Source organism: Agelaius phoeniceus, chromosome 8 (assembly GCF_051311805.1).
Source record: "Agelaius phoeniceus isolate bAgePho1 chromosome 8, bAgePho1.hap1, whole genome shotgun sequence".
Lineage (NCBI taxonomy): Eukaryota > Metazoa > Chordata > Aves > Passeriformes > Icteridae > Agelaius > Agelaius phoeniceus.
Window position 1 is genome coordinate 16,796,949 of NC_135272.1, and position 121,896 is coordinate 16,918,844.

General features: G+C 40.1%; 1 protein-coding gene across 1 annotated transcript; it reads left to right on the forward strand.

Annotated features, from left to right (window-relative positions):
- The first annotated feature begins 22,432 nt into the window (after positions 1-22,432).
- On the forward strand, positions 22,433-106,271 carry NR5A2 (nuclear receptor subfamily 5 group A member 2). Its single transcript, XM_054638499.2, has 8 exons — positions 22,433-22,496; positions 32,177-32,314; positions 34,663-34,781; positions 35,995-36,136; positions 38,840-39,486; positions 70,798-70,917; positions 81,752-81,899; positions 106,019-106,271. The coding sequence occupies exons 1-8, from the start codon at positions 22,433-22,435 to the stop codon at positions 106,264-106,266; spliced, it is 1,626 nt and encodes a 541-aa protein (XP_054494474.1). The 3' UTR covers positions 106,267-106,271.
- Positions 106,272-121,896: the final 15,625 nt, after the last annotated feature.

Consider the following 121,896-nt stretch of genomic DNA (forward strand, 5'->3'; position numbering starts at 1 on the left):
TGCATTTGATCAGAGCCAAGCAATGTAAAAGTGCTGTAAAATTGCTGAATATTATCAGTCTCTCTTAACAAAATATCAGAAATACATTGTCTTCTAATAAGAATGTCTTGGTTAGAAAGGATGCTTTGGAGCCAAATCAAGCTGAGCACATGGGGATCAGAGTGACCATAATGAGCAACAGAAGGGCATCAGAATAGCTTTGTCCACTGGTAGATTAGAGACAAAACACTAGTTTACAAACAGGGAGATAAGATTTGTTCATTGTGATGCCTCCTCTGCATAGCATTGAGGAACATGGAGTTCTCATCATTTTACATTGTAATTTCCCTCAAGGATACAGTTAAAACAGCATTTAATTTTGACTGTAAGCTACAACCTAAGTCTCCACTGCTTCATTTGTAATGTCTTAGTTTTATCTTATCAGTGTAGCCAAGTCTCAGACAGTGATTTAAAGAGAACTTGATCAAATCTCCCTAATGTCCAAATACATTTTTCCCTAATCACCGACCCAGCAGATTTTGACAGCTTTCACCTCAACTGCCTCACTGGTGACTTAATGTTCTACACTGCCATCCCATGGCAGAGTACTTGCTCTGTGTATACTTCAGTGAGTCTACATGAATCACTAAAACCTTTCAGATAAATGAAGGTGGAGATAAGAACAGATTCCCAAGGGTGCAGCCCTCTCTACCCATTCACCTCTGGAAAGACAGCCCACTTAGGCTTCAAATCCTTCTGCATGCATCTGATAAGTCCTCTGGAGATTCCAGATGCCCTGGACCACTCCAAAAGTCCTGTGAGGAAAAAAGAAAAACACTCTCAGAGCATCTCTGTCCGGTCTCCCACTCAGAGCAGCTTCAGCACTGAATCCAGAGCAGGTTTCTCAGGGCCTTTCCAATTCCAGGAAATCTCCAGGACTGATTGCACTTGTTCCACTGCTTCATTACACTTCTATTGACTTCTTTTTCCTCACACCAAACATCCAGATTCAATTTCTGACCAGTCTTTTGCTTTCTTGCCATGTAGTTCAGTGAGAGCCTGGGTTCATCTTCTGCTGCTGGGTTTCTCCCTTCTTCCATGCTGCCTTCTCTCCAGGCTGAGCAAGTCCTGGGTATTCAGCCTTTCTTCACAGGGCCACTGCTCCAGCAGCCAGAAAGCTTGATGGCCTCCTTTGAACTCACCCTAGTTCAATCCCTTCTTTCCTTTACTGGGCAGGGCCCAAAAATAGATGAAATAATGAGGTGCTCATAGTCATAGCTGCTATTTCTTCATATTGAGTTATAGTAAAGATTTTAAACCCTTCAGAATCAATGAAACAGGTCAAAGTGTTTTAGCCGAATATTTTGTGATGCTTAATGGACAATGGCTCAAGACTCCATTGTGCTTATGTTTCTGCAGAGCTTAACATCAACAAAAGAGGAGTACAGGCTGCCTGTAAAGGGCTGGCATTTTGACTTAGTTGTATTTTCACATCCTCCTGTTGTAAATGACTCTACAAGGTGATGGTCAATAGCAATTCAGGCCGAGCATCACTATTGCTTTAGAAGCATCTTCTGTTCATCGCACTTGATGGCATCCAGTCTGAATGCTCTCAAAATATGTACAAATTTAATCAAACTCTTGATCGACAGCTTTAAAAGAAATATTGGCTTTGTGTTTGTGGCTTGGTCATGAAAACATTACTCAGTGACAAATATTCTAAAAGTCCCATAAAAAACAATCCTCTAGTATAAATCAAAGAGGGTAAACCTTGCAAAGCAATATCACTGATGTCTATTACCCAGATATGATTGATTAGCTGCTTGCCCCAGCCTCATCTAAGTGCCAATCTGTGGTACCCAATACAACCACATTTGTTCCTAAAAACAGCAAGAAAATTTGCCCAGATAAAACCTGGCACCTTTGTCCTAATAACACGTCACATCTGAATCAGGAATTTCTCCAAAAATAATAGGATAAAAAGAACTCTCTGGCAACAGCTATGACTTCTTCCATTGCAATTTAGAATTTGATTAATAAATAGGAGCACAACAACAACGGGATCGTTCCAGACACCATTCAATGGTTTCTGTACTAACTGGACATTAAGAAATCAGAACACTTAACACATCCTCATTTTATCTGCTGAAGCAAAAACAGACTTCTGACTGGAAGTTTCACAGATAGCTAATAGTATCAACATCTATATATTGGAAATGAAGTATTATCCACACATTTGATAATAATCTAGAATCCCAGCAGTTCTGAAGCTGGATCAATGTTATGCACAGTCCCATTCACTCTTGTCCTATCACTACATGACTTTGTAAATATAGGCTTAATGGAAGCAAAAAACCCAAACCAGAGTATATAATATAGTAAATAAAAATAATAGGTAAAGGCTTTTCTGGAAGTCTGACCTCAGTCAATAACACACACACATACCTATATATATATGTATATACACACATGTATATAAATAACAAAAAACATGTCTGAGCACAGATTCACAAAATTTTGTATGAAATTTTCAAGCCAAATTTGAATAAAGTATATCTGAGATATACTGGTGAGAGAACCTTCTCATTCAAAAATGTTGCTATCTCATGACAAGTTAAGGGAACCTGTTTTCCAGACTAACTTTGTTGACTCCTCAAAGTGGAAGAACTGTTTAAAAAAGAGCCCAATCTTTTTAGAGCATGAAAACCTCAGTTATGAAGTGGTGAGACTTCAGTTAAGTGCCTCTAGTCCAGCCTCATTCTCCACAGTGGTAAAATCTGACAGGGCACTTTGGTACAGAATTACACCAGAGTTTGGCACTGCCATGTAGTCAACAGTGTATCAATCAATAGAATTTATATTTTTAAAATAATTATGCTAAAGTAATTTCCTTAATAAAAGTGGTATTATCAAAGTGCATTTTTAAAAAGTTCTTCTTTTAAATTCCTATTTTACCTTCTATGTGATTTTTATCTTAATGTCTTCATAATACCTGTAAAGTGTACAGTACTTTACCAGCTTTGATACACTAAAATGTCCTCATAAATTGTATTAAAATAGGTTTGTTAAGCATTCCTAGTACCATATAATGCTGGTAATGCCAAATGATAAGTGATAGCCTGAATCATAAATGCTTTTCTAAATATGTTAGAATTGGTTTTTAGCATTGGATGTTCTGGTCTGATAAGACACTCCTAAACTAAGGCAATCAGTGGAAATTAGCAATTGGCATGAAAATTACTGTACAAGAAATTGCATTGGGTTTTTCTCCCTGCACTCTCATTATGCCTTTGTGAACTCTGTAAAAACAGATTAAAGTGAAAATTCACCACTAGGACTGATGGAACAGTAGGAAAATATTTTCCAGAATTAACCAGAAGTATTTTAAATTTTGAGATAGGTTTGATACCTAAGAATAATGACATAAAAAGAATTCCTCTTCTTCAATCTTGTATTTCAAAACAGGTTCAGCTGTTATTCTATGCAAGTCACATGAACTCATTGAACATACCCTTTGCAATGGATCCAATCTCTACCAACTTCACTTGGGCCCTCAATTTGCCTTTTTTTATTAATATGATACATGCAAATCTATTTACATATAGGATAATGCAGAATAAGTGAGAGTGAGCTAAGAATGAAAGTTTGGGGATTGTTTCTTTTTTTAACCAAAGCCACTTTGGTCCTGTTACTTTGAAACAGCAAAACCACATACCCCAAGTGAGTTCTGAGACGCTTAATGCTGCTAACCCCACCCTGAATTTATGTTATTTATTGTTTCAACCTCCTTGGGAGTTAAGTGTCATACATATGTTCTGTATCACTACAAGACATACAGGCTGCTGAAGGCATCTGTACTGAGGTACAGTTGTGAATTGAACTATTGATGCCAAATCTAAAATCCATTAATTTTTAATGGCCAAAATAAACTCTTTCTCCCTTGTTTTCTTTCTTAGAACAGATGCACAGTGAACTTACTCTGCATGCTGACAGGTCTTTGGCTGCTTGTAAATCCTGAAAATATTGATCAGTTAAAAATATTCGGACGCTTGCATCCCTCAATTCTGCTTACCACAGCCTTTCTTCCTGGTCAGCTAGGAGAGCACCAGCAATTTTGTTATAATGATAAATGACCCTCATAGACAGGTCACTCTTTTTTACCTAAAGCCACAATTTTCTCCTTCCTTTAGGTCACAACCTGATTTTTCAGGGTGACAGATTTATTACTTTCTTTGTGTGCTAAAAAACAAATCACCAACAATTGCTCAAAATACAGTCCTGTCACAATAACTTTGAGCACTTCCCAGCCAGAATGATGCAACACGAGGTTTTTTCCTGTTTTCAAAGCAGCAAAATCACTTGTGCATTTACCACAGCTATTGTGAAGAGCCATTTGGCTCATTTCATAATATGCAACATGTCCAGGCTACTTGCCAAAAGCTAAAGTATTAAAAACATTATTAAAAGCACCAGTAAGTCTTTCATAATAAGAGATGGCACTTTTGTTTTAAGTGAGGATCATGAAAGAGTAGCTGGCCTATGAATTAAAGACTTTTGGGTGGAAGTAGTGAAACAATATTTGCCAAAAACAAGTGAGCTTAAAGGGTATTTCTAGCACATCCCAAATATCTGGACCACAGGGGCAACTCAGGATTATTATCCAGTAAAATTTGTCTTTCTAGTTCTCCTGTGTCTCCAGGAAGACTTTTTTCCAATGGGTTTGGATAACACAAGGATCTTGGGATGCCAGTCCCATGCAACGTCAAAGATACTAAGACCTGTTTTGGGTATGAGAAAAACCCAAATCCTCAGTCCTCCAAACCTTGGCCCAGCTGCAGTTACCCAAATGTCAAACTCAATTTGACTGGAAAAAGGAAAGAAAAGAGCACTGCAGCAGAACTGCACGAGGTTTGGTGCCTGCTTCCCACACTGCATGCTGAGGAACACTGCACTGAAAGACACCACAGCTGGTAACTCAAGGACAGTCACAAGCAGCCCTGGACCAGAGACTGACCAGAGCCTATCAACAAATTCATATTTCCCAATATATGAGAGACATTCAGGATCCACAGTACTCTAATGCAGAATCCACCAATGTCCTCTGTGTACCATGAAGCCATCACACTGACAGAATTTCATTTCTTATCTTTATTCTCAAAGTATTAAGTCTTGCAATGTGAATATTACGGGGTATATATTTTATAGGAATACAGGAACAACCAGGAAGCAAGCCAGTGTTTGGCCAAAACTAGGTTTGGGTCATATATACCTGGTAACAGGTAGACCAGCTGTGACAAAAACCAATGTTTGTGACAAAATTGATGCTGTCTAGCAAGAATCTAGGACACAGGACCATAAAAGAACTGTCAGCTTCCCATCTCATATGGTCTTGGTAAATTACTTAATCACTTTGTACCTAGACCTATCCAAGATCCACAGCAATATAGCCCTTGTTTTTACCTTTGTGTCCTAGGATCACAAAAACCTCAGAGAAAATATTAATATTCCTCTTACACACTAACAGCTATCAGAACAGGGACAGATTGGCTTGCATGCCTGGGTGCCAGTTCTGTCCAACCAAAACCAACAGAGAACACCAGAGGCAGACATACATCTCTATTTCCTGATGGAGCTAGCAAATAAATGCATTATTTTCTTATTAACATCCTCTTATGTATCTGCTATCAAGAACAGTTTAGTTGTGTTTCTCAGAGGTTTGTACTACTCAGTCATATAAGAGTCATCATCTGTTTCAGCACCCCTTCATTGTGATGCTGCCAGAGTTATGCTTGCTCCAAAAAGCACCAAAATATTCTTCAAACATCAGCAGTTATAAAAATGTTCAAATCATTCCAAAATACATAATTTGGTGCAGGTAAAATTCCATAGTGCTGCCCCTGAGGTCCAGCCCTACAATCCTCACACTGGAAAAGCTCCTGCAGAGCTCAAGGTGCTTCCCCTCATAAAGACAGGGGAAACAATCTGCACTGAGTACATTTTATAGTCTGTAAACTCCCAGAGCTGGTCTATCCAAACTTCTCATTTCACACAGAGTTTCAAACCCTGATTAGTTCTGGTTTCCACCTCATAACAATATGCTTTTTACTAAGCTGCTGTCCTCATACCGCGCAGTATTTGTAGTAATATGCCATTAAACATGCACAGTGTAAACACATAGTGCTGGTTAATGCATAATTTAATAGAACAACTTTTGATAACCCGTGTGTAGTACTGTAGAGTTCATAAGGTAACAGATATGAGCACAAGGAAAGAAATGAAGCAGAATTATTTCATTTAGAAACAAGTACATCCTTTGGAATATCTCCAAATAGGGTCACTGGAATGAATAGCATTGCTGACTAAAACTTACATAAAAAGATACTCTGACAGAGCAACTGATAAAATGAGGAAAGCAAGCACTGAGAAGTCCAGAGCTAAAGCAATTAAGTGAGACAAAGAAAAGATTCTTGGGCTAAAAGACCTGCTTCTGTATGTCAATTCAAATATCATTAGAAGTCCAAATACACAGAGCTAGAGAAAACCCCATGTTTGCTGGATAATTAACATGATACCTCAGTCTTTTGGGCACAAATTGAGATGTTGTAGTCCTGCATGGCTTTTTTCTATCTAACTGTGCTTAACGTGCACATGGGGATCCCAAGGTATCTCATGAGATCTCACTTTGTCCTGCTACTTACTTTTAATGAAGATGTTTGCAAACATGAGTCTTTTTCGCCATTCCACAATGTACTTCCCTGCTCCTGAGCTTTACCTTACACAATTTGCAATAAATGCAAGCACCATCTAGTTGCTTTTTAAGGAATTTTGATTGCACTCCCAGCTGCAATCTTGTACATACATATGGCTGCCTCCAGCTGGCAACCCTCCATTTCAGAAGAGCCACATAATCAAACAAGTTATTTCCATTTCCCCCTGATGGTTCTAATGAGTTAATCTCTGAGATGTCTTCAATTAAAAACCAAAACTATATATAACAATAAATAAAATCACACAGTCCTTAGACATGCACAGCTTCCACTGATTTCCAGCCTGTTCTGTGTAAGAGTACAGCTTGAGATTCAGATTCTCAAGAACAGAGAGCATCAAGCAAGTTACACACACACCATTCCTGTACTCTTTGCAGGAAAATACAGCCTGGAAAAGGCTGCTTATCTTTACTGATATGTAATGAAGACTATTTTCTCTATGAAGCTTTCTGCATTGTCAAAAGAAATTACTACCTTTTCAAGCCTATCCCCTGAAAGAGTTGGTGATCATTAGCCAGCTTTATTCTATTTACTCAGATAAGGCTTATAGCTCTCATACAAGACAAAACTCTCTCAAACAGCTCACACTAAACTTTTAGCACAGAAATATCAAGACATTAAAAGATGCAGTCTTACCATGACAGCTGCTGAAAGATAGAGGGGCTGACTTACTAGAAGGTAGAGAGATTGACTAAATGAGCAAAATTAACTGAGCTGTGACACTGTTGAGTCAGTTTATTGTCATTGGGTCACAATACTCTTCTTGGCAGACAATTGTTTTGCAAGCTGTAAGAAGACACGAAGTTAAAACTGCTGCTTTTATTTAACCTGTCTTGCCCATATTTGCACAGGTCACATTCTGTGACTATATTTCTCTTTTTTCCCCCCCTCATACCTGAGAACTGGCAAAAAACAACCAGTTTATTAAATTAGATTTCTCCCTTTCTTCCCATCAGGGTAACATGTGAACCTATACAAGGTGCTTTAAACTGGTAAGTAAACAAACATTCCCACCTGGAGTCATCAGGAGAAAAATCCTAAGACTTGCAAGCTAGTTTAAACACACAAAACTGGGGGGAGCTTCTCACCAGAGTTGTTCACAAGCATCTCAAAAGCTCATCTGCCAGGCCCTCTCATGATTACGAGCCAGAACGTGCCCATTAGAGCAAAATAAAAATCATACTGTTGTACCAATTCAGTGGGAAATGCTAAATTTCCTTGCATGGGTGCCAGCCAGCACAGCTGCTAGAACAAAAGTTAATGTTCAGAACAAAATCACCGTGCTGTAACCTCATTCTGAACATGGCCCTTTCCAAATTGAAGGAATAGATAGACAAAAAAAAAGTCAAGAGTAGCCATAGGGGCCTGCCCTGCTCCCACCTTTGCTCTGAGTGAAGCAAAACTGTGCCTGCTAATCCAGATTAATCAATGCCACTAAACATATGGACAAACTTGAAAACAGATTTTCCTCAGCTAAACTTATTCCTGTAGAATTTTAGGAATAACTATTGAAAGCAGAAATAATCCCCAGAAACTGCATATACACCAGCTTTTACCAGTTTAACTTACTTAAACAGAAACCTTGGGAAACGCTGGCATGAGAGAAAAGTGGAATTACAGAAACTTGGGGGCAAGAAAAAATATTTTGGTGCAGTTGCATTTTTGTTTCCTCACACTAAGTTTTCCCCAATATTTCTGGCTTTTCCCCTTTGACTCTAATTGAGATCACTTCCTTGTAAGGGTGACTTGGTGCCTCTTTGTCTTTAGGAATCCAAAAAAGACAAGGAAGTCCCTAGTTAAAGAAGCCTGGCAGTTAAAATCATGGGCTTCCTTCCCTGGCTTGTCTTATACATCACTTAATGTTTGACAGTCTTGTTCACTGCTTCCCTTCCTATGATGAAGTTTTCAGTGATTTAATTAAGTGTTCACCAAGCTGTTTACAATCTTCAAATCAAGGCCCAAAAATGTCAGTTAACAACTCTTAATGGTCAGGGTTGACAAGAATTTGTTTCATCTTGCCTCTTTCAATAAAAAATTACATCAGTGGCAAGGCAGGTACATTTCCATTCACCTTGCTTCAACTACATTGAAATAAGGATCATGTACATAAATACTATTTATGATACTATATGCAAATGAAACATTCCCAGAGCATGTTTTTAACTGCAGGTTTTGGTGCACCTTAGGTAAAACAAGCAATTTTGCATTTCTGCAAGAGCCTCTAACCAGTGTGAGGGATTTTCACTCAGATTCTGTTCTGACTGTATGCACAGGGTTACCTAATGCTTGTTCCATGTTCTAACAATGCCTAACAACAGCTCAGGTGCAATGAGCCACAGACATTTGCACCTACGAATATCTGCTGCTACTTTTAGCTAGAGCACACATTTCTGCCCCTGTCAATCAGCAGGAGCCAGCAGGACACACACTTGAATTGCACAAGACACCTGCACATGCCCTGTGGAGCCAGAATGGTGAAATCCCAGCAGACAGAGATAACCACCAAATGGAAACAGTAGCACATTTAAAGCCCTGCCTGCATACGATGAGGCAGCTTTATCAGGGAAAACTGAGCTTTTGCCAGGACATCCCAGAGCACAGCACTTCCCACCCCCTCATTCCCCAGTTTAACTTCTGCATGCCTACCCTTTAAGGACCTCAGTCAAAGATCACTGATGTCAATAAATTAGAAAAAGAAAATTACTTTTCCATGAAGGATCAAATCACATCAGATATTGAACCACCACAGATTTGCTGTTGGCTTTGTGCACACATAAGTCACTTACCACAGATCAGCTGTTACAGTTTGCTTGTTCCTGAGGTTATGGAGTCATGTATGTCAGAAATCAGAGTTTTGGCTTTCATTTAATGGTCTCAAATACAAGTTCTGCACAGTGAACTTAAGCTCCTGAGATGCAGTCCATGTAAATCAAGCAAAATTGCTCAGCTTTTTCCATACCTAAAGCATTATTCTGACACTGGCTCCTTCCACTTGGTCTCTTTCTAGCTTTCACTGTCTCCTCACATGTTACTCAAGAGCCAGTTTTCCTTTTCCCAGGCAGCACAAGCGGGCAATATTTACCCCCTCATCAGTGTAACCCTCTCAGCCTCTTCTTGCTTCAGTGTGTATAGACGAGCAATTACAGCAAGCAAACCTCATTCGAGCAACCACACAGATAAATTCACAAGTTATTAAGTAAACAAAACATCTAAGGAAGGCTTGTCCATACCTTTAATGGCACTAGTCATTCAGACCATAATAATATGATGTTAGTCTTTATTCCTGGGCCTTTGAACTCCTTCTTACCCTGTATATTGGATCAGTAAGCACTAAAAACCACCATATTGGGTAGCCCTTTTTTTAATTTTTACCTCCTTAAATCTTCAGTTCTCGTCTCTTGGTAAAATCCATTTAAACAGGGCCCACAAGTTAATGGTTAAACTTGTTGTTTGTAGTACCATTAATATAGGTCAAGCAGCACAATAGTTACAACTGCTGAGGGGGAAGGTACATAAAGACACAGTAAGCAGTTCAGGACCTTATTACAACATGTCTATCAAATGCACGGTTACAAACAATGTGCCTGATTCATCAAAAAGATAACTTCTGCTGACAGTACACACTGTTCCCTGGAGTCTCTTACACATGGCTCAAAAATTAAAATTGGAAATGTAAACTACACAGACACATTCTTGCAAACGTGAGAATGTTTCAGCACAGTGAGCGCTTCCATGCAAAATAACAGATACAGGCAATGGGATGAATTCTGCCCTCATTTGCATCACCGAACACTGGAGAAATCAGCAACAGCTATGACTTTACTCTGCACTTTCTCTCAGGTAACCAAGGGAAGAATTTGTCCCACCAGATCCAAGGACACACATTTTTTACCATGGGATGCACATGCATAATGCCTACAAGAGGGATTACCTTATGCTTTATTCAAGAGTATTCAAAAGGACAGACCTCTATGTCTCAAAAAGTTAGTATTTCAGCAGTACTGACAGTAAGTACTGTTTCAAAACTAACAGCACCTTAAAGTTTCACTTAAGCTCAACATCAGTCATTCAATCTCTGCCAGTTTAAATAGACATCATTCCTGATTTGGGTCCCAAGACCCCTGGCCAAGGTTCCCAAATTAAATTCCCAGGTACCTCATTGGGGCCAAAGCAAACAGAATAGACAAGTTTCAAGACTGACAGAACTCACCACAGGTGGCACTGAGACACCTTCCTCTCCTCAATGATTAGTGTCATGAGAGCATGTAGAGAGATCAATCCAATTTACAACATGAGGTTAATTCCCCCCAGGAAAACCAAGCATGAAATAAACAGCTTTTCTGACCAAGCATTTGGAAAGTACAAATAGCATTTCAAACAGTTTTTCACTTTTGAACAGAAATACTTCTAATGATTAGACTGAGGCAAAAGAATTTTAAAAACCTCTATTCATGCCCAAAATCTAGTAACTGCAATTCCAAGAGGACAAGTTTGTCTATTGTTAATCTGGAGTGGAGGAACCAGATTAAATTTAAGCAGGATAATTTACTGTGTATAACAAATTACAGAACTGATACCACACAAATGGAAGTCATTGCATATTGACGATGTACACAGTATATTCTTTCAGACTTCTGTGTTTTTCATTGTTGAAAATTGAAGACAATTTTCCTCCATTTATCTCACTGATGGAATACTTTGCATTTTTGTGATACCTGCTATCCCTTATTTCAATGTACTTTATGAACCTTGGACTAGATCTTCAGCAAGTGTGAATCACCGTAGCTCAATACTGAATTTCATAAAAGTGTTTTAAATCATGCTACCTGTAGAGTGATTAAGTGATGTTGCACCCTCCTGTAGACAGAGAGGGGACATATCACAATAGCGTGACATTAAAGCAGATCTCAGGCATGAGGTTAAGAATATTTTATAAAAACACCCTGTTGAATTGCAATTTTAAAGCTTAAAACTTTAAAAGTTTTCAACTTAAAACTTTTAGAACTAAAGTTCACCAGAAGTATTTAACAACTTTGTGGATTTTATAGACAGTAACATACGTCTCATCTGGGGTGTTTTCCATTTAATCAAATCATGTCACACAGTTAAAAATGCACTTTTGGCACTTTTCAAATTAACCCCACTGCATTTTATATATACACTACATAATAAAGACAGACCAATAAACTACTCTGCCTTCTCATTGTGTTCACGCTGGTAGGGCAGCCCAGGTGATAAAATTGTTTGCTTCAACACAAATTCCAGCATGATAAAAGGACTTTTATGCATTCATCTGGCCATCTTTTCTATTCCATATTATAGGTTCTCTCTAATAGCTTCATATGTTGCACTTCCCTCAGTGGGATGAGATGTGCTCCACTTTAGCACAGATGTACAGGAAACCCTGCTACAGAATAGTTCCTATTAACAGAGCTGAATCCTTTTTGTACAGAAATTGTTTATATTAATGAAAACACCATTGCCTCACACTATTGTCTTTCCTGAACATCAATAAAGACTTGATTGAATTCATTTGCTAATTTTAAAAAAGGAGAAATAAAGTAATGCAAGGTAAAAAGAAAGTTCACAGAAAGTTAAGAATAAGAAATGTAAGAGTCCAGAGAATGTGATGTAATTGCCTGTAAAAACACACAACACTGTAGGAAAATGACTGGTTCCTTAGGTACTCAAGGGATCTCTGCCCAGTCAGCCAGGAAGCACAAGGCAGTTGTGCCCTACTGATGTTCAGATTCCTAAGGGAAGAAGGAAGGGGCTTTATCTTCTCCCACAAACCACCACAACTTCACCCTAAGTAGATATCTGCTGAATTTCATCTAACACTTTATTCCATTTAAAAGGGGGAAATAAGGCGCTCATAAATGCAGCAGAAACTAATTTAGTTAGACCAATTCTATTAGCCTCTAAAACATTGTTCTGATTACAAAGATCTGTGTTATATTTCAGTGAATTTCCCCTTCTGTTATAGTAACTGTCCTGTTTAAATGCAGTTTTAGGATGGATACAACTTAAGCTGATGATGTTGCTAAAGCATTTGGTAAATGTTGACAAATCAGTACAATTCCACAATAATACTTCCAATTAGGTTAGCTGGGAGGACAACAACTCACTACAGCACTAATTTAACACCACTCTTTTGTGAAACTGTGTTAAATTCTGAAGACCATTAAGCCCTAGTAAAACCATTTAACAAAACCTAGTACATGTACCCACTTCTGAAACAGGCAGACAGCCCTGGAAATGAGACACTTGGCTGTGAGGAAATGCAGCGCGTACTGGAGCTGCCTTACCCAAAGGCACACGCACACTGTGTGGGGAGGGTCCCAAGGAGTTGCATCTTGAAGTCACAGAGTTTAGTAAGGATTCTCCTCTTGGCTGGCATGCTTGAAATGTGAGAAACCATTCCAAAACTACAAGTAGCAAACTATCCTTTACAACACTTCAGTAATATGGTAGGACAATAGGGCCTTTGTGCTACAGAGTGACTCTAGGGCTGAATCATATCATCACAGTGGTTCAAAACTCTCTAAATGGCTTCTCAGAACAATGGCATAAAACCATTCGAGGCTTAAGGAGAAGCACAAAGTACCACACACTGCAGATGGCTTTCAACATTGTGAGCAATGAAATCAAACAAGATAAAGTGAGGATCACCTCCCTCACTAGCCAGCCACCTGGGTCTGTCTGCTTTTAGAATGGCTCTTTTTACCTTCCACAAGCAGAAAGCTGCAGACTTTCAGGTCTCTGCCAGGTCTCAGTTTCCCTATATATATATATATAGAGAGAGAGGTCTTGCATGGAAGACTCCACCTTCTTGAAGGTTTCATTTTAACATGTGTAACTTGTATTTTCTAATTAGCTCATCTCAAAGATGATTTGGCAGAATCAAAAACAGCTGTGGTACTTCTGGGGTGCTTAGCTTTTGTACCGGTTGCTCAAACATGCCATTAGATGTATTAACGTGGTTGTCTTGAGTTGAAGACTTCCTCAACAACCTTTTGCTAAAGAATCAGGATTAGCTCCAAATCCTATAAAAATCTATTATAAAGCCCCAGAGCTAAAGCTTTCTAGCATTGCTGTGGAGTTTGAGGTTTTTACCAACCAAAAAAGTTGTTGGTTATTGTTGAAGTTTTTTTAAAGCAGGCCAGGGCCTTTCTACATTGCAAACTGCTCAGGCTGTAGTGTCACAAACTGTTCTGCTCAAATAGCCCAGACCAGGAATGGGGTCCTAATACCCTCAGCATCCAGAGTAGTCAGAGGGACTTGAAAACCAGAACACTGTGGATTTCATCTTTCCAGCAGAACCAAATGCCATACTGCAATTAAAGCAACCACAGAAGGTAAAGGAATATACTATAAATTCAAAGGTTAAAAGCAATTCTTACTTTTCCAGACTACAGTGCAAGAGCTCAGACCTAGACTGCCAGTACTGCCTATTGTAGTATTGCATATACAGACTGTTTACTGTACCCCTTTTTATAGAATCATTTCTAGTAACAGCAGCAGTGCTATTACCGCAAGCAGCAAAAAAGTCTAACACAGAAAATCCTCAACATCTGTACAGCAGAAGGTTCTCTGTGCAGGTACCAAGATTTCAGACATATGGGAAGCAGCAGCCAGAGCAAAGCTGTCCACAAGCAGAAATAGTGACAGGCCAGGCAAAGAGTGAAAAATAACATCTACAGCCAAAAGGGAGGGGGAATAAAATCAAACAGCAACAGAATAAAAAAGAAAAGTATTAAAATGTTTGTGTTTGAAGTAACAACCTGTGCTTTTTATTCATGCTGTGGAAACATTGTTAGCTAAAACTATTTCACTTGAATTCTGCAAGTTTCTTAAGTTTGCTGATACTACAGGAGAAATTATATAAGCATTCCACTTAACTTGCTGCCAAAATCCTAGGATCTGTTGCAAAACTACAATAATTTTGCAAACTTTTGAAATCTCAAAACAATATCTCATCTCTTCTCAATATTTTATACAATTATAGTGCCAGTGACTTGACTAAAACAGATCTTACCAGGATAAGTTAGAAAAGGATTCTAGGTCAATATTTCTTCTCATAAAGAAAACCACAGAGTTTGTTGAACTCTCCACCAAATGAAGCCAGTGTCTATCTTTACTTGCCTAAACACTCATCTCCAATCAGAAAGAGCTTCCACTCTATTCCAGCCCTCTTCTGTTATTCATTGCTTGCCATTTCCCTCAGTGTGCTTTGGTCAAATAATTGATAAACATTTATTATGTTGAGCTTAACAGATGCTTGCTCCAAGACAAAAAAAACAAACCAGCAGAAACATACATATATGTTATAGTTTGGTGCTTTAATGAGAGAATCCTATACAAGGTAAGGGTCCAGGGAAGGCAACGAGACTCCTTTCACAGCCAAACAGGAATGTCTACACTAGCATCCTACCCTCACTATCTGACTCAGAGCTTGCCATGCCGTTAATTTGAAATGAAAAATCAATAGCTATTGTTCAGCCACTATCTCCCATCAACTGATGCCCGTGTCAGACATGGCAGTGGGTTAATGGTAAAACAAGGCACAGAGGTTGCTTTTCAGAAGCATGATTGAGCTGCACATTGCAAATGTCCTGGCCCTAGCTTCTCACCTAGCAAGTGCTCTGTCCCCTCTTGGGACACTAGTGAGCAGCTAGGACGGGCTATGCATCCACACAGCAATCACCTGGCTTGGAGCTACTGCAAGCTTTTCATAGGCAGGATCTTGTGAGGGTCAGTGAGTGTCCTGTCCAGGCTTCACCAGAGGGAAAGAGCACAGCCATCTTAACTGCCTCTCATTGTGAGCTATCAGAGCAAAAACTTCCCCCCTTAGAAAACAAAAGCAATTAATTAAACAGAAAAAAACCCACATAACTATATATCTCTAGCAAGAAGCCTAAGACAATCCAACTGCTCTGAAAAGCCTCCACATTCTAACAGAAAAGCACTTTAAGCCCCCAACAAGTCCCTGTGCTTCCTTATAGGAGTACTTATTGCCAGATTGTAGGAAGAGATGAGGAGAGTTCCTACAAAAAGCTTCAGGGTAAAGCAAGAGCCAGTTGCACCCTAAGAGGAGGCAAACTTGGAGCTAAAGGCAGCAAGAACATAGACTGGGTAGGGAGCTCACCAACAGAGCAGAGTCCCGCAGCAGGAGAGCCAGGCAAGCAGAGCAGCACCAAGTCCTATTGGTGCTCCTGTGATCATTGTGCAGAAGCAATAAAAGCAGCCGAGGTCTGAAGTCACACCAGAAAATCCACAGAATAATTTTGAGAACGTGTGCTCAGGCAGCACAGCTCAGAGAAGGAGCTGCATTCCCAGCCGGAGCTGAAATGAGCAGGTGGCCCCGTGGGCAGGAGCTGTGAGGGGGACCCAGGTGAAAGCGATCAGGGTCATTAAGGCCCATTAGTGACCTGGGGCCCTGACCAAATCTTCCCCTTTTTGTCACCCTACTGTTGCTTCAGTAAAGATCCCTCAAGTGCATACACATCTTTGTAAAACAGTATTTTCCAGAGGCTGTGAGCAGTTCTCCCTCTTAGCCATACACGCTGTTGTCTGGGCCAGTGAAAGCTTTTCAGTCTCACTGGACTGTTGGCAGGAGTGACCAGAGGAAAGAGTAACAATTTTAGAATGAGAATAATGTAAGTTTTTGGTTAATAAGGGTACCTGAACCTCTCTTCATTTTTCTTTCTGAGATAGAAGTATCCAGAAGCTCCAGTCTGAGACACAGAACTTGGTGTAGGCACTATACAAACAAGATTTGCATGCCATTGCAAATGCATTAACAGTCTAATTTAAAGCTGGTTTCTGAAAGTCAGGACTTGTCAGAAGTCCCAGGTGCTACTGCTTTCCCCAGGATTATAGGTACTCCAATTCCAGAGCCATCTGCAATTTTTTTACTGTGATCTAAGCACGTGAAATAAGTACACTGTCCCACAAACTGTGAGCATATTGTATAAAAGATACAAAAAAATTAATGTTATACTAATCTATTATTCATTTAACTGCACTGGGGAGACGATGTTCTTGAAGGAATTAGTATTTCTCAGATCTTAAGTCTACTTGGTCTGTTTTTTAAGAACTGCAATATTTAAGAACTGCAAAGTGGTGCCTAGAAGACTTGGAAGACAATAAAAAACATGTTATTTCAGTGCTATATATGCTCCTGAAATATATCCACTGGACAGAATACATACAGCCTTCTATTATGAAGTTTACGTGTAAAGTAGTTTTTGTTCAGATTTCAACATGCCTCCAGAAACCAACCACATTAAGTTTCAAATTTCCAAGAGGCAGACTAGTGCTCTGTTTAATTATTAGTGCCATAAACCAGAACAATATTTACCTGCTTATAACAGAGCTTAGGAAAGTCCACTTATCTCTCCTGCCAGTTGCTACATTTCTCACAGTTATTAATAAAATGATCAGAAATCCTTATTTCTGAATGGCCTTTACCCTACTTTTCTCTCCTGCCCAGTGTCCTTCCTGATGAAAGTCAGCTTGGAAATTGGAACAAATTCTGCACGTGCTCACTGGGAAGACAGAAAGAAGTGGGAGTGCTCCTGTACACCAGATCTGAGGAGCCACTCAAGCCTTGATTTCTCCTCCCTCTGGCTGGAATGTGGCCTGTCAAGTGTATTACACGTGGTTCTGCAGTTCATCAGCCTCCTGACATCCTTCTGTTTCTGGTGCAATAAATGAGTTTCAGCAAGGAGACCCCCTCTGCTTAGACATGAAATGCCACTGAACTGCTCTCCTCTGCCAGTCTTTCACCTTTCAGTAGCATTCAGCTTGCACTTACTTCATGGTCTCAAGCAAAGCCAGTCTGTGTGGTGTAGCACACATGCAGCTTCCTTCAGGAGCAGAAATTAATCAGAAACTCATCAGAGCACTCAGGGTTTTTCACAAATTAGTTTCCTGATGTAAGACTCAGTATTTCCATCCCACCTCCAACTAAGGTTTTGGAAGGTTTTTGTGGTGTGGGAACAGGGGTGGAAACAGAGTTATCCCTATATCCTATGTGTGTATCTTTAAAAAAAAAATAATCTAGATACCAAGTTCAGAAGGTTTTAAGTTCCACTTCAGATTCACTTTAAGACTCCCTCGCACCTCTTTCTACTCTCTCCTTTCAAAGTAACAAATTCCTGATATTTTATTAATAGTGTTCTAAGAAACTGTTGTCTGTTCCTGAGTGCTGTGTGAAATGATGGATGAGTTCACAACACCTGTTACTGCTACATACGTGCAAGTCATTTCCCCCTGCCTGTTTCCCTGAAATCTGTTCTTTTCTCACAAACACTCTGCTCCCATTACCAGTAAATATCTCCTAGATAAGCTTTGTAAAGGTCCATAACTATTTTTTAACTTTCTCTTTGTACACCAATAAGATAGATTAGTGGAAAAAAAAGCTGTACAAGAAATTTAAATTGAAGCTACTTACACAGATAGACCAGCAGATGAAACTCCTCAAGCCATGAAAAAGTTTTATCTTTCAGTGCGGAGAGTTAGCACTAAATGTAAGTCCTAACAAAGCTCATGCTATTTCTATAATTAAGACTAAAAGAGAACTTTTGTGATCCACAACTGTAGCCTTCCATCTGCACAGAATTGAGTTTTCCTTTTAAGAAATCCTGGCGGTCACCTGATTGCTCAATTAACCTAAAAAAAAAGTGTTCTGTACTTACCTCCTCCTCTAGACATTAATTTATCATCAGAAATATTCACTGAAATAATTTTTGTAGTTAGTAAGGAAAAATCACAGGAAGCAATTTTATAATTCCTACATTTCATTATTCATCTCCAAATATGGTTTGCATTAAATTGTATTCATCTAAACAGAGAACAGAAACATGAGAGACTAATATATACTGATAAATGTAATCAAGGAAGAAAGTTCATATTTGGACATCCATAAAGAAGGCAACATGCAGAAGCTTCTGCTCTCCAGAGCTCCTTTCCAATAAGCTGAAAATCCTGAGTTAAGGAGTAGCAGACACTTAAATGTATTTTAATGCAATTGCATTCTACTGAGATGATAAACATCATGTGTAAAATACATACAAGTAAAAAACAAAACTAACAAGAAATTTTAATAGTGCAGTTGTACCATAAGACCAAACAGGAATTAAGGATCAGCTGATGAAAATGCCTTAATAAATTAAACCTTCTATTTCAGTACTGTAACCACTGAAAAATCCAAAGGGTAAAGATCATCAGATATATCAGATTCTCACAATTTCTTTTACAGAACTACTAAGGAAAAGGCATAAACCTGTATTTTAATGACTTGGTATTGCATATGTGAAATAAAATTCATGAAGGTGGAGAAAATACACTGAAGCATCCAAAATAATTTTAAATGTTTGTGATAGATATGGAGGAACATTGGAATTACTGAAATAGAGAAAAAATTTTAAAGAGTGATTTCCAGATCAAAGAACAAAGAGCTTGCAAATCTCTTCCCACCTATGCAAAGCTCCAGCTGAAACCAACTGGGCTACTCTCAGGACCAGAGAGCTCATGCCTGGAGGGCACCATGCCAAGATCAATGCCACGTTTCCCTGCACTTTAAGTAGAATGAGAATCATGTCCCTCTTTTGATGAGTGCTGAGCTGAGCACATATCTTTTCTGAGTTGTATGAATAATAAAAACAACAATACATCGAGATGGCATAGAAAATAACAAGGAATATGCTGAATTCAGATAAGCAATATCCAAAATGTTACAGGAAAATTACAAAATCATGACTGAGCTCACTAAATTTACACTAAGTTATACAAGTCGGGTAAAAAAGCTCTTTGAAAAGGTCATTTTTAATTTCAGTCAGTCCATTTTCAAGGCTTATTTCTTAATATTCTTATGTGCCAAATGAAATGCCACCTGTGGAAATGCCCATGACAAGAGAAACTCATTTTGACTCCATTTTTGTGGTAAATGGTTGCAAAATAATTTGATGTGCAAGAGTCAAAGGAGGGATTGTTGCCAAGCTTTTGAAATCAGGAACAGTTTCTTTGAGGGACATTTGTTAGAGGGACAAACAAGGGACAATTTCATCACACAAGAATTGGCTAAACAAGAAAGAAACTAAAAGTTTATCAATTAATTATCTTCCTGAAAGATCTGAGACAGAAAAGCATATTTGAAACAAAATTAACTCATCTCACCTTCTCAGGATGAAAACGGAAAGGAAAGAAAGGCAGAGAAAAACAGGGAAATACAAAGTGAGTCTATAATGCTCCAACCACAGCTAGGAAAAGCTGTTCTGGGTGAGGCTGGTGGCTGCCTTAGCAGGGACTTACTCGTGAAAAGTTACAGTTCCAAGCAAAGTAATGAGCCGTGAACTCAGGTACTTCACTGGCACAACTCCTAAGCCTCATTATGGATTCGTTTCACTTGGACTCCAAATGGATCACTGCTAAACACATCGAGCTGCTGGATCACAGGCTGATATAGGCTGTCCTGGAGTTTCCCTAGGAGTTTCTTTTCCCCTACTGGACTACGTATAAAGAAAGGCAAAGCAAGTCTGTCTGGTTATGCACCTGGCATACATTCCTCTGTCCGTGGAGACAAAGTATCAGAAAGGGAAAAATAGAACATTTTTCAGTGACCCTGACATTTGATACTGATGCAAAAAAGGAAAGGAATTACAGTGTTTGAAGCCAAAAGCATGAAGTTTCTCTATATTTCCTATGATTTAATATCTCTCTCCCCCACATACGGCAGATTCCTTTATAGAAGCTCTTGAAGATGGGCCAACAGCGCTCCAGCAATGTCTCCGATGATACAATGGAAAGTTTCTAACCACAGTATCATTTGCAGCATTTCTCATTTCTTTTATCCCCAGTCCCCAAAGACATGTCTTTTCTGATGGAATAAATGTTTCTTTCCACTTTTTATGAATAAAATTGAAAATCTATTTGATAACCAAACGAAATAAAAGAGACAGAGTCCAATTATTTAGCTTTATATGAAATCTGTTTTAAAAGCTGGCTTCCAGCTTTCACTCAGTCTAAACAGATAAAAAATATCAGTGACACTTTAAAAATACAGTACCTGTTTAAGCAGATTTGTAAGTTAATTTTTTTCCAGTGATAAATATGAAGGTAAGAATTTGAGACATCAGACCTTCCCTCTACAGCTTGTCCTCCTTATTAACAGGGCGTCTACAGGAGGGCAGTACTGTGCAGACCAAGTGATAATTTGGGGTTCCTGGCTGTAAGGCCCAGTCACTGCTTGGTTTGCCACACCAGCCCCATTTTCAGACCAGCTCTCAAGCTCTCATCCTAGCCAAGAGAAGCAGTTCAGTTTGTGCAGGAGCTAATCTGTTTGCCACTGTATTACCAAAATCTAACCACCATGACAAAGTATATAAAAAGGCACATGCTGTTTTACAGCCCTCTGCAAGTATAAAGAGAAAAAAACTCTCACTGACTTCAAGAGGCTTCAGATCTAGCCCACAGTGGAACAGCTTCACTCTATTTTTCAAGAGAAATGAAATGTAAAATATCATCTGATTATTCAGGCTTGAGTCTGATCTCACAAAGAGTATGCAGACTTAATCTATTGGGCTGGAGCTGCAGAGGCTGTCGGTGGCACTGCAGAGCAAGGCACGCTGTGCTCAGGCTGGGAGCTGGCATGCCCTGCCCTTCCTCTGGACAGGGTGAAAGCAGAACCTGACCCACTCCCAGCTGAGCTGAAACATCACCCAGTCATCTGCACAGCTGCCCACTTTTGTAAAAATTGTTTAAAGCCAAACTCTTGACAGCCATTTGACATGCTGTGGGTAGGGTTTGTGCCTCACAGCCTTAGAGGTGAGTCCAATACTCTACGTATCATAATCCTGGGATATCAATGTTTAACCATGTTGTAAAGCTCTTTAGTGAGAAAGTAGTATATGCTTTCAACTACATGGCTACAACCTGGAGCTACTCTCCAGCCTGAAAACTGGGGCAATAAAATGGTTTTGTGTGACAAACTATCGGGAGAGATTTGCTGGTGCTGTTAGTCAGAGTGTAGAATCCCCAGTGCATTCAGAAGCCTCCCTTAAGGAATTAATGCTTGATTATTTTGCCATCCAAAGAGTGTTTACAGAAGCCAAAACAACCATGCTTGCTGTCCACTGTGCAAAGAGGTGATGACATCAAGACAGGTCACAAGTCTGAGTTTATAGACATTACACTCACGTTGGTATGGCTTTTCATCCACTCAGTATGATCTTATGACCCCACAACTTTACAACCTTCCCCTCTCTGGGCTTCATAGCACCTCTCCACTCTAGGTTAATCATTTCTCTGCCATTATCTGCCAACAGTTCTTATCTCTTTTGCTGTCACTTTATAACAGGGTCTCTTATCAAGCTGTACTAAATCACGTGATGGTGCCAAACCTATCACAAGTTGCAATTCTTCTGATTAGAGACTATCATGAAATGGGATACATGGTTTACAGCAGGTCACTAATGCTGGAAAAAGTACAGAGTCCACTCAAAGACATGCTTGTTACTTTCTGAATTCTTGGATATTTTTTTTGTTGTTGTTCATCACGCCGACTTTCACTGAAGGCTATCATAGCCTGGGTCTCAAGGCCAGAAAAGTTTACAGGCTGCACCTCTCCTGTACTCAATGCTGTACCCCTTGTACCCAAGGGTACGGTATATTTACACCTAATAATGTCTTCTGGTTCTCACACAGCCACCATACAGGAATCTATAAAACATGGACTTACATCAGCTGGTAAGTAACAGTTTTCTGTTTTGAAGATTCTGCATAAATATATTAGATTTCTGGGTATCCAAACTGAAAAAATCACCACAATTGGGTGAGTCCATGATTAATTTGCACATATACTTAGGCTAGAGACAATATTACAATAACATGTAAAAATATAAGAAAACAGATGATGATCCATAGAGTAACAATTTTCTCTAGAGATAATGCAATAATCAAATATATATCATTGGATAATTAACAGTATTTTTATCTATTATGATTGATAATAACTGTGAAATTGTGTGTATGCATGTAGAAACATTTGCAAAAATTAGATGTAAATTGCTTCTGGCCTGATAATTCATATTGAAGAAAACCACAGGAATGGTTTCATCTTTTCAGTGATACTGTGGTTTCTGTCAAATGCAGATTCTTTCTTACAGCTGAAAATTAAGATATGTCATTCAGTGGGAGTGGGCTGGGTAATAGAAGTCAGTTAAGACTTCAGAGCAGCAAAGAAGTGAATACTCTCAGTAGCATATGGAAACAGCACCCGCTCCCTGTCAGAACGCCATCAGGCACAGGTTGCTCTGGCTTGCAGGCACAGGGGGCATTGCACAGCCAGATGTCCCAGGGTGTCCCAGGCTGTGGTGGCTGTGGCTGAGCCCCGGTGGGTGCATGTCCCCACCACCTCCCTGCCCTTCTGCACACACTTCCTGTCTCAGGCCATTCTGTCTCTCACCACACACCTGGACTGAGGTGTCTTTCCTTTCCCCTGTCCCACCAGGCTGTGCCCAGGCTGAAACTGGGGCCAAGCAGGGCTGCAGAAGGCTTACCAGAGGAAAACTCTCCTTCATGGAGCAGAAGGTGCTCCACAGGCCAAGCTAGCAGCGCTGCAGGTTCCACAGCCCAGGGTTTTGCAAGGCTGTGCCTCAGCACAGCATTTCCTGGCAGGGATGAAAGAAGGGATCTTTGGCCCACAAGTGGAATCAGGGCACGCTTTCCTCCTCTTGCCCCAAAGTGCGTCATCACAGGGCAGGTGAGGAGTTCACCCTGATGCTGGGTGTGATGTGGGCACCTTGCCATCAAGGGAGGCTTTGGGACCGTGGGGATGGAGAGCACAGCAACAGCTGCAGGAAATAGCCTCAAACATAACTGATCTTTGTCTTCTGGGTAGAGCTGCTGCTTCTCCCAGAGAAGGGCTCCCACCTTGGACTCAACTGTGTTTCACCAGATGTCCCCTCAGAGTCCCTGTGCCACCCTACAGGTGTGGGGTACTCCTCTGCACAGCTCTGTCCCCAGAAACACATGGAAAAGGTGGCAAGTCCAGCTTCCCCTCCAGGTCTTTCTCTAACTTTTCCTCTTTCTGGTTGACACAGAGGGACCCTCTGGCTCTCTTTCCTGAAGAATAGTAAAATAATTATACATCTCATTTATTTGAAGAGTGGTTACTCAGATAAGGTTTCTTAAGGTGAAAGGATAAAACCCTAGAAGAAGGGAAAATAAGACACTCACCTGTGATGTTTAGACCAATTAAATGCCATTTTCATGCTTTCCAGAAGACTGGCAGTTCTTTCCCAAACTCATGTGGATATGAGAAAACAGATTGCTACAAGGAGTAGCAGAGACTCTTGTCACCATACCACTTATACATGTGCTGCATCACAAAAATACCAGGACAGATTCATAATGCATGGCCCAGAAATAAGCAGGCCTAAATCTTGGGAAACTTTCCAAAATCCTGTGCACTCTGAGTCAGGGGAAGGATTCTGTCCTTCCATGACACTGCTGAGCGAGAGCCCATGGTAGCATCCCTGAAAAACTCACCTAACAGCCTTTTGAACTGATCACCATGTACCCGTAAGGGTTAAATGGAACCCACACCAACCTGAGGGCCTCTGCTTGGAGCTGGGGGAACCAAATAGGAAGTAGCCAGATTCTGTTCTTATTTGCACTGGAGAGTAATTCTTTAGGAGAAAAAGCTGTTCTCCCAGGGTAGAAGTACAATCAGCAGCAGGGTCATAAGCTCGTACGAGTAAATCCTATCCCCAGACTTTTGATTTTGTCCTGTCCCTCCTGGCCTTCTCCTTCCCTTTTCCCCTTCTAACCAAGGCAGAGTGGGTTGGTTTGTGAGGGGTTGTCACAGCCACTGCACCCTCATCCCACCAGCCCCTCAAGGCAGGGACACTTGCTGCTTCCCACCACAGAGGCTGAGTTGCCCTTGTCAGGGAGCACTTTGTGCATTTCCCTGTCTGGCAATAAGTTAGTTTTTGTTATAAACCACTGACATGTCACAGCTTCCTCCCAGCAAGGAGGGCATCTTCCAGCTCCCATGAATGCAAATCAGACTCCACTGATATAAATAGCAGTGCACCTCTCCCTTGGAGGGCAAACACAACCAGCTGGACTGTGAGTGGGCACTACTGGTTGTTGACACCTGCTTTTAGGTTTATAGTCATACAAACAAAGAGACAACCAGAATTCACAAAATCTTAATAGTACATCTTATCTTCCAGATGACAAACACCATATGGACTTATAAATGCTTTTATGGAAGTGCCATGATTTTTTTCTTCTACCAGATTCTGAGGCAGTACAAAGATACTTGACTAGTTTTATTTTTCCTCGAATCAGCCTCTTGTCTTAGAGTCATCAGGGACACTTTGCAAATTTTTATAAGCATTAGCTATGACTATTTAACAGAAATAACTGTTTCATTTACTTTTAAAAATGGTTATATAAGAGGAAAAATAATCTACTTGTAGTTTCCAACTGTGATATTTTTCAGTTTGTAAAATACTTACTGCTGTCTTCAGTTTAATGTGTCCTCAGGCAATTAATCGTATTCAAATTAGGGCTCGTGAATTTGGCAAAGTTAGTTTTTATGTTTAGTAGTAATAGGAATAGTAGCATTTTCATGTGATTAACAAAGACAGTATATACTATCTTTAAAAGTTTGGATCAGGATTTTGGCCAGCATTTATGCAGGCAAAACTTTCAGAGCAGTGAACAGTTTGAGCTTTGTTAGGACTGTAAGATATGCCATAGGTTATTTTCTTATATCATTGGACTTTTGCTGTTACTCTTTTATTAATTTTCTTCCCACTTTTCCTGTCCTCATTTGCTTATACTGCAAATGAGCTATCTACAAAAGGAGCAGTATTTACATTTACATCCAATTTTTTTCTGTTAGTCTGATTTTAAATACCACAATACATGAGGCAAAGATGATGCCTGTGTGAGGGATCTCTCCACTACTGACAAAACGCCTCAAGCTTCTTGTCTGTGAGGGTAATTTAAAGGTCAGCTCTCAAACTTGTCTTATATATATATAGGGTGAAAATGAAGAAGTGTCTGCAGGAGGATTTGTGTGCATCTGTCTTGTGGGGAAACCCATTAAAACTTCTCATGACAGATCATTATTAATGTCTAGAGTTTACTCACATATAACATGAGTACATACATATATAACCTTATATATTAATATATATTAATACATTCTTATGTGCAATGAACAGACATGCAAATGTACACAATCCTTATCAAGATTTCTCAAGTGTAAACTATGCCAAGTTTATCTTCTCGTAGTTATTATTTTACATTATGTGTGGATAAATCTTGGGACAGATAGCTGTGTATGGGCTTAAACTTTTTTCATTATAAAGATCAGCTATAAAAAATTATTTTTAAATAGAGTTTTCCAAGCTTTGAAACATGAAGGAAGGGGGAGGGAAGAAGCAGACCTAAACCATCTCTTTTTTCCACCAGCAGATCAAGGTCAATTGCCTCAGCAAAAGAAATTTCATTTTTAAGCCTGTCTGTGCAGGATAGAAATCAATTATCTCTTATGATACAGAGACCGGTGCTCAGCCCTGACGGGAGCCTTGCGGTATATACAAATATATTTGGAGTTCTATTCCTAGACTAAGCTCTAGCTTTTTAACCAGAGGTTCCACACTCGGCTCCAAAAGGGCAGCACAGAGAGAAACAAAATCGCCTCATCAGAACCGTAATGATCAGTGCTGGGAAGGGGCGATGGGATGGCGGCGGAGGGGAGCGTGGGGATGGTCCGGGCAGTCCCTCGGCCGCCGCGGGGCAGCGGCTCCGCTCCTGGGCGCGGAAAGGAGCCCCGCTGATGGATTCGCCTCCCCGCCTCCGGTTGCGGAGGAAGCCGCCGCCCCCGCGGCTGACAGCAGCGATCAGCGAGCGCGTTTCCCCGTCGCACCATTAACGGCAACAGGTCCAGGCAGTGCTGAACTAAAGGCGTTTTCCATACAGAATTCATGTCATTTCGGGACGGGAAGGGGAGGGGGGAATTTCTGATAGAGTCCCTGCTTGCAAAACTGGATCTTTAACTGTTGAATGAAAGAGACCTGATGATGGGATCGATCCAGGGAAGCCGTACCGCCAGCCCTGAGCACGGCTTACCCCGTCCCCAAGGGCGCCCGGGCATGCCTTAGCCCTTCCACGCCCTCCAGTCGGTTCAGCAGAATGTCGGTCGGAAAGCTGCCTTGCAGCAACAAGTGCCGGCCATCCCAGCCGCCAGGCGTGCGGGCCGCCCCGCGGGAGGGAGCGCGCCCCGAGCGGGCGATGCTCCCCGGGCCACGGCGGGGCCCCGCGCCCCGAGCCGGGCGGGACGGAGCAGACGGCGGCGGGACGCGGTGAAGTGTTACGACACCTCACTGATGACTCACTTACCAATAAAAGAAAGGCAATCAGAGCGATGCTTTACCACCCACTTGGCCCTGCTTGCTCCTCTCTCCGAAGTCTCCTGTCATTCTGCATCACGCTGCTGCCAGGTGCTCATGAGAGCAGTGCATTCCGGCGGGCAGCAGGAGCTTGGCCGAGCTTGAAAAATAGCTTTTCGGTCAATAACTGACCGTTTGAAAATGGCTCTCTATGCCGGACCAGAGCGGAACGACGTCTCTGTAAAGCAAAAATGAATGATTAGCTGTATAAAATGAAGGCAGCAGGCACAGACGTGGTCCTCTGTGGCGTGCGTTTTACTACAAAAGTATTTCAGTCTGAGGCATCCACTCTGTTTTGCTGAGAGTGATCAAAGCCAAACTAAACTAAACAAACAAACAAAAAAGAAAAAAAAAGGAAAAAAAGAAGAAAAAGAAGAAAATGAAAAAATGAGGAGGAAGTGAGAAGTGTATTTTTGTGTTTGGAGTGGGTTGATTTTGTAAATTAGGGATTTTTTTTTTTTCTGGGTTGTTTGTTGTTTTGTTCTGGTTTTTTTTAGAAGGGACAGTTTCTTTCCCAAAGCCTGAGTTGGAGGCACTAGCAATCTCCATTTAATGAATCCCAAGGAACTGAATGCAATATCGCCTCGGCAAAATGATGAGGAGAGGAGAGGAGAGGAGAGGAGAGGAGAGGAGAGGAGAGGAGAGGAGAGGAGAGGAGAGGAGAGGAGAGGAGAGGAGAGGAGAGGAGAGGAGAGGAGAGGAGAGGAGAGGAGAGGAGAGGAGAGGAGAGGAGAGGAGAGGAGAGGAGAGGAGAGGAGAGGAGAGGAGAGGAGAGGAGAGGAGAGGAGAGGAGAGGAGAGGAGAGGAGAGGAGAGGAGAGGAGAGGAGAGGAGAGGAGAGGAGAACTATATTGGCCACGCTTTTCCTGGTGTAAATAGTCTCGTAAAGTTGGGCGTGACAGGTGTGTGAGGTCAAGCAGCAAAATCGCGTTCTGAACTTTCCCAGCTGCATAGGGATCCCGCGCCTGCGGCACGCTGCCTTCGCCGGGGCGCTTCTCGAGGCAGCGCCACTGCGTGCCCGTGGCAGTGACAGCCTGTGCCCGAGGCTGCGTCCCTATGCCGAGGACAGGATGCGTGATACTGACTCCCTCCCCGAGCCTGGCTGAAGTCACTGTTTTCAATGAGTGATCGCTCAGAGCGGCTCTGCGCCGGAGGCAAACGGGAATGTTCAGCGGGAGAGAAAGGGAGACAGGATGAGGATTTCCCTCCTTAAATACTTCCCTTTAAGTCTTTTTGATCGGTTTTGGATTTAGACTTCCCAGAGGAAGAGTTTCAGTCCTCCGCTTATTTATCTACTTCATTTGTTTCTGGGAAGTTTTTCTTGAACATCTACCTCTCCCCCACCCTCCCCCGCTCATCCCACCCCACAAATGTTCTCTTTCGCTACTTTGCTGGGAAGGTAAATTAAACCTTCTCTGGGACACCTCCCGACACAAAGCTGGAAGAGATCATGCTATTTGTTTCTCATCGAGAGGACCACTCCACGCTGGAAATGTCTCTGCTTAGGGAAAAAGACTTGGAAATCTGCTCAGGTTCTGTGCCCTCTTATAGCCGAAGCTATAAGCAATCAGAGCTTGCCTTGAAATATCATCACACAGAAACCTCTGCCTTGGAAACAAAGAGGTGGAAAAGCTGCAGATTATTTAACATCAGAGAGTGGGGTTTTTTTAAATGTAAATGTACATACATTTAAATAGGGAAGTATAAAGTATTCCTGGTCTTGCTCCTTGTACTAATCAAGGCTGCTGGAAGCTCCCCGAGCCATCATCTTTTATAATTATAATTACACGCGTCAATCAAGACCTTCAGGCAAAGTCAGAACAAGGCAGGCAAACTCAGGAGAGAAATCGCATTAAAAAAAAAGTTTGGAGAACTTGGTAAGGAATGGAGAAGAGATTAGAAGAAAGGGTAATTAAGGTTGCTCAAGGCAATCGTGAGAGCTAGAACTCCATGTTAAATTAAATGTAGCCACAAGGGACCAGGTATCATTTATAATATGTACTGCCCTAAACTGTTACTTCGGAGAAATGTGGATGTGTAATAACCACTCCAAAGTATTTTCATCCATAGCGATAGCTCGCAGAGTCACTTTGCCATGTACAGTTGGAACTCCCTCCAAACAATTCCCTGGCAGAATGACACTAAGCCCCCGAGTAGGAGGGAAGAGCCCGGGACCGGTGCTAGGGCCGCGCCCGCGGGGGAGTGCTGCCGGCTGGGGCGCTTAGCCGCGGTGCCCGCGGGGGCCGTAGCCCGCCTGAGCCCCGCAGGTTTCGGGCTGGTTTCGCCTGCCCTGTCCGGATGCGGCGTTTCCTTTCCCGGCTTTTCCCCAAAACGCAGCTGCCTTCCCGGAGCAGCAGTAACGAGAGCGGCAGCACGGAGCGCCCCGTCGGGGAATCGCCAAGCGGCGTGACCCACCCGGCGGCGAGAGAGAGGGAGGGGACCGGTTGTCCCCGATGGAGCCCAGCGGGCTGCAGGACCCAGGTCCGCAGGTGTCCTGATGGTCTACTGTAAATGCGCTTGGAGCTGTGCCCTGAGGACTCTTCTCCTGCGGGGAAGGGCTGCGAGGAGATGCCGCTCCTCTGCGAGCCGCCCGTCGGGCCCGGGCGGCCCGGCCGCAGCTCGGAAGGCCGGAGGGCCGCGGCCCTGCCGCGAAGCGGAGGCCCCCGACCCGCAGCCCTCTCGGCGGGCGCCCGAGGGAGGGAGCGGAATCGGCGCTGTGCTGCTGTCGCCGCCAGTGTAGAGCCGCCCAGCGCAAGGCGATGCTACACGGTGGCGCCTGACAGAGGGAATGTTTGTAACTAATGCACCTGGGAATAACTTCCCAAGGGCCGAGACAGGGTCTTAACACGAGCTACTTCTGCCTAGAAACGGCATCATTCTCTCTAGATGGTTTTCAGCCAACCCGTCTTAGCCGTCGAACTGCTCGGTCCCGCATCTCGCCATGTTGCTGTCCTAAAACTTATTCGCAGAGGACCTGTTTAATTGTGAAACTATAACTTGAGAAATAACGTGTTGGTATCGTTCGCCCGCTCGTGCTCCCGCCCGAAGGCGAATGGCAGAAGGTGAGAGTGGAAGAGACAGAGAGGTCCGGGCCTCTCTGAGCGTTGGATCCATCCCCCAAATATCAAACTCTGCACGGAGAAGGGAAAAAGACTTCTTCTACTCCGGTGGTGCTGATGTTGGGTTGGCTAGGAATCTGCGCTGAGTTAGCAAAGGTGTCACAGCTACTGGTTGCAAAAAGTTAAGAGCTCAGCCGAGTTCGCCCTGTGCATGTGGAGCGCCTGTCCCAGCGCGGGTTCACCCTGCGATCATCAGCACTGCTGAATACATTACAACAACAGCCAGTTTTCACTATGACTCTCCCAGCCGATGGGAAATGCCATACTCCGCGATGGAGACACTTCCGCGCCTCACTTTCCATCGGAAGCAGTTTTCACCGCCAAACATTTTCAGCTTCTCCAACACTTTATACAGATTAAAGAGTCAGAGGAGAACGGGCAACTGAGTGCTCGGACGAAGGGCTCGGATGCTTTCCAAGGTGCAAATATCGCTCATCCCACACCATCAAACCTATGCGGCGCAGTAGGAACGGCGCGGAACCCCCGGGCCCTCCCGGAGAGAGGGGCGGAAAGGCCAACGAGGGCAGGCAGACCTCCGGCCCGGCTCTCCGGGCGGTCGGCACCCAGTCGCGCCCGGAGCCCCCGCAACGCCGCGCCGCGGGACCGCTCGGCTCTCGCCGCTGAGGCACACACTTGCGAGAAACGAGTTCTTTAGGACAACTTGGAAAATAGTGCCGCTTGCTGCACTGTGAGCCAGGGAAGGGGGGCTCAAGCGATGGCTCTGCCAGGGCTTTGGCTTCTGTGCAAGGGAAGAGACTAGCACTAACCGATTTCGCACGACGCTTAGGGAAGGGAGACCCAAAAAGCCTGAATAAGCACAGCGAGCTCCAACACGGCTCCCGCTTGCTAATTTCAGACTCCAGGGCTGCGCGGCGGCAACGTGTCCGCAAGGGCAGAGGTTTCCGCTGTCCACCCCCGCCCTCCCAGAGGGAAGGCCAGGGCCGGGGTCTCCGCGACCGGCGCTGGCCGGGCGGAGGCATTGCCCCATCGGCCCCAAGAGAGATTAAGCGTGGCTGCCCACTGGCAAAGAGGCACGGCCGCTGATGGCAGTGCAGGCGTAGCCCGGCTTGGCGAGGCTGGTTGCCCGTCGGGTTCCGCTGGGGCTGGAAGGGGAGGCAACAGCCCAGACCCTCACACCGCAGCCCCGTTTAAGAACCGGGTAGGGGTGACTGCACTGGGCCACTGTGTGTGCGCGCTGGGGGTGTTGCTCATCCCGCCTCTGCCTCATTGGCTGCAGCGGCGGTGTCGGGGCCCCCCTCCGCCGGAGTCCTCGCTCCCCACAGCCCCCGGGCTCCCGGAGCGCCTCCCCGCGGGCCCGGGGCTAGAGGTCCCGACTCGGCACCTCCGCACTTGTACCGGGGGGAAAAGGGGGAGGAGGAGGGGGAGGGGAAGGAGAAGGAGGAGGGAGGGAGGAAGGGAGGAGGGGGACGGGGGTGGGAACCCTGGCCAGCAGCACCAGCGGCGGCAGAGTGCTCCTGTGCACTGTGCCGCTCCGCATGGATCGGGGCGCCGGGCTGCCGCCGTGCTGAGCCCCGGGCGGAGCTGCTGCGGGCTCCCGGGGTTCCTCCTTCCTCCCCAGCACCCCCGGTCTTCCTCCTCCTCCTTCTCTCTCCTCCGCCTCCCGCCGCCTGCAGCTCGACTACCACTCCGCGGCTCCCTTAGCCGCGGGCACCCGGCGGCTCCTCCCGGCGGCCGGGGCCGCTCGGTACTCCCGCTGCAACTGGGCAAGGGCTGGCGTGGAGCAGAGGGAGGGAAAAACAGGAAGAGGGGGAAGAGGGGAAGAGGCAGCAGCCGCCGAGCGCCCCTTGCTCCAGCTAAATCTGTGCTGCCGTGTCCAGGTGCTGGTGTCGCGGACGGACACGGAGCCCCCAGCCCGGCCCGCAGCCGCCTTGTCATGCTACCCAAAGTGGAAACGGAGGCCCTGGGACTCGCCCGGTCGAATGGGGAACAGGGGCAGATGCCGGAAAACATGCAAGGTAAGGGGGGAGACGCAGGGCGCTCCCCTTCCGCGCACGCTCGGGTTTCCCTCGGCAAAGCGCCCCTTCGTCCTGCCAAAAAGTTTGCGGCAGTTGCTTGCGAGCTGCCCCGTCACCGCCCGCTCCGCGCCTCGCCGAGCCCCTGCTTTCCCGGGCCGGCTTTCAGGGTGGCTCGATCGAGTACCGGGGGCCGGGGTGCCAGGGCAGAGGCGACGACAAAGCCCTGCTCAGAAGGTGCAAACGGGGCCGAGAAACTGCCAAGCATTTGGCCGACGCGAGCCTATCCTAGGGTGCCGACGTCCCGTCGGACGCTGCCTGGCCCCGCTGCAGATCCAGGGGATCTCGGTCTAATCCCCATTCCACGCAAAACTGCCTCGAAGTTTATGGCATGTGGAGGTACGCGTGGAAGTTCTGGCGAGCACCCCGTGTGTCACACACTGTCCCGAAACGGGACCCGAGGGCTCTGTCCCGCGGGTGCGGCGCCCACAGGTACCGTGCAGGTGGTAGCGGCGGTGTCGCGAAACTTCGCAGGAGAGAGCTCCGTGGGGGATTTGCGGGGTACCCAGGAAGGCAGAGGGATGCCCGAGCTGGGATGGCGCTGGAAATGTCTGTGTCGGGTGGCGGGACCGGGCTGTTCCCGGTGCCGTACTGGGGGCCGGAGCGGTGCGCGGAGGGAGGCGGCGCAGACCCCGCCGAGGATCGGCTCCCTGCCTTGGAGCCCAGTATGGCCGCCCCGCCCCGAGCGACTCTCCCGGGGCAGAATCTCCCGTCCCGGCTGCTCTTTAGAAACTGTCCCCTCTCCTCTTGGGAGCCTGCTGGGAAGTAGAGGCAGGGTGGGCCGGGAGTTTCGGAGGTGCTGGGAGCGACCCGACCGCCCCTTTTCTCTCCTGTGGAGGATGCTCCGTGCAAGGGCGCGGCGCTCGGAAAACCCCCGCTTTCCCAGTCTTTCCTACGGGGGGGGCAACCTCGTCCCCGACCCTGGAGCCGCGACCGCGGGAGCAGAGGGGAGGGCCGGGCCCTCCTCCTCCTCCGCCTGCGGCCGCCCCGTGTCCGCCCCACGCCGCTGACAGGAGGCGATCCCCGGCTGTGCCGAGGTGGCTCAGGAAACGTTTTGCTGGCAGTGTGAGGCGGGATAATGCTCCCGGGAGCTCTGGGAGCTCCCTCGAGCGCCGGGTGCAGCCCCTTGCCTTGGCAAGCAGGGCCGGGGGCTTCGGGCCGAGTCTGGCCGCCCCGTTGCCCCCGAACTGTGGCAGCCGCAGAGTTAAAGACAAAGAGGCGACATCCTAAGCGGTCCAGCGGCGATGCCCAGCGCCTCTCGCCGTGTTCAGGAGTCCTCCGCTGCCACAGTGCTTTTCGAAAAGGTCGGAGGTTCAGCGGCAGGGAAGGGGAAGGAAACCGGCCGTGCACTGAGCAGCAAGGTTTCTTCTTAGAAGTAACCGGAGCGGCTGATTGGGCTCCTTGTGAGGGTAGCCCGGCTCGAGTGGGCACGCTCCGGGCATTCATTCCGCTTATTTTAGCCCCTCTTTGCCTCCTGACCGCCGGCTTCTCCCCGAGCGGCAGAAACTTCAGGCGGCGCCGGCGTGCAGGGGTCACGCCAGCCCCCGTAGCGGGGGACGCCGGGTCCGCCGGCCGGGCAGACGCTGAGCGCATCCCCCGAGCACGGCGGTCCCGGCTCGTGTCTCTCTGCCGACACGGGAACAGCTAAAAAGCGTTTCCCCCGGACCGCGGAGCCGCCGGCTGCGACAGCCGGGGGTGCCCGCGCACAGCAATTGCCCGGGCCCGCAGGGGTGGCGGTCATGCCGAGGCGACGGGCTTGGGAGGCGCGGAGGAGGTGGTTTTAACCTGGTTTTGCGAGTAACTAACCTGGATTTCACACGCTGCAAAAGTGCTGGGTCTGTGAGATTCAGCTTTAGTCTAGCTAAAAATTTGCGGGCTGATATTGAAAGAAAACTTTAATGGAAAATAATTACTTTCAATATACACGTGACAATCTTTTCGTTTTGCTTTTTTAAAGCTTGCACCTGATCATTTTCGGATTTAAATGAATTCTTTCAGTTTGTGATTCCATAAAATAAGGGCTAGGCTAAAGGCACTCTATAAGTATAAATACTTAGAACATAAAACTTAGAAGCTGGTTTTTACTACACTTGCTAAGTACCATGCAGATTTGCTGATGATGGGAAGTTGAATGTCTCCATGAAATTTGTTTTTTTAAATAAAACCTTTTTCTCCCTATTTTCAGTGGTGTGCTTGTTTAAGTAAGCTTTGTCTCTAGATGAGAAAGTTGCAGAATATTTGAGTTAGTAATGTAAATTCTAATTGAATATGCTATTTCTCCTTTCCCCCAGTGTCTCAGTTTAAAATGGTGAATTACTCTTATGATGAAGACCTTGAAGAGCTGTGTCCAGTCTGTGGAGACAAAGTGTCTGGGTACCATTATGGACTTCTCACCTGTGAAAGCTGCAAGGTTCTGTACTAATCAGTCCATAAAAACACAAGTACAGCAAAAATGTTTCAAATACATGCAGAAAAAAAGGATAATAAATAAACCAGATGTATAATATTTTTGGTTATTTTTGATACATTTCTTAATATATTCACATAAAATAATTAACCTCCAAAAAGCTTTAGGATGTAGAAGTCTCTTTGAGAGAGACATCTGCACAAATGCAAACAACTTGGACTGTTTTGCTTTGTACTTTTGTCACTGTTTTTTAGTATTTTGCTATCGTGATGTAGTTCTAGAACAACTTTCGTTGTTAACTGTGCTAAATACTGGTTTTAGTTGATTTATATTTCTTTTTCTGGAAGATAAAGTAGGAAGATTATGCTTCATGCAGATCAGCTTTGTAAAATCTAATGGAGCTTTCTTAGGATTTTTGTTTTCATTCTTCACTATTGCAATGTCAATCTCTGTGATTATAATGACCATGCACTTTTTTCATGCAAACTCTAACTGTCACTTTGACACACAAAGTCAAGTAACCAATTAACACATAGAAAGATGAATATACCTGTGTTGGTCTGTTGTGCTATAAGGTTTAAATAATTGTGAATTTATGTCAGATTTTTCATGTAAAAATTTTCAGAGGGTTTTTACTGTTATTTAAGCAGTGCACTGTAAGTGAAGCTCCTTTGCCAGAACAATGCAATTTAAAACACTTAGTTGCATGGAAAAATTAACTAAGCCCACTATATTTTCACTAAAAAAAATAATCAATGAGAAGTGAATGACAAGCACTTACTATGCCTCCAGCATGTCCCACTGGGATGTAAAATAGCCAGAGGTACTCTGTACTACTCTTATCTTTGCAACTACTTATTTCATGTAAAACTACTTGAAAAGGAAGACTTTAATAATTCTGCAATGATTCAAGAATGCAAAAGGAAGCGGTCAGTGTCACTATTTCTGCCACTGGTGTTAGAAGCACAGAAGGCTACAGCCTCCCTAAAGTCTCACCTAGCTTTGACATTAAGTCTATAAAACACAGCACTAACACAAGAAAACCTCTGGAATCTGGTGGTTATCTCCTGGGCTCAGGTGGCTAATTTAAAATACACTATATAACTTTGTAAGTGCTTGAATGGCTTCTGAAAATTATCTTACAATGATTTCCATGAAATGCTAAATGAAACACACGTTCAAACAAAACAGGCTAATTTTTGTGTCTATCATACAGGGATTCTTTAAGCGAACAGTCCAGAATAACAAAAGGTACACATGTATAGAAAATCAGAATTGCCAGATTGACAAAACACAGCGAAAACGATGTCCTTACTGTCGATTTCAAAAATGTCTAAGTGTTGGAATGAAATTGGAAGGTAAGAGCTATAGTCTTGTTGATATCTTCAACTATACTATAAAATTATAGGATAAGATGTTAATGCATTGTATTTTATATTAAAAAGTTATATAGTTATGGCTTTGAAATGTTAATAAAAGATTACTTTGTACGGTCAGTGAAATTGTTGCTTTATGAAAAAAATCTAATAAGTAAATGGTAGATCACTACCTTTTCGGAAGCAGTCAAAACCATAATCCATTTTGTCATATAAGTATATAGTTTGATATTTCAGGCTTTTCAAGTTTGTGAATTCATGGATGTAGATTGAATAATTTTGCAGCTTTTAAAAAAGACTTAATTTAGATTAAATATAAAACAACTGTCCAGATTAGAAAAAAAATACTCATTTGCTATGGAGAGTGATCTGATTTTATTTGTATTTTATCTAGGGTTGGGTTGTTTTGATTTTTTTACATATGTTCTTCTGACATCAAGGCAGAACACAAAGAAACAGATAAAATAAGGGTTTTTCTCAGATTGACTTGCCTTTGAGATTAAGGAGCCAAATAATCTCTAAAGTTGTGTCCTATATTTTTGTGATGCTACACCTGCAAGGCTGTTGTGATTGAAAGAGGATAAGGCATTTTGAAGTACACTTTTTTGCTTCATTTCACTTTCTCATCTACAGAGAACAATGAAAAGTGTACAATACCCTTTGAGATAACCGAATGCAAAAATATCAACTTGAATTTGTGAATCATGCATGGTTCATTCTAACTTTGATATATAAAATATTAAAATTCAGATTTCACAGCAGATGACATTTTTCCTTGACCAAGGACAATCTCCTAAATTCCTTACTGTTACAACCGTATGAAATTACATTCACCCTAGACACTTAACCAGAAAAAAATCAGGCCAAGGAGGAAAACTGTAAGCCATGAAGGGAACCAGAAAGGACAAGAGGCAGTCACCAGGCTCTGGCAAAGGGAAGCTGTTGATATAACTGAAGATAAACAGAAAAATCAGCCTCCTGCAGTTTGATTGATTCAATAGTGTTGTATTTGCCCACAAGACTGAGCTAGCACTGACACACTGCACTAAACATCCTGAATCATTGTATGTGCTTCCAAATTCAAATAGTACAATTACAGGACATGTGGAATCCTTTTATCATTGCTGGCATTAAGAAGAAGGATAAAATACATTTGTCTACTCCTACTTTCAACTACTCTCACTTGCTGACAATGATACAAGACTAAACTTTGTCTTCTGTGATTACACGTAGTTCACCTTAAATTTAAGTGGGACGTATACAAAAGCACTTGCTAATTCTATTTGGCTCACAGTTTTTAATTGCAGAGTACCTGTGAGGATACTGTGTATACAGATTTAAAATTAATTACACTGACTAGTGATAAAATTAATTTAATGCATTTTGTTAAAAGTCAGCATTCAGAAGTAATATTGGCAGCTCATTTTTCCTACAAATTCAAGCAAAACATCTGTAGTTTTAAAGGGACTGCAGAAAATGTACTTTAGCTTTCTTATCTACATATCCATACAACTTCTTTTTCACTGTTTAGGAAATTGGAAGAACATGTGTTCTCCTAATTGTAAATACTTCTGACATTTATATGTGTATTTCCCTGATAGTGATATATAAAGCCTTAAAAGTCGAGTTCATAAATTACCATGGACCAAAAAATCATTAAGCGTTAAAGTCCTTACGCGATAAGGTACAGTATTATGCGTATCTAGCATTCATAATAAATTTTTAATGTCCTACTAATCCCTAAGATAAAAAGCTCAAGAACTTAACCTCCAGCAATCTCAGCAGTCTCAACATGTCACCAGGCTGTCAAAGGTTCCTCTTTCAATCTAATTGCCGTTGGGCAAGGTGGGCTTGGTGAAAGCTCCGCACTAGTCCATCACATATATCCCACGGTGACAGACACTGCGGTGACAGAGACCACCAGTATGACTCCCAAGGCAGCTGTTAAGTAGGATTTGTTTTAATTATTTCTAATTCCAGAGATATTATAAGCCAGAACAGTGTCAATAGTTTCTGTTTCACTTCTATCTTCCACGTAGAAGGCAGCAAGCTGACAGCTTTCTCTCTGCACATTCCAACTGCAGCTAAACATTTCCATAGAGCTCAGCTAACTAGAAATCTCAAAGTTTTACACCAACCTGGACACAATCATCAAAAGGAAATGCTTCCCTTTTGCCAAGAGAAATGTATTCCTCTTTGTGACTACTGAACATTTCACAATTTACATTTCAGATGTTTTGCTGCGGTGGAAGGCAGTAATGGAATGATTATAATGAGACAATGTGGTCTGCTGGATACGTCTCAGACAAATTCTGGACTTCAGCCCTTGTTTCTTAATGACATAGTAGCTTGACATAAACCCAAATGTACATTGAGATTTCCACATGATCCCATAGCAGGTGTGAAATTCCTGTAGCCATCCATTGTGTTTGTCCCTGTGTCCTAATCAATGTACAGAGAAGTCCTTCTTTTTTAGTAATATATGCATGTGACATTTAAATCACTAGAAAAAAGTGACATTTGTTAAGTCAAAATAAATCCTTTTCCTTAGGAAGAAAAGTGCAACTCTGAATTTGGAAAAAAATAGTTAAATTTTTACATTTCTGCTCCTTCCTAATATCTGTTTGATTACAAATGTCAATTCCAACTGTTAGTAATGATTTACTTGCTCCTTTCCCCTGACAGCTGTGCGAGCTGACCGAATGCGTGGCGGTCGAAACAAGTTTGGACCAATGTACAAGAGAGACAGGGCATTGAAGCAGCAGAAGAAAGCTCTTATCCGAGCCAATGGACTGAAACTGGAAGCCATGACTCAGGTGATCCAAGCAATGCCAACCGACCTGACAATATCCTCTGCAATCCAGAACATCCATTCAGCTTCTAAAGGCCTACCTCTGAACCATACTGCCTTGCCTCCCACAGACTATGACAGGAGTCCCTTTGTGACCTCTCCCATCAGCATGACAATGCCACCACACGGCAGTTTGCAAGGCTACCAAACCTATGGCCACTTTCCAAGCCGTGCTATCAAGTCTGAGTACCCTGACCCTTACACCAGCTCACCAGAGTCAATAATGGGCTACTCATACATGGATAGTTATCAAACAAGCTCACCAGCAAGTATCCCACATCTGATATTGGAACTCCTGAAATGTGAGCCTGATGAGCCACAAGTCCAAGCTAAAATCATGGCATATCTGCAGCAAGAGCAAGCCAACAGAAGCAAACATGAGAAGCTCAACACATTCGGGCTTATGTGTAAAATGGCTGACCAAACCCTCTTCTCCATTGTTGAGTGGGCGAGGAGTAGCATCTTCTTTAGAGAACTTAAGGTAGGTAATAATTTTACATTATATTATCATTCAGTCAAGAAAAAAATACTATTTCATACAATCTTGTACTTCAAGCAGGAAAGCATGAGTTTCGTTTTCTCCCCCCCAAGCATCTCATTCTTTATTTATTTGGCTTGAAGTAGGCAGGCTATTAGAAGGGAAACTTGTTGCTGACTTCCACCTGAGTCTGTAATTAGCTGTAGCAAAGAGATTCAATATTCAGTTCAGCTTTTCTGTACTTCAATATTTATCACAACTATTTTTAACATCCATAGGGCCTCACATAATCCTACTCCTTCCCTGTCAGCATCACTCACTGTCTGGCTTGTACTCAGGGCTGTAAGCATACCTGTTCCACCATTCCATATTGATTAGTGTAATTATTTCATTACCTTATTTAACATATGGGGGAGTGCCATTTCTGTCCACCTCCATTCACTTTATATAAGTCCATATTTGGAAAATTCAGTTTCTCAATGGGATATTATTTTATGCATTCCCGTGTCTTATTAACCATGCAGGCTGAAACCTAAGCAGATACACACGGAACAGAAAGCAATGAGGAAGTAGATACCTCAAGGACTCCTTTTGATTCTCATCACCACTGATACGTGAGGGATTCCTTTAGTCTAGGCTGCTACAATGCTCTTATTTTTGCTGGAGCACCCAGGAAATCCTCATGCACAGCTTTCTGGTGGACAGAAATTCACCCATTTACGTTTTTCAGACTTATTGTTAAAGCAGCTTTGTGGTCTGAAATTTCAAATCAGAAATTTTAAGCCAGAAATTTGAGATCAGACAATAGGTATGGACTACAGTTTTTAACCACTGTTTCGATACAAAAATCAGCTCTGGAAAGAATAATCTTCAGTCTCAAAAAAACCCTCAAAATGGTGAACTAAACTCACATCTGAGTTTCCCTGTTACATTGCTAGTTACTGTGTCTGTCTGCTACAGAGAGAGGTTTTTGCCACATTTGCTATTGATATCTGTAAAGTTTTGTGACTGCCTGTAATTTCTGACTACTTTCAAACTAAGAGAAAATAACTCAGCTTCCAAATATAACAATTACTGTAGGATTTCACTGAGAATTGAATCTACATGAGTTAAGAGCACAAAAGGGAGATCCATTGAAAAGCTGCACTCAGAGAGCTTGCCACAACAGCATGTCTGTCATGACCATAAGGACATGGACACATGACATAAAGCCAGATTACAAGAAAAGCAAGCTGTATATGCTGCATATGCAACTCCAGCTTCTTGCCTTTTTTTTTTTTTTTTTTTTTGTGAGAATGATTGCAGGAATCACTGAAAGCTCAGTCTATTCAAAGAGAAAGAAGAGAGGAAGTTTACTTAGAGAGGAAAACCAAATGCATTAAAGACAGTAAAAGACTCGCACATGTTTGCTATCTCAGTTGTATACAATTTTGTAGTCAGCTATAAGCCATGCTACTCATTTTAAATAATTTAAAACTTGAAATTAAGAACATGTTATATTTCCAGTAGACTATGTGGCAAATATCTGAGACCAGATCTTTCTCTCCATACACTGGGGTGTATTTTAGTCTAGAGTAAGGTACTCTAGAGTTAAAAGTGATTGTCCTGTATATACCTTTCAGTGTACAAACTTTTAAGTTAAAATCTGCCCTAAAATTTCATTTATGATTAAAATGACAAATTTTATAAGCATTCAACATGCTATACTGGGAACAGTTTTAAAGATGGCCTTCACCTCCAACTTCAGCCTGGATTATGTTCTTCAACCAACCTATATTTACTAGTATGGACACAAAATATGCAGAAATTTGTTTATGAAAATGCTGACCAACTTCTCCTGGTTCTGGATGTATTATACATTACCATGTACACACAAGCTTCTGGAAATACACATATTCTAAAAATTTGCTAGACGGTGTCTTTGGCTTATGAACTGATTTTCACACATTTCTAGAAGGCATTGCTTTCACCTTAGTGTTTGTACCCTTTGTATCTGGGAAGCTTCGAGGCCAGACAGTTTCACACCTTCTGGTATATCCAGATTATTTTTTTTTAGATGGACAAGATCAACAAAATTGCACAGCATTCCAGAACAATAACAACTCATTAAGAAATCCATCCACATCCAAAATTTAGGGACCAGACTATACACAATGCTAAGAACTTTAACCTTTTCAGTGTCAAAAGTATGTTTAGATCAGACCCAATAGCACTGGGTAACAAAATCTCTTTTCCGTTGAGAGGACAAGAACAATATTAAACAAAAGATTTCCAGACCTGTCTTGAATGCAGTTCTCTTCTATCCATTCACGATTTCAGGTTCTTCAGATCAAGGTAGCAAAAACAGATATTTCAGATTGCTCCACAGGACATGAATACCTGTGGGGAAAAAAAAAGCCACCTAAGACTATGACATATTTTAAATGCAGAAGGAAGGGGAGACAATTGTGATAAAAATGCAATTAGATTTTCAGAACAGCTAACTTTGTTCCCTATCTATTCACAGCTGAGAAGTAGGTATTTGCTCAAAAATATATTTTACTCTTATTCCTACCTGTCTAAGCAATGGAATATTGACATGTCTTTCAGATAAGACAGGTACAGTAGCAGATTTCTGGGACTAAAAATTTAAATTATTCAAATAATTAAATAGTACAAAATTGTAAATGTGGTTTGTATGCAATTCATCTTGGCTTTGTCATGATGAGCGATGCCTCGCACAACTGGCTGTTAGTTACTAGGAGCATGTCTACAATTATTTACTGTATCTTTTCATCATAAATTTTGTCTTACGCCCTTGTCTCTTCAATTAATATAAAGGAGCAATCATTTTCCTTTCTGCTAAACGTAGAGATTTGTAGTTAGCAGAATTCAGGGGGAGGATATGATAAAAAAATGCTGTCCCAGTCCATCAGTGGTTTAGGCCACAATTACCCTAGAGATAATAACAAAAACCCACCACTGAGCTACAGCTTTTAACTTTCCCTTATTTCTTCCCTTTTGTCTGCAGATTTGTTTTGGGTTTGGTTTTTTTTTAAGAAATCTCAAATGAAAAAAAATCTGGTTTAAAATTTTATTTTCTGAAGCTTTCACCAGTTTAAGCTTTTCACAATCTTCTCACTTGTTGATCTACAGATTTTTGTTGCCTCTTTTGGAATATGTTACAATTTGAGGATGTAAAAGGGAGAAATATGGACTGTGTAGAACTACCCACAGCATGCACTGCATTGGAATATCACCTGTGTATGGATTTGAGTATGTAATTTAAGGGTAATTGTCACACTTGCTGGGGAGCACATCCTCTCATCTTCATGTAGGATATCAGAAACTAATGGAAAAATTAAAGAAGCCAACTAGTCAGGATTAATAATAATGTCAGAGTAAGATCCAAAGCAGCCAATTGCAATCCAGTAAATTTGAATTTAACACCTGCTAAAATCTCAAACATCCCTACATGTCTTGTGAAGTCAGAATACTTTGTAAGGCATAATTAAGACGTAAATTCTGGGGGTTAATGTTACATATTACTTTTTTATTCATAATGAGATATATTTCTGTTTGGTTCTTTATACACAGATGAAATAATACAGAGGTTACATCCCAAAAGACTCAGGATAATAGTAATAGTAATAACAGTAGTAGTAATAGTAGTAGTGGTAGTAATAGTAATAGTAATAGTAATAGTAATAGTAATAGTAATAGTAATAGTAAAGAAGGCCTTTTTTTGCTATTCTGGAGTTGTTGAAAGCTCAGTAAATATAAAAGTAAGATATATCCATCTTATCCTCAGCTAAGAAAACTCAGGAATGCCCTGGGGATGCTAGATTTGTCGCCAGCTGTCTTAGTCAGGTGAAAGGTCTTTGTACAAAGCTAAAAAGAAAATATTGCAAGAGTTTCTAAAGTCCAAAGGCTGCCTGGCCCCAAGGAATGATGCAGACAGCTTCTCTGGACTGGTCTTTCCTCATCAGCCCACATCAGGGAAAATTCAAAGACTGCTTCCAGAGCTAACTATTACTGAACCCATAAAAGAAAGCAGTCTCTGCCTGGAGCAGGAAAAAAACAGGACCTGCTTTGAATAACAGTCCTCAGGATACTTTCTTCTGGCTGAAGATCAGAAAAAATGAACTGAATGTTAATAGTTACAAAAGGCACTAAAAGAATAGTGACTCACAAAAAAACTACCTTTCCTTATTTGGCTATTTTAGTGAGGATGTCATAGGTCAAAGTACCATGTGAGCACAAACCTTGTAGTGAATGATTGCAGGATGAACCAGTGCACTTCATGGTAAAGAAGCTCATCCTACAATTATTCACCAAGTTTGCAAATCTACGCTATTCACTGATGTCAGACTGTGTCAGTCCCAAACCAGATTTCTTGCTGTAAGTGTAAATTTGCTCATGCTTACATTAGCTGTAGCCTTCAAACAAACAGTTGTTTATCACATATCTCCAAAGGAACCTGCAAGTCTATAGAACTTGCACTATACATGGCACCACAGATATTTTGGCAGCTCATAAACTAACAAGGGCCTAGCTTTGTGTTACATATTCCCCAGAAGTGAAACTATATTATCAGAGTTTCAACTTATTTCTGTAAGTGCAAACTTAACGTGAATAGGATTAACTGAACTCCTGGATGCTCTTAATTTCTTCTGTGAAATCAATTTACATAGATGTAATAATGTAATTCTTATATACCAGCTTTAATTTCAAATTTCAGTCCATATGTAGTTGAGTACCAAGGAATGCATAGAAAGTAAGGAATTATACAATGGAAATCCAACAATTAAATGGAATTAGCACAGAATAGCAAAAAATAGTTTGGGGTTCTGTTGGAGTTTTGTTTTTTTGAGAAAAAGATCAGCATTGAAATACCTTAAAAATTTTCAGGATGATGAAAGGTTGATACATTATTAAGACTTAAGTAATCAAGTGCAATTTGATAACTTGAAGTGCTTTTGGACTTTGTAGTGTGTGTTTATCAGGACAGGAAATGCAACTCACATAGCTGATGAAATAAAATTTCTGCAGTGTTCTTTCAGTTACAGAAGCTGCCAGAAACTGAGGTGCAGGAATACACTTGATTCCAGTAATCAGATTAGTTACTATGTTGGCATGTGTAACTGCTGATTTGTAGTCTGGCTTCAGTGTGTCTGGATCTAAGAAAAATATTCCTCGAACACTCAAAAATATAGAGGAACACATTGTTAGAATAAACTTCATGATGATCTGGCTCTTCTCTGGAAAAAGGCAAATTAAACATTGTATTTCAGCATGAGGGCATGTGATTTTGTAGCCTTTCTAAACAGGTTGTTCAGTGCTGGCACGTTTTTTAGGCATAAAGAGAAAGATGACTTTCTCTTATGCCCTTCCATGTCAGAGCTGTTACTTTAATTTCAGTCTGGTGTCAGATGTTATCACCTCTGATAGCAGGAGACTGAGTTTAGTCTCTCTGGATTCAGTAATTTTCTATCTAATAGCCAGTTAAGCATCATGCTGTGACTAAGAATCATGTTCCATGTAGGTGTTTTTGGAAGCATTACCACTTCTGCACCTGAGTGCACCTGCCCCCAGCACTTCACCAGCAAAGTTACCGTGAACAGCCGTGGTGCAGTAACAAAATTTTGTTACTTACAGAGAAAATTTGAGCAAGAAACCATTCAAAAAGCTGCCAGTCCCTAAGTAGAGATGTAATAGCCTGACATATGGACACCACGAATTACATAGCTACAACCACTCCTGCTACAAATCCTGAAGCAGACACTGAGTTAATCTGAGTTTGAGGTATTGGTTACACAAAACAGAAGTTTAATATTACAGTTTAATTGTTTTCCTTCAAAATGTAAGCTTCCAATTAAAGTTTGACAATTGCCAGCAGTGACACAGAAAGATTACTTGGGTGTGTTAGCAAATATATATCACATTGCTGTAGGGTGAGATGAAAAACCAGTGCTCTTTAGATCTTGCATGCTGAGTAGTCCAAAGGGATGTTAAAGTTAACTCCAACAATAACTCCTGTACTAAGAAACTGAACAGGGAATGCTCAGCCATGTTGACTGACTGTTGTATTTTCATATAATTTTTAGCTGTTACTTTCTGTTGTGAAGGCCTGATCGTTTTGCCAAATGATGGAAAGCTTTACACGTTGAAAATTAAACAATTCCAATCTCTTGGAAAAATCAGATATATTGCCTGATTTCACTTAGTAAGGTCACATTTTTATTGTCAGAATGACAGAGCTTCACTTGCAAAGTTCTCCAGTTTTTGCAAGCTTTTGCCCACAAAACAAATACCAAAAAGAGCTGTTTTTTCATCTGCAAATTATAATATTTTTATAACCAGGCTGTAGATCTTAGAGCAGGAAGAGAACTTGTTCTGTTCCAATCCAGAATTTTTGTATGGTATCTGTATCATTCAGAACCAGCACTTGTATACAACATCTCTATCATATTTCTGATCTATGAGATGGCTCCCAGTTACAGTGGAAGTTTGCCTCTATAAATTTATCAAAGCTGGTCAGATTTAAGGATATTTTTCTGTCAACCTGTAGCCTTTAGGATCACCTGCAGTAAGGATGAAATCCCAGCCATACTGAAGTCACTTACAGACTTCCTATTAAGCCCTGCTGAAGCTGCATCATATAAATGGATGCTCTTCTACATAGCCATATGAAAGCCTTGGAGAAGTACAACATCTGAACAAAACATACCTAGGAGAGAGAGAAACTGTATAGTTCCTCACCATAAATGTTGTTGGTGCTGCCTCTAGTAGCACCACAAATATGTTTTCCACAGCACTCAGCCATCATACTCATTATTGCAGAGAAGGCCTAAAGCTGAGAGCTTTCAAACTGTGCTGCAAATCACAGGATCACTCAGAACAGGTTGGACACCTTATTCAGCTGTATAAACACAGGAACATACTAAAGGACTTAAGTATTTTCCATTCCAGCACAGTTTTATTCAGAGCTAATGTCACCTAAATCACAACACACTACCTTAGCCCATTGCGAAATGGATTTGAAACGTTTTCTCTCCACGTGCTGCAGAAACCGCCGGGCACGGCAGCACCATGGCCTCGGCCTTACTGAGGGCCAGAGCCGCCATCCCCTCACAGGACTATCCCATCCCACCTCCCTCCCTCACAGAGAGCCTTGGGAGCCCCAGGGACATGGCAGGATTGGAAGGGACCGGACAAGGACACGCACCGGCAGAGAGGGAGCCCAGGGCCTTGGCTGGAGCTTGAATGCCGCCGTAGGTGGGGCCCAGGTGGGGCCATGAGGGGTGTTGGGGCTGGCAGGTGAGGGAAGGTTAGGGAAGCGCTGTGCCCAGCGCAGGCATCAGCAAATAACACGGGAGAAAAGCCGAAAAAAGCGGCTAACTCGAGCCACGGCTCTGCTCCCCTGAGGCTGCTCTGGACCGAGTGAAGGGGTCGGGGCTGGCAGCCCGAGTTGCCGCCCTCAGCTCTGCGCTCCAGCGCCGCTGCAGCGCGGGCAGGGCCGGGCGTGTGGCGGGGTTCGTGCCCAGCCCCGGGCTCCAGCGGCTCTCCCAGAGAAGGAGCCGCTCACTTCCCTGCGTCCCTTCTGGAGCGGCTGCGGCGGGCACCGTGTCCTTGGCCAGCCCAGCCAGGGGCTCCCTTGTGACGCGGGGACCGGACACGGCGGCGGCCCGGAGCCGCCAGGTGCTCTCCCTTACCTGAGCTGTGCGCGCCTGACTGCGGCCGCTTCCAGGGACGGGGAAAGCCTTGCTGCTGAAAGGTGGAACACCAGTTAGTCTTGCTCTAGCATTTCCAACCCCTGTCAAGAAAGCTGAAAGGCACGCATCAGATTTTTCCTTAAAATGTTCTTTATTTGCTATTTTGAAATAGGGACTGAAAGTCGTTGCTACTGGCATCACTACAGGCACATTTTCAGTGCAACCACACAAGAAACAAAAGGGCAGATTTAAGAAGGAATGAAGAAAAACTAAGAAAGTGATGAAATATGGTGCAGGTGGGAAAGTAAAGATGTAATTTTCTGTAGATGTTCTCAGTGTCTTTTTTCCACTTCTGTAACCTGTGGAATTTGAGTTATAGGTGGTTAGGAAAACATCAGGGTAGTCTGGAAAAAAAATATTTAACGCTGTGTCTTAGAAACACCCCACTCATTAAAGCAGCCATTACTGACAAAAAAGGATAAATTAGTAAAATGAAATACCAAGTAACCATACGGCAGTGAAAAAAGAAATTTCATTTTGTCAGATTCCAGAGTTTTCTGTCATACTCATCACTTGGAGAGGGAAAGAAACTAAAATCTGTGTTCGGAAATTCAGAAATAGAAAAATGCTTTTTACATCTAAATACAGCTCTTGCATTTGTTGAAAGAACAGTTACTTTGATTTTTGTTGCTAAATAAAATCTTGGATCAAGTAAAATTAATTTTAAAAAATTAGTTAAGGCAACAATAAACACAGGAAATATACATGAATAAAGTGTTCTAAAAGTCAGGCAACTCTTTTAAGACTATAAATATCACCTAAGCAAGGCCACTATAATTAGCAAAGGGTGAACAAAAGAAGACATCCAGAAATAGATGGGGAGGGGGGAGGCTGGGAGGGTGAAATGTCTTGGTTAACCTTATTTGAGTGTTCTTTCCATAGCATAGGAAATGGTTCCAGCTAGCTCATGAGTTCTATTGGTATGAACTGATTTTAAAAGGACATTTCCATGTTGTCTCAATGCCAAGGAAATTCTTTTACTGGCGTGTTTGCTGAGTACAGGAAACATCACCCTGACTAAGTGACACTGAATGTGAGGAAGAATTGTTTCTTTATTCTGGTGTTACAGTCAACACCATCTCTTTGTTTCATCTGGATACCTTTTGGTATTTATTGGGGAATGCTTACTGCAGTCTCCCGGTTTGTCCTGAGTAATGAGCACACTGGTGGTGCTGAGTCATAATCCCTAACCACTCAAGAACAGCTTTCTGCATCTCTTGTGCAACTGATTAATCTGAGGGATGATCCAGCATTTTAGGGGAGGCAGAGACAGGGCTGTTCGGTCACATCTGCTTCATCCCTCTTCAAGGTATGAGCAGAAAAGACTAACAGTGATAGGAACCTTCCTCATCTCCATGCTATGGCCAGAATTCACTGTGCAAGGAAACTAATATGTACCTATAACTGCTTGCTCTCCTAAATAGAGAGCTGAACAAATCAGCCTTGTATATAGAATTTTTCAGTCTAAGTCAGGCTGTGCTTATGGACCCAGTCTTATATTGCATATCAAAAAAAGCTTTACTGTAACCAATGAGAATTTTGTCCAAGTAAGAAGTGCAACATCTTGAATACTGTGCTAGTGCCATGGCCACTATATAGGCAGCAGTAACTGCAATTATTTGTGGCTTTGGGCTCCACTGACCTTTTGCTTCAATTGGTCTGTGGTTTCAGTGACAAGCCCTCAAAATCTTTGTGCACCGTTTCTGGAAAAGGTGGAAATATTTGAGAAAAAGTTTCATGGTATGTGGATCATAAAGGCCAGCTGTCATCATATTGATATTTCTAGAGCTCAATAAAACTACAAAGTTATTTAATTCTAAGTATTAACTTTCCTTCATGTAACAGCTAAAACATGTAGAAAGAATAACCATTGCCCAAAGTTTCTGTTTCTGTTCCTGTTTGTCTGTGCAGTGGTTTTAGGGCAATAACAACCCTGTCCTTAGAATTGTGGGAATGGCAGGGATGTATTAGAGTGGCTGCTAGGAGACATGAGACTAAATTAGGTGGTGGTGCAAATAATCCGGTGAGCAAGTGGAAGCCAAAATTGATGTGTAGCTCATACCCAGGTCACTATAGCATAAAATAGTTTCAGTTTCTTTTTCAACAACTTCACAGTCACTGAGGTACCTTTAATCTACACATGGAGAGAAGAGCAGGACATAGAAAGCCAGCTGCTCACAAATAAATTCTACTGAGTATTGTTTGGGTTAGTACAGATCATACTCATCAAAAACAAGAACAGGCAATTTTCTGCATCTGAGGCCAATATGTGTGTTCTCCTAACAATATTTGGAATATTTGCCATATTGCTAAGATTTTACCTAGAATTTAAAGTCTTTGAGAAATCCAAAATTGCTGTAAGAAGTAGCACTGCCTTTCTGATGGCAGGACTTGGAAAATAATGGTTCTTGCTTATAGAACAGTGAATAAATGACAAGAATATTAACAACAGCAACAATAGTAACAACTTTAGCTAGAAACAAACTTACAGCAATTGCTTTACATTGTCCATGGCTTGGACCCATTATTTACAAGATAGGTTCTCATTTGGCAAGTGTGGTCAAGGACAATGTTGTCTCCTGACTAGGAATGAACTTGCAGGGAGAGTGTTCCCAGTAGGAAGGGTTAGACCTCAAAGTGTGTATTTACATGAGTATCTCATTTGGTAAAGTTGAACCACATTTATTTTTAATTTGCATGCCTCTCCTTTAAGTCATACCCTTCTCCTCTTGACTTCAGTGGGAGCTCCACATGTTTTGCCTTTGATTCCACTGCATGCTGGCAACTCTAATTAGTGTTAACAGGAGTTCAGTGGAATTTCTTGCTCTCCTCTCTCTGTAAAAAAGTTTACAGATCAGGAGTTGGAGCTTTATCAAACTGGTACATGGTGCCTATCTAGAATGTATCTTCTTTTCTTTTTCCCAGCCAAAGTGGAACTTAACCTTTTTCTAACAATGGTGGTGTAACTATGAGAAAAATGACATTGATCATTCTAACAAGCTCCCCTTAGTTTTGAAAAAAATGCTTAGTATTGGCTTTGATTTTTTAACAGGTGTAATTTCAGCTAGTTAACACAGCCTTACTGTTTCAATTGCTATCATAGTAAATTGGTGCAGTAAATACGAGTTAGAACAGCTCAGTTCTCTGGGGCTAGAGCCTGCAATTCAAACTAAACCTCAGTCTGCTCTGCCCTATAGAAACTACTTTGAACTCCAGAGGTATTTTGTAGAGGGACACTGCTACCTATTGAGCAAGACTGGGAGAATCCAGTCCTTTTTTGCAGTGCTGCTGGTTTTATTAAGAATAAACACCCCTCACCAAACCCTCACCATCAAACATCTCATCTTGAAAACAGAAATACTGATCCATGTTGAAATTTTAATCTCAGACATTCATACCCATGTGTATGAGCACACACAATGAACAGGAGCCACTTTTCCCCTTCTTCCTAAGAACTGTCGCATGCAGCTTTCTGCGCTCACATAATCCTCCTTCCAATATTTCAAAAGACACAGACCTTCCCAGCATGATGATAAAGTTTTCCTGTGTTCCAATAATAAAAGTTGAACATACCAGTAATTTCCAGTTCCTCTATGGTTGGGCAGCCTGTGAAGACTAAATCAGAAGTAGCCAACCTGCAATATCAGTGTGGGAGTCGGAAACAGATGTTCAGCGCACAATACAATTTGTTGTCACTGTCGATACTATATGGCACTTTTCCCAACAGAAATTGTCTCTAGCTGGAAAGGAATGTAAGGAATGATTCATGCCCCAAATTATTATTATTTGTTATATTACTGTTAATGTTAAATACTTCTTGCTTTACTTTGTTTCAAATGCCTGAATCAGAGAGGCATATCCACTCAAAAATACAATTAACTGGGCTGGTAGCATGCATGTACTATGTAAACCAATTATTTTAAGGCTTTTTTCCCTCAAGACAAGATATTCTGTTATATTATAACCAAGACTCAAACTCTCTTCTTTAGAATCAGCATAATTTAACCTTCAGTTTTATAAAATAGCTCAGCAGATATTTACACAAAAAGCACATGGCAGGAGGTAAATGAGACAAATTATTTCATGTGAATCTGAGTGTGTATCTATAAAAATTAAAATTTACTACATCCATATAATAGTATTTTTATACATATAATAACATTTACAGTAGTTTATGTCTTGGAAATTCTAATAGGCCATTTGGGCATTCAAAACAGATCAAACACTCAAATGAGCAAAACCCTCTATTAGCATAAGATGGTAGCATATGATGCCTAGCCTTGATTTCCAGATTTCATGAATATTACAAAAGCAGATGCACTAGATCATACTTACTGTAAAAGGAAATGGATTGGGTTAGGTGCTTTTGAAATTAAATATTAATTTTTTCAGGGATACATCAAATATATTAAAAAATGCAGAAAGCCTAAGTGAAACCAAAACTAAATAAAAATTAATATATTCAGTAGAAGTGTAAAAGAGCTAAAGATTTGACTGCCAGAAAATTTTATTATAACACCTCTGTTTTACACGAAAAGTAACACTAGGTATTTTCAAAAATGAAGACATCTGGAATTTGACTTGGAGTTCAGTGAAACTGGTGACAAAACTGACCTGTAATTGCTGACTGTTGTGTCTCTGACAGACTTTCTTTAGAGATATTAAAAAGAAGAAAATGTGTGTTTAATCATATGGCCTGAACCAGAGCAAAAAATTGTAGCACTATAAAATCAAACAGCTGTCTTATTTTTACAAATGCATGTGGCAACACTTCACAGTAATCTTTTGGTAATACTAATTTTGTATTTACTGTGTTTACTGTTGCAGCATTCTGCACAGAGTGGTTTACTGCTGTACATCAGGTTTTAGTCAATGGGAAACATGAAATGATTTTCAGCTGTGTGTTTCTTTGTAACTGCTGCACAATTTAGCCTCAAAACCAATCCATTGTCCAACTTTTTTATGCTTTTAGATGTAGTGAATTTAGATATATTTCCATAGTGGAACACAAGGTGATTTCGAGAAAGAGCTTGAACATTGCAAAATTTTCCAAGTCGGCATGAGATGAAGCAGGATGAAATAGCTGATAAGGTAACACTTGGCACACTTGTAATCAATGTGCTGAATTTCTCTGTGTCTGTATATTTTTATATACATTCAGGGTTAAACTGAGTTTTTCATCAAGCAGATGTTGGCAAGTGCCAAAGTGATTTAGGATTAGAGTGGGATTTAGGCTGATTTAGCTACAGTTGTATTTCTCATTTCATCATCATGCCAGGGATACTGTGACAGTTGTGGGTTTTCTTTAATTTATGAAATAGACAAAATTAAATGTCCATACCAGACATACCATTAGGTTACAGGGAGTGAAAGAGAAACACTGCATTAGGCCTTACTCTTTTGTCTGCACCCAGCAGAGAGTCCTGAATGTACAAAACAGCTGGGAGACTTCCTATGTAGCACACAGCTTGAAAAATGAATTCAAGATTTTTTTTAAAATTTACTCTGATTGGGTTTATTTCAAGTGACTGTTATTCTGATTCTGTAGTATATCTCTTTGTAAAATATTAATAGGTACAGAAGTGTGCTATCTGGGTCTATTACATAATTTTTAATACTAACTCTACTCTCATTTTTGCCATAATGAGAGTTGAATCACAATAAATGTTTGAACTTTGAACACTTTTTATTGCAATACTAGAGACATTACTGCTCATACAAAGTTTCAGCACTACTTAAAATTTCAAAAATTACTTGATTAAAATAGACCTGTTTACAAAGGTGACTAATCCACCCTTTTCAATCATGATGCATTTTTTCATTAATTTTTATCTGCTGAATGACACTTTGCTGTCCCTCCTTGTCAATTTAATTATCTTTTTTGAAAAAAGAGGGGCTTCAGAAGGAGACAAATGTTGATATTCAGGTTACAGGAAAGATTTCCAAAGAGATGAGGGAAAAAAGATTACTGAAATTAGCAGCAGTGTGTCTCGCCTGCTAGTGAGGGAGCGAGCAGCACTGGGAGGAGAGGAAACCCTTGGCCACTGCATAGTGTGGCTGTGTACACCAGAGTTACTTAGAGTGCTCTGAATCTCATCTTTTGATCTCAGGCGATATTTTTCTCTGTTATGTCACAGAGGTCACCTGGCTCATGTGTGACAAACTGCCTGCATAAGTCACAGTGCCAGTGGCAGAGATTTGTAACCATGTCCCTGGTCCATTGCCTTTGAATTATTTCGCAGGCCCTCTGCTTTACATTTACACTCTGTTGGAAGATGAACAGGGGAAGGGAGTAAAATCAAGGGCAGGGTCTCATCCTGAAGGACAAGGGGAAACAGGTGGAAGGTTAATGGCCCTGGAGCGTATCCACAAGCCTCTCAGGCTTGATATATGGGCCTCAGGCCTAAAACGGGCATTGGCTTTCAAAGATATATTATTTCATTTGAGGAGAGACATTCTGGAGTTCCTGCATTTGTCTGCTGATAGATGATCCTCTGTCCACAATTGGTTATGGCGTGTGAGTTTTCCTTGGGCCTGCTCCCGTACATAAAAATTCTGCTGAGCTCTCCAACCTTTTGCATGCCTGTGAGAATGGGACGTGTGCGGGCCTTTTGGCAGGCAGCTGGATTTTTGTGGCTGCTATTTTTGTAATTCCTTTTGAAGCGCCAGGCAAGTGGGGGATGAAAGGCACTTCTGTTCATTCATACACGGCCGGGCAGCGGCAGCCTCGCGGGGACAAACACGGGGCAGAAGAAGACGTCAGGGACCCTAATGCACTCATGTGTCTGCAGCCCATGCAGAAGTCCCTCCTGCTAACCCTGTATTTTATACTGGCACATGCCTGCAGAAAAATGAAAATGGGGAAATAATTTGCATAATTTTTATGACCTCCCTTGGTTTATTGCACTAAAGTTCTGCTAGGGTTTTTGCATGTGCTGCAGCTTATGGGAAAAAAACTAAGATAGAAACTTCACATCTTGAAATTTTTGTGTCCTTCTCCGGAATGTTCACCTCAGGCACCTCATGAAAATGAGATGCTACTGCCCACGTCTCAGCAAAGCACCAGAGGCCCCAGAGGTGGTTCTGCTCAGTGTGACAGGACTGTGCTGTGGGCAGGGCACAGTGCTGGTGGGACCTGGCCCTGCCCCATCTCTTGTGGCCAGCTCAGAGGGGTGCCTTGGCATGCACAGAGGAGCCTGGTGGCAAAGGCCTGGGTCCAGAGAGAGAGCAAGTCCCAGATTCACTGCCACAATGGCATTCCCATGGCAACTTCTGTCATTGCATGACCATCATAAATTGTGGAAAATCTCTAAAAACCGAAGTGCTTAACAAAAACCCCCAAAATCTTAATATATATTTTTGTTTAACATACCCTACATAACAGCTTGTTAAATTCTCTTAATTTTGACCTGATTGTAGTTACTGTTACAGGATTGTGTATCTAAGGCCTATTACTCCATGACAGCATGATTTTAACAAAATTTGGATATATATTTTGCTATATAAAATATATTCATTTCTATTTGTTTTAATAAAAATTAACTGTTCTGTTTCAGTAGATAGAATTTGCTTGAAAGAATTTACGTTAATTATACTTAAATATCTCCTAGTTCTACCTGTTTTTATTTTTCCTATGCTACTAAAAAAACATCATATATCCTGCATTTACTTTGCAAGTGTCAATGAAGTTTGTTTGCTTTGTTTTTGCAACAGTAAAACTTGTACTTACATAAATTGTAAAAGCATTGTATCAGTACCACGTTGTTTGAGTAATTAGGTTCTTCTTTTGCTGTCACTGAACTCAGTTGCTAAACTCTCAGTGCTCCAGTGTGAGCAAGATAAGGCTCATTCTGCATTTCAGTCAGTTCCTGTAGAAAACATGCTGGTGCAGTGCAATTATTCTTTCTTCCTTCAGTGTTCTGCAGAGTTTAAGTTAGACAAGTGAGCTAGAAACTTGAGAGATATTTAGTGTCTCCTGCAGCCGTAGGAAGGAAATCTGAGGACTTGTTAAAAGGAAAGATTTAGAAGCAGATATTCTACAGAGAGAACAGAACAGAGTGTTAGCAGGCAGGAGGATCTGCTTTTCCACTTGTTGCTTTGATAACGGATAAAAGGCTGTCATGAACTGCAGGCTACCAGCTGGGAGCAGATAGAGTAATCCCAGCAGAGGGTTGGCCCCAAACTACACAGGCATTCTTTTAAATCTTCAAGACCATAGGAAAGTTGTTTTTCCCCTACCATTGTCATCATTATTCATGATGATGTTTTCCACCCTAGTTTAAAATGTTGGTCTAGTAAATCTACCTTACAATACTTTTATGTTGGAAATATAAGCAAATATAAGCAAAAACCACATAGTCAGAAATATTTCAGCTATTTCATTCAACTGCCTGAAGATTCCCAGAATAAATTCCAGAGAACTGGATCTGGATGTGCTGTAAGAAATCTCTGTCATTTGATTGTAAAGGTATACTGTGCCCAACATGCAGATAATCATAGGAACAATTTGTAACCTATGTCTTCCTCGTAATCAACACTTGTGATAAATGAAATCCAGAGGCTGTGTTACTTGTAAGAGAATAGCAACAGAATGTCATTTGTTTGAAAAGGAGCCCGAGTGACCCCTGCCCAGTACAAACACAGGCAAACAGAGTGACAGACAGAGCCTGGCAGCCCCATGCACACATAGCCGTGGTGATGTGCATTGTACCACCAAGGTCATGTTACCAACATGCTTAGACACGTGCTTGGCTGGGCCAGGGGCATTTGTAAGCATGTTACATATGCTTGATAAGATGGGGTGTTTCAACCTGCCTTATTGCAGAGAAAAAACAAAAATATTTAAGCCCTGGTTGTCCTTCTATACCGTTCATTTTAATGATATATGTAGGGGTCTAGCTCACTTTGTATTCTTATGTGTAATTACCCATATAAAAAGACACCACTCATTAGTGTTCTGTTCCACTGACTTAATTATACTCCTTAATTAAATCTTGACTAACTGGGGGTCACTGCAGTGTCAGTGGGATTTGTCACTGTTTGTCAGCAGGTGTCTGGTCACATCTATTTCTGGTTTCCCTGTTGCTGTATGCTGTTTAAGAGCATGGTCTTTTTTAAATGCAAAAGACAATTATGCATTATTTTGTCGTGGTTTGTGCCTTAAAGAAACATAAGTGAATCCGTTCTGTAATACCAGCACTCTCCCAGTCTTTACGTACAGGAGGTGGGGAATGCAGCAAGTATAAACCTTCTCAAAACACAATTCATTACCTCACTGGTGCTCATTTTCAAAAGCTTGTTCTTCCTGCAATCAAAAGACAGGGTGTTACTAATTTATCAGATAATCTTGTGTTCAACAGGCATAAAAATATATTGCAAATATCAATCCAGAGATGCTACTCCTTTTCCCTATCTCCCAAACATGAAATGAATTTGAAACATGACCAGCAAGAACGAGCTCAATCAATATTACATGCATAACAAATACTACATGGCATGTGCTGCTATTGCTGTGCTGCTCCGAGTCAGAAGATCGAGGCTCCCGATTCACTGTTCCCTGAATAATTCAGTGGGAGCTCTGCATGTGCAATAAGGGCATAATAGTGCCGTTTCTGTCTGTTTCAAATTTACATGTTTTGGGTTTGTTATTTTACAAAGTTACTTAGGGGAAATATAATTCCCATGTTTACGCATATAATAGGCACCTAATGTTCATCTGAATAATTGATTAGTCAAGTCAGGCTTTCATAATTAGCTATTGGCTTTCCAGTATAAGCCCACAAAGCACTTGTCAATCTACAGACATTTTTAATTTATTAATATATATGTTATCAAAAGAGCTGCAGTACTTACCTAGAAAGCATTATTTATTCTATCGAGGCTGAGGAAGCATTTAGATTCTAGACATGTATTTTGAATCTATTGTAACTTTCCCAGAAGATTATTTTTCTGTTCTGAAAGTTTTCAGAATGTTCTTTGCCTATAAACTCTTGCTTGCAGCGGAAATTGGAGTGGTTTTTTTTCTATCCATTCCTGTGTTACAAAGAACTTAGTAACATGTCTTACTGACTATAATATGTATTACTTATTTGCACTCAGATACATAACAAGCATCTAAATAGACGCCACTAGCAGATATCTCTAATGCAGCCACAGATTCTGTGACCAGGCAGATGCATCTGTTGATAGCACATGTGTGACAGTGATATTGCAATTACAAGTTGTGAGGCTGTATGGTAAATTGCAGAATCATAAGATAAATTGTATTTCTCGTGAACTTCACGACCTTGTTTGAACTCCACCATGACTGCATTTTGCTTCCTTGTATTTCTGACCAGTTTTCAAGTGGTTGTTTTTAAAGGGAAAAGACATCTGCCTTAATCAAGAAGTACATTGTGAGCCCACTGGTATGAAATTCATAAACCAAAATATTTGATTATGAAATCCAGAATGAAAATTGTTCTTTTCTTACTAGAGGTAGGTTAAAACAATTGGACTAGAATTTCTATGGTCATTTTATTGGGAAAAAAACTTTATGTTTCCATTGGGAGGCAGCATTTACTTCCAGCACTTGTTGAGTGTGAGGCACTGAATCTTAAAAAGATAGTGTTGTTATTATTATCTCTGGAAAAGGTGTTTTGGTTCTGTATATGCTATAAGCTTACTTACCCTTGGCCCTGTTCAGGAGAATCACTCTCATTTTAGTGAAAATATTTAATCACCAGCTTCCCATCAGTGAGGTAAGGACAAGAGCTTTCCTGCATCAAAGTTCTTCTGAGACCTGTACTGTTGGATGTGTATTAGCTTCCTTGCTTTTTAAATGGAAAGATACAAATATAATATCAGGATTTTAAACCCCTTCTAGATCTAAAATACTTCTATTATAGAATAGCTTTTTAGTTTGTTTGGAAAGGACATGATGTAAAAACCATAATTTAGTGGTAGGAAAAAGTATGCCCATTTTGGTGGTGAGATTTATGTAACTATGGCTCACCACTATGAATTATGTGGTCTCACAGAATTCAGACAAGTTCTTGAACAGCATCTTGTGCACCACACATGTTCTGCATACTCTCAGTTTCTACTGGAAGGTAGGAAAAGTACCAGAATCATTCTCTTGAAGTTTGGTAACATACCTCCAATTGAAAAAAAGGAAATATATTTTTAAGGATGTCATTATAAAGTCCCTCCTCTCCAGTATATCCTGTACTAATATAACCTTCTGTTATCTATTTTTATATCCATTCCAAAATAATCAAAAATTAAATGCTAGGTTGCAATGATCACATATTTAGTGTCTCTGTAGGATTCAGAACCAAGTTTGCAACTGCCGCACAGTTTTCTACATGACATTTGTACAGTGTTCACATTTCAATCAGTGTTATACCAATATAAGGATTTTCTACTGGGATATCTTTAAGCATAGTAGTTTCTACCTGAAAAGTGTTTAGAATTTAGGCTGGTGTGCCCATTAAAGATTTGAGCTATGTGAGCATTGAAATGTTCACATTCTCACTATTAATGTGCAGAGTTCTCACTGGTTTCCCTACCTGTTACCCTGAGTCCAAAAGCATTTCCCAGTGGTATTGCATTGCTTGGTTCTTCCATTTAGACTTTGAAAGAGCATTGTTTTCAGTAAGTGTTTTACAAGTGGAAATAGATGTGTCTGCTAAAGAAATTTATATTTGCATCATTAGACAGGTGTTCTGATCACAAGGCGGAAGAGAGATCATATACATAAACAATGAATTAAAATCCTGAATAGGATTGCTAGGGCTGTTTCTCTAGGTTACACTAAATGAGGGCCATTATGTGGGCTTTCAGATAAACTCACAAAGCTCTTATCTGTATAAACCTGATAGATCTGCCATTATTCGCAGTGACTAACAGAAGTTATATCATTTAGTTTCATTAAAAATGCATTAATCCTTTTTTAGTAACCTTTTCCTAATTCATTGATTCAATTATACAATGAACAATAAAAATGTTTGGTATAATAAAAATACAGTATTAAAAGTGTGTTATATACATAAATGTTTCATTGCAATGAAATTATTCAGAGTTTAAAAATATTAACAATACTAATATCATGCTCTGAGACAAAAAAGTGTTCTTTTTTTCAGCATCTCTGAAATTATATATGAAAAGAATGAGTCTTTAAAATGAGATGCCCAAAATGGTTTCTTGTAGTATTACATGTGGTCACTTCATTACAGACTTCCTGCAGAGTTGGTGATGTTCACCAGCACAGGTTGACTGGGAGACAGCAGAGCATCATAGAATGTATGCACATATTGCTCATGAATTCTGTGAACCAGGCTCCTCTGATCAGATCAATTCTCCCCAAAGTCACTGGCCTCTGGCCTCACTGAAAGCGGACTGACTCCCAGGGCTGGACCTCGAGTTAATGCAAGTACGGGGAACATTTTGCTTGGTGAAGGAACACTCAGTGCATGGCAGCACTCTGAGCAACTTCCACAGCAGTAGCAGCTCCTGCCATCCCACTTACACCAGCTAAATAATTCAGACCACCAGGACTCCATTCCAGCTCTCAGTCTGGCAGTTCAGCCAAGACCTTAAGTGATTTTGACAGAGCTAGTACTTGTTATCCTGTTGTATTTGGTTTCTGGAGAGCACACTCTCTCAGAGGCTGTACTGAACTGTTCTCCCAAATGCCGCTAGCCCGGCCCGGCTGAGCAGGTGCCTGTGGGACACGGCCAATGCTGCTGGCTGCTGTGAAAAGCTGCCGTGATTTCTGCAAGCATACCAAGACTAGGGGAGCAGAAAGCACTTCATATTTTCATTAGTCATCCCTTTACAGATTTACTTTTAATTCTTTCAGCAAAGCAGATTATTAAAAGCAATGACCTGAGGTCTTCATTCAGATCTCAGACTTGCAATCCTGTATAATGTGCGCCGCAGGGCAGAGGTCACACTGACGAGTCTGTTAATGTAGTCACTCTGGGATAAGATCAATCTCCATACTTCACCATATTGATCTAATAGCTCATTGGCACTTCCCTCTTTGAATTGATTAGCTCATGTGTGAAAAGAGATTGATGGGTTTGTGACCCTGAGGAGTCTGTCAGGGGCACACCCATGGCAGGGGAAGTGCATGTTTTCACTGCTTCATTTGGGCGGCTCATTATCTGGGTGCCTCACGGGGTAGGGTCATAACGTTGTTTTATGAATTATTTACAACAAAATATCACGTTTTTCCTTCATTTGGTGCTCTGCCTGTACTGAATCCATGCTAAGCAGAACTAGAAAAAATACACATAAATGGCCAAACGTACCAAATATTTGTGTAAGGGGAACCATGACATAAAAGTGACCTTAAAAAGCAATTTTACTAATATAAAGTAATCATAATAGATATGAGGGTAGGAATAGACTTCATGGGTCATCTAGTCCATTCCCCTTATGCAATGACAGAATATTGATGATATCTAGAAATTAATTACATTTTAATCGCATATTCTGGATAAGTACTTACAGTGAATCTAGTTCAGACATCTCAGAGAACTTCATATACACATTGCAGTGTAGAAAGAGGAATTTGAATGCAACATGTGAGCTACAAACTAAACTATGCACATTCTTCATTTGCTAAAAGTAACAACAAAAAAAAAAACTCTTTCAACTCCATTTATCAAATAGTCATATATTTGCAAAATGCATAAATTTGATACAGTATATTGGATTTTGGTGCAGTGTGTGCTCATGCAAGAGGAAATACAAAAGGAGCTGTCTTATGAAGCTGAACGTAGAAGTTGGTTTATGTTAGGGTGTACTTTAAAAATGTGTGCATTATCAAAGGCTTTACAGATACAAAGCAATAAAAGTAAGGACTGGCTCCTTGTAGCCTTTTGTTGAAACCCAGGCATTTTTGTATTTCTGTCTGCATATGAATTGTAGAATCAATACTGAAGACGTTCCTAATGTAAGAATTTCTTGGGCATCATCCACGCTCAGGATTCTGTATAATGCCACAACTATTGGTATTTCATGGTTACATAGGATGTCAGGTTATATGATTATGCCACAGTGCAAAAATTACTGAGCAAAATATTCTCATTGTGTTGTTAAGCTAATGGTCATATTTATGTAAGGAGTCAGTGAGTTTCACTAATAATATCTTGTTGTTTTATATAATTGGACATTCTGTGTTTGTTTTGGAAGCTGGCAGTTTAGATTGAAAGACTGATAATTTTATTTACAGAGTAGTGTCCATGTATGCTCCATGCAGTCAGACAACCCTTTTCTGCTATTTGATTTATGGTAACATAGGCAGATACTGCCCAAAGACAGTAATAGTCAGTCCGTCCCTAAAGACCTTATACTCTAAAAGAAACAGACCCTCAGGCAGATTAGCCAAATACAGAATTCAGTCCACTACCTGTCAGTGACACAATGCTGAATATTTGTATAATCTTGCATTCATTTATACTTTTAAATCATTCAAGCTATTCTATGTACCAGGAAAATTGCCCTGATATAGGTTTAAGTAGACATATTTTAAAAAGTTCTAATACAGCTCAGAAAAACTTATTAGAGGCAGAGTCATCATGCACTCTACTTTGGTAAAATTGGGCTAAACCTGGGAATAAACAACAAAACTTCTTACATTTGGGTGTTATGGTAATCTTTTAGTCATGTCAAACTTTCAATAATAAAATTCATAATAAACCTAATTACAAACCAAAGTAATTGATTAATAGCAGATTGCCAGATACTTGCACATAAGCAATGCAAAAAAAGATTTTTTGAAGAAAATGCTTCCATTTTATCAGAAGCTGTAGCCCATTGGCCAAGCCTCTCCCAGTCTGAAACTTAGTTCCTGCAGTAGAGGTGTGTGGTGCACTCATGGGTGAACAGGAAGTAATTAGAGCAGCCTGATTTTGTTGTTCATCATCCCTGCTGTCATTCAGAAACAAGCTAAGGAAAACCCAATAAGTTAGATGTACATACTCTCTCAATTTTTCCAAACACACTAATCAGCTAATCTTCTATTGCATGCAGACATGTAGGAACCCAATTTAGAGACTGACAGTTTGTATACCTGTGCCTGGCTGTGACAGCAGAGAAAGTCAGGCTGACTGATTTGTGTCACAGTCTACTGTCATTTTTGCTTATAATGTTCCTACTCATTCTGTGCTCTGCACTGCAAAAGTTCCTCTCATCAACATACCAAACAACCCAAGTAAAACCAGTATCTTCAAAGATATTTTAAAAAATTAATATTAATCCTAATTGCAGAGCTAATGACAATATGGGCAGAGCTGTGACAATTGTATTTTAATGATACTTCAGAGATTTCCAAATTAGACTACAGGAAACAGGAAGTAGGAATAAATGAAACAAAGCCAAATGAAAGGATGAATGGAAAAAAAAAAAAAGATTTTAATACACACTTGCCTGTTCCTTAAACATTCATTCAATCAGGACTTCCTGTGATTTTTAATAACATGGCTCTGTCTGCTCTTTCACACTTGGCTCTATTGGGAAAGGAGGCAATATTTTGAAGGCAGTGTTCCTAGTTGAAAGGATTTAGCTAGATGGTAGTAGCTGCGTGCTGAGAGCCTCCTGCAATGCTTCTAAGATAAAAAGAGAAGTAGAAAGTGTTTCAGATCATTCCTGTGTACCTTGTTGGATCATGCATCACTACACCTCCACAACCTTCTTGTATGACTTCAGCTTCCTTTGGTGGTGTTTTTAAGCAATTTTTTCTATCAAGTCAGATGGATACTGGTTTAATACATGACAACACCCATTCATAAGGCTGATTTTTCTTTCATTTTCTCCGTTAGCATTGGGTCTTCTTTCTCATTTAATCTCTGCCCCAGTGACTTACTGTTACTGCTGCAGCCCTCAGGATATAAGACAACATTTCTGTATTTTTTCTTCATCAGTATACCATCTCCTTTCACATCTTGACTGAAGATACCGTTTCTCATGATTTCTTACTGCTTTTGCTGTGGCTTTTTCTGGCTGTTCTACTACAAATCAGAGGAAAACACAGTGGAATACATTTGTATGGCAAGTGCAGTGTTCCACAGTAACACCAGCCTCTACTGCCAAAGTGTATTACAGGTGACTCTGTGTCCAGCCCTCAGTCTGGAGACTCTACATCCTTATTTTTCCCTGATTCAAGTATGGGCAGAAGGAAAGACTTGCCTTTCCATAGCTGGATGTCAGTCAAAAGTTTTAAGAGGACCATGAAACGTAAAATATAAACCAACAAATTTTAATTCCTGAAAAATATCACAGTGCTATTCAATCAAAAGATAAGAACATTTAAATAAAAAACTACTGATTTACTGATAACTACAAATGGTGTGAAACACTAAATGTACTGGATTCTTTGTGTGGTTTGTCAGTGTCCAACCCTGGCTGTCACTAATACTCACCTCGCAAATTGTTCTTCTCTTACTTATGGTGCTCTAACATTAAAGCAACTTCTTTTTAGTCATGACTTCAGAAGATTATTTGCATATTCCCATTGGTGTAATCGTGAATACAGTCCCACACTGTGTACACAAACCAACATTTGTAGGTGTCACCTGTTAAAAGGGAGTAAGATTACTCTTCAGTTATGACTTGCCTTTTTCCCATACTCCACACCCACTTAACAGTTGTACTGGAAAAAAACACTAACCCTGTTAAACAGAAGAGTAACCACACAGTGTAATTTAAATGAGAGCTGATTTAAGTAACTATTGTTAAAAACTCATGCAAAAAACAGTGTTCTGAGGCATGCAACACTTGAAAGGATGGGACCCTAAGTGTGTTGGGAAATTACTCTGGTTGCCTGTTATCATATTAAAGATTGCTTTCTGAAATTAGCATGAGTCTTTTGTCACAAGTTAAAAATATTTTCTATACAATGCCTATTTGATTGAGTTTTGATAGAGTATTTATTTTGTCAAAAAAAATGTTAGTTCTTACTAGAACTTTGTCTTTTAACATTAATAATGTACCCCATATATTGTATTGATCTCTGTTGAGATTTGATGTTGCTGATATCTAAAAAATATTTTAAAATGAGAGCTAATATTGGAGTTTACCTGTAGACTCTTAGAATAAGTTTCAGCTGGAGCAATACACTAATTGTAATAAAAATGAAAACATAATTTAACCAATTAATCACCAAACAGGAAAGGAACATTATATAGAAATTAGACATGGAACATTATACAGACATTAGAAATCCTCTGAGGTAATGCTAAAATACATGTGGCTTGGAGAAGACCACAGAGACTTTAATCACAGGCTGCTCTACAACAGAGTGAAATTGCTGATTGAATATATTAAGAATACATTCACCAGCAGTACCATAAACTTTACTAGACTCAGTTTTGTCTTCTGATTCCCCAAGAGACATCACTGTGCAGCCTAAAAAGCAGATCAGACCCACAAGACTAACAATTCATCAGGTGGGCCTAATTCAGATTTTATTGCAAGTCAATGAACTGATATCCACGCCAGTTAAGAGTTAAGAATATGGTTCAACACAATTTTGTAGTTAGTTTGTTGATATCAGGAAAAAACAGGTGTATTTCCAGAGAAATTCAAGTGATCAACACAGGTCTAGTACCAAAATTGCTACATAAACTACATAGCTTTATCTAATTCTTTTAAAATTCTAGTCCAAACTATGCATTAGCTTAGGCTGTACTAACATCTGCAGAAATACCCACAGGAGTAGGATTTTGAAGGTAAATTCTATCAGTCCAGTGCTAAAGAAGGTACCTCTATTCTGTGAAACAGATGGCAAAAACAATTAATTTTCCCTTTTCCTTATCTTTCTATTCATTTTGAGAGGCAAGAAACCCTGCATTGTAAGCAAAAATTTCAGTTGGGACTAAAAAGAAATACTTCACTTATTTTCAGTTAAATAAAATAAAAAACACAAACCCACAACCACCCAAAAAAGAACCTAAGAAAAACACATTCATAATTCATCACAAATAATGCTGACTGTGAAATAACAAGTCATTTTCATGCAGTTTGCACTGAGATAAATGTGAGGAAAAGGAGAAGAAATAGGAGTGCTATGTGTCACATTTGATGCCCTATATAATAGATTTATATACACAGAAAACTTATTGTAACAGCCCTTTCACCTGATGCTTGTAGAAGTGAGATTGGTCATTTACCTTCTCCTTAATAGATGGGAATAGTTTCTAAATGGAGTGCAGAGATCCATAAGAGAGATCTTATTCTTTAGTAGGATAACCATCTGCTGCCCTCCCCTACTCCTTCAGCAATCTGAGGCCCCCAGACTCAGGCACCTTGTGTTCTACTCCTGCAAGAAAACAGGATGAGTGTGAGCTGATGCTCAAGGTTGCTCTGTTAAAGAATTTTGACTCTCTGGAGGATCAGCAATGAAACTGGGAAATGTCTGGGCAGCGCTGCTTTGGTCCCCTCTGTCCCAGTGATCTCACAGGGAGCTGTCCAGGGCCATGTGAGTGGAGAAGCTGTGGCAAAGCCATTGCTCTCCCTGCCCACATTTCCTAAGCAGGAAACACTGCACACCTTTCAGAGCATGGGCACCACTCATGCACCCCTCCACAGCTTGGAAGGGTAAAACAGTGTGGGACTTTTCAAATGTTGCTTTGTGCTATAAATTCTTTGTCTATGTCCTGTAAAAAATTCCAAAGTAATTTGATATTCCAAATAATAATGATTCCATAAGCAAGGAGCTAATGAAACATTTTAGTCCTTTTCTCTTCCTCTTTCTTACTTCCCTGCTGTTGAATAAAGGATGAGTACATTAACCTTTCTTTCAGCGTGGTATTCAGCAGTTACTTTCCTCTGTTTCAACACTGATTCAAACAAAGCATATAGAAACTTAGTATCTTGGATAGAAAAACTTCCTGTGGAAATATTCTGGCTCTGACTGGTGGATTCAGGAGTTACTAGAGAAAGAGTTACACACAGAGGCACATTCCAAGTACAACTGCACTTGTGTAACAGACTCTGTACAGGCTGCAAAGGAGCTGGAAAAGGCACACACTGAAGTATTTCTCTATTTCTTTTCATTTTCAAATCAAGCAAATGTAAAGCATTACCAAACTTGAATAGATTTATGCTCCCTTCATGCTAGAGCTAGATGGAAACAGGACAGTCATTTAACCAAACACAGACTTGTAAAGATCACTCCCTGCTTTCACCTAGAAATTTTTATAACCCACAGGTTTCTAGTAAAGAGCTGGAACAATTATAGTTAATATTAAATCATTTCTTCTTGAACTTTGTAGCATTTTATTACTGAGATTATAGGTAGTAATCATATTTTATTAGGGCATTCACTGATTCTGAAAGTTATGTGCATTCACTTCTAAAATCACATTGGCTGTTACGTGCTGCTTTCTGACAGCAACCTTGCACAGGAGGTTTCCCACTGTTAGCAGCAAGCCATCTGGAGAGTCCAAATCCTTCCCTACCTATATAATGATTTGGAAACCATGCATGCATTCAGGAGTAAAAAATAGTCTCTGGAGTGCACTTGTCTTATAAAACTTTGATTTGGGGTGATTTGCACCACTATAGCATAAGAAAATGGAGTAACAACTCAAATTATATGTCTGCAATGGCTTGTGAGTGATCTCCTAACTGCATTTGAAAGAAAGTTCAACCATTCCTTGAACCGATGTGCTTCAGGCTGAGCAGTTCAGACAGATGTTTAATCACTTCATATTCACTAGGAAATGGCTATTCAATGGCCATAGAATTTAAAAGTGGCACTATGAGATGAATGCTTCATGTTATTCCATATTTGCATTCCCTATTAGAATCATAAGTAAAAATAATTCAGCTGAATCCAGCACACTCTTATCACATAAATTTCAATTATTGTCTTTTTTTAAAATTATTAGATACCCTTTTAAATTTTTAGTAGCAGAAAAGCCCAAAGCTACTGTGGCAAGTTGATGTAAATGAACAGAGATGAAAAAGGATTCTCCAGCTTCTGAGAAAAGTAGGTGTAAACTGGGTAAAAGGTGAACACATTGTTTAACTGAATCTGCTGCAATAATTATAAGGAAAATATTTAACTTAGAACAACACAAAAAAACCCATGACCCTGAAATTTTTAACAGGTAATTCATCAAGTTTCAGGCTGAAAATACCTCTTCAGAAGAAAAATTGCAATAAATCTGCAGTTGTTGGTTACAGCACGAAATATTGTGAAATACTTTCCTAAAAGAAAGACACAGTGTGGTTTTGATAAGATTAAGGTGAATTTCAGCAAAGCATACACATTATTCTTCATTTTACTGTTTGGCAATTTCAGTGTTGTTCTTCAGAAAAAACAAAAGTTTATAATGATTAACGTTCTGTGCTGTGGGAAGCATACACTCTACAACAATACTACTCTTGTGTCACACTAGCCTTCCTCATCTATAACATCAGCACAAATAGTTTTTCAGATGAGTAACCAGCATTTCTGAGATAAGTCCTCCCTTTAACTATAATTGATAAGGGGTGATTGTGTATTTCAGTGTCAATAGAGGCCTCAGTGAGACTTACAAACTTCTACTGAATTCCATATCAAAAGCTCAGGGCCCAGCTGAGGGGAGGCCAGGGTTTAGCAGGCAGATGTGACACTCCCATTCCTATCTTCTTCTCCTGCCAAGAGACAGTGTTGTCACCACAGTGCTCAGGGTTAAACCTTTCCTCTTCAAACTGAGAATCCATTTCCTCCACTCCTGGAAATACTCAATGTGGCTGTCTTGGAGACAGAATCTTACCTCTTCTCCTGCTTACACTGCTAATGGCAGAGCAGCCTTCTCCGGCTTTGGAGTCAGAAGACTGAAGTCCACAAGAGGATTTTCCTGCAGAGGACCTTCCTCTTCAGAAGCAAACTTGAGTCTCTTTGCCTTCAGGATCAGTTTCAGGCACATTCAGTTTAAGGCACATAATTGTTTTGGTCAAAGGCTGATTTTCTCATTTTGACAGATAACATGCTTCTGCAACACATTTATCGACATGCCACAGAAACACAATGGTGTTTATGTTCTGCAGCACTTACACACTTCATAAACTTTACCAGCTTGTTCTAACATAAGAAGTGGTGCATTACTGGTTTTGCTCAATGTGATCTAAATGCTTTTCCTCATCTACATGACTTTCAGAAGTAGGCTGGAACTGGTCATTTGTGCCACCTTTTAGTAATACACAATCCTCATTAAAGTCATGTTTCTTTCTTCCTTCCTAGGGCAAACTGGAGGCATCTGCTGCCCCACCATCTTTCTTAAAATGGCAAAAGCAGCTGGATCTAATAATCTTCTGCAGGCAACACTATTTGGGATGTGATAGAGCTGGTTATGCTATCCATTTTATGGGCTTTCACTAGTTAAATTAGAGTGAACACAGAGGAGTAGATTTTGTGAACCACTAGCAGATGTTCACTGTGCTACTTTTGTCAGGCTTGTAAAACAGCAGGAACAGACTATGTGCAGAACAATTTTTTGTGATTTTGCCATCTCGCACTGTTCTCACAGCACTGGCTCAGTAATGACAGGATAGAGCTTGGGAGGTAAGCTTTGATTGTGGAGTAACTGCTGTTGGGATCTTCAGAAAGCCAGACCTCTAAAGTGTGGGTTGTTTTCAAAAGCCTGTGGCTGAGACAGCTGGCTTACACTGGAAATATATAGTCATTTATAGTCCAGTCAAGTGCTTGACATCTTATTCAGGTAACAGGTGTTATGACATGGATGCTGAATGTTTAAATTCTCTCAAAATTTGTTTTCTTTGGATGTAAGCTGTGATAGCTTTGTGTGAAATTCGAGTCACATTATCCTGTTAACATGATGTCTCTGATTTTGTGATTTTTTCAAGAGGAGAAATTTATCAAAGAATAGTTTCATGTAAAAAACAAGAGTAACAGAATCTGTATATTTCAAATATCTTTTTCAAAGAATTAATTAAACCTGGCTCAAGTGTATCAATGTGGTGATTTCCTGTCCTCTCTTGAGCCAACAAATCAATTGGTTGAAACAGTTTTGTAGTCAAATACATGTTGTGGGCAGAGCAAGAGATTTTTAATACCAAATCAGCCTTGTTCTGTACCTGTGTGGGAAAACATGAACAGTAGCACACAGCCTCTTGTGCCTTTGAAGGGAAGTTAAGACAAATGGAAGAAGCAAAGATTTCACTGTTTCAGATGTTGAAGTCTGAGCCATGTGGCAAATAACTGGAAAGAGAGAGACAATAGTAGGTAACTTTCACAGGTGACATTACGAAAATCTATTCATAAGAAATGTTACTTCCTTCTCTACTATACAACTGGAAGGCAAGCCTGAAAGAAAAAAATTCTAAATTTCATTAGGTCATATTTGATAAAACTTGAAAACACCTACTGCATTATCTAATTCAGCTCATGCAGGATTACTCTCTGTAGTGTGGTTTCCTGTGTATGACAAAATCTAGTTCTAAAGCAATTGAAACTAGATTTATAGCATTCATAGCATTTTTAATTTGTTCAGCAATTGCTGTCTATTCAGGTTCTTAGAGTCCTTTCAATTACATAGGTGCTATTACCGCCCTGAATTTTAGCAAGACGAATTTATGCACCTCTCAATTCTTTCAGGGCACCCATTTAAAGTCAAAGACTTTGATTTTAAAAAGGAATCAGGAAGCTCAGTAAAAATAGGTTCAGAGGATATTGATGCTTACCATGACTTAATTTCATAGTCTACCTTCCACTAATTTGTGATAATTTTTTCTCCCATTTCCATGGAAATCCTAATTTTTTTTTCAGTCTTTAAGTGAAGAAGACTGAATACAATCTAGTTGCATTTACAGTCACTTTATGGATACATTTCTTTGTCCTCTAAGACATAGATCCCAAATAACTTCAGAAAATCTTAAAGTAGGTTCCTTGTTCTGGGTGCCCAGTATGTTCCTTCTGTTCCCAAATCCACTCATGGATGTGTCTCACTGCTCACCACTGACTTGTGCATTGCCCTTTCTTGCCCTACCAGTGACACCCAAAGCTGCTCAGCTTCTGCTTATTAAGAAGTGTTCTCTTTTCATAGCACCACACCCATTTTTAGAGAGTTTTTTAACCTCTCTTCACTTTTTAATGTGCAAGGGACCTGTCTCTGACTTGGACCTGTTGAAGCAATAACACTTGTAGAATCTGCAGAATCCTTCTTATTTCCAGAAGCTAAGGTTTAAGATGGGGAATAGGAGAAAGTTCACATCAGCATTATTTCCTGCTCTTCTTGTTTTGGGTAAAAATAAAATCCCATTGCCATAAATATACAATTATTACTACTGAGCATAATAGTGCAAAGATCTCCTTCCTAGAATCTAATTCCTAGTTCTGCTTTCCTAGAATCCAATCAGAAGTAAATATTGAGTACATTTTACAGATAAAGGCTACAGCAGTGTTCTGTTTATTCAACTGCAAACAGCAATTTTGGGCATGAATATGTCTAGACAGCATCTCTGTTCTCCTGTCAGCCAGCTGTGTGAAGGAGGGCTGCCTCCCTAGCGTGATGTCAGACTTACTCCTAGAGTGATGTCACCAATGTTTGTGTTTCCTTTACAGGTTGATGACCAAATGAAGTTGCTTCAGAACTGCTGGAGTGAACTCTTAATCCTAGATCACATTTACCGGCAAGTGGTACATGGGAAAGAAGGCTCCATCCTTCTGGTTACTGGGCAACAAGTGAGTATGTGGTCTGAGAGAAATAGTCATCTCTTGTTTTTGTAATAATTTTCAAAATACCAGGAGTTTAACTAGATCAGAAGCACTACTGAGTTCTCAGAGATCCTTCATAAGTAGTGTAGGTAAAATCACTGGTGCATTCTGTTTCTAGTCTGCTGATTACAGATAAACCTAAAAAAGCAGATATAATCATAAGCACTTAGATTTTCAAATACTTCAGTAATTGAAAAGCAGCAGATGAGAACTGTTTCTCAAGAAGTAGTATTTCCTTGGGGCTAAATGGTTTCTAACAACAACACTCCCAAACCTAAATGCTTTAGGTTTAAGCATGTATAGTTTTCTTCCTTTCAGAATTGTGATTTACTGAAAAGAAGCAGTGGCTGGGTCAGAAATCTAGAGAACCTGCTGCTTATTACCTCAGAAATACCTTGTTTTTAGAGACATATGCACATGTGTGAGAAACTGGGCAGCTGAGACATCTAATCACAGGAAAATTATTCTGTCCATAGGCTATAAAAGCAGATTGTCTCAGGGTATGCACCCGGCATTTCCTGCATGGCTATCCAGGGATTATTTTCTTCACGTGTCAGATACAAGGATCTCCCAAAATGCAAGAGCTATAATGGAGTAAAGATAAGAAAACTGTGAGAAAACACAGTGAGAACTTGTGTGTTCTCAGGTGGCACTGAGAACACAAAAGAAATAGAAAGTTTTGTCTCCACTATGCTTTCCAGAGCATAATGATCTTGACAGTAAAACAAGAATCTTATTTCTAAGATTGTTATTCTGCTTTTAACAGAATAAAAAAAAAAAAAAAGAGAGAGAGAGTATCAAAGAAAAGCAAAGTGTGCCTGTACATTATGCCTCTGTCTTGAAGTGAAAACAAATGAAGGTTCTTTGTTATTTAAGTAGCTGCAAACTGAACTGAACTGCCTCAATTTGGACACACATGGGAAAGAGCTCCTTTTCCTGTGCTACATCATTTGTGTCTGCAAGTTGTGGAATCTGCTTACAGCTTTAGCTATAATTTTAAAGATGCAGCCATTTCTTAACACTTAGAATAAATGTTTGTAAGAATCAGAAGGATTCTGATTCTCCTGTTTGCATTTATGATTAAGAGGTCTACAGTAGAAAGGAGAAATTATTGACTTGTTCAAGAAAGGAATTGGGAAAACTCAAATTCTACCTACGGAACAGAGTCCTGCACTTTATGGAACGTCATTAACCTATATGATTGTACTCCCTAATTGCATTACCAAAAGTTAGTTCAGTTGCATTACTCTTATTTATATTGGTGCAATTGAGAAAATGACTGATTCCCTTTCCATTTCATGCTCTGCAAGATAGACAATTTTACTGGAAATTATTTCATTTACCACACAGGATGCTTGTTTATCAACCTGTAAGTACATTGACAGGTTTTTGTTCCTGAGAGAACTGCTAATTTAGTGTCTCCTTTGTTATGTGATTAGCACTATTTTAAAGTTACTGAGTGCCTAAGTCCCACTGAAATCATTAGAGGTATCTAAATACCCTTAAATTCGAACCATTGTCCCCATTTTCCCACAGTAGTAATTTTTACCTCATTAGCCACTTTTATCTTTTCTTGAAAATAAAAACCCCAGCTGTACAGGATCTCGAGGCAAAGCAGAGCATTTCTTCACTGCTGGACAACAGGTAGCAGGATGCTTATTAAATGTACTGCTTGCAAATCAGCAGCTGGACTGGGAAGCTGTGCATTTGCAGGCAGTCTCCAACTAAGTTAAAACCTGGCTATGTTGGAATGACTGCATTCATTTTTGCCCATGTTTGTAAACTAGTTTTAATACATCCTTCTTTAAATCCAATTTCCCTTTCCTATGTCAAAATTAGTCATTTTGAAGTTGGTGCAAGCACCCCCAGAGTCTCCCATCACCTTCTTTACTTTCCTCTTTGCACTTAGGCTAAGAGCAGAAGAGGTATCACTACAGCAACAAGAACCCTACAGCCAGTCCTTTTTCCCATTTCACAATTCCTAACAGCTGCAAAACATACTGCCATGGATGTATTAGAGATTCTCTTTGAGAAACAGGGAGACACTGGACCTGAACGACAGAGTCTCTGGCTGCTGTTTCTGAAATCTCCCCTAATGGCCCTGCTTTGTCCCAGTTTCACTCAGCTCTGGCCCCACTGGCTCCTCAGTGAAAAGCCAGATTGCTTCCAGGAGCAGGCGCCTGCCCCACCGGGCAGTGCACAGCACATGTTTCACACAAAGGCTGCTGCTGGTCGAGGTGCTGCAGCAGTGCCAGAGCTGTGCCACTACATGGCTTGTAGGCAATTTCTGCATCAAAAGCATTTCCTTTAAACCAGCATCATCTTTTCAAATTATTTTCATGGGTAAAAATAATTCTTGGAAGAAGCTCTTATTTAGATGGACAAGGCTGGGCGAGCTAAGCAGAAGTTTTAAAATATCTAGAATTGCCAGAGCTACAAATCTTAAAATCACAGGACAATTCAGACTGGAAGGAATTTTAAGGACCAGTCCAAACCCCTGCTCAAACCAGATTTCTCAGGGCTTTGTCCAGTTGGGCTTTGAATACATCCAAGAATGGAAACTGCAAAACTTCGTGTGCAGCCAGTACCACTGCCTGACAATCTCCATGGGAAGAAAGTTCTTCCTTGGTTCTCCTATGAAGTCGTTTTTTCTTTCTTTTCAACTTACACCCAGTGCTCATAACTCCTCCTCCTTGAGCCCTGATGCAATGCACAAAGCCCAGGAGATCCTGTAAGGACAGACTGAGGCACAGGTGGCACTGAGAACCTCAGCCTGGTCTGTGCTTGCTGCCACAAAATCACCATCTGAATCCAGCTGCAGTCCCACATTTTCCTGGTTTTCATTATCCCAGACTAGCAATTCAACATCCCTTGAAAGTTTCAGCTACAGCTGAACCCTTTTTAACATTATCACTCCATGGCAGTGGACATGGATGGTGTTTCTGCATCACCCATCCTGAGCCACTCCTGGCTTCAACTGCTGTGCACTGCTTTGGCACATCCCTGTTCAGTAGTGAATTACTTTTTCAGACAAGTTGATCCAATACAAAGGTGTCTTTTCCTACCTGTCAAGGTAAACCATCTGGGAAGCATGGACTCAGACTCTTGCACTCTTAGACACAACAGTTGTTCAAATGTATTTATGAAAGGACAATTAAACTGTGTCTTGTATCCTCTGTAAAAACTGTAAAATAATTCTGGGAAGCCACACTTCTAGACCTGGGCGTTATGAGTCTTTGCTAGTGCACATGCTATTCCTGCATGCTTTCTGATTACTGTCCTGATCCTTTCAGTTCCCACAGAAGAGACAGGGAAAAACCATGCCACCATTTCATAAAAATTAGTTGATTAAGGTGTGGAAAGCACTCTGACACTTCTGATGAAAAGTGCTCTAGATGTTTTTATTTCTGCTACCAACAAAGCACTATGAGCAAAATTACAGTCAATCACCTGGCTTTCAAAGATAATAACTTTAAACTGAGGACCTGAGCTAGATTGCCAACTTTATTACCTGAGAGATCAAGCTTATTGTCACAAGTTAGCAAATTTAAGACCTGAGAAGCCTCACTCCTCGCTTTTCTTAATATATCCCTCCATAAAAGCTACTCATAAATACTGTCCTTTTTACAAATCGCCATCAAGGTGGAAGCTCTAAGGGGGGAATTTACCATCCCTTAATTAGAACATATCTGCTCTCTCTACTTAGACTGCACAGTCTCTGTTCCTCAGACACAAAAGCCAAACTTTATCCAGGTCCCCAGGGTGGTACCACTCTCAGTGCTGCACTAGGTATCTAAAAGGGGATAGTAGTTAGAAGAACACTTGATAATTTTCAAACACACTGGCTCAAAACCCATTACTTTAGGGCACTCCTATCACATTTCCATATATCTGCATTTCCCTCAAGCCACCGACTTATGGGTTTTACTCAGTGTCAATCCACTGTTCCCACTTTGATAGGGAAAAAGTGCAGTCAGCAACAAACTAGTAAGCTCTGGACTTGTATAAAAAGAGACTGTGTTTTATTTTATTTTGTTATTTATTTGGGGTTTCATAAATGAAGCTCTTTTGTGTGTATGTGTTTCAAGAAAGCACTTTTTTCAGATCATTACAATTCCTCAGCAGTTCCTCAGAAACAAGTTCCTCCCTGTGCTGCACACTTCATTTTCTGCACTAAGTACTGCCCCTCAGCAGTAGCAATTACCATTTCAAAAGGAAATAAAGTAGCACAAATGCATTTTACAACTCTCAAAATTTCATAATAGAAAACAGCTAAGGAGTGATTTGCAATGTGGTGGTTAATTGTAAATCATTGCCAATATGCTCTCCACATGCTGAGTTTTGTAGGCTTGCCATGTGCCATGTAATTTTAACACACCATTTCTAATTATAGAATTTTAATTCCTCCAACTTCAGCACTTCCCTCTTGTATCTTCTACAAGAGCAATACACTGCCAGCTTCCAAGACCCAGCACACATAAGGTAGATGCTAAAGCTCTGCACAGAATATTGTTACTTGTGCATTTTCCTGCAACAGTCAATGCCCAACATGTGAATTGTAGCCTCATCTGCTCCTTTTGTTCATACCTGCACTCTACTGCCAAATATTCCCTCTGCTGAGCTTGGCCAAAGCCTTTCCAATTAAAAAGGCCATTTAAAAATGAGTCTAAATCTCAGATCTTTATGAGATTGTTGAAACTACTGATTTAGTTGAAGTCACCCCACAAATGCATCTTTACACCTGGATTTCTATTCTAAAGCATAGCACCAGAGAAAGAGCATGAAATCTTGATGGTGTTGTCAAGAAAGACCACCCTTGCAGAAGTATCACTAAAGTACAAAAACACAAGTGTTAGAGGAGTGGCTGCAAAGGACATCCACAAGTCATAGGTATAGAAAGCTCATGGATATCTAGTGGAAACCTATTACTTATGTTTTTGGAAACTAGTAATTATCTTTCTCCCATTCAATTTGTGTTATAGTCAGTGAGGCTTCATAGTTGTGGTGGGCACAAAAGAGGTATTGGCATTTGAGGGCCAAATCTCTAAATCCTTACATTGGCAAATAAACACAGGATTTGATTCAAGGAGGATACAAATGAGGTCAAGCAATCATTATGTCACTATTCAGTATAGCATTAGCTTTTTTGCACAGTTTCTTATTCTAGTGGTTACTGCCTAAAGGAAAGTAAGGTTGTGGTAGTTGTTAAAAGGGCCTTATGAAGATATGAAGATTTTATGCTGCCTGCTCCTTGGGGATGAACTAGATGTGCTCAGTTAAACTGGGTAAAACACATAAAAATTCAGTTATAACCATGAAGTGCCCTGAATTCAGGTTTTTCCAAATATTTGTTACATATTTTGAGCCTTTCATTTAGCTATGGACATACCCATGAACAACCTGATCCTAATTCACGTGTGCTTTGCTGGGTTGCCATAAAACCATCATAGCACTATATTTTTAAGTCTAAAATCCCTGTACCAGTAAAGGTTCATGGAGAGAGCACCTGACATGAATCCTTGAACACCAGAACTTTCATTTTCCACATGCTGACTCTGTTGTCTTCATGGGAAATACATTTCTTTTGTATTTCATACAAATGGCTCCTATGTGTAAGAAAGAAAACAAAAGTTATTTGCCTGGAGTCTGGCAGTATTTCTCCAAGCCTGTTAGTCCTCCAAACCAGTCCCATGCTAGTGAACTAATCTGTCAACCCAAACTCAGGAAAAATCCCTTAGCTGATTTAAGCTTGCCCAGCAGAAAAAACAAAGTTGTTCAGAAACTCAGTTTGAAGAAAGCACCACACGAGTCTGTCCCAACTGCCTGCTGGAGTAGTGATAGTGATGGGATCCAAGGTGAGTACAGCCAGTCTTACTACACATTGTGGGAAAGGATTTAAAACAGTAGAGCAGAAATTTGGGTAAAATAAAGAGGGTCTCTTAAGCAGGAGTGAACTTACATGGTTCGAAGCTCCTGAAGAAGCAGTTTGAGTTAACACAGCCTTGTGAGATGTTACCCAGATATCTGCTTTACTGAATATCAAACACAGCAGTGATTTTGTATAATCTCATCTCAATATTACAAAAACAACAAAAGTACATTATAGCACTTCATAAAGAAATGGATTCTATTGTACTCTGCAGTACTTTGGAGTGTTACTATTTGCATATTATAGTTAATTATCAAGCACTATATCATCCTAGGGGAAAGGGCCACTGGCAACTTAATTCATTATCTTCTATTATTGTGTCTCACATTAAAATGACAAGCATCTTATGCTGCATAAGTCAACAAAATTTTAATTAATATATCCAAACCTGATTACCAGCAGATACAAGCATATCTGTGGGTTTTTTCCATTCTGAAACCTCCTCAATTTTTGTATGTAGGTGCCTCTTCAAAGTGTTTTCCATGTTTATTTGCTTAGAAATGTAACAGAAGCACTGTTTTTAATTAAAGAATTATATTAAAATTAGTCTAATAACCACTGCAGTTTCCAGTGAAACCTGTATCTCAGGAAACAGTGAAAGGTTGCAATAGTAAATGAGCTTGTTTGCCATGTACTGGATGCATGCTTCTGAGATGAGACTCATCCACTGAGCATCCCCTCGAGCAGGGTCAGGGCTCAGAGACCCAGGGCAGGTCAGTGAGGACCAGCCAGGCTCTCAGTGCTGTTTGAAGCCAAGGAGGGGGTGCTGGGGAGCAGCACCTCAGTAGCCAGAGGTGCTGGCCAGGGTAGCACCTATAGAGCAGGAGGAGCAGGATGCTCCCTTTGCTGCACCTGGGCACCCACTGCCTCTGCCTTCAGACCCCAAGCTCATAGGAGTCTAATTTACTAAATCCAATATGAACCCAATCTTTTATTAACTTGGACTGCCTTAGTCTGCTAGATTATAATGAACAGAGCTACAGCAAGGGCTTCATTCCTTACTTCTGCAATTCCTGTCTGGCTGGAAGGAATGGCATTCAGGGACAGTCAGCACCTGGCAACACCATCAACAAGTAAAATCACTCTAATCATATTCTGGAGACAATTTCAAGCTTGCTGAAGCATTGAAAGGGATGGTGCAGTTCGACACAATATTTACCCATGACACCACAGTCATACTCTAGAATAATCAAACACTCTTTAATTTTAGAGGAAAAAAGGAACTTAATTCCACCATTAAGTGTTAGACTGTTTTGTGAGCATAGAGAAGAGGTGATACCAGAAGCCACCTGATTCCACCAGAAAAATTACTATCTAAGCCCAGTAATTTGTCTTCAAAAATCTTTAATTACCATGAAACATCATTTGCAAAACAAAAAAAACCCCAGGTGCTCCCTTTATTTTTGGCCTTCAGCCACAGCATTTTTTTACCCCAGGGTACAGGAGGAATTCACACTTCTGTTTGTGCAGCCATAACTTCAGCTCATTGTTGTACTTCCAAATTAGGCTATGTGGACGCTCTGACAAAGCTGCTGTTTTCAAAAATGCCAAATAACATCCTCAACATCAAAATCAATGTGAAAAGTAGTAGTATTAATTGGGATGCAAGAATATTTTAGTCATGGATTTGATTTTACTAAATGAAATCAATACACAATATGAAGTAAAATGTACAATATAAAATAAATGCTCTGACTTCATTATGCAATTAAGCATTTTGCACAAAATCCAAGTTGGTTAAATCTTTGTCTTTTAAAAGTGCTTTTAATCATGTTGGAAGGTAAAAGAATTTATACACATTTCAGTATCAATTTCTGCATAAAGGACCAAGCAAGCAGAACAGTATAGTCTTTAATGTGACCACTTTTTCAGAATAGACATTAACTGAGGCTTTTTCATGCACAGTTGCTTTTGTATAAACTGATTGACACCTTTGGGGGTCGTCTTTCCACTGACTCATAATTTTGCTCACTCTTGAAAAAAGCCTTCTGCACACCTACTATTCTCTAGTTAAAGCTGAAAATTCAACTCATCATATTTACACAATTAAAAAAAAAATCCATTCTGCGTTGTTTTTAATTGCAAATCCTACTCAAGGGACCAATTCTCCTGCTTAGGAGGCAGCCCTGTGCCTTCTACTAGAGAACCAACTGCAGTCAATTATGGTAATGAAATGTCAATAAATATAAAAATTTAATACAGCCTGTTCCTGGTGAGTGGCAGATGAGGACTTGCCTCCCAGACAAATTTGCTGGTGCTGCAAATATTAAATGCACCTGAAAGAGGAGCAGGCTGCCTGAGAGCTCTCCAGTAGAGGGATGCTGGGAGATCCAGGCATCTACTGGGTTTTTCCATTATGGCATAATCGCTGCACTAAGGCCACTGATATTCTTGACATTCAGACATCTTAACTTCTCCTTATGAAGTGAGTAGCATATTTTTCCCACAAACTGGAAGCTCAGTAAGGGATTTGGAGCTTTTCCCCCCCTCTTAACAGTTACAAAAGAGATATTAAGTTATGAAATTTCATATTTATACGTGACCAGTTTCTCAATATGAAGTAGTTAAACCACATCAATGCATTAAACTTATCTTTGAGTAAAAATTATTTGAGGTATGTTACTTTTTCTTATTATTTATATATATACATTTTAAAATATGCATAAATGCATCTATAGAAAGAGTGATAAATAAGAGATAAACTAGCAAGTAGTTTTTGAAAGATGGATAGGCTGGGGTTTCCAAAGATCAGATCATAGTTTTGCCACAGATTTCTTTGGCACTGAGTAAGCAATTTATTGTCACTATTTCAAGTTTCCCCAGGTGTAAAAGAGAGCAATGACCCACCTCACAGGATTCTTCAGCATAATCCATTGATTTAAGTGAAGCATGAACTCAACTCTAGCTGCTCCAACACTGCAAAGTGTTGTTATTCTTAACCTCCATTCAAAAAGTGTAACTTCATTTTCTTGTGCAGTTACCTCCAATCAGTTTATAGGGCACAATAAGAGTACACGTAAATGAAATCTCTTATTAAAAGTCAGTAACTTATTGATTATATTAAGGTCATTACCAGGAAAAGTTAATTTTCATTTCTTTTAGTCATCCATCTTTCCTTGCTGCAATTTTGTCAGGTTAGAAGTATTTCAAGTTTTACTGCTGTTTATACTTGAGCAAAATCAATTTAGTAGTTTTAAAATAAAATAATTTTAAAAAAATCTAAATATTGGAAAACCAAAATTTTGCAGTATTGGTTTGTTTCTTGTGGCACAAGAAATATGGGAAACCTTAGAGATGGGTTGAGAGCACTGATTCCATTAAACAAATGACTGACCCAAAGCAAGCACTTACCATTGTGCTTAGTCATAATTTACAGCCAGACTTCACTTAGATGAAGTATGATTAGCAACTTTCCTATTGTTCTGGAGGCTCCTGCAAAAGAAAGGTGATGGTATTACATTTTGAAAATGTGCCACTGACCCATTTAGGTCTCAGCCAGTTGGCCAGGAGTGGTTCTATGGGGAGCAGCAGCACAGCAGGCCCTGTCCATGGGACAGTGGCACTTGCAGGGGATGTGGAGCACTCTGATGAGAAGTGGGCTGAGCACTGAAGCTGAAGCTGTTGCTCAGGTCACCCCAGTTCTGATCCAGCAGTTACACCCTGCTCCACACCAGCCATTGCCCTGTCCTGGAGCCAGCCCACCCCAGCTCCTCCCTTCACCTTCCCATCACAGCATTCCCACAGGCTGTGCCCTTCCCCACTGGTCACCACCCTGTGACAAAGCAGGCACACCTTCAGAGTGGCAGGGGCTGGGGCAGTCTCTGCATGGAAACATACCCACAATGGGACTGGCATCAGCCAGAACAGTTTCAGCTTGCTGGGCTTGGGGAGGTTGCCCAAGGTTTGAGGATCACCCAAGGATGTGTCAGCAATGGCAGACCTTAAGCATCCTGTGCTTGTGAATTTTCCCTTTTTGAATAAGTGTATTAACTCCAGCTCTCCGTTGGATCTCCGCATACAAGGAAAGCTCCCAGGCAGGCCAGCCTGCCCGAAGACAAGGGACAGCATGCCCAGGGCAGCAGAGGCCAGCACCACTCGTGGCCCCAGCCCAGGGAAGGAGCTCTGTGCACTGTGGTCACTGCTGGGGACAGTGCGAGGGCAGCTGGGCTGTCACACACCTGCCACCCCTCCTTCCCCTGCAGCGCAGCGCTTGCCAGAACGAGCGAGTTCCAGTCAATTCCAACAAATACAGGGATTTTGTGTAGCTGAGGAGAACAGCAACCACCCACACAATACCTCTGTTTCCTGTGGGAATACACCGACATTTCTGGGCCTGAATAGATGTTTCTGGCCAAGTTTGGACACAGGACTGTTTCCCATGAATATCATTGTGTCCCTCGGGAGCAATACAGCCAGGGTAGGCACAAAGCTCACTCCATCAGTTGTTCTCTGCAGGATCATACTATTACAATGAGAACAGGAGACACCAAAGGAACAAAACTGAAATGTGGACAACTACCAGTGTCATAGGCAGCTATTTAAAGCTTCTAAAAAAGCTAATACAGACAAACCAGCACTCACAGTGATGTCACATACCATTAAGATACATGGTTTAATGTTATTTTCAATATAGACCATCAGGTTAAAATTGGTTTATATATAAAATAATCTTGTCTTGGTAACATCATTAAATTAAGAGATGATATTAAGATATCATATATGATATCTATTATATAATAAGATATTATATATGATATCTATTAAGATAGATATGATTTCTATATCCGGAAATATCCTGGTTGCATATTATTGCTTGAAATATCCTAAAGTGTGGGTATGACAAGCAGATAGGAATAAAATTCTCTTTTACAGGTGGATTATTCTGTAATAGCATCCCAAGCTGGAGCCACCCTCAACAATCTTATGAGCCATGCACAAGAACTGGTAGCAAAGCTTCGCTCACTGCAGTTCGACCTACGAGAATTTGTCTGTCTCAAATTCCTGGTGCTGTTTAGTTTAGGTAGGTACACTCTAATCTTCATACTTACTGTTTTTTTCTAAAAAACATTGAAAATATTTTGCTTTTCTTCAATTTTTCATCAAACACATGATTTTGAAATATGTTTAATGAGGTTCACAGTAATCTGAGGATAATTTTTTAATTATCAGCTGCTGGGAAATTATGTATGAGGATTAAAAGCGTGTTTCCATCGAAATTACTCCTAAAACCTATGGAATTTTGTGGAGTATTATAAACATTCTGTATTTTGATAGGTGAATACTGAATTTTCCAGAACAAGGATAAAATTCTATTAGATATCATAGAGAACAGTGGAAAATACAGATTGCCATGTTCTTCTATGCCATTAAATACAGTTATGTATTTTATATTTATGCACATGGAGTGGGAATATGGTTGAAATTTCCCTCTTATTCAAGGATGTCTGCGGTAAGTATAAACAATCTTCTTTGCATATGATGGCTGTCACACTGTAAACCATAAATCAGGAATGTATCTCATAGTTTTTTTAAAGTGAAAGGAACTCCTAAACTGCAAATTAATGATAATAGCTTTAGGAGAGATCTGGCTAGGAAATAACCTTTAAAGGGAAGATTGTTTTGTACTAGTGGAGAAGACAGAATGAGAAAGATACCTATGCAAGACAAATCAGTTAAAACAGTGCCCTCCAATAAATCAGTTGAGAAAAATCACTGGTGCCAAGAATAAAAAAGATCTTAGGGAGATGGATTCCTATTGACTTCATGGGAAGAGATTTTTCTGCCTGTCCTCTGTCTCAGGTTTGCACTTTGTTGTAAACCTGGTCTAAATGAACTTTGCCCAAGTGAGTGGCTTTTTTTCTGGCAGAGAGTTGAAAGGAGAAACTTAAAAACATAAATAAGGTCGGGCCCAGCCATTCCTCCATACCAAAACCTCCAGTTTTACTGAAAAGGTGTTTTTGTCTACAAAGAGAGTAAGTGAGCCAAGGACACAATGAAAGATATCAGCAGTGGTGACATTTAGTAATTCTTTCCTTTCATTTTTAGTTTTTAAAAAATTCCGTAAATTAATCAAATTCTAAAAATAAATTATTGTGAAACAAGTGCAAGTAGACTAAAAGAGACACTTTTGGTCACACTGTAGATCTCAATTACAGTCTTAAATATGTCCCTCTTAGGTGTTACAGAATTTGAACTTGCTTGAGAAAATTTTAGATAACGTTCCCTTTAAATGTAGGGAAGATAAAAGGTCAATCCTTCAGAGGTACAGGGAACAGAACATGCAGAAGAGAGAAAAGATTTTACAAATTATAATGAAATTAGAATGATGCTAACAGGAATGGATCATTCTAAGGTATGTCCATTTTGAATTCTAGGAAGAGATGATGGATTTCCTTGGTAACTATTAACATTTTGTATTCAGGGCTTCATTGCTTGAATATCTTTGATTCAGAGAAGCAAAAGCAAACCATTTGTTGCAGAAATTATGTTTTATGAATTAATCTGATGGATAACAAGAATTCATATTTCCTAATTCCTCATAAGTAGGTTTTTCAGTCATTATACAGTGGCACAAATAAAGCCTGTAGCTTTCTTCTTATAAAATATTTAGAGAATTCATGTCAGTTCAGAAACATTTTAAATTAGCTGAATAAATGAAGTGCATTTGGAAAATGCTCACATTTAGGAGGCTTTTTATTTAATGATTTTCATCAGCGGTTCTGGTACTTTTCACTGATTTAGGAATCATTCTCACACCTCTAGCTCTTCTATTTCTGCCAGGTACTGTGCTCCACTTCTGAAGCACTTGGGCAGGAATAACCTACAAACTTGTACCAAGCCAGGTTAGCCAGTTTTTCTCTCATTTATGCTACTATAAAACAAGCTAATTTTGCTGCTAACAGGAACCTTGTATTCACATCACTTGCCTGTAAAAGTGGTGTAGCTAAGACATGTCTTAGCTACACCTTTGAAATCGATTAGTTCATTATTTAGCATACTGCAAATTCCACTTGCTAATAGTCACAGCTAGACGTTACTCCGCAAAGAGCAAAAGGTAAAGATGTTACCACTTGACCCACAGGACAGAAGCAAACACTTAACTAGAATGATGACAAGACTGAAATGAAAAACACAGATACCTTTTCCAGCTTAGCACTTAAGTTTCTGCCCAAAAGAACAAATGAATCATGAAGCTGAAATTAAAAAGACACCTCACAGCCTAAGAGCAAGTCATGTTTAGAAGACATTGAAGTGTCTAACAATGCTGGTAGGCATTCAGCAGGGCTGTCACAAGTAGCTAAACATCAAATTCTACACAAATAACTGGGAGCAATATTGTACCTAAGTATCTAGTGGATTTAGCACATATCTACATCTCTTAGGCATCTCTACAGAAAACTGGTCCTAATACCAATAATGTATCACTTAATAAAAAAAATATTTCAAAAACCTCAGCTGTTGACAATCTGACCCTGTAATGTTTAATGGAATAAAAAGTGCTTCAAGACATAGCCTTTTTACATTTCTGAGAATGTTCATAGGAGTGTTAACCAAGCCAATGAAACCTCTTACTATTGTTCTTTAGTCTGGTGCTTGATTGAAAAGTAAATGTTAGCTATAAAGCCTCTCAAAGGCTATATGAAGTCAATAATCCACAGAATTAATTTATTGAGAAGTTGTTTGGTTTCTTATGACTGTATAGATATGACACTGCCTTATAAAGCTGTTTGTTATTCATGGCTGTACTGTCCTGTCTGTCTATCCAAAAGCCAGCTATCTCCTTTAGGGCAAAGAATTTGGTTCTGCCTTTTTTCTTAACATTTCAGAAGTAATTATCTTAGCAAACTAACTAAGTAAAGCCATGTTCAAAACCCAAAGTACTTAGAATAATTTTTCAAAATAGAATTAAACCATATCCATTTTGCTTGCAAGATTTTAAATTAAAGAGGTAATTGTTCGTTATCTACTCGTAAGGATTTGCAAAGGGTTTATACAGGAAAATCCTTTTGATTGTTGGCAGCATTAAAGAAGACGCTGCTGAGGCTTAGCCAGATGTATTATGTGTAGCAGTTGTGGCTGGCAGCACACAACTCCTTCTGCAGTCACACTGCACAGCCTCACCTCACTGTGTGGGACCCCAGGCACAGGAGCACCAGTCCCTTCCCAGGGCCACCTGCTCTGGCTGGGACCCTCTGACCAATACTGCCAACTACAGAATGGTACAGTTGACTCAGCAATTATTCAGTAAGCCAGAATAGTTTGGTAAATAGTCTCTTAATTGTGATATCTCTTCAGTGCTATAAAATAGTTAAATATGAAGAACTACATAATTTTTAAATTCCCCCTCTCAGCTGTAAAAAGGAAATGTCTTTACGGGTAGCTAGTTCTTACCTCTCTGTACATAAAAGTCTTTCATTGCAGTTCCCCTTGCCAACCCTTCTTTGACTGATGTTTACATTATATTTGCAAACCCCAAAGAAAGTCTGTTTTCTAGGGCATCATTTCTGTGATTTCACATATAGAGATATTCTCCCCTTAATTCCACCTTAGGGAGTGAAGTAATCAATATGTCAAACCACAATTTAACTCAGGTATGTCTGCCAATTGTTTTTGCAATCTAAAGATAGGTGGATAACCAAAAAAAAAAAAAAAAAAAAAAAAAAACAAACAAAAAAAAAAAAAAAAAAAAAAAAAAAAAAACGGAAAAATCCCAGCAGCTCAAGAGATATGCAAGCATGGATTTCTCAACTTCTTAGTTGCATTTGACAGGTTTCCTCCAAAGAAGAAGAACCAGCATGGATACGATAATTCAGCAACTGTAGTCACACCACTGATAGGAAGTTAGTGGCCAGGCACAAATTGCAAAAATAGGAAAAAATAAAGAAATCTTTGACTGACTTGAGTGTTAAACCTACTTTTAACACTACTTGATGAGCTCATGTCCAACACATGGAATGCAAACATCTGAGAAAGATGCTGATCACACAGTTCTGTAACTGTTAATCAGATTTATTGTCTAATTCTGGGGCTGAAATAGATTCATATGCTCCACTGGGAGATGCAATTTTGACCTCACTAAAGCCAAGAGAATTTCACTCTTTTTTATTGGAGTCAAAATTTGCTTCCTATCACAAAAAAAAAAATTCAAAAGAAATTTTCATCAATTAAATTTGACAAATTACTAAATTTAAATGATGCTTGAATAACCAAATTAGTGCCTTAAATGGAATGTTTCCTGTCATCTTCATTTTACCATCCAGTAGCTTTACATACTGCTCATTTTACCTGAAATCAGTCATTGTTTTCTCTTTACAAAAACTTCCCATTTGTCCTGCTAGCTTTTATTATGTGAACTCAGCAGGGATGATTTTTCAAACTCCCATCAGAGCAGTTTGTAAAGTGAAATGCCAGTAAGAAAAAGTTAGGCATAGTTTGACCCATGTCCTGGCACTTGTTGGCTGTGGAGCTCAATGCTGGACTAGGCAGCAGCTGACTGGTACTGCTTCCTTACCACTGTCAGGACACAGACAAATGTACTTCATTTGAGAAATAAAGCCTTTATCAATGGACAAATAATTGCAGAGCCACTATTGATCTCACATCCCACTTAACATGAGACAAGAGGGTCCAGTACAAATAATAAACATTTAATTGTGGTGGATATCAAACAATGGGCTCTTGCTTAAGCAACAGAAAAAAAACTAGCAAAAAACAACTCAGTTTTTTAACAAACCACAGTCTTACTTAGGCAGAAATTCAGCAGAAGTTCATGTAGATCTGCAACACTCCATTCTCATCTCTTAAAATGAGAGAAATATTAGCAAGTTAAGAGGAATATTAGAAAAGGAATCTTTCCTTGCTTTTAGCCTCTGTAAAGTGTCAGAGCTGAGATGGGAGGAGGTACTTGAAGTCCTAAGCCCCACCATTTGCACATATGGAAAATAAATGTGCCTGTTAAGATGCTAATGCAGATGAAAAAGGCTGAAATGAAGCATATACAAGGCAGACTCTACCCCCAGCACTCACAAGTCTAGAAGGTGTTTCCTTCAAACACGCACTCGGGGAGCAGCAGCACAAAGCCTGCCACTGCTCTGTTCCACCTGGTGCAGCAATTCACATCAATGCAGTTACACAGCAATCTGCAACTGAAAAAAATAGCTATTGCACTTTTTAATGTACTTTATATAACATCATTTTTCTAGTGATTGTTCTATTAGATTTACAGACCAGCAGAATCTCTGCTTCAGGGAGCTTCCAGTCTAAATACACAGAAAAGATTAAAAAAATACAGCAGCAAACTATGATGAAACATGAGGTTGTCGATACTTTCACTTCCATACTTTTGCTGAGGGTTTAATATCATACTTAGGCAGACAGGAAAATAAGAGTATAAGCATCAGCTGGAGGTAATATAACAGGGAATATTGACTAAAATTTTGTGCTAATTATGATAGTTAAGAGCACACAAACAAATATAATAGGAGGATGAAATGAAGGAATTAGTGAGGCAGGGGTTTTATCAAATCAAAAGGAAAACAGGAAAACAGACCAGAAAATTAGACAAGAATCAATTAATGCAGAATTATAGATAACTAAGTGTGCTACAGATATAAAGGTATAACCTGGCAAATTTTGCATTTAGATCTTGATTGCAGATAAGGATGAAGCAGGTGCTGTGAATTTGAAGTGAGAAGCATTACATGACAGTCTTCCTTGGCAAGCCAGTACAAGTCACTAATGGAGAGCTTATCCAGGCATGGACTTGTCATTACAGATGACTTCTCTCTCATGGGGACAAACAGTACCTAGGGTTTAATGCCTTCTTCAAAGTGGTCATTCTCACTGTTTTTACTTTCAGGAGTTTGTAAATACACAACTATTTTTAGTTAAATAGTTAGGTCTTGCTAGACCTCAATAGGTCTTGTTATATATGTGTTGTTTATAAAACACATGTTTAGTTGGGCTGTAATAACGAGGTGGTTTTATTTTAACCACTGGAAGTTTTCTTAGATTCACCCTTTCTGCTACCCAGGGACGCCTATACAATTGCACCTGGTAAACACCAGGAACCAGCAGTCGAGGGGTTCTGGACAGCACTCTGGCACAGCTTTCAGGCTTCCCCACATTACGTCTGAATTTAGAAAAATACTTACTGCCTACCTGTCTGATTCAGGCTGTCTCAACCCTCATGTCCACCCAGAATATGTACAGGAGGCTAATACTGGCAGAGAAATACTTCCTAAACTTTATGTAATCATTTGGAATTCAGGAAGGACCGATTAGTATTCAAGAGTTGCAGCTGCTCAATATTTATACCACAGAGACTTGGCAGAAGCAAATAAAGGTACATAAAGCTGATGCTTGTCTTAATTAAGTGCAGTATAATAGGTGTTGGGGATATTTTTCTTAGTGAAGAGAGCAGTTTAGCAATGACCAGATATAACTCATTCTGAAGTTCAGAGTTTAAAACTAATCAATATGTATTTATAACAAGGGAAGAACTAAACATAATTTATTATTAGCTGACAACTAACTAATAGATAAAATCAAGATTTATTTAAGTACCTTTTTCCACATACCAATTTCTGACCAAAAAATTTCTCCCTTGGATTCTGATTGGGTTTTTTGCATTATTTCAAATAGACTTTTTAAAATTATTGTCTCATATGCAGAGTACCTGGGAGTGAACCCAAAAAAATGGAGAACGAGACATCTAGCAAGGATGAATTTTTCACTGTAACAAACTTAGCAATAGGAACACTTCCTAATTTTATGATGAGGGATCCTTAATGGCAGGTGACAAATGCTCCTTTAAAGCACACAGTCTCCCTGTGTGCTGATGAACAGGTGTTGACTGGCAGACAATACAGGGATCACAGGCATAGTCCCAGCACACCCAGCCCAGGCTTCCCTCAGATGTCACTACAAAAAGTTTTGAAAGAGAATGAGGAAGGTGGACAGATAGATCTGGCGTATTAAGCCTGAGAGGCAGAAAGGAGAAAGTGGAAAAGGACCTAGTCTGGAAAGGTGGTGGGTGGAAAATGGAGATGGCATTCTGGGCAAGTCCAGGGCAGGATGTGACCTTGTGACACCGAATGACTGATGACAGATAAGGCAGGAACAGCCACAAGGCCTTGAAACTAAATGTGGCAGGGAAAGGAAAGTTGCCAAGACAGGGAAGCAATGAGATAGGAAGGGTACCTTGGCAGCACCCTTTGCCATTGCCAAAGGATGAAATGCTGGGGCACTGAGATGTGATCTGCTAAGCAACATGTGTCTGTTAAAAAATTAATCAACTAAACAATGTTCCCTGTGCACATCCCATGGAAATCAGTGAGAATACATTTGCAAGATTAGCTCTGTAATATCAGTTTGGAATAAATTGCATTAGGAATACACAAATTTCAAGGTAAGTCTTTTGGAAAATATAATCTCTGGATATAATGAAAGCTCTGCTTCTTTGAATCTGAAGTCAAGATGGTGCTTCTCTAAATTATTATCACAGAGGTCAGTCAAAAGTTACAGACTTGATGCCCAACCATTGGGTGGGAACTTATGGCTTGCAGTGAGCAGAAGACTGAAAGAGGTAATAATGATGATTATGGGGGTCCTTTCTTGTCCCTAAATAGTCAAGGAGTTGAAATTTATCATGCCTTCTAACTTCAGGTTTTACAACTATTTCTGCATTTGAAAAATTCAAATTTGGTAGCTTTTAATGTGAACAGTTGCCAGCAATCTTACATGGTCCCTCACTGCTGTGTGTTCCACACTGCCTTGGAAACCAGGGATCCATTTCTTGCTAGAGATGATGAGGGCCAGCAGAATAGTTAAACAGCCAGCCTGCTCCTGGAACATTTAACTCTTCTCTGGATCTCAGGCAAAGCAGCCAGGCTACTCCACTCTGCCACTGGAAGAGCTATTCCACTTTTCTACTTTAACCCTCGGGGAAAGTAAAGCAAATGAATATGGACAAAACCTCATTTCAGAATAATCTCATGAGGGACGTTCTCCTTTCATGGATACAGCATTGCTCAACAGAGAAATCAACCCTTTTGTCTCTAATTCTGCTTCTCACTCCATTACTTTGAAGTCCCTAAAATAATATCTCAACTGTGCAATCTGGTAAACAAAAGCAATAGTTATCTATCTTTGTAAACAGTGGTAAAATTCAAAGTATTAAAGATACTTTATATAGTACAGGCAGATTGTAACAACACAGTTTGAAATCTCTACAGATTTCATAACAAACAACATTTTAAAATTAATCTGATTTAAAATATCTTGATTAAATTTTGAGAAAATTGGATCCTTTCCTTTATAAATCACTTAACATGAAAGCAGTTCCTTGCTGCATTTTCAGGGTCTAAAACTTTGACAATTCATCTTTTGAGGGACTATTTTAGAAGTGTATTTAGTACATGCAGGAAAAAGTGTTGTTGTTTTTTTTTTTCCCTCTGGCTTTTATTTCTTTATGGAAAAACAAAAACAAAGACATATTCATTTCTCTTACCTGTCAAAACCCATAGCAAAGCCAAACAATTAAAAATTGGTCCCTAAATTTCTTTAAGATGTTAAATGATATATAGAGTGATGACTGTGACAAACAATGTTTTGCTCCTAAGAACATTATTTCAGTGAGCTGACAGGCTTTAGTCCATCCTCCTATGCAGGTTGCACACAAGTGCAGGCAGTATGAAAAAAGTAGGACAGTGTCTATCTTCCAGGTATCTGTCTTCATGAAACCTACAATCAATGGTTTGGGGGGAAAAAGCATGTAATAGAAAAGGAATAAAATACAAATTCTGGGGTTATGAGGAACAATTCAAAATTAAACCAATATTTTTTAATAAATAAAATTTTAATCATTCATCTCAGCCCTGCATGTAGGAGTAGTGAATGATAAAATTCTTCCAGGAATCCCAGAGAAAGCCTTCTGTTTCATGGCTGATTGAGTTTTTTGAATAAACTACACTAAATTATAGAGGAAAGTTAATAATTGCTGTTGATTTGTTCCTGATTTTATTTCATTAAATGCAATGAATGCTGCAAATTCATACCTCATGTAACTGTTGAGTACAATGGCATTATTTGAGGCATGAATTTGATTCAATCTGTTCATTACTTGGTTATGTTGTCTGCTTGTCTGACAGCTGCAAGCCATGGAAAAAAGATTAACCATCTTCCGCAAGTACTTTTCCTTTTCATGTCCTTTTTTTCTAAAATGCATATTTAACAAGGTTTTGAAATAACAATAGGATTAGATGCTTGAGAGAAAATTAGGTCATATATTTGTTAGATACAAATCTTGCAAGTAATTAGAAACATGGGTATCAAGCAATATTTGTATTCTGTACTGTTGCCTTTGTGTGGAGACAGTGGGGATTTCAGAATAGCCCAATCAGTGTGCTCTGCACTTTTTCCCCATTATGTTTATAGAATAATAGTAAGGATGACTTTTAAACACCTCCTATAAGGGGGAAAATTACCTGCATGTAACCCACATTTATAGGTGTCTCTACTTTTGAATAATTTCACAATTCCTTACCATTTTTAGATGTTTAAGTTGCAAGTTTAAATGTAATATATAGGTAATAAAGGAAATACAGTATTACATAGAATCTTTTCAGCTGCTGTTGGCAGAAATCTTTAACATCAGTGACTACTTTTGTTAGTCAAGTACTGACCATAACATGGGAATAAATGGTTATATATTAAAATACAGATAAGTGAATGAATATCCTAAACCTTGGAGCCAGTAATGCTACCCTATAGTCTTAATTTGAATATAATCTTAAATGTTTCACTGAATGAGAATAACTTTGTAGTAGTAACAGACAACTTATTAAATACTTTTAAAATCAGAATACATAGACTGAAAACTGCTTCATGTATTCATAGTTAAAAAAATACATTGCAGAGGCTCTTACCTGAGTTTATACATGGGTAATGTTGGCCATTACCGGACATTTACTGTCCATTTACTGGACATGCACTGTAGACCATGGCAAATTTCCCTCTTTGTCCAGCCCCTTTGCTGCTTGTGCAAGATTGAGCACTGAATAAGAAACAAAAGCAAAGTCTGTCTCTGAGGGAATTAAAATAGAGAGGTGAAAGACTCTAAAGGAACAAGGGAATTAAAATAGAAAGGGGAAATGCTGTAAAGCAACAATGAAAAGAAATCACAGGTGGAAAAAAGATTCTGCAAGAGGGATGGAAAAAGAGTGGAAGAGAAGAGGATATCTGGGCAGATCAGGAACCATGGACAACAGTGGTGAAAAGAAGGGACAACAGTGGTGTGGACCAGAGGAACAGAGAGAGACTAGAGGGCTTGAGATAGAAGTCATGAAAATAGGGGGGAAAGGCCAGGAAGGAAGAGAAACCATAGAACTGTGATCAAAGCCAAGCCAGAGGTGGAAAGAGAGGAAACAGAAGCAAACAGGAATGAAACAATGAAGGAAAATTCAGAAACAAACTTTATGGCCCAGCCTTGAACACAGCTGGAATCTTGAATTGGGAGACAGAAGGGGACTGTGCAGAACCACTCTTTTGCAAGCTTGTGGCTTGGAGTGTGTCCCAGATGATTTCTGCTGACAGGAAAGGGGTGGAGAATGAAAATTGCAATTCCTTAGGTTCTGGCAACGCTACTACCAAGACTGGATGAACCTTTCAGAGCAGGAGTTCCTAGTATTGCCCTGGTCCTGTGCAGAGCCATTTAGCATGGGACAAACTGAAAGAGTAAACCCCCAAACAGTCCATGGGGCTTGAAAAAATTTTATTTACACATCATCCTAAAAGCAGTTTAAAAGTCTTCTTTATAGGGTTATTCAAAAATTATTAAGGAAAATCCTACATTTAATATCATCTTCAGTACTAGGAGGGTTTGATGAGTATTATAAACATATTACATAAAACCTCTGCTTGCCAGGTGAAGGAAAATCTCATCTCAGCAAAGAGAAAGATTTCAACAACAGAATGGGGAAAGAGACTACAACAGCATCTTTCCTCCCCAAAACCAAAAATTGTAACAGAGACCAGCAAACTGCTTGGGACAAGATAGACAACATTGTCCAGTCTTTCACCAGGGGAAAACCTACAGCCTTAGCAGGACAGGTGTCCTTCAAACCTGGTTGAGGCAGGTTGGATGGGTGGTACCTTGAGAAAGTCCTTTCCTCTTGTCTAGGACCATCCTATTTGGAACACATTTGTCTTTAGAGAATGGAGTCACCAGCAAAGGTGAAAAGGTCAGATATCAAAATCCCATGCTACTTTACAAGTGCTGGAAAACAATGCTGCACAATGAAAATATCTTCCAGAGAGGAACATTGTGAGAGGTGACTGTGGGAGCGGTGTCATCCAGACTGCACACTGTGCTCCAGCTGGCCACTTCTTACGGGTGGCACTTCCTCACTTTCTGTTTTGAGACAGGAAAAAAAGAGCCTCACAATTAATTAAAACCATAGATGAAGCTACAGAGATGAGCCAGGGAGTAAAGAGGGAACAAAGCAATTAAGAACTTTCCTGTTAAAAATTCACTAGGCATACTGTAAAATTCAGAGATTGTTATGCCCCTCAAAAGTGCAGCAGACAGAAGCAGACACTTAAAAGAGCTTTCATTACTTACGTGCCTTTGGCTCCCTTTCAGGATACTGTGGAACTGGAAACAGCTACAGTAAATGTATTTTCTCTGCATTTGCCTTTCTTGACAAAACACCTCCAATATTTTGATCTCAAGAATAATCAGCTCTTTTGCATTTCCTTTTCAACTAACTGCAGACTTTTGCAAGTTAAAAATTAATGACAACTTCTCTTCCTCTTTTATTTTTTAAACAAAACCCTTCTATGCTCTTTTCTGGAAAAAAAAAAAAAAGTCTTTTTCCTACAACCTGTAACTATTAGTCTAAACGGCATTCCCACCACTCTTTCTCCCTCCTTTGTGGTAACACACAAAACAAATTCCACCACAGCCACCTGGTTTGGGGAAACCATTATTCTGGAAATGAAACATTGTGTTGTGTCCTTTACCACTATTATGGGCAGTCAGTCTGTTAGAAGGTATTGGACGATTATAGGTTAGTCTTTTCAGAGAAAGCCATGGGTTTTGAGTTAGCAGTAACCATCTATCAATTCTTGAGATTATGCCATGATTTACTGTCAGAGCATCATGTATTCTCTGATTTTCTGCCTCCTGTGAAACATTGTGCTTTCCTTTTCTATTGATGTATCAACTATAATAGTTACAAGCAGCTACAGAAAAATCAATAGTGAACTTTCATTACTGTGCACATAAAGAGTACCATGCTGTGAGAGCACCTACTTCTTAAATAGTCACCAGCAGTAAGGTACACTACAGATGTCTGTTATTTTGGTCTAAATGAAGAATGTCTGAATTGAAAACAACAAATATCTAAGATTTTTGACACAACTGGATTCTATGTCAAGTTTTCCAGTATGTGATTTTTTTTTCCCCAAAGTATCAGGCTTGATTTTTACTTTCTGTACTCTTATCTGCGAATTTTTTTAATATAATGCTGACAGAGGAAATTAATACCAAAACAAATTGCTGGGCTCTGCTTAACTTGGTTGGACAGAAGCAGTAAGAATTGTGTAATCTTTGTGGAAGTAGTCTATCTTATTAGTCAAAGCAGGCTGACTGGTGAACAGACCAATAATCTCTGTGTCAAACACAAATAGGATAAAGTTGAAAGAGGCAGCATGGTGTTAGCACACACTCAGAGGTGCTCTTAGGACTGTGCACTAGGAAAAGCACTGAGTTGCTTTTCAACACAAGGTTTGGAAAAAAATAGGGTGATTTTTGGTTTAAAAATACTTGCCTGCCTCTGGGAACAAATTAACTTCCAATTAGCAAATGTAAATGAAGAAAGGCAAGAACAGTAAGCATGTGAGTGCTCTGCCTTGAAGGAGCCCAAGACATTCGATGTTTCAGGTCATTTCCCCAGCAACTGGGCAGGAGTCCCTGCAGGGCAGGTGGGCTGCTCGGCTGCAGGAGTTAGTGGTAACTTTGGCACTTTGAGACTATGGTGATTTACAGCTGTAAATGCAGTGGTTGATGCTCAGTTACCTTAGATTTGAGAGCCTGTGGATTTCCATGAAACTAAAGCATGAGATGCACATGTGTATGCACATCAATTGTATCCTGCCAAATGCTTATCCCACTATCTGCCGTGGCTCTAAGGCTACAGGAAAGCACAGCTTCTTGGCTAGTCTGGATCTGGAGCCCCATAATTCATGCTCCTCCTGTTAAGCCTGTGACTGTGTTGTCTATGGAAACATCTCATCCATATCTGACCAAAATATTTCAGTCTGAGCTGAGCAGTGAGCACAAATCTGCAGTTTTCCTGCTGCTATTTCTTACTGAGTGATTGAAATGTTAAAATTGTGCTGAGACAGTACCTCACTGAGAGTGTCCAGTCCTTTCTGACCAGGACTTCCTGTCAAGAAATCAGAGGCAGCTGAAAAGTAAAACTCTCTCTCTCCTAAGAGCTGCATGTTTGAAATGCAGGTGTAAGAGTATTTGCTCTATTCCTCACTTCCCTACTCTGATTGATGAGTAACCATGCTGCCAGAGGGACTTTCAAGTGGGCTTTTCTTTAGCTTTCATATCTGTATGTTTAAAAGTTTAAGGAATAAGGATGAAGAACACATCTAAATCTTTACAAAAATAGTCCAAAGGCTCTTTTGACACACACTGGGTGCCTCTCCAGTGTTTCCTACAGGCAGCACTAACACTTGCAGTTGGAGATGTCCCTATTTGGCACTTGTAGCTGGAGATGTCCCTATTTGGGCTTCAGTCGTCCCATTTGTCAAACCATTTCCACAACTAAGCTCAGACATCTGGGACAGTAAAAAGTGAAATTTGCAACTCCCTCTCAGATCAAATGTCAGAAACAATGTGTTTTGAAATAGTGCAGCAGAAAATTATCTCCCTTAGTTGTGTTCATTGTCCACAAAGGCAATACTGGCAATACTCCTTTGCACGTTTAAGCGAATTCATGGGCTGCTGCAGTCAGGTGTGGCAGTGATCTGGTGACTGGTACACTCCTGCATATGACATTACCAAACTTGTTGGCTCTTTTCATCTAAGCCAGTGTGGTTTTTTGTCAGTGCTAATTTGTTAGGGGATTGAAACAGCACCAGCTTCAGTGTACCATCAATGTCTTGTTAGCTGTCTGCAGCTACATTTACATAGAAGACAACTGTAACTGCCTAGAGGAGAGTCCACCTCTCAAAAATAGCAGAATTCAAGTGTTTGGATAACAGGCATCGTATATTTGTTTCTACTGTAGTGCTTTCAGTACTGAGCAAATAAATAAAAGCATTTAATTTTATGTTATCTCAGCACAATTATAAAAGAAAATAGTTCTGTTACTGATTTCCACTTCCTGTATCTTACACAGGCAGAGGTGATTTTCTTTTTCATGTTCTTTCTAAACTAGAATCAGCTTCCACTAATGCAACTTGGTTCAGTGAAAAAAACTTCTAACTGTTAGTGCAAATATTGGCACACAGACCTAGTAAAACCATGTCTTGAAAAGTCTCAGAAAAGGGTAAAAAGAGGTTTTTGAAATCAATGACTAAAAGAAAATTAGTTCTCACACTAAGCCTTGTCTGAAAATAGTGCAAGAGGCTTAAAGCTCTGAATTAGTGGTCAATTATGTTGACAGAAAATCATCGCAGAGTGCTGTACCTCTTAGATCAGCACATCACTAAAACACCTTTGCTTAATTCTCCTTCTCTCAATGAGAATATATTATAATAATTTTTGCTCCTGTGGGACTTTAGATTTAACAAAAGAATAAAGCCAAACAATATTCACCCAGTAATAAAAATCTGGTAAGAAGTTCAACCATTATCTGGAAATCACTATAATGATATAATCCAAACTGGCTGGTCTAATATTTTTAACCAAGTTGAAAAAGTTTGAAATATAATAATTAAATGCAAATACAGTTCTGATCCCAAAGACCAGAAGAATGCCTTTAAGCTAGTATTTATAACAAGAGCTATTTGACTGAGCTCTCTTGTAAATTTTATCATACCTGAGGCAGTTTTCCTCAGTCGATTAGCTGGAAAGCTGAATATATCCTGAGGCAAACCAGACATCTAGTACAGGCTAAATTCAACTACTGGAGCTTAAATTTGGCTTAATATATCCCCACTTGGATCTGCCTGTTTAATTCTCTTTCATATGATAACGTTGGTTTATTCATAGTCTGGACTTGCCACCTGAACAAACTGTACCTCATATCTTATTCTAATGGAATAGGAAAACTTTGCAAAAACCACAAAAGTTCCTGACTGAAAATCTAATGCAAATTTGGGATTAAAAACTGTTTTGTGAAGTGACTACAAGATTAGTACAGAGAGATTTTTCCCCTAAGGAGTACTGCTTTTTATGATCATGCATTTTTTATAATCTGCAGAGACAGATGGGCTTTATAAAAGGATAGAGCCTGATACTCAAAAGGGTTTCAGTGGCAGCTGCATTTCTGTGCTTTAACCTCAGTAGAAATTTATATCCTATATTTTTCCAGAAAATATTTATATTTCTTCTTTTTGGACTATATCACCCCTTAGTCAACTTCCAGTGGCAGCAGCAGAAATACTTCTGAGATTAATCTGTTCCATTATTCCTACTTTAAACAGTACTTGAGTAGCAAGAGAGGGATAGAAAGGGAAAAGACAGATAATGTGCAAGCTTCTCATGAGACCAATAAAGGCAAACATTCAGAAAAGTTACAAATGTCTAGGCAAAAGCAGAGCAAAATTTTTCTAGGTAAAAGCAAATCTCTCAAAAATTTTCATTCCTTACTTTCTAAATATTCAGCTTCTTCTCACCTAAATAATAGATTGGTTTTTGGTCTTCTTAAAATTATACCACACTATTATTGTAATTTGCATATAACACCCTTCCTGCCTCAGTTCGTAACTTCAAGGACTTGTATGATGTCCTATCACCATTCCCAGGAACTTCATAAATATTTATGACATCTTAAACTATTCACACCCTACAAATTGCAGGCATTGACAGATAATTCCCTTAAAACACCAACAGCTCTGTGTGCTATTGAAGATTCAAATGATGTTGCAGAAATTAACTGGGGAAACTCTTTGGTTCAATAAGTTTCCTACTTAGTCTCATTTTTTAGCTTATCAGAAGCCTAATTCCTGCCTTTATGAAATTTGATACTGTGATACTACTGCTCTGGCAGATTTGCCTGTATGTAAGCATATATACATATATAAAAAACATGGTGATAGGAGGATAATTAGCACAGTAATTTTGTTACCAATGCTCATTCTAACTGAATATTCAAAGACAAACATTTATTGCCCAAACATATATTATGGCCCTGGGATGAGGTGAGGAGTTCCAAAAAGAATGAGTTTTGACTCACCTTCTTTCTTGGTTTACCTACGAGACCTTCACTAAATCATTTCTGCCCTAGTTACCAACGTGTGCTCACATACAAATATGACCATGCCTCCACAAGACAGTCGTTACTGATTTTTTTTCCTAGAAAAGAGAGATTTAGATTGAGACATTTTTTCTAGAATTGATCTGTCATTTACCTTAAGCAGTCACTAGAACAAACACAAAACAAGCCTAGAAGCAGGAACCAGAAAGCCACATCAGCCCAGGCAGGTTCCCTTTCCACCAGCCTAGCAAGGCAGGCAGGAAATTTGGGCTTAACCACATTGGGTTAATTTATCCAACGCACCAGCAGTGCTTCAACCTAAAGACTGAAGCACACTTTCACTGAGAACAGCCTGTAGCAAGCACTAGCAGAGACCACCCATTGGCATGGTGAGAGATTCCAGTTGTTTGGGGAATTTCCTTGAAGACACAACACAGCAACTGCTCTCCAAACTCCTGTTCCTCTGTCATGTCTTCAAAGAAAGCAGCAGCTACTCTTTTATATGGAACATAATCCTATCAGTGAATGCTGAAGCTTGGACTAAAATACCTTCAGAACAAACCTTTGGGCCATGGATGGGCTCCCCTCAGTCCCAGATGAGCAAGAGACAAGAAATGTTTCACTGCTGACCCACCAGGCAGGAGCCAGGCTGGACTTCAGCAGGGGCAGAACTGCAGGCAGGGAGGGAGCTTTAGAAAGTGAAAGAAAATGAGGTGGTAGTGGAGTTTAAGCATGGCAAAGCTGAAATGCCAGCAGTGGAACCAAACCACTGCTTGGGGCTGTGGTCTGTCCCCACATCTCCTGGGCTGGGGCATAGTTTCATCCCCACTGGCTCCCCATACCCCTGGCTGTGTAGATCTACCACCCCTGGCTTTGTGCCTGAACCTGGATATATTTTTCCCTCCCAAACTGCAGTGAGAAATGCTGGACTTTGTATTTAAGGGTGTAGCTGGCTGTGGAATTTGGGACAGGATCTGTGAGCAACTCTTCCATCAGAGGCCTGGCAGGATCTTGTTTTATTGTGTTTCAATGGCCACCATATCACATATGCTTCATGTGCAAGTAATAAGGATGTTGGTTCCTGGGGTGTCAGGACAAGAAGTGAGTGGAGATTTTGTTTGGTTAACTTCCAAGAGAGTAAATGCAGCCTGAGCTGCTGAAAGTCAAGCTGTTTTATTTTCCTGAGTGATGACTCAGTAATTACACCAGTCATAAAGATTCAAGAAATCAAATTAAGCTTTGCCCTTTGTCTTTACTGGTACTGTAAGAAAAGAAACAACTGAAATGTAGTAACCTACTTCCACATTCACACAAGGAGAGGAATCCACCTTTTTGCCCATGTCTCTCTTCCCATTGCAGAGCTAACAGTGCCAAAAGCAATTATAAAATTACTCACAAAATCAATAAACATGGTTTTTAACAGACATCAGGAGCTTCTCAGTAAGAATCCATCATTTTACAATCTTTTTAGAAAAGAAGAATAGGCTTCAATATTTAAAATAGCATTAGAAAGAAGCCTACCACTATAAAGCAATATGAAAATGTTTTAGTTCAGTCTAAGTTCTTCTGAAAGAAACCAGAAGTCCATCAAGATTGAAAACTGAGGGAGTGAAATAGGATCCCGACTAGGAATTGCAGCTTGTTCTCCTAAGTATCTTGTTCTCACTTTAAAAATATATACAGTCTTGCCCAATACTAGGGCATGAATGAAACATTCTGCTACAGAAGAATTTAATTAAGATTTTCAAAACAATGTGCCCTTTATCAGATGTTACGTTCAACTGAAAATGAAAATTACTTTATGACCCTAATAAATAATCAGAGATCGACTGTTGCACTGTTACAGACAGCTTAGCCACTGCCAAAAAAGAATCCTAAAGACAGGAAAATTTTTCTACACATTCAGTTTGGACTTGGGAGTCTTAAGAAAAGTGCTTTTTGTTCTTACAGTATAGAGGTTTTTCAAGGTTTGGAAAGTGGTAAATATATGCAGCTTATCACTGATTAAAAAACATCTATCAAGAATTGTTTCCCATGACTTCTAAGTGAATAATATTCAGCACAGTCCTGCTGTAATAAAATTGAGGGGAATTTTGTAGTAAGGAGCTTATCTTTACCATAAATCTTCCTTCATTACAGCATTTTGTCTGTCAAGAAGGCTTAGCTATAGAATGGCATGCATCTGCCTTCATGACAGATGTGCTATATGGAACTGCTGCTGTTGCCCTTAGTTTCAGTGAAGGAGAATTGTGGGTAATTTTCAGAGATGGGCACTTTATCAACCATTAGTACACCTGCCTTCAAAATAATTTTTACCACATGTCAAAAATCTACCTGTGTTTTAAGTCCTATAATGCACAGATTTCGCAGGGCTAGCAGAAAGCAGGAAAAAGTAGTACAAATCTGTTCTAGGTTTGTTACGTATCAGGTTTGATAACATCACCTCAGCCCTGGTTAATTACCCTTCTTTGAACTATTTTGGGGTAAAAATCTTCATCAGAACTAGCATATTTCATCCTCAAGCTCAAATGGGAATTGGCCTCACCCAAAAGGCCGTGATGAGAGCCCCAGCCATGTGGGAAGGCACGTTGTCTCTTTCCCTGATAAAACAGAACACTTCTAGGCAGAGGCAATGCTGCTCCTTAAGCCGTGCAGCATGGTTGGAAAGAACCAGGCAAACCTCTCAGAGGGCAAGCCTGAAGGCCATCCTGGCCAAAACCAGCCTCAGCAGAGTTTAGAAGATGTAACAGTTTATCGATGAGCTACAGTCGTTCCAAAGAGCTGCTAAGTTTAGAGGCATTGGGTTTCAATAAAGTCCTTAAATGATGGGGCTCATTAGCCCCCTCGGGTGAGGGAGCTCAGGCCAGGGCTGGTAACAAGCCCTAGAGCCCGGAGTATCCATGAGACTGGAAGCAGCCTTGTGAAAGGGAGAAATCCTCTTTCCCATGGAGAGGCCCAAAATCTTATTTTGTCCTTGCAATAGTGCAAAATGCAAAGAGGCAACTGAGCTGTGTTCACACCTCTTCATGGCTTCATGTAGAAACAGCATCGAATAAAAGACATGAGCAGTAAAATTTAAGCAGCTTTCTCTGGGAAATATGTAGTGCTCCCAAGGAGTTACTATTTTTCAAAGTTAAATCTCTCATTCTGTTTCATTTTTCTTTTCAAAATTCCCAGACCAAAGGAAACTCTCTATAGATTAGTACACCCCCAAATTTTCAGTATTTCATGTTTGGAATATGAGAGGGAGAAAATCTCTCTGAAACCTAAATATTTTTCCCCTCCAAAGACCAGACCCATTTTGGGGGAAAATATGCAAAAGTGTTCTCCTTGGGCTGAATGTTGTATGCAGTTTCAGCTTAACACACGGTTTTATGGCAGATGTGGAAAATAATCAAAATGGGGGATGTCTGGGAATACTGGCAGATCTTTACTGTGACTGCAGAGCAGATCCTGACACACTATAATACTGTTTTTGTCTTAATCGTCAAAAGTAAGCTATAGAGAACAAAAATTCTTTGTTTGACAGAAAAGCAATTGCTATTTCTTGTAAAATATATAATATATTCCAGAAGACCTAAGGGTTTGCGTTTCAATAAGGATAGAAAAAGATGCGCGCCCCACTGTGAGCTCACAGTAAGCCTGTTTCATGTAAAAAGTTGGTAATTAGTCCCTGAGTGAATAAAGTAGAAGAGCTAAGAGACTGATACTTACTGTAGAAACACAAAACACTTTTTCTAGCTGCTAGGATTTAAAGGGTGTGTGGGTGGGAGGGGGGGACCTACTCCTACTCATTTAATTTACAAGCATCTGAACTTCAGAAAATGATTTCTTGCATTAAGCTTAAACATGTGTACTTTAAATTGTTACTAACCGATGTAAAGATCGATAAGAGACATTCCAGTTTAAAAAAAATAACAGGAATGAGGAATTATGTGAAAGCATAAGGGATGTCGTGCTGTACACATCAGTAACAGATTTCACACTCATTGTACTGTCTGCCTTCAGCAGCTACACCAGCATTGCTTGGTGTCTCACCAAGTTAACTCCTTAGCAGTCAAAGGAAATACTTGTAAAACCAAATCTGTTTGGCCAGAGTTCCATAATAAACACTGAGCACAAAACCAAACTCAAACCACAGGAAAACCATCTACTTAAACCCCAACATTATTATTTGTATCACTATCAACCAACACTAAGTACCACCAGTGAAAACAGTACCATTTCTTGTTCTACCTGCATAATTTGAAGGTACTGGAAATAACTTAATATTCACATGTTTTCCTTTGTTACTACTCATCTTAACCAGAGCCACAGTTTATGATTCTCTCTCAAAAAAACCCACATTATTTTTATTGCAATTATGGGTACAGCAAACGTATTTTTGACAACATATAACTATCTCAGGAGAGCTTGAGAGATGACAGTGGAGTTTTACACAGTGCTCTCAGCACATGTCCTTTGACTTCTCTCTGTTCAGATTGTCTCATTTGCTTAACTGCAACATTCACTGTTAATGGATATGAGATAAGAACACACATCAAAAGTCATACGCAGAGATCTTGGTCACTTCACAGAGACTCACCCCAAATCAGGTTGCCTCTATGTCCCTACTATGGTAATTGCAGTCCTGAAGATATCTACACACAAATGAATTATGTAGTGATATCCTAAATTGTGATAACTTGGACTGTCCCTGATTCAGTATAGAAATTCAGGAAAATCTACATATTTTCACTGGTTAACTAATAACATCTTGTTTACAAGCACCGAGCCTCACCACAAATAGCAAGAACTTGTTTAGAGGAAAGACATTAAAAGTATTTTCCCAGGCTGAAAGTGGCACAGGAGCCCAGAACTACTTTTGTTTACTGTTAGTATAAACTGGACTTGTTTCTAAATCTTAGATGCAGTGCTTATGTTGCCACATAGAAGGAACTGTCCCAAGACGAGGAAAGAGACCAGCACAGGCCTTCCCCTGCAGTTCTGCAATGCCCATGGGACACCCTGAGGCCACACTGCACCCATGCACCCACTGCCAAAAACCACTGATCCTGGGTTTGGGGATAATATATAATATATAAAATATTATGCCTCCTCTTGACTTGGAGTATGGCATCAATACAGCTAAAACCAGAAGAATATTTGGCTCTAAAAGACATATTAAATTCGCCACTTTTGTAGAAAAATATTAAAAGTTTGCAATTCTCTTTGTTTCTTCCTTATCTCTGTAAAAATTTATCTTGTGATTTTTCAATAAATATCTAATCCACACATTAACATTTAAATAGAGGGTAAAAATAATAATTACCTTGGTTTTCCAAGAAGCCAGCACAATCTCATACACAGTATGGCTCAAAATAGACAGAGAGTAACAGAAAGATGCCCTTTGAATTTGAAGGGGGTTGAATTAGATAACAGTTTGTAAAACTTTCTGACTTAGTTATTTTTACAGAGGAAAAAAGTTCCAAATACTGATTCTGAAATCATACATTTTACCTTGCTGTTAGACAGTTTAATCTCCAGCATAGTCCCTGTTTTCTGTGGGAGTTTTTATGTTCTAGCAATTCATTCATGATTATATTTTGCATCTGAAACAACCTATTTAAGCTAATTGTGATAGGTGATACTGTTTCTTTTTTAGCTTTATAAAAATATGCTTAGAACACCCAATTTTTAAACCAGGTTACACTAGGTACAAAATACCTTGGGAGTTTTCTGTAGGTACATAAAATAATAAACAGCTATATTTTATATCAGAAAATGTCCAGTGTAGTACAGGAAAACATGATTATCCAAAGATCTCCAGAGACACTGGCAAAAAGACTTTGGATAAATGAGTTTGAATAGCTAAGGGACCAGGCATAGCAGCTTTGAAGTTTCCAGTCCTCTTCACTTGGGATAATGTAAAGCTGAGACGATGCTTGTTGGACAGCCATCACAATTTCACTATTACTGGCAAGTTCCTTAAGTCAACTAGCAAAATTCTGGTGGATGTTATGTCCCCAGTTCCCAAACAAGCAGCACAAGTCCAGGAGTCACTCGCTTCATTTCCACAGTGAAACTGGGACAGGAAAGAGGCAGGCAATAACAAGCCCAGCAGGAAGCACTGGCCCCGGTTCACGCAAGAGGGAATCCAGCGTGCAGCTGGCAGCCAGCACATTCCAGAGGGGCTCCTGCTCACAGCCTGGAACTCGGCTCTGGAGGCTCTGCGTGCTGCCACCGGCAGCCACCGGGACCCTTGGCATCTTTCCTATTCTCTTGTTCTAAAGACAATGTTTGCCTCCCCCAACCATTTCCCTCATGTTCCAGCACAAAGTTATGTGCAGAAACCAGTATTTGCTCTGTTTAAAGCACTTCTAGGAAAAGCTGCAGTGAGACCCAATTTACCCAGCCTCCCAGGCTCCCGATGGAGTGGGTGACCAACGTGTGTTCCTGTTTTGCAAAGGAAAACACTCATTTCCCCACAATCAGAGGCTGGCATTTACAATGAACCAAATTCTGCAAAATTCTCCATCTTCTGGGCTCCAAAAATATCCACAGATGAACAGATTTGTCTTTCTACAAAGTGAATAAGCAGCATAGTTGTGCCCAGTAGCACCATGCTCTAGCCTTACAAGAAAGTGCTACAGTACTCTACTGATGGTAAAAATGATCAAACACAACCAAAACAAGCTCTCCCAGCAAGTGCTCTCTAATCAGCTCCCTCTTCCTGCATTAGAGCAGCACTCTAATTTGCAAGCTTTAGAATAACTTCTGCATTCACCAGACATATTAAAAGACAATTTCATCCGAGTGGTTTTTACACAGGGGAGCAAACAATGAGAAGATAATATACTGGCATTTATCTTTGACCAGCATTTCCAGAGCTTGAACTTGCTGTATAGAAACAGAAGATAATCAAACAGAGGCAGAGTGAACAAACTGTACCTGCCGTGCTGATGTAAATGCCCCGTTGTCCAATACCAGAAAAAAAAAAAATCAGTGTTGGATTTCAGAAACCATATGCAGGTTAAAGGGTACCATTCTTATCTAGTATTCCACCCAAAGGACAATGATTTCATTTTATAAAGATCATTAGTCAGTGAAATATATATTTTAGAGAGTTTCTAGTAGGGAATATTATTTTGGCAGTCACTGGAGTGTACCAGATGGTTCATTAACATAGGCTAGACAAGTCAAAGGCTTTCAGAATCATTTTGAAAATGTCAAACAGAAACAAGAGCACTGTCACTTTTTATTAGAATTAACTACATCATACCCTGGACACAGATTTCACCTTGGGTCAGAAAAATTAATACAGAATTATATGAATTGTGTAACATAGTAGGTTAAAGATAGGGCTTCCTCTTGGGACTCATTTGCTAGCAATATATTATGGTCTTCTACTTTAGGAATCCTCAACCTTTCTTTTTGTTAGCTATGAAAAGAGCTGACCTTGCTCAGACTCCATTGGTGTCTAATTGATTTGAGGTATATGCAGAATTTCAACAAGACACTCCACTAAAGCTCTTTTGTGATCATTTTCCCAGGAAAGTTGGCAAAAGGGTTCACTGAATATTCAGCAGCTTGTAAAGTATGCTTTTGTCAGGAGGCAAAAAAATACATCCATTTAGTGAAACACTGACTTCATAAACAGGAATTAAAATGCAACTGAATTGTTACTTGAGTTTTTTCTGTCTTTTTTTTTATTATCATTCAGATGTCAAAAACCTCGAGAACTTCCAGCTTGTGGAAGGTGTTCAGGAACAAGTGAATGCTGCTCTGCTGGACTACACCATGTGTAATTACCCACAGCAAACAGACAAATTTGGGCAGCTTCTCCTGCGACTACCAGAAATCCGGGCCATCAGTATGCAGGCCGAAGAATACCTCTACTACAAACACCTGAACGGGGATGTGCCGTGTAATAACCTTCTCATTGAGATGCTGCATGCAAAGAGAGCATAAATTATACCCATTAGAGCTTCTGCTTTCAAGGAAAAGAAATTATTCTGAACTGCTCCAAGCAACACTAATTAAAACATGGTTTTAAGACTTTGCAAAATGGTGTAATAATCAAATACTAATAGTAAATAAGTGATGTATCAGGGTATTTGTATTGCAAACTGTGAATCATATGCTACACATCCCCAAAGGAATCTATATAGGACTTTATACTGGAGTGAACTTACCAAGTGGATATCATCACCAATGTCAACAAGAAAAAGGACAGAATGATCATTGTATATTTAACTCTGCTGATTGCCAACATGAAGAAACCTAGGTGAAGAAAAACCTGATCTGTATTATTGAGCTAAGATGGTGGGGAATTTGAGTGCACTAAATTCCTTCACTGCATAGAACTCATAAAACAGTTACAACAGATGCAAAACTGCATCTACAGCATCTTCTGTCATCCTTACAGGGACCCAACGCTTACTTCTTCTGTGCTAAATGATGTGGCATCCATTGAACAAGCTGTAAGAGAGAGCTGGCCTAGGCCACGTGCTGTGGCTGTGGCCACCAAACCCTCCAAGTCTGGGCCTGCCTGTGGGGCCTGCAAACGGCTCCTAGGAAGAGTCTGGGATCCAGTTAGCTTGGCATTCTTAACTGTGCTCTGAAGTTTGTTTTGTCACGTGTTCATGTTGTTCTACCAGGCAGTATCCCTCTTCTATTGCTCTTATCAGATAGCTGTTAGGCAGCTAAGGAAATATTCCAAAATAAATTAACCAATTCAACTGCATACTCAACCAGCTGCTAAAAGATGGCTCCAGTATATATTCATGCCTGTTTCCAAATAAAGAAAATAGAGATATTTCAGCCATCCCAAACAACACTTTCTTTGACAAGAAAACAGAATTAGAACACCAAATACTGATGCTAAAAACCCAAAAATAAATTTTTAAAAGAATTTTGTGATAAAAGAAGTGACAAGTGAATTGTACAACTGGATGATGCCAGGGAGCTTATTAAGAAATGATCTTTAAAATTGCCAGTAATTTGGAAACTAAATTTCAACTCAAACATCCAATATCTAACAAAACTTCCTGTTTTCAAAGTTAGGTAATATACCTATTTTACGCAAAGAAAGAAGAGTGATACTGCTGTGTCTATGTAGGCCAAAGTCTGCTGCAGAACAAATATTAGAAAAGAACAAACACTTCTCTCTCTGTCCAAATGAAGATATCAGTATTAACATGTAGTGCCACATTTATAAATCTTGCCTTATTTCATTACCCTTAAAGGTAACTGCGCAGGTGTAGATCAACATACATTTCAAATTAAAGTATTAATCTCTAGCATTAACAAAAACATAGTGTTTACATTCTTTAGGTCCTGTGGGGAAAAACTGTGATAAAATTGCAGAGCAGTGATTTCCTTGTTATTTCTTTTAAATTGGTAATTATTTTACCAGTACTTAATTACTGTATGTCGTGAGACACTAAAATCAATAGGGGTATTTCATTTTTACTTTAATTTTTGAGATTATTGGCTGCACAATCACTTGTAGAAACTGTATAAAATCCTAATACTTTACTTTTTTTCATGAAGATTGCTGGCTTTTGAATAGTTTATTTATATTGTATATGATAGTTTTCACTGTAGACAATTATGATGCTAATTTATTGTTCTTTGGTTTCATCTTTATATAAGATATAGCCAGAATGAAGAAGCCAAATATATGTGTTTACTGTAGCATGTCTTCAAGTTAGTGGAACATAGTTCAGGGACACAGAAGGGTCTTTACAAATTAAAATCATTCACTTGATTAAATGTCTGTAAATCTTCATAATCCTAAATGTAGTTTATTTAAATCTATTGTAAATTATGTGAGTTGTAACTTTTTCTGTTTCATGTGAACTTGAAAAGGTGCATTTCTCTCACTTTTGTCCAACCATTCATCCATTGTATACCAAAGACATCAGTTATTACATCTGCATTAGTACGAAGCACACTATTTAACTGCCTGTATTAATCAGCTCTAATATTCTGTCCATGCATAGGGTACCAACACAGCAAAGCCAAGTGTCTGCAACTCCTACATGCCTGTCTTGTACCACAGCACACATACACTGTCCTACAGACCTCGAGCAAACCGAGCACAGCCCCTCAGCATCCCCCAAGGCAGACAGAAACATTATTTAAATACCAGTGCTCTCCCTCAAACAAGCGAAATTAACAGAATAGTAAAGATTGACGTGGCTGTGAAATACACGAACAAGATAAGTGTGGTCATTCTTTCCTTTCAGAAAGAAAAGCAAAGCATTAATTCAAGTGTTTGCATTCTGTATTTTCTCTTTTTTTTCCTGTTGAAATGCTACAGTGAACTTCACCGAATATTAAGGAAAAAGCTGAAAAAATATTGCTAAATATTCATAGCACCATTATCCATATACAGGACAGAAGAATTAAAATAAGAATGTAGAAGAAAGGAACAATTCATGAAAATGCTTTCAGATAATTGAACTTATATTTGCCCACATCCAGGGTTCCAAGAATCCCATCATATTGCCCGAAGTACACGAACAAAACAAAACAAAACAAAAAAAAACTCACGAAAAGAACCCGCTCACGTTAATTGTTAACTACTTTGCAACCAAGCATTTTCTTCTGACTGCCTTATTGATTACAGGATATATTAGTAAAAGCAGACTAAAATTCAAAAAGGTTTAGCTTTGGCTGGTTTATTATAGTTGTTCTGTGTTTGTAAACAGACAATCTGTAAAGTCTGATTATTTGTATTACAGATGTTCTGCAGCTGCCTTGGATTTAAATCCATGCAACTCTTAGAATGTGCAGTGAGTTACTTGTTGAAGTTGAAGTTCTCTTACTGTATCAGTGAAATACATATTGTCATGTCAGTTCTTGCCAAGAGTTTCTCATCACCAATGGAATTATTTTTTTCAGTATTTCAATAAATATTGATATGCCCGTGCTGATTACTTTATAATTGTCTTTATAATACCATCGTTACACTGAAATGAAGCATCAGTCAAAAATCAGTTACTCAGAAGAGGAGAGTAAAATGAAGGAGAAATATGAGCACCAAAGAGAATTTGATGCAAGTGGAAGACACAAGTGTAGAGAACAGCACCTTCAAAAGCTCAGACAGCAATGGTGACATTGCCTAGGCTGAAGCCAAGTAAATACAGCTAAAACAGGTTAGAAAAGCTGAATCTCTAACCAGAAAGAAATTTACTGCTTAATACTTTAAATTAATACCTTTGGTCTCATACTGCACACATAATTTTCACTTTACATGTACCCACAAAGAGTTAAGCAGCCAAAGCATCAGGGAGGGAAAATGGCAGAACAAAAGAAAATCAGGTAACAGGATCCAGCAGAGCTCAGGATAACCTCTCAGCAATGTAAATACATGACAGGGCTAGGGGCAAACCCACAGCTTCCAACACAACTGCCAGTGCAGGCTGCCAAGGAGACAGATGTTACTGCTACTAGAGGAAAATATTTTCCTAAAGTTGCCCTCTGGCTCATTTGACTGCTGCTCTGAGAGCAGGAGGTGAAGTGGTCCAAGAGAGCTTGTCAGCTGTACCCTACTGTTCTGAGACCCAGTCCAGTGCTTCCCCTGAACTGTCTGGTAGTAGAAACAGGGCTGTTCTCTCAGGTGCCAAATGTTAACGCTTCAGGGGAAAAAACAGGGCTATAATTAGTTATTTACAAATCCTGCACTTGAATGAAACAAAGCTGGTTTAGTGTTGCAATAAAAGTAGAGTAAAACACAGAGGATTTGGTGGCTTATAAATGAGGAAGGATTATTTTAACTTTTAGGAATCATAACAGAAACCCATGGTTTTGCAGAGACCCAGGGGAGATTTCAGGGTTGATGTATTTTAGATAGTTTTCCTTACAAGAGATATATTTTGGTGAGATATATTTAGTATACACACTACATGTTTAAAGTATGAGGGATTTATTTTTAACTGAGTTTGACACTGCTTCTGGAACAATCTGCTGTATGTTTTTATTGGAAACATGGAAAGAGTGAGTTCAATGTAACACAGGTCAAGCCAGTACAATACTTGGTGATCTTGACAATTTCCTGGAATACTGAATAACACTCTATTAACCCCTACATTGAAGTCCATAGTCTAAATACATCACAAGAGTTCTAACAATATTTTTACCTTCTCTGACAGAGTTGCTGTTTTTTTCTAGGGAAATTCCATATAGTTGCATCTGTAGGAATTTGGAATGGCAAACAGCATTAAACTAACCAACAAACCAAGAAAGTTGCAGATAAACTTTTAGGGGCAGATCCTAGAGCTGTATTACACTATGATACTGGCATGAGCCCAAATACTTTTGTGACAGTCAAGCAAATTCAGTTGCACTTGAGTAGAAAAAAGATTCATTTTCTAAGGGCAACTTGTCAACAAAAAAAAAAACAAAACGTTTCCTTAATGACGAAGGCAAAAGGGGACCTGACCCTCAGATGGAGTACACATCTGATGCCTACTCTGATGCCAGTGGATCTCAGCAGAAGACAGCAGCACTAGAAGCTACTTGATAGTTACAGTCTGGTCTGGCACACATTGGTGGGACAAGATGTAGATTCTCTGCATCAAACACACTTTGCAAACCTTTGGGTTTGCTCCAATACATAACAAAATTCTCTCTATTTTACTGACAGTTTTGAAGTCTGGCATGCAAGCTTGGACTTGCAACAATAGGTGAGTTTTCACCATTGCCCCAGGAAGGCCCTGACCCATTTCCATTTCACTGTAACTTCTCTAAGTCCTATGTTAACTACTGTAAACCTGTGAACGTCCTGTGTGTGCCCCAGGGGACAATTCAGACATGAGGTAAAGCAAGGTGGTGGAACACAAGCTCCTGATGCTGTCTGTATTCATGGAGGCCTAGACCACTGCTGCCCTGCCTCAGCAAGGACTGCAGGGTTTACCATTAGTTGCTAATAAAACAGAGGCCAAAACAAACAGCAGTGGAATCCAAATTTTGTTCCATTGACATCTTGCCCTCCTGTGTTCAGGATCAGGGTGTAAATGGGTGAAATACCTCTCAGGCTGAGATGCAGCATGTCAGAATGCTTCCAGTAACACTGATTGCTTATCATGCTGCTGCAGACCAGAACCTTCACAGAGCAAGAGCCTCCCTGTGCGGTGTTCACGTCAATCACCTGCCACTGATGCTGCTGAACATTTGCTGGATACCACCAATCCAGGCTGTCAGTTGCAATTATCCACCAAAACAGGGACTCTGCAGCAGAGGGAATAAAGCCTGTTTGCAGGAAGGACCCCAAACAAGCTGCTGTTTGTACAACAGAAAATGCTGACGGCCATTCAGTGGCTGCTGGCATGCCTACAGACGTGTGCACACCCCCCATGCCACCTCTGGGAATTCCTAAAGCATGCTCAAACATCCAGTACTTCTGTTCCTATAGCAAATATTTTATGAGGCACAGCTCCCTGAGGGACATTGAGTTTCAGTCACACACACAGCTCAACTCCTGCTTCCCAGTGGTGTCCCCCCACTCATATAAGCAGAAGAGTGCTGGTGCAGAATAGCAGAGGAGTGAGGCAGGCATTTCAAATCAATACCCTGGTGTTTATACCTTGCACTACATCACGACAGCTGTCCTGCTCTTTACAACTTGATCTTGATCAACATGTATCAAGGGGAAGTTCTGCAAGAGCTCTGCTTCGTGTACCAAGCCAGCACACTACAACTGTACATTAAGAGAAGGTCTGTAGAATGCCTGTGCTTGAACTCAACAGTAAAAAATACAGAGTATTGTGAATGTCTATTATGATCAGTCCATAAACTATGGTAGAGAGCAAAAGAGATAATGGGAGAGGAATAGCTCCAAAAGTAAAATAAAAAAGGAAGCACATGGATGTGGAGGAGACATGAGGATATTTATGTTTCAGAAATATTTAATATTGATTCACTTTTAATCTAAAAGAAAAAAATTAAATAAAATATGCTGGATTATTATAATTGCTTTGAAGTATTAACAAGGCCCGAATAAATTATCATGTATATATTTTAGGGACCTGCCACAGTAAGCCATATTGGTTTTAATTTTCATTTAATAAACTTTGTTTTATTTTTCATTGTATAAAAATTTCAGATAAAAAGCATGACATGGAATAATTGATTGAATTTTTTTAATCAATTCATGTAACTCATGCTGTGAAAACAGAGGCTTATTATTGGAGCATGCTTTTATTTAGCATCAAACACTACAGCTGTCTAACAAACTGTGTCAAATTGTTTTTTCAATTCACAAATGCAATTGAAGTATTCCACAGCAATGTTCTACTCTTCCTAAGACCACGCTCCTATGAGTCCCACAATATCTGGATTTGCAGTTGCAGCCTCCCCCCAAGTCCCTGCATGCTTTTGCATACAGAACCTCAGATACTGAAGCTCAGTGGTGCTGAACCCGAGAAGGTGGAGCTGGGACACATCTCACAGTTTTTGTTTCTTTCTTTGTGTCAGTGTCCCTCCTCTGCTCACTTGTGTTATTGAACACCCAGCTGATGTTCCCCACACCCTTCCAGTGAGAGCCCCCATTCTTCAGGGGACCCTTCTGCTGTCTTCCCACTCCTTTTGTACCACTCAGGTTCCCTCTGCCACACTTCTACTTTAATTTTCCTTTTCTTTGTATCAAAACCAAAACTCATGAATAAACTTTACCAACGTATCAGGATTTTCACGAGAGTTTAATATGTCAAGGAGTAGGAAAAGTCAAGGACATAATATTGTCTACATGTCTGAAGCAGCAAAGTGACCACCAATGTCAAAACAGGAAAGCAACTGCTGGGCCTGGTCACACCAACCTGAAGAAGCTCCAGCCAAAAGCAAGACAAGGTCACCAATCAGCCCTCTGTGTCTTGGCTTACAATGACCAGTCCCACAGACCTAAACAACCTACAGTCCTTACCAAACATTGTTTTCAGAGAGGAAAGAGGAAACACACCAGGATTTTAGTTAAAGAACTGCATAGAAATATTAATAGACAAATCTAAACAGAGCAGTGGCATCTGGGCTAGGATTAAACTCTTTGAAGACAATGTTTTTTTCACTAAAAACATGCTTAGCAATATGCAACATAACCAAGAAAATAGCCATTGACAAAAACAGGAAAAGGAGCCAAATTTTGCTTTTTTGTTGTGATTTTTTGATTTTGTTTGGGTTTTTTGTTTTGGGGTTTTTAAATTATTATTTTGTTGGGGGGGGGGGGGGAGTTAATTATTATTTATCAAACTTTGACCAAACTTTGCCCCTTGGGCATCTGGCAGAGGAAAAAAAATGAAAAATAACTACTTTCATGACTTTCTGTAGTGAAACATTTGACACCTTTCCTTGCAGTCAGAAAAGCTGGCTGGTACCTCACCTGGTGTGCCAGAGTCCTGCGAATGTCCTGCAGAGCAGCATCAAAGGTGTCTCAGTAATGTCTTTTTCAGGATTGACCAGCAACTCCAAGGAGCCAACAGGGGCACTCACTGGAAGCAAACACTGCAAGCAAACACTGCACAGCCCAACTGCTCCCCATGCCACAGAGCAGCACATCAGTGCCAGCAGCTGCCAGCCTGGAAACACAGGCAGGAGGGAGATTTAGGGAGATTATCTGCAGCTCTAGAACTGTTTCCCCATTTATATACTTGGAAGTAATTAATAACACTGTTTGATTATTGCCTGTGGGAGCTGTGAAGAAAATAACAGAATGTTAGTAACAGGTATTTTCAGATATTTAGACTATAATTGATTTCTTAAAGGATCACTTTACTGATGCTGTTCACTTCACTCCTCAACAAATTTTTTTAATTTACATTTTGGCTCTGTTAGGAGGCTGATTTCATGTGACCAACTACACACAGAAATAATACACAAAACAAGAAAAATGCTCCAGAAAGGAAGTGATCACTTCAGGATGATAAAATTGAGGCCAAGAACACAAGAAAAAACCCTGTTTTCTTCCTGGTAGTTACTTTATAGTTGTTCTACTTTGTTTTAATGCCTTCTCATGAAAGCCGTAAGTAATACAATACAAACCAATGTAGCCAGGAAGAAAATGGTAATTTGTTTGTAGTTTAAAGAACTATTTTAGAAAAAAGTGTATATACGGACATGATTGACATGTTCCAGAAGATGGATAAGAGAGCAAAAATTCTCTCCCTTTTAAAAATTATTACTATCATTACCATGATTTTGTATGTATATTTGTGTATATATAATTATATATATATACACATAAAATTCTGTTCTGTTTCAATAGGCCTGTCAATCATGACGTATTTGAACACAGGTCTGTACTTCAGCTTGTATGAGAGTTGTCTTCTGGAGATCCAGAGCACACAACTCAGGAATTCATAACTTTTTTTAGTCACAAACTCACCTGTGATCCCTGAAAATGCCCAGGATGCATTGCCTTGTTCCTCCCACCTGCAGGACACAGCCAAGGCTGACCTACATCCTGTGCTGTTCCAGAAACACAACAGTCTAAGTAACATCTCAAACCTGCAACAAACACAAAAAATAGCTGCTAAGTGGCATCAGGACACGACACCTCTGATGTATCCACCCTGAAGGGATGCTGGCTGGCTCCAGAGCACCCAGGCTGCTCTGAAGAGTGGCCTTGAGGAGCTGGATTTACCAGTAGTTTTTGTGTGCATCTCCCTGCACACAAAGTGTGGCTTTGGAGATGTTGTTTTATTGACAGACTCCCCCTGTCCCAAGGTATTCAGAAAGGAAAGAGAAAGAACCAAAAAACGAGGCAAGCTCTCCTGGGAGAAAACACAAATAAGGACAAATTCCCTCTTTCCGTTTCAAAGGAATTTTCTTCAAGATATTTGATATCATTTCTGTGAAATGTAAGCAGAGATTTCAACATATTTCTTCTGAGAGTATTAGTCTCTCTGACAACTCTCTCACTCTCTCTCTCCCCCCTCGGATTTCCCCAAACACACTATGTGCAGTCGTCGGTGTGATAAAGTTAAGTGTTTCTCCCTTAGGTCATTATTTCCACTCTTTAATTGTTCTTTTAACCTTCTGTAGTATCATTGTTATCCAGACTGTGTTGGTGCTGCTTTCCAAACACAGATGAGTAACAGTTCCTGCCCTTAAGAGTGTATATTCTCGAAATAAACCTTTCCAATTCTCCACCCAAGACAAAACACACCAATTACAGCTGTAACAGTCTTCAAAGGTTTCTCAAAGTCTGTGAATTCCTGTTTCTGACATGAAGCCAAATACACATCTTTTATTAACGTAAAACTAAGCAGGGCCTTTTCCAAGAAACTGATCTTAAGGACATGAACTTCCCCAGAAATAAACCCCTTGAGTTTCAGACCTTTGCCATGCCTCATTCCCTAGGCACCATCTACTTCTGGAACTACAAAAAGATCACCGTGCCCCAGCCCAGGCTGTTTACAAGCAGCACTTACAAGGCTTGTGTAGAACAGGTACAAATGCTGATGGAAACCATTCTAGGATGCTAAAAGGTAGTTAGCATACCTGTTGCACAGACCAGAAAGAGTGGAAAAGATAAAAGGCAAGGCTTAATGAGAAGCCATGCAAAATCACAACAGAAGTGCAAACAATGTAATTAATTAAAGCAAACCAATTAAAGCAAATAAAGTAGCAGAGAATGACTCAGGGCAGTCAATTCACTTTCTTATACCTAAGTTTATTTCCACAGCCCATTCACGTAAGAGTTTATTTTGTTTCTGTCCCTGACACACTTCAAATTGGAAACCTCCCAAGCTAATCCACACAGGAGTGCACTTTTCTGCAAGGAAGAGCCAGGAGGGAGGATTGCATGGGGTTGTTAAAAAAAAAAAAAAAAAAAAAAAGGTTAGTAATGGGTCTCATTCTGTATTTGTTGTTGAAGTTCTGACCACAAAGATATGTATGGTGATATCAACACACTGTAAAACCTCTCTCAAGCAAACTGATCTTTGATCATTACTTGTATGTTGATGGCTACTTATTCTCCTGATTTGTTTTGCTAGTGTGTAATTTCTCCTAAACCACACTAAAAAATACCTACTCAAGTGATGGGAGAACACTTTCACAGCACTTGATGTGCAAAAATTTTTACTGCTGAGCTGTCAGAGGCACTTAGTTCCCCATGCAGCTACTCACTCAACTGGGTTGCTGAACTGTAATAAAAGACATCATTAAGTGAAGGAGTTGATGAGGGGACTTGGCTCATTGGGCCAGTGGTTACAGTTACAAGGAACTTCTTGTGAAACTATCAGATAGAAAATCTATTTTGATTTCCCAAACCAGCCTCTCTTATCAAAGAAAAAAACATGGCAGCTTCTAGTAATGTACATATTCAGGAAGATCACATTTGCACGCACAGCCAGCACTGGCATCGATAAATTATGCTACAACACTTGCTGGGATCCCACATTGTACTATTACAATGAAAGTTCTGAGAGTTCCACTCATTGTTAAGAATTTACTCTCCAAATCCATTGCAACCTTGCAGTGCAGCCAGATAAATGCACTGAAACATTGCATTCCATTTCCAAAAGCAAGACAACACCCCTTAAAAGTTCCTAAAAATTTGTACTTCATTACGAAGGTACATCTCCAAGGCAGTAGTCACAGAGCCATCAGACTCTCCTCTCTGCCCCACCTCCTCTGCTTTGAAATGTCCCCTCAGGAGACTGCCTGGCTGTCCCTTGCCAGAGCTGGTCAGGACAGCAAGCAGAGCAGGACAGTGCCCAGCTGTCTTTCCCCATGGGAGGAACTTACCAGACACCAAACATTTTAGAAGCATTAAGCCTGTGAAAACAGAGTAAAAAGTAATGGATTATTTTACAATATTAAAGCAAATGTGTCAACAATGTAGTAACTAAAGTCATCTATAGAAGAAGAGACAGGTTCCTGGAACACAAAGTTCCACTTCCCTTGAAGAAAGCAGACAAATCTGGAAATACATCCCTCAGAAAATTCTGCTTTGGACCTCCTGGTTCAACAGGTGAGAATAAGTCCCCTTTGTTCTTTGACTCTGCCAAGGGTTCAAACCGGGTACACAACTCCCGGGGAGGGTCCCCACGTGCTTCATGTTCACAGGTTCCTCAGAGAGGAACCACTGTCCCAGAGGGACACTTAACATTTCAAACACACCATAAGGACTGCATCAACCATAGGACAATGTGATTGGTGGCATATGATTTTCAAAAGGTAAAGCCACAAAGCACAGCTATTACAGCTCTTCCAAAGAGTGCATTTCAAACACTGAGAAGTGTGCTCACACTCCAGCTCTGGCTGATGCAACACACAGGAAGTATGTTAAAAATGAGAGAGTTTTCTATCACCTTGCCTTAGCAGTGAGTGCTTTTGTGCACAGAGAAGTTGAAATACAGCATGTCTACAGCTGAAAGGTACTGCTCTCTAATAATATCACTGATATTACCTCTATGATAGTGTAAAAAACCCCAACCATAATTAAAGAAAACAAAACTCTAATTTCATCCATTACAGAGAAAGCTGTATGTTAATCATTAGCATGACAAAGCCCTGAGCTGGAGCTGAGCCCCTAGCTACTACCACAACAGGCATTTGAAAAGGTTTTAGGCTTAATAAAGGAATAGCAGGCAAGAGACAGCCCTGCTTTCATACTTCTCTCCACTACTACTCTTATGAAACAGTTCAGTCACTTTCTTGACTCATGCTCTACTACTTTAATTATTTTGCCACCTCCTGTCTTAATTTTAATCAGCAAAAGCTAGACAATAATCACAGAACAAAAGGCACAGTTTTCTGGGAATCCATTTACCCATCTGCTCCAAGTCTGGTGACATGTCACTAAACTGTCATTAAAATAATTGCTTCTAATACTAGGTTATACATGACTCCCCAAGCAAAGACTACAGCAACTTGCATAAAACACACTGCTATATGGCAGGAACAAAGCATTGCTTCTCAAACAATTCCTTTACTACTACAAATTCCACAAATAATGCAAATTTAAGGGATGGAACCTACCCAGGGTGTTTTAAACAGCACGTTTCTGAAAGGGCAAGGTGGGTCTACTATGGATCTTATTCTGTGGTATCATCAAGCACAAATGGCTTTCACAGCTCCTTTTTACACAGCCATCCCTAAAGAAACAGGTTCAGTCAACAGAATTAAATTCCTATCATCATAGAATGGTTTGGGTCAGAACAGACCTTTAAAGAAGGTCTAGGGCATCACTGAGGGGATGCCAAATTCCCATATCATGCAGGGATGCCATCTAATGCCAGATTTAGTCACACCAAGCTTTGAAGCAGAAACAATACAGAAATTACTTCTCACAACCAGCTTCCCAAGATTTTCTTCAAGCTCTGCACCTAGGCTTTCATAAATAAGCCTATTACAAAATGGAACACAAAGCCAAGGTCATACCAGCACTATTAAAGGACAGCAACATGACTTCTAATATCAGCTTTCATGCTGCAAAACACTATTCTGCTGACCTGAAAAGATACAAATCCATCTACAAATATGCAGATTGCTTTTAACATCCCTAGTTACCTGCTGCTTCTAATGAGAGCTGCCTAGAATACCCACTAATATAATAATATCCTGTACTTATGGGCAAGAGTGATGACAGGATCAGAAGAAATTAACCACCACAGTAACTATTGCAGTGCTTAAGACAATTTAAAAAAAAAAAAAAAAAAAAAGACCCCAGCCAAGACAAAATGCAGTCTGAATGCAATCTACTAATCACTGTGAATGCATTGTAACAGTAGCTGGCAAGTCCATGCACGGTGTCTGGCACAGGTTATCTCTGGGGTTGCTGCAGGTACAATCTCAGCTCTGCACAGGCAGTGTAAAACCACCCAGCAGCAGGAATCTGCTAAGTAGGCTGGGTCATTTCTGCACTGACTGGGCAGCAATCAGTGAAGGGTATCTGAAAATGCAGCACTTGGTGTGGACCTAACTCTGGGACCTTGAGGATTTTTTGTCTGATTGGGCTTCTTGAATGGCAGGAAGAAAGATAGGGGCTGTTGAAGGGAGGAGGTTTGATTATCCTCCATCTCCTCCCCACTTACACTAACAAAGCCAATGCCACCTAGTGTTCAAGATACTGTGATGTAAAGAGTGGGCAAAGTTGTGCAAATATTGTGTGCTGTGAAACCTGACAAATGAAACTTTTTCACTGGATACTTTATGCCTCTCATCATAAAGAGCAAAAGAGTAATTTATACTGAAAATGTTGATTTTCAGTACCCGGAAATGTTCCCACACTTTCCTCTCTATAGATTCAGCAAAAAGTGGTATTTTACATCTGCCCCTGCATCCTTCTCTTTCTAAGCATGGCAGAGGGAGGAAAAAAGTCAACAATGGGCAAATCTTGCACCCAGCTCTATGAATGGCAACAAAAAAAAAAATCCCCAAGAGATTAATTAGATTAAACAGCAATATTCAAATTTAGCAAATGTGTACCATTGCAAGACCAGAGCAATTGTGAGCTGGATTTTAAACAAAATCAGGCCATTGACTCTATTCAAGGACATACATGCAGTCAATAACATCTGTAACAAGACAATACAACAGATTTAAAAAAGGTAATAGATAGAAAGTTTTTAAGTATAAACACACACTACACAAGGTCTTTTTATTAGGGAACAAGGAGGTGAGTATCATCATCAGTATTTAATGTACTTTATAAATGCCTTTTGTTCAAGTTTGATATCACTATCAGGGTGAGGGGGATTTATCAGTTTGCTTCTCCAAAGCTTGTCCAAAGCTGGCTATGTCTGGAAATGTTGTATAAACAAACTTTGTTAAAAGACTGCTTACCAGAACTTATCTTGCTTTCTTCTCTGAAACCAGAAATAGCTGACATATACAACAAAAAAATTGATTAATAACAGCTACAACAGAAGTGTTTATATCTGCATAAAACCTATTCAACCTAGTTTTCCCAGAAAGTAAGATAGCAAATTGAAAAAAATACCCTGAAAAAACTTATCAAGACATTTTTGAAAAATGCTGAACTTGTTCATGTAGTACAGCACATACCACTGTACTCTTCAAAAGGGAATGAAAATTTGTCATTGCTTCAGTAAAGGCAATTCCTTCTTCCCTCCCCATGTTTTCTGTACATTCAGAGATTCTGCAAGCATACAACTCCAGCCTCAGCTTTGGTCCTACACAGCTCAACCCCTCTCTTTAGAAGCTCCTGGCTTTCAGGTCTTCCTAACTTTTCTTGCACATGAACTTTCAGGTAGAGAAAAACTACTTCATACACACCCATGCTTGCATGCTAGCCCACCCAGCTGGTCATGTTTGGAGTAATGCATCATAAGAACTATGGCACCCTAACGATGTATTCCATTAATACATCATCAAAGCTGTGACACTCTTATGATATATTAGACTAATAGATCATAGCAGTGCTGTATCTTGGACAAGGGATTACTCCAAAACATAGCAACAACCAGAAAGCTCTCAATAGAAGTTTTGTGATGTTTTCAACTTATTTACATTGTATGAGTTTGGGTAGATTTTTTTTGTTGTTGCGGGGTGGAGGGGGGTTGTTTCTCTCTTTCTTTTTAATTTCTCATAAACAAGCCTTCACTAGGGACAGAAGGTCAAAACATAAATATTGATATAGCTAAGAAGCTATTTCACAGTCCACTACCTAACCAGCACAACATTCTAACACATAGTGTGGATCATTGTGCCAGGGTACACACAGCTGGGGAGGAGGGGAGTGCTGGTCAAGCCCCCATTCTGCCCTGACCCCTGCACACAGTGCTGGGGTATCACCCCTCTGCAGTCACACCCAAATGCTGCAAACAACCCGCTCCTCCTCAAAGCCAGCAGCAATGGCTCTGTAAAATGAAGGGCTTCTTAAAGACAACCTTACTCAATAAAAGTATTGCCAGAAAAGGGGTGGAATTAATTTTAAAAGAATTCACTAATTTAAATCTGTGCTCACATTTGCAGTGATGTATCAAAAAGTCCACCGAAACAGTGAGGTGTGTTACCACTTATGCACCCAGCACTACCCACCAATCTCCCTTCTCTGCTGGCAACATATGGAGGAACTTAACAAAATGAAAATTTCATCTTTTTTGTTACTCATTTCATTACATGGAACATAGACTAGTGACATGTGTGTTATACTACTAATAGAGACTATTTACAGAAAGATGGGGGGAACCTCTTAAAAAGAGAGGACTTGCATCCTGTTTCAAATCCCTTAAAAAAAACTTCATCTGATCATCTGTATCATGTATTTCCATGAGATTTAGAGGCTTTGGTCAGTGCAGATAGTACCACCAACCACCTGGCAATACAGGTAATGCTGGTAGAGATAAGCCACTCTTTAATTTCTCTGGCAATACAGTTGCATTTCACTGTTCAGATAGAATAGGTAGGTCTGCTCTTAATGTTTACCTGCATGATTGCCAAAATCACACCAAAACCAGTCTGGTCAATGAGTTTATATATTCACAAAATAAAGCAGATTATGAAGGCAAGCATGTTTTGCGAAGGGATATTTTGCAAATATTCAAGGTTAAAACCAGCCTACACACTGAAACATAACAGAAGAGAAGGTACAAAAATTTAAAATGAAGTGCCTGCAGCAAAAAAAAA

Coding starts and splice junctions, on each gene's coding strand:
- NR5A2 (XM_054638499.2), top strand. CDS start 22,433: ATGTCTTCTGGTTCTCACACAGCCACCATACAGGAATCTATAAAACAT. Junction 22,497..32,176: donor ACATGGACTTACATCAGCTG/GTAAGTAACAGT, acceptor TGCCGTGTCCAG/GTGCTGGTGTCGCGGACGGA. Junction 36,137..38,839: donor TGTTGGAATGAAATTGGAAG/GTAAGAGCTATA, acceptor TTCCCCTGACAG/CTGTGCGAGCTGACCGAATG.